At 47.5% G+C, this 142253-nt stretch overlaps 3 protein-coding genes and 1 long non-coding RNA gene across 10 annotated transcripts; 2 read left to right on the forward strand and 2 right to left on the reverse strand.

The window, feature by feature from the left end:
• The first annotated feature begins 5430 nt into the window (after positions 1–5430).
• LOC309347102 lies at positions 5431–7288 on the forward strand. Its single transcript, XR_014158852.1, has 2 exons — positions 5431–5882; positions 5921–7288. It is a non-coding gene; the product is annotated as an uncharacterized lncRNA (long non-coding RNA).
• On the reverse strand, positions 6027–44231 carry USP48 (ubiquitin specific peptidase 48). Of its 5 annotated transcripts, none has more exons than XM_081870845.1 (27): positions 44024–44228; positions 42325–42445; positions 40667–40823; positions 39953–40080; positions 39465–39589; positions 38401–38509; positions 37523–37656; positions 36851–36933; positions 35779–35958; positions 34362–34484; positions 32199–32348; positions 29566–29766; positions 26545–26659; positions 25433–25563; positions 23153–23221; positions 19777–19901; positions 18636–18758; positions 16612–16673; positions 16163–16273; positions 15479–15609; positions 13536–13642; positions 11046–11150; positions 10256–10411; positions 9626–9751; positions 8507–8555; positions 8028–8054; positions 6027–7906 (listed from the first exon to the last, which is right to left on the reverse strand). In XM_081870845.1, exons 1-27 carry the CDS (start codon positions 44155–44157, stop codon positions 7884–7886), a joined length of 3105 nt encoding a protein of 1034 aa, XP_081726971.1. In that variant the 5' UTR covers positions 44158–44228; the 3' UTR covers positions 6027–7883. The 5 variants fall into 5 exon arrangements, 4 of the variants coding, with proteins under 4 accessions (XP_081726971.1, XP_081726970.1, XP_081726972.1 ...); XM_081870844.1 differs by having other exon boundaries at positions 19753–19901; positions 44024–44183; XM_081870846.1 differs by lacking the exons at positions 42325–42445; positions 44024–44228 and having other exon boundaries at positions 19753–19901; positions 39964–40080; positions 40667–40808.
• Positions 44232–59944: 15713 nt separating this feature from the next.
• On the forward strand, positions 59945–103315 carry ATP13A2 (ATPase cation transporting 13A2). Of its 2 annotated transcripts, none has more exons than XM_081870815.1 (29): positions 59945–60087; positions 67119–67192; positions 68621–68788; positions 70931–70989; positions 72687–72789; positions 76400–76476; positions 77221–77298; positions 78890–78959; positions 79753–79887; positions 80405–80471; positions 81703–81834; positions 81932–82099; positions 84111–84221; positions 85655–85701; positions 87293–87481; positions 87573–87779; positions 88370–88483; positions 89057–89213; positions 90459–90579; positions 90677–90801; positions 91283–91440; positions 91906–92019; positions 94280–94359; positions 94743–94895; positions 96435–96531; positions 97198–97421; positions 97635–97786; positions 99872–100044; positions 101856–103315. In XM_081870815.1, the coding sequence occupies exons 1-29, from the start codon at positions 60078–60080 to the stop codon at positions 102033–102035; spliced, it is 3543 nt and encodes a 1180-aa protein (XP_081726941.1). In that variant the 5' UTR covers positions 59945–60077; the 3' UTR covers positions 102036–103315. The 2 variants fall into 2 exon arrangements, with proteins under 2 accessions (XP_081726941.1, XP_081726940.1); XM_081870814.1 differs by having other exon boundaries at positions 59946–60087; positions 76397–76476.
• A 4134-nt stretch (positions 103316–107449) lies between these two features.
• FICD (FIC domain protein adenylyltransferase) lies at positions 107450–114999 on the reverse strand. 2 transcript variants are annotated; one of them, XM_081871137.1, is made up of 3 exons: positions 114898–114999; positions 111206–111562; positions 107450–109694 (listed from the first exon to the last, which is right to left on the reverse strand). In XM_081871137.1, exons 2-3 carry the CDS (start codon positions 111510–111512, stop codon positions 108613–108615), a joined length of 1389 nt encoding a protein of 462 aa, XP_081727263.1. In that variant the 5' UTR covers positions 111513–111562; positions 114898–114999; the 3' UTR covers positions 107450–108612. The 2 variants fall into 2 exon arrangements, with proteins under 2 accessions (XP_081727263.1, XP_081727264.1); XM_081871138.1 differs by lacking the exon at positions 114898–114999 and adding an exon at positions 111762–112339.
• Between the last annotated feature and the right edge of the window lie 27254 nt (positions 115000–142253).

Consider the following 142253-nt stretch of genomic DNA (forward strand, 5'->3'; position numbering starts at 1 on the left):
AGAATGTGTCCTTTTATTTAAAATGCATCTCTGGGTTATTTGTGGGGCCTTCCTGGTGTTTTTACATGAATAGAATGTGTGCTTTTATTTAAAATGCACCTCTAGGTTATTTGTGGGGCATAGGAATTCGTTTATCCCCCCCCCCCCCAAAAAAAAAAAATAGTCCGGCCCACCACATGGTCTGAGGGACAGTGGACAGGCCCATGGCTGAAAAAGGTTGCTGACCCCTGCTCTAGTGGTCATCAGCCCTCGCTGCTGAGAAACGTCCCCATAGCACACATTAATGGGTCTTAAGCTCTGCCTGCACTGCCAGGAGCTGTCCAGCATTTCAGCATCTCTCTCTCCTTCCCAGTTTCCCTTGGAGGTGCTAGGTATTGAACCTGGAACTTTTTGAGGTCCACCACTGAGCTATTTGACCTGTTTCTTTCTTTTTAAAATAAAATAAAATAAAATATTTATACTTTTCAGGTTTATGCATTTTACTGATTTTACAATCATTTTGACATTTCAAAACTTGACTTCCTTCCCCCTCCTTCTGCGGTTCCTTAAACTTATTTTTAATATCTTCTGCATATCCAAACTAACTTAATATGCTCATTTATACATCTTCTTTAAATATATACTCTTATGAAATGGCAGGTTAATACAGTAATCCTGCCAATGTTCTTATCTGTTTACAATTTGTCTGTAAATATTCAAGAAACCATTTCCATTCTTTTATAAAAAGGTTATCTTGATTTCTTATTATTTTCTGGTAATTTTCACCATTTCTGCGTATTCCATAAGTTTTTGTATCCATTCTTCCTTACCTGGGACTTCTGTTTCTTTTCCATTTTGAGGCAAGTAACATTCTTGCCACTGTAGTTGCACACATGAATACGTTTCTGTACAGTTCGGATAGTTCTGTCCCTATGATTCCCAAAAGAAAAGCTTCTGGTTTTTTTTGTTTTTTTTACAAAGGTTATTTTAAACATCCTTTTCATTTCATTGTATATCATTTCCCAGTAAGCTTTAACCTTACTACACAATGGCTGGTAATAATAATAATTTATTTATACCCCGCCCATCTGGCTGGGTTTTCCCAGCCACTCTGGGTGGCTCCCAGCAAAATATTACAAACACGATCAAAAATCAAACATTAAAAACTTCCCTAAACAGAGCTGCCTTCAGATGTCTTCTAAAAGTAAGATACAGTGGTACCTCGGGTTAAGTACTTAATTCGTTCCAGAGGTCTGTTCTTAACCTGAAACTGTTCTTAACCTGAAGCACCACTTTAACTAATAGGGCCTCCCGCTGCCACCGGAGGACAATTTCTGTTCTCATCCTGAAGCAAAGTTCATAACCCGAGGTAATATTTCTGGGTTAGCGGAGTCTGTAACCTGAAGCATATGTAACCTGAAGTGTATGTAACCCGAGGTACCACTGTAGTTGTTTATTTCTTTGACATCTGATGCGAGGGTGTTCCATAGGGTGGGTGCCACTACCAAGAAGGCCCTTTGCCTGGTTCCTTGTAACTTTGCTTCTCACAGGGAGGAAACTGCCAGAAGACCCTTGGAGCTGGACCTCCGTGTCCAGGCTGAAAGGTGGGGTAGAGACGCTCCTTCAGGTATACTGGGCCAAGGCCGTTTAGGGCTTTAAAGGTCAGCACCAACACTTTGAATTGTGCTCGGAAACGTACTGGAAGCCAATGTAGGTCTTTCAGGACCTCAAGTGACAGCCAAGGATCCAGGACCCCCAAGCTGTGTGTTTGCTCCTTGAGAGAAAGTATAACACTATCAAGAGCAGGCAACCTCCCAGCCATTTGGTCTAGCTGGGAAGTTGCTGCTGTTGTGCCCAGGTCGTGCTTGGGGGTTTCCAATTGGGGAATCTGGCTGGCCACTGTGAGAACAGGAGGTTGGGCTAAGTCAGGGGTCAGCAAACCTTTTCAGCGGGGGCTGGTCCACTGTCCCTCAGACCTTGTGGGGGGCCGGACTATATACTAGGGGGAAAATGAATGAATTCCTATGCCCCACAAATAACCCAGAGATGCATTTTAAATAAAAGCACACATTATACTCATGTAAAACACCAGGCAGGCCGCACAAATAACCCAGAGATGCATTTTAAAGAAAAGGACACATTCTACTCATGTAGAAACATACTGATTCCTGGACCGTTTGGGGGCCGGATTGACTAGGCAATTGGGCCGCATCTGGCCCCCGGGTCTTAGGTTGCCTACCCATGGGCTACGTGGTCCCCAATTTGAGGTGACCCAGTTAGTTTGTATATTTTCTTGTTTTACAGAAGTAAGTGTAATGCCTCGTATTTTTTCCATGTAACATCTTTACAAATCTGTTTCATTTGTTGAGACATTAGGGGGAGAAGGGGGGGGAGAGAAAAAAAGGGGGGTGGAGGGAGGGAAGATGGATGCAGCCAGGGCCTCCTGATGCTCTCAGAAGAAGCAGGTGCTCGCTTTGCAATGATCCACAGCAACTGCAGCCTCAGATCAAAGGGCTCCTCTTGAGCAAATGGTCAATTTGTCGTCTCCTCTCTCCACCCTGTTCCAAAGCCTCGCTGGGCCAAATATATCCTCCTGCCTCTCTTAAGCTCGCTGGCAGTCTTCTCAAAGATGCCTGGATGGGCCATCAAAACCACACGGGGAGCACTTGGCAGGCTTAAGAAGAAAGAAAAAAACAGCTTCAAAGCTTTTCAGGATGGGAATGCGAGGCGCTTTTGAAGGGAAGGGAGGCAGTCAGGTGGGAGAGGGGACATGCAAACGAGCGCTGGTTTATTCATGAGATGCAAATCGCAGGCAGATCGCTTTCAACTGTTCCCAAGGCAGCTGTGCGGCGTTCCTGCTTCAACCCAAAGCATCTGATCTCAATATGCTGCATCGAAGGGGTGGCAAGTCCCACTCGAAGCAAGGAAGCTGCGGCACCCACAAGCAGAAAAAGGCTGCCGGGCCAAATCAACAGGATGAAGGACCTGTTCCCATTTTCTCTCCCTCGATGAGTGAACATGTCACCCCTGCGGCACACATCCAGCTGCTCCCCGTCTGAACCATCTGCCGGCCAACTTGGGAATGAATCCAGGAAGCTGCTTATACTAAGGCAAACCTGTGGCCCATCTAGACCAGTGCTGTCTTCGCTGGCTGGCAGCAACTGCACACCAGGGTTTCCTGCAGGGGGCATTCCCAGCTCTACCTGGTTGTGCTCGTGGGGATTTCACCTGGGACCTTCTGCATGCAAATGATTGATTCCACTGCATTTTGATCTTAACATTTCCTCCAAGGTGGTGTACGTGGCTCGCCCCCTCCTCTCTCCCCACAACCACCCTGCAAGGTAGGCGAGGCTGAGAGAAGGCAGCAACTGGTCCAAGGTCACCCAGCGGGCTTCACGGCGTGGGAATTTGAACCCTGCTCTCCCAGGGCCTAGTCTAACATGCTAAGCACTGCACCGTTTCAGCAAAAGCAGAGACTTCTGGCCTATTGAGATCGCCAGGGAGGGCTGGAAATGGCCCTTGCCAGAAACCCAGCGGAGCTGCTGCCAGCCAGTGTAGACAGTACAGTGGGCTTGATTCAGTATACGGGGATTTCCTGTCTTAAAGGGCAAGCTGCAGCTCAGAACACCTGCTCTGCATCTAGAATGTCGCTGGTTTTTTTGTGCAGGTAGGGCTGAGGAAAGATCCCCTTCCGTCTGAAACCCCGGAGAACCACTTGCTGCCAGTCAATAGTACTGTCATTTTTTCTGCTTGGTGCTTGGGACTTTCGTACAGGCAAACACAGACAATGATTCAAATATCCCCCTTTTAATCTCCAAAATAAAAACCAGCCCCTGCAACAACAACAAAAGACATCATGCAGGTCATCTGTGGAAGACCTATCGCAGTGGAATTTTACTGCAGGAAAGGAGAGAGGAAAATGCAGAGAGCAGGCTCTGAGAAGGTACCATCTAGAAAGGGCAAATGTCAAGTGAAAATAATGGCGCCAGAGGCTGGAATCTTTCAGCATCACAGACAGCAAAATGGTGCTGGAGGTTATTCTGTTTATTAAAAAGGGACAGCGTGACCTTTTTTTTGCATTTACTCCTACCAATCTGTGCCAAATCCTGGCCACACAACACCCCACCCCTCGATGGGGCTTTTCTGTTGACTTGTGGCTACCATGGGTAACAGAGAGGGGGGCAAGTGACCTTCATGGTTGGAAAGGCCTTCCTAGTATAAGAGGCAGCTTTTTTGCTTCATCCACACACAACAGTTTGTAAGTCAGGCTGACAAACCATTGAGGCAGGACGACAGGGATGAGAGAAGCTGCTTCCTTCCACCTTTCAGGCGTGATCTTTGCCTTGGGTATGTATATGCATGTTGCTTACAACACCCAAAACGTTTTCCAGGAAAGTGCACGAAACACAAACCAGTTACGGTAACTCCAATCGGCAAGGTACAACAGATCCTGGCAGAAGGCAAACTTGCACTCCCAGAAGCAGTAGCACAAAACAGCCACCAGAATAAGTCGTGTCATTTTGATTTTTGCTCAAGCAGCTCAGCAGCACATGAGCCACTCTTCATGCATGCAATCCGCTACTAGGATGGAGTGATTAAGAGAGTCTAAAAAGACATGTCTGGAGGAAAGTCTCCTTGTCACCTACAACCAACAAGCAGAAACAAAATCAGCCTTTCCCTCAATGCTTGAATACAACTCCCACCAGGCCCAGACATTGTTGGCCTCCATCCGTCTCAAGAGACAATGGAGTGGTCCTTTGAGGGTGAAGTCAAACCATTGGGAGAGTTACTGTGGCTGTAGAAACCAATGCAGGAGAGACCCGTTTTATTGCAGGTGGGGGGAATTTGGCTGCTATAGGTACACCATGCCATTTCTTCTCTCTACGCCCCTCCTAGGAGTCATTCTTCCTCTACTCAGTTGTGGATACACAACCTGACTGCCTGTCTCCAGGCACTGCAGTCGTCTGCAAGGGATTCTCATACAGGAGAGTTAATGTTGCCAAGACTTCATTGTCATGTTTGCAGACATATTTGCAATGCAGTCTTGGTTGCATCATAGATATACAGGGACATATAATAGAGGCAGCTGGATCAGGCAAGTGGCCCATCTAGTCCAGCATCATCTTATCACAGCGGCTGACCAGAAACCCCAATGGAGAGAACCCCGTACGCAGGACCTGAGCACAAGAGCCTGCTCCTCTTCTGTGGTTTCCAGCAAGCGGTATTCTGAAGCATCACTGTCTCCAACCACAGAGAGAGCATAGCCATTAAAGTCATCTAGGTTGGTGGCCATCACTACTTCCTGTGGCAGGGAGTTCCATAGTTTACACTGCATGAACAGTTACTTTCTTTTATCTGTCCTGAATCCTTCAATATTCAGCTCTGTTGGATGTCCATGAATTCTAGTGTTATGAGAGAGGGAGAAAAGCTCTTATCTACTCTCTCTAATTTTATAAACTTCTATCCTGTTGCCTCTTACTCGTCTTTTCTCTAAACTAAAAGGTCCAAAATGTTGCAACCTTTCCGCATAGGGGTGTCGCCCCCTTCCCTTGACCATTTCGGGTGCGCTTTTCTGAACAATATACTATTTCAAAAAACTAGCCTGCAGTTTCTTGGAGAAGGCAGCTCACACTTAACTCACTACTAGGCTTTGCGATTTTTATTCCAATGTTAACAAAACCAAAACTTCAGTGTGCTAAATTCTGTCAGTGAGCAATGCCTGAGGCTACCTCATAAATTTGTGTGTGTGTGAGGGGGAATAAATGCATTTCATGACAACGGGGAGAAAACAAGCAGGGAAGTTGCAGCTTCAATGCCTTAAGCTTCACTAGTGTGTCTTCACGTGAGATACGAGTCAAGCCAGCATAAGGGTTGATGACAATCAACAGTGTCAGTGTGTGTGTGTGTGTGTGTGTGTGTGTGTGTGTGTGTGTGTGTGTAGCTCTTAAACCTCAATTTTAAAAGAAAAACAGAAAGAAGTTGTCATGACTGGTTGATAAGGAATCTATAAAAGTGCAGGCGGAAAAGAAAATACCTGAGCAGGCAAGTGAAAAAAACACACACGTTTTATATGCAATACAGTACAAATAAGGTAAGACTGACCATGTGGACACACTTTTAATAAGGCTCTGAAAACTAGTCCAAAAACATTTTGCAAGTGTGGATGAAGAAGAGGGTCCCAAGCATGAGGCTTGAGGCTTGAGCCCATTTCCCCTGCTGAGCTGCGACAGGCAGAAATGGTGGTTTGGTACAATTTAGGCATCACTCGTGTGTCAGTCTCCATCTCTCTCTCTCTCTCTCAGTATGCACACATATATACAAGCACAGCATGGTCGATCGGTCTTCCTTGTGAATTAAGACACACTCTGCCCCGCCCCCATCAAGGAAATATTACGAAACCCGGAAAGGGGAGGTGGGTAGGTGGTGGGGGAAGTAAATGGAAAATAAAAATATCAGAACTCCCAGGGGCTAGATGTCCATGCATCACTGCTTTCCATCTAGAACAATTAAGACCACTTCTGGGCCTCGCTTCTGAAAGGAAGGAGGAGGAGATGGAGATGGAGAGAAAGGCAGGCTGCTCTATAAAGCACTCACAACGGCAGACTGAATTATTACTGTTAACTCTTTACCTTGGGAAAGAATAAGATTGTTCAGCGCCACGTTTCGCCTCTTTAAAAAGAAAGACCCAGGGCTGTTCACTGGATCCAAAGCCAGCACAAAGGTAGACCCAGAACGAACCTCAACGGCCCCCACTCCCTTAGCCCCAGCTGGAAAACCTTGCCAATTTCGCAGGCTCCCTCTCCTGCCTTCCCCGGAACAGCAAATTGAGATAGTATAGTAGGACCACCAAATTTACAGCTCTCTGTTACAAAAGGGAAAATGAACTTCTCACACCCTTCCAAAATGCTAAAGCTCCCCCCCCCCCTGCCTGACGGTTGTGCAGGACCATTATCATTTTTCAAAGCTCTTTTGGATATGTGTCAGAAGGTCTAAGGAAGCATTTGTGCATTGCTCCCCACTCCAAAGAAAAAGGCAGGCAAGCGGGGGGGGGGGGGGGAGAGACTCTGCCTCCACTTGCACCAAAGTCTCACTTGAGCTCCTGGGCTCCTGGGTCAATCTGGCAGGGCTGAAAACTAGGGCTTCCCTCCACCAGAGAAAGTGGTCCAAAATGAATCAAGTTATTCCCGAGAATAATTCACTATGATTAATTATCAGGGGCCCATCTTAATATGTTGGAAGTGAAGTCTTAAACAAAAGCAAAACAAAACAAAACAAAACAAAACAAAACAAAACAAAACAAAACAAAACAGGAGGGCATTGTTTTTTTGATAACAGGCTGAATAAGTGCCTCTCTCCCCATACCCACCCCAAACCTCAGGCTTTTAGAAAGGGATTTTGCAGGCTGTTCAATCCTGGGGGGCATATCTACGAAGTGCCAGAGGAAGCCAAGGGCTACTGGAAACAGAAAACCCTGCAAGTTCACAAAAGACCTCTGCCAGGGAGCCGAACACCTGCCTCACTAAAAGAGCAGGTCCAGAAATGAAGGTGGCAGGAGGGGAGGTGGGGGGAGATCTGATGCTGCAGCAAGCCGACCCTTCTTCCTCTGCAGGGGGGAAACGGAGAGGTGCAGCCTTGAAACCGCTCAACGCTCCACCTCTGTTGTACTAGGCCAGAAGCTCTCCTCCGAAGAACAGCTCTTTCTCTCTCTCTCTCTCTCTCTCTCCTGCAGCGCAAGTGTGTGAGGGGGCCAAGGCCCTTCAGAATGGAGTCCCACCTCCAGGAAGGGGGCTGGGCAGCTGGCTGGTCTTTTTGAAGTCCACCTTTCTTGGAATGCCCAGCCGGAGCCCAAACTCATCTCCCTACACCCCAGTTACTTCTGCTGCTGGCGCGGTTGTCGAAAAACATTAGTGTCCAAGGAGACCGGTACCTGGAGAGTAAATGGAAGGGGGAGGGGGGAATTTGGAAAGGCGGGGGGAGAAAGCTTAGAAGAGAGCAAAACACGGTGGCAGGTAAAAATAAAGCTGGAGGGAAGAGAAAACAAAGCCTACCTTTAAATCCCTCTTCGGGCATGCAGACTGCAAAGGAAAGCAAACAGGTCAAGGCACATTCTGAGGTGTGGAGGTTAGGGTTAGAGGAAGCTGCCTTGTACAGTTAGACCCCTGGCCCTTCTAGTTCAATATTGCCTACAGTGGCTCTCCAGGTTTTCAGGCAGGGAGACTCTCCCAGTCCCAACTGGAGATGACGACTGAATGCTGGGTACTTCGACATGCCAAGCAGATGCTCTACCGAGCTACAGCTCCCCACAAGCTTCAATAACGTCTTCTTGGCAGCTTTCCCTGACACTTGGCGGGGGGGGGGCGACCAAGGTCTCGTTCCCACCCCTTGACAACCATGTGAGTCAGTCTCAGACTGGACCCTTTGCTCCAGTTACCACCTCCTGCCTCCCCACTCCAATTGGTAAAAATGACTGGGCGGGAAGAAGCAGGGATTATTCCAGAGGAGCGTGTGTGTGCAAACTTCTCCTTACCTTGCATTACATCATCTATTGCTGCATAGTCCACAATTGGTTCATCTGCCTGTCGGAAGAAGGGAGAAAGGGAGACATGAGAAGAAGAGCCCTGTTAAGCCAATTTGGATTATGTGCTTTCAAAAGAGAGACAAGGCCTCCTGCTCCATGTCACCAGACGACATTTCCAGGCCAAACACTCCAGATCCAGAATAAAAGCAAAGAAACAAGGCGGCTCGTCCCCTTTTGGGAACCTGGCTTGAACTGTTCACAGCTGTGGCAACGAGGGCTTTAGGGTGGCTTATCCCTACTGACTTTTTATAAAGGTGTCTGCAATAGCTTCAGACAGGAAAGGGGCTGGTCCACTTAATTATCTCTGTCAACAGGAGTTCCAGCAGTTGACCACTAGCCAGCCACCTTTTCCTCCCAGAAGCCAAAACCAGCACTTACTTCCAGTGGCTCTTCTTCAACCATTGTTTTTTGCCTTGAAGTTAAAGGAGATCAAGGCAGCCCAAAGATTCAAATGAGTTACAGACCGGGGCGGACGGGGGAGATGACAAGTTAAGGTAGTGTGTTCTTGGCTTCCTTTTTGCGGGGGAAGGGGGGATCTGAGCCCAGGCCAAAATAAGGCCTCAGGTGGGCACTATGAACAGTCAGGGATGGATGAATGAATGAATGAATGCAGGAAGGGGTAACTTGTGACCCCCAAAGTGTTGTTGGTCTACAAATCCCATCAGCCCCTGCTCAGCCAACATGAAAGCATACAAACAGCCCTGCTGGATCAAGCCAATAGCCCATTTTGCCCAGTCTCCTGTTCTCACAATGGCTGACCAGATGCACCAATGGGAAACATACAAGCAGAACCCGAGTGCAACAGAAACGCTCTCCTCCTGTGATTCCCAGTAACTAATATTCTGAAGCCCTGTTGCCTCCAGCAGTTGAGACAGAGCATTGCTATTGTGGATAGTAGCCATTGATATGGTCCCTGCCCCTGAACTTCCTAGTGAAAAGTAGGTAGGCTAGAAGTTTTGGGCACAGAAGGAGCCAGATTGCATTGCAGAACAGAACCACTGGCCTTGCTACAAATATCTTGGTGGAAGCAGAGCCACACCTAGAGGCAAGCAACTCTCCCGGGCTTACCTTTAATAAAACAACGGACTCCGGAGTGACTCCGAGGCTGCCAAGCGTGGCCGAGTCGTCGGTGAGTATTGCCCCATCGATCGACAGGTTCTGGTCGAAAGGAGCAACGGAGAAGGCGTGCATGATCTGTGTGCCAAAATGAGGGGCAGGAAGCGCAACAGTTGCAGGAAGCAAAACAAACACAGGTGGCTTTTAAGAAATACGACACCCAAGTGCTTCTCCTCACGGCAAAAAGTTGAGGCATGCTGCTTCCTCCGTTTCTCTCCCTCTCTTGCCCCGATCTGTCACCTCCGCTTTGTCCCTTTCAGCCCCAACCCACAGCCAAAGGGGCACTCCTCTGCTCCCCCCCCCCTCACTTCAGGTGGTTGGGGGGGGGGAAGGATACAATATCTTAAAATAAGATCACAGATCTTAAAAGAGTGATCAGAACCATCAAGGTGAGCATCACCCTTTCTCTTTTCCCACTGGACGGCCATCTGTCAGGGATGCTTTAGCTGAAATCCCTTGGAAGCCACTTCCAACTCTACAATTCTATGATTCTACGGATTCCCAAGTATAGCTTTGGGGGAGGAAGGAGGCCTCAGGACTCAGGCAAGCCACCTCCAGGGCTCAGGGCAAAGTCCGCCTCACCTGAATTTTCAGGTCTTTCAACGTCTGGTTCGCCGACACCAGGAGGGCTTTCTCCCCGCGGACCTTCCTGTGCCGCGTGCTCCGGCGGATCCCCTGCTTTTGGTAAACTATGTAGTTTGGGTGCGACATTTTCTGCCGTTTCGTGTTGCTGTTGGCCTGGAAGCAGGAAGGCAGCTCATTGGACTCGACTGCCAGAGCGGCAGGTTTGTTTCCTGACTTAGCAAACAAAATCCCTATTCCCGCCCCCCCATGTTCTTATCTAAGAGGTTCTAATGAACTGCAGTACCAGACCTGGGGAACCTGTGTGTAGCTCTTGAGATTCTGTCTGACTTCCAAGTCCCATGAACCTTCAGCCAGCTGGAATTGGCCACACATTTTTAAGAACTGAAGAGCCCTGCAGCTGGATCCCGCCAAAGCGGACCCAGCTAGTCCAGCCTCCTGTTCTCAGCGTGGCCAACCAGGTGCCAATTATGGGAAGCCGGGAAGCAGGACCCAAGCACAAGGGCCTTCTCCCCTCCCCAGGTTTCCAGCATCTAGTCTTCAGAAGCATTGCTGCTTCTGACTGCAGAGGCCACCCAAGTTGGTGGTCATCCCTGCCTCCTGTGGGAGAGAGTTCCGCAGTTTAAGCACATGCTTTTAAGTCTGGCCTCGAATCGTGTGCTTCGACCACTTGCTTTCAGCAGTTCCAGGGTGCAGAGATGAGGAGCAAGTTCACAATTCACAGAGGCCCAGGAGGAGGAGGAGAAACAAATGATCTTAAAACAAAAAAAAATGGTGACCAAGGACATACCTGGTTAAAATCTGGATCCTGCTCCCCTTCCAGGCGGGCCTCCTCTCGCTCCTCCTCTGCCTCAGAGCTGCTCATGTTCAGCTCTGGGGCAGCATCCTTCATGACCTGGACATGACATCAGAAGCAAGGGGAAAACAAAAGAAAGGAAAACAGCACACCTGTGAGTCACCATTAGAAAAAAGGAAAAGGCACCCGAAATCAGAGGTTGTCAGGAGTTCACCACAACCACAGAAGGCTCAAAAACATGAGAGTGGCGTCATAAGGCTGCTGGTAAATGCTGGTCTCTACCTCAAGATTGGGCAAGGAGAAATCTGTGTGTGTATCTGTGTATATGTCTGAGTCTCTCTCTCTCTCTCTCTCTCTCTCTCTCTCTCTCTCTGTGTGTGTGTGTGTGTGTGTGTCTGAGTGAAATAGAGAGGATTTGACTAAGGGACGTGGGTCGTGCTGTGGTCTAAACCACAGAGCCTGGGGCTTGCCAATCAGAAGGTCGGCGGTTTGAATCCCCATGACAGGGTGAGCTCCCGTTGCTCGGTCCCAGCTCCTGCCAACCTAGCAGTTTGAAAGCATGTCAAAGTGCAAGTAGATGAATAGGCACTGCTTGAGCGGGAAGGTAAATGGAGTTTCTGTACGATGCTCTGGTTCACAAGAAGTGGCTTAGTCATGCTGGCCACTTGATACGGAAGCTGTACACTGGCTCCCTTGGCCTATAGAGCGAGATGAGCATGCAACCCCAGAGTCATCCGCACCCGGGTCTAATGGTCAAGGGTACCTTTACCTTTTATGTATTTGACTACAAAATGTGAAGCCTAATCAGCTGTGGGGACTTGCTTTGAGATAAGATTTAGCAACAGCAAAGGCCCATAAGCGCACCTGATCTTCTAGCAATGGCCTGTTTACCCAAATTGACTGCTTTGCTATTCCCCTCCATTGCTTCCACTGATGCTGTCTTTCAATTCTCTCCCCGCTCCCTAGTGTTAAAAATACAGGACACAAACGGCACGGAAGCCTAGATCGGATCTTCCCTTGCCAAGAGCGACCCTTGGCAAGAACCAGCCCGATTGCAGCCGTTCTGTTATGCTGGCCAAGGTGATGCTGTTTGCCCTTCAACACGCTCTGTTCCCCGACACAAACAAACCCCTCTGCCCTTTTGCAACAGCAGCAGCTGCAGAGAAGAAGATCCTGCATGCAGCCTCTCCAGAAACCTGCTCAACAGGATCTTGTGACCTTCCCACACTAGGACTTAATATTCTGCTGTGATCAGCTGGTTCCCAGCACCTTGGCGGAAACACCAGGACATATGTCAGAAGAGGGGAGAGTCATCATGTATTCCTGAGGTGGGTGGGCATCTTTCAGCAGTTCCCCCAGGACCATGTAAAGCTGGGGAAGGGCTGAGCCTCAGTGTCCCGGGTTCAAACCCTGACAGCATCTCCCATTGAGGCTGGGAAAGACCCTGGAGAGTCATTGCTGCCAGTCAGTGCAGACAATGCTGACCTAGATGACCCCAACGATCTGGCTCAGCATAAGGTATAAGGAAATTTCCAATTCAAACCAGCCCTTTACTCAGAACCATGAGGACTAGAAATCTGGCTTTGTTTACAAGAGGAGTGCTTTGCATGCAGAAGGCCCCAGAGAAAACTCTCCCCACGTTCTTATAGCTTGAGACTCCATCTCTAACCAAGGAAGCACACAAGCTTGACAAACACCTTTCGTTTGCTTCCCCCTGCTCCCCTGCTCAGCTGTTCAGAGATATACTGACATTGGCCATGGAGGTTCCATTGCAGCTCAACAGTCCCTCCCCAACGTTTCACCTAAGAACTTCCTGAAGTCCATATGCCAGTGGCCCCGACAGGATTGTGCTGTAACAGAGAACTCAATGAAGGCTGGGATATCCCAGTTGGTAGAGCATGAGACTCTTAATCTCAGGTTAACTGGTTCAAGCACCACATTGGGCAAAAGATTCCTGCATTGCAGGGGGTTGGACTAGAGGATTATCATGGTCCCTTCCAACTATGAATCTATGAAGGCCAGAGAAGGAAGGAGGGATTAGGCCAGAACTATGAAGCAGATGGCGCTGTGGGTTAAACCACAGAGCCTAGGACTTGCTGATCAGAAGGTCAGCAGTTTGAATCCCCGCAACGGGGTGAGCTCCCGTTGCTTGGTCCCTGCTCCTGCCAACCTAGCAGTTTGAAAGCACATCAAAGTGCAAGTAGATAAATAGGTACCGTTCCAGCGGGAAGGTAAACGGTGTTTCTGTGCGCTGCTCTGGTTTGCCAGAAGCGGCTTAGTCATGCTGGCCACATGACCCGGAAGCTGTACGCTGGCTCCCTCGGCCAATAAAGCGAGATGAGCGCCGCAACCCCAGAGTCGGCCACGACTGGACCTAATGGTCAGGGGTCCCTTTACCTTTACCCTATGAAGCAGAGAGAGACAGAGAGAGAGAGAGTGCACAAAGGAGAATACGCAGGGGTGGGGTGGACAGAGTCTCTCTACCTTTTTGTTGTCCACCACTTTCCGCACGTAGATGGTGGCCTGGGCATATTCCCTCAGGTCCCTCTGCTGCTGGCACAAGAGCCCTTCTCTGCATTCTGAGCACAGCTCTGGAAGGTTGGGGAGCAAAGAAAGGAAAAAGGCCGATGAACTACCAGCCGGGTCTGTTTCTACAAAGACCAAGCACTTTGGGCAATGTCACTAAACCAAGAACAACCACAAGCCTTTATTTACTTACACACACACAAACACACACACACACAAAAGTACAGATCTTTCAGAGGTAATCTTCATTTCTTCTTCATGTACCTTGGGTTACATATGCTTCAGGTTACAGACGCTTCAGGTTACAGACTCTGCTAACCCAGAAATAGTACCTCGGGTTAAGAACTCTGCTTCAGGATGAGAATAGAAATTGTGCTCTGGCGGCGTGGCGGCAGCAGGAGGCCCCATTAGCTAAAGTGGTGCTTCAGGTTAAGAACAGTTTCAGGTTAAGAACGGACCTCCGGAATGAATTAAGTACTTAACCTGAGGTACCACTGTAATTCTTTTTACAGTGGTACCTCTGGATGCGAACAGGATCCGTTCCGGAGCCCCGTTCGCATCCTGAAGCGAACGTAACATGCGCATGACGTCATTTTGAGCGTCTGCGCATGTGCGAGCACTGAAACCTGGGTTGCCACGGAGCGCAACCCAAAAATGTTTTTTCCTGAAGCGTATTCATCCCGAGGTATGACTGTATTTATTTCTTTTTTCTTTTGTAATAATCATAATAAGTAATAAGTAATAATCATAAATAAATAGGAATAAAAATGTGCACCCCACCCCAATCCATTCCATTGTAACTATCCAACCTCCCAAAATTTCAACACCTCTTGTGATGGTTTGACCCTTTCCCGTTTTAACAGTACCAATTCTACAAACACCTTCCATAATTTCTCCTGCGTACTCCCCATCTTACCTTAGTGGCACATACTAATTTATCATTAATAGCTACATCCCACACCTCTTTATACCATTCTTCCATTTTATATTCTGCTTGCCCCTTCCACTTCCTAGCTATCATAATGCGTGCAGCTGTCAAATTTGTGAGCAAGTCCTTCACAGCCTGTGAACCTTCCACTCCATTGTGAATTGATAATAATGCTACCTCAATATGGCTTACAACACAGACCAATACCAAAATCCTACAGCATACAGTATGTTCTGTATTGTATAAATTCATATTCATGTTATTATTATCCATTACCCATTTGATTCCTGTAATAAAGGAAGTAGAAAAACAACTAATAACGAAATAACTGCATTAACAGGAAACCAGCATATTATAATATACCTGGTTCAAATCTGAAGTGGGTTTGGGGTACATGCAGAAATCCCTTTATGATGTCTTGTCATCCTATATTTCATCGATTCTGAATTTGCTTTTCGTTATACTTTTTTGCATTTTAACGTGTCTTCTGTATTGTCAGTCGCACCAAAAGCTCAAAGAAAAATCACTATAAAAAATAAAATTCTAAAGCCGCTAGAAATTTTACAAAAAACCCCTGCTTGAAATAGGAACCAGCCGCAAAATTATATATACTCTGGCTCTACGAAAAAGTCTTTGTTCCATCTCCAAAGCGCAGGGGTTGGGCAGGAGAAGCTGTCTTCTCTGAAGCACAGCAGCTGCCTGAAATAATTTTTGGCCCAACGCTCACATAATGCAAATTAATGGTCTTGTGCACCACCTCAGCATGGAACACAGCCCAGGCAGTCGGGCATGTCTGCAGGTCATCTAAAAATAAAAGTGGAATACCTGAGCTTGCAGCCACCTGCAGAAAAAGCGAATGCCAGAACCGAGTGGGAAGAGAAGAACATAGTGTGGAGTTTGCACAAGCCAGTGATTTTTTTAATGTTTATTTTTTGAGGTGGGGGAGACAGAGGAAACTTGCTTGCTTACTCACCAGGTTCGGTGATGAAGAGCGGTGCTTCGGGGCTGGCGTCCGCGGGCTGCCTCCTGATGACTCGAATGGCGTAGTCCACCACGAACAGCTTTTGGATCTTCTCCCACTCGCTGGGCCATATCAGAGCTATACTGTGCAAAGAAGCAGAACATGCTGCCTTACTTGGAAAGAGGAGGGCGGCCTCCCTCTTCCCGCAACACTCCAGACCACGTGCATCGAAAGCAGCAGGGAAGGGGATCCCAGTTAAAGAAGTGCTTTCGAAAAGCCTAAACAAACACCACCCTGGTTGGTTGGTTGGTTGGTTGGTTGAATGAATGAATGAATGAATGCAGGCTGCTTGCCCACGTGAGTCTTCATTCCAGAGGTGGCTGCTTGCTATTTAAATTTATTCAGAATCATGAGGACTAGAAACTTGCTTTGTTTTTAAGATCGGCAGCAGAGCACCTGCCTCACAGGTCCCAAGTCCTTGCCTCAGACCCTGGATAACCCTGCCTGCCAGTGCAGACAATACCGAGCTAGACAGGTCAAGGGATCTGACTCGGTAGAGATGGCAGCTCTCTGAGTTCCTATGCTGGGCAGCCGCGCACTGAACCCATGCAAATCCACCTCACTGCCTGCACCCCTTACCCCCCCCCCCAAAAAAAACCCTGAAAAAGATGCAACTACTGAACGGAAGCAACTCACAGTTTAGAATCGTCTTTGGTCATGGAGGCAAACGTGAACATCAGGCCGCCATGTGGACAGAGAAGATCCCGGTTCCCGACCGAGGAGACGGGGCTGCAGCGTGTAGGCCGCCTGGTTGAAGGTCAGAAGAAGAGGCAGAGATGGCAGGCATTGCATAGCAAAAGCCATTCTGACAAGCAAGAAAGTAGGGTTGCTACTTTCAATTTATTTTAACCAGACTAGAAAGAGGGAGAACGTGTCAGCTCTAATAAAAGGGGGAAGGGTCTCTAAGCTCAGTGGCAGAGCCCCTGTTTGCATGCAGAAGGCCCCTGTTTTCAAGGACTAGCAAGAGCGATCTGGGGCTATGAAACAGAAGCTGTTTCACCCAGTAGTCATAATGACACCTGGCTGGGCATGTGGGCCTTTGGTCTGGCCCAGCAGCCAGACTCACTCTCCCTTTGTCTTCTCACCTCACGAATTTCCTCCATTCTTCCACGAAGAACTTTGAGACGACGTACAGCTCGTCCACCTCCTGAAAGACAGTTTGCCAACTTTTGTGAAATTCAGACTTTCAGGGAGTTCCTTGTTCCCCTGCAGAACATTATGTGGAGGGCATGAAAAGAGGAAGACTTCAAGGGCTGCTTCCAATAGCAGCCTTTCCCCTGCCGATTTAAAGTTCTGTCCCCGAAACCATTGGTTAAACATTGCTGCCCAGAGGAAAGTTTTCAGAAAAAGCCAAGCAGCTTTCATCAGGCTTCCTGAGAAGGCTGTAAACAATCACTTGTAACCACGGCCTGTAGTTTGGTTTTGTGGGTTTACTTAGGAGGGGCTGAATGCATGCAGGCAGTGATGCCGCTTCTGGGCATTCAATTAAAGAGTTCTCAACTACAGCTTCCATCAACCCAGCCAGGGCTGATGGGGGTTGCAGACCAAAATATATTAGGGACAAGCTACTTAACCTAGGGCCTTCCTTTGCCCAGAGGACAGCGTATTCAAGGACAGTCACAAACTGTCGATTAATGATCTTCACCACGGGCACTACTGCCCAGACGCAGAAATAGAGAACTGGTTTGGAGGCTGCTGACTGGATCTCAACAATGCGGCTGAGAAGCAGCTCTCAGGAAAAAGCCCTTCGGCGCCAGAGACAGAGGTGGCACCCCTGACTGATATACACGCATCCCCCATGGGGGGTACATTCCTGGACTCTGCACACAGAATTTATTTCATGGTGGTGCACATAAATGCAGTTGCGCACGAGTGGATGCACATAACTGGGGCATGCCTGTATATTATACAGTGGTACCTCGGGTTACATACGCTTCAGGTTACATACGCTTCAGGTTACAGACTCTGCTAACCCAGAAATAGTGCTTCAGGTTAAGAACAGAAATCGTGCTCCAGCGGCATGGCAGCAGCAGGAGGCCCCATTAGCTAAAGTGGTGCTTCAGGTTAAGAATAGTTTCAGGTTAAGAACGGACCTCCAGAAGGAATTAAGTACTTAACCTGAGGTACCACTGTATGTAGTTTTTAAGTCGATTTAGGTGGTTTTTATTTGGTTCCAAACTGCATTGTTTCGCGTCATCTGCAAGCCACCCTAGGAACTTTTGAGTGAACGGCAAATTATAAACCTAAATAATGTCGTATTGTTATGGGTTGTATTCAACTAAGCCCTACTTACAGTAGACCCCCTGAAGTTAATGAACATGAGCCATGTCCATTAAACCAGATATATTTGTAAAAATATTTGCAAACCACTGCGTCTAACTGGGGTGGGGGGGGGTGGGGGTGGTTTACAGCACTAAAAAGCATAAAACCATACAATAAAAAGCCACGTTAAGAAACAGAACTCAGTTAACCATTGTGGATGACTTCTTAATTGCCTGCATTGGCCTGGCAGGATAGAAGTGGTTTCAGCAGGCATTTAAAAGTGGACACAGAAGGCGGAAGGCACCCACTGGATCTCTGGAGGCAGAGAGTTCCACAGGCCTGGGCTGGTCTGAGTACAGCTAGCAACGGAAACAATCCATTATCTACCAGTCGCCATCGTGAAAGCACTTAAGAGGCTTTTGATGATTACCATATTTTTTACTCTGTAAGACTCACTTTTTCCCTCCTAAAAAGTAAGGGGAAATGTGTGTGCGTCTTATGGAGCGAATGCAGGCTGCTCAGCTATCCCAGAAGCCAGAACAGCAAGAGGGATTGCTGCTTTCACTGCGCAGCGATCCCTCTTGCTGTTCTGGCTTCTGAGATTCAGAATATTTTTTTTCTTGTTTTCCTCCTCCAAAAACTAGGTGCGTCTTGTGGTCTGGTGCGTCTTATAGAGCGAAAAATACGGTAAGCAGTCTGTCTACATACAACATATATATGTGTGTACATGCATATATTGACAAGAAGGCGACCATAAGTAACCTCTGCCCCTGCAACTATATGCAGTCATTCTGAGAAACGCACACAAGCACCCCACCCTGGTACCATGAACTCCCGGACCTCCTACCTCTGGCCAGCTGCTGAGGCAAGGCCGGTTTTTGTCCTGGAAGAGGTTTGGGAGAGATGCCTTCTGCTCGCCAGCCATCATTTTGTGCAGGGCCTCATTCTCTTCCCCTTCCCGTTCCAGAATCTGCAGAAAAACACACACGGGAGTCACTCCCCATCCTGAAACTGGGGGTGGGGGAGCTATGTTTTTTGCTTTACAGCATTGATTCCCTAACTTTTATTGGGGGGAGGGGGGGTCCCTGGTTCCATAAACTCATCCCCAGTGCTGCCTACCCTATAAAAAATCATTACTCAGAACAGCGGTTACCACGACCCGCTAAGGAACCATTAATTGCACGTCCATTCAAAATCCAGCTAAAACTATTTCGTTTAAGGAAATCAACAAAACTGATGGACCTGCTCCAGAGATACCAGTCCGATAGTCATATCCATAGCCAACGTATCCCTGCTGCGCCCTTGCCTCTCGCCGACCCCCTAGAAAATCCCAGCACTCCCAAAGAGGTGGTACCACCCACTTTGGGAAGCGCGGCTTGAAGTCAAGGGTTGTGGCAACGGTGCCTGCGATTCTTTGGGTGCAGGGACTGTGCCGTGGGGAGCAGTCTTAGGAAATATTGAGCTAGATTGAATCAACTCCGTAGTTTCTTATGCTCACATCTAAATCAGCTCTTGCTTTATTTCTAAGCGCTATAGTTCAGTGGCAGAGAACCTGCAGAAGGCCTGAGGTTCAGTCCCTGGCATCTCCAGGGACAAAAGCCCTGGATACTGCCAGTCAGTGTTGACAATACTGAGGTAGATGAACCAATGAGTCTGCTTAGGGTTGCTTCCTACATAGCACAAACAAACCCAGAACTGTCCTGCAGGCATTGGGCAAACCAGCCCTGCCCCCTCTACGGCTCATTTGCCTGCAAAATTTCCTAGTGTTTGGGTTTCTGGGGCATTCTCGGACACAGAGCACACTCCGCCTGAGGCAGGGAAAAGGCAACCCAGACACCTTATAGAATCACAGAATTGAAGAGTTGGCAGGGACCCCCCGGGGTCAGCTAGTCCAACCCCCTGCACTGCAGGAATCTCAACTAAAGCATCCATGACAGGTGGCTGTCCAGCCTCTCCTTAAAAACCTCCAATGAAGAGGAGTCCGCCACCTTGCACTGAGAACAGGAGTCTTTGCTGTTTGGGAACTCAGGGGCATTCCGGAAGTAGCGCTGCAGCTTCTCCCAGGCTTCTCCGGAGACCACCCTCCTCTCGTTCTCTGATATGCACAGGTTGCCTGCGGGAGGGGAGAAAAACGCCAGAGAAATGCAGTTGACTCGAGCAAAAAGAGGCACATCTCAATTCGAGCCCCCCCCCCTTTAAAACTCCCCTGGGTTAGCCACCAAACAGGAGTCCGAAGGAGCCAAACGGTCCCCAATGGACGTTGCTTTTTAATATGGAACAATTGTGAGGTTTCCTTTTGAGCAGCTTTCGGGTGCATGCTACCTAGCTCATGGAGCTGGCAGGAATCCCGAGGCAGGTGGGTGAGAACACTTCAGGTCCAAATTGCTCCATTAAAAGACCAAGCACCCCGGAGACCAGTTTTCAAAGCATTAACCCTTCCCCACACATACTTTTTGACAAGCCCCCCAGGAGGAGGAATTAGTTGCTGGAGAGCAGTGGGGCAGGAGAGGAAACCAGAGAAGCTGCTGTCAGTCAGTGTAGACCAGTGTTTCCCAACGCGTGTCTCCAGCTGTTTCCAGACTACAATTCCCATCATCCCTGATAGCTAGGGATGAGGGGAGTTGCAGTCCCAAAACAGCTGGAGACCCAAGTTTGGGGAACACTGGTGTAGACAAAAACAGACAGCTTGTTTTGCTCCTTTAAAAACCAGTCCTTTCTCAGTACCACGAGGGACTGTAATCTTCCTTTGGAAAGCTTTCCTGCCTGAAACCCATGAGAAGCTGCTGCCGGTCTGTGTACACAACACTCGGCTAAGGTGGGCCAACGGTCTGATTCAGTATAATGCTGCTCCTTGTGGTTTTTAAGGGAAAGTAGCGCCAAAGCAGAAAGCCAGGGCCATCTAGCAAAGTTGGTATTTAGGAAATTCAAGACAGATGAAAGGAAGGCCTTCTCACACACCAAGTAAGTTCACTATGGAACTCACTGCTGCAAGATGCCGCAATGGCCACCAACTTGAATGGCTTATAAATCAGAGGATCAGGCAAATTCGTGGAGGATAGGGTTATCAATGGCTGTCAGCCACAATGGCTATGCTCTGCCCTCCACAGCCAGAGGCATCAATGCTTCTGAATGCCAGCTCCTGGAAAACACACAGGAGGGGAGAGTTGCTCTTGTGGCTCAGGGGTCCTGCTTGTGAGCTTCCCAGAATGGGCATTTGGTAGGCCACTGTGTGAGAAGAGGATGATGGACTAGATGGGCCCCCTTTGGCCTGATCCAGCCTATTCCTAGGTATCCCTTCCCACCCTGCTCTTATTCTAACCAGAAAACACATCAGCACCCAAGGCTCACAGAGGAAGGAACCACCACATGAAGCCGCTGGATGCAAGCCAAGACTAGCCTCCCCCTCTTCCTGCCCCCCAGGACTCCTTGCAGAACACACCTATTCCTGCCTCCATTGCAGAGCAGAGAGCCTGCAAAAAAAAAAAGGCCCATTGCACATTAATAATTTGCTATGTGCTTGGTAAGGAGCCACATCATCTCAAGAAGGCCTTCCACTTTCCAGCACAGCTCCTTTCTTTGCAGTCTCTAAGGTTACAGGGCAATTAGGGAGACGTAGCTGGCAATTAAGGCGGCGGAAGAGAATACGCTTTTGTTTTACCTCCTGCTCCAGGGGCGACCCAAGCATCAGGAAATGGGTGTGCGCCAAACGCAGGGGCCAACGCAGTCGCTGAGCCTGCAATTGCTTGAGATCTGGGAGAGGAGCACACTAAGGGCTTCCTTAGGCTTCGCTAATTGCCAGAAGCAATGGCATATGCGGAGGCGGGCACATGCGCTTTGACTTCTTAAGCAAATTACCTTTCTGAAGGGCATCCTCCAAAACAAACACTCGCACTGAGATTATGTCTTGTTCAACGCAACCCAGCTATAAAAGCGGTAAGGGAGTAGGAGGCATTTGTATGTGAGATTCTCTCATTTTACAGCCACAGAAAATGGCCTGGGCCTACACGAACATCCCTGGCTGCTAGCATCCTTGGGGGAGCAGCACCTTCTCTCAAAAGAACATGAGCCTTCTGGATCCGGCCAGTGGCCCATCTAGTCCACCATCCTGTTCCTGCAGTGGCCAACCAGATGCCTGTGGGGAAACTAGCACACAAGACTGGAGCACAATAGCACTCTCCTGGGATACAGGAGCACTGCTGCCACCAACTTGTTACGATATGGATGCAATGCAGCTGCAAAGTGCTAGCTTGAAAATTAAACATGATGGGAATGTTGGGACTGCCCGTGGGAAACAGAGGGACAGTCAATTCACAGGGCGAAGCACCGGAATTAGCTCAGAGTGTAATATGAGCTCTTCCGTTTGTTCCTGCCCAGGAAGTGTTTGTCACTAGACTGCTGGAGCTTGAAGAGAGCAGTCATGTTTTTTGTAATGCTGCAAAGACAGAAATAAAGGCATGTAAATACGTTTCTATCTCTTTCCCCTGCCCGGGGGGGGGGGGAGGAAAGAAGGGGGGGTGTTCTTCTCACGCTGAGAAGGATCGCCTATCAAGACCTCGCCTGGATCTTGCTGGGGAATGCAGCCAGGGAGGTTAACAGGGAATCATGCCGGGTGCCTGGGAGAGTTGCCAGTTTCTTCTGATAAAGGCTTGATTTCCGACACAACTGAGGTAGCAGAGACGAGCCATCGTGGCCTTGAATCTGTCTAATCTGATCTGGGTGTTATCAGTAAAATCCAGGATTCTGCATTCCTGGTGTCAGGGGGATGGGGCAGCCCAGGATGCGAACTGGAAGTCCTCTCACTCCTTTCTGAACACTAAGAATCGGCTCACCCCCCACCCTGCTGAAACACATGGGTATTTTAGGGAGGCCGGTTTTACCCTTATAGGAAAGCCCTGGAGATTTCCTACCCCACTGGAAACTGTTGTATTGGACTAAGTAGGGTGTAGCGGTTCAAGCAGTGGGGCTAGAAATAGGGAAGGGCCTAGGTTCAAATTTGCACTTAGCCGTAGGAAAGCTCATTGTGTTTCCTTGGGACAGTCTCTTTCTTTCAGCCAGACCTGCCTTGCAGGGCAGTGGTGATGAGAACATTGCAAAGAGGTGGGTGGAGAACTACACATGCCACCCAAAGCTTATCTGAGGAAAGGTAGGGAATAAATACAGTACATAGTGGGGCATATATGTTAAGATGAGTTTGCTGAAATTTCAGCAGCTGGCACTTGCTTTGTATTTTTTATTTTAGAAGTGGGGTTTTTTAAATTGCATTTTCATGCTGTCCACTGCTCTGCGCTCCCATCAGAGTAAGGGCAATACAGAAATGGAATCAATCATTCAAACAGACATTTGAAAAGCAGCCCCAGCCCTCACCATGGGGGCAGATGATGTCCTCGTTGAACTTCAGGTCCTCTTCCTCCCGCTTCTCGGCGATGGATTCATCTGGAAAGCAAGGAGAGGATGCCACAGAGTGAGAACAGGGAAAAAACCAGGCCTCTTCTGCAATGACTCCGTTTGTGGAATGCTCTTCCAAGAGAGGTTCGCCTGCCGCCTTCATTACAGATCTTTAGTGTCCAGACGAAAACATCCCTCTTCAAACATGTCTTTGGGCTGTTAAGCAATCTAAGGCCTGGGGGGGGCTTTACTGTTTTTTATTATTCTTATGCATTTTGTGTTTTAATGTTGTAAATCACCCTGTGATTTGGATGAAGGGCAACATCAGGTGAAAGAAATGGATTCAGGTGAACAGGGCTTGCTTCCTGGTGTTTAGAGACCTTTGCCACACAACTCCTGAGACACAGGTGGCCACTCAACTGCTCCTGTCTCTGAACTGTCTCTACTCCAGCTGGTCATTGTAAGAACCGCCATTTTGGTGCCTCCGGTTCATGCATTTCCCCTTTTCCCTCTCTGTCCCTTTCTCCTTTTGTGCTGTGTCTTTTAGAATGTTCTTGTGATGCTGAGGGCCAACTTCTTTGTTAACAGTCTTGTGAAAGAGGTGAAGAGATTTGATATCCACAGTGAGTCACGCATTAGGGGACCGATCATGGAACTGACTTTACAATCCTATTTAGGCCATGCATAAGAACCACAGTTTGTTTTTGTTTCTTTCCATACAATTTTACTGAAACTTTTTCATTGTAAAAAAACCAAACTAATCTGAATAAAAATTAAAAAGAGGAGGGAGGAAAGGAAGGAAGGAAGGAAAAAAGTATATACAAAGTCCTCTCTCAAATTAGATATTTTTTTCTTTTTTTATTAAGGCTTATCTAAATGAAAACAAAAAGAGAAAAATAAAATAAAGCAAAGTCCTCTCTCAAAGGTTGATCTTAACTCTTGTGTCACACAGAAAGGGGGCGAAGTAAAAATAATTGCTGGACAACAGTGCTTAGAGAAGGGGTAGGCAACCTAAGGCCCAGGGGCTGGATGCGGCCCAATCGCCTTCTTAATCCAGCCCATGGACGGTCAGGGAATCAGCATGTTTTTACATGAGTAGAATGTGTCCTTTTCTTTAAAATGCATCTCTGGGTTATTTGTGGGGCCTGCCTGGTGTTTTTACATGAGTAGAATGTGTGCTTTTATTTAAAATGCATCTCTGGGTTGTCTGTGGGGTAGAGAAATTCGTTCTTTTTTTTCCTCTTCAAAATATAGTCCAGCCCAACACATGGTCTGAGGGACGGTGGACCGGCCCACAGCTGAAAAAGGTCGCTGACCCCTGGCTTAGTGTGTTGGGACTATGAGCTGGGAAGAGACCACACTTAAATCCCTAACTTGGCCATGGAACTCATGGGCGGGACCTTGAGCCACTTGCTGCCACTCAGCCTAACTCAGGGCTGCTGGGAGAATGAAATGCGGACAGCGTGGGGAGAACCATGTATGGCACCTTGAAGCTCCTCACAGAGAAGGGTGGGATATAAACGCAATAAAATAAAATACAGTGGGCCTAAATCCAGGGATCTGTGCTCAAAGGCAGAATTAGGCAAAGTCAGAATGACCCCTGGAACCACCCCTGCAGCCTCAGGTCTTGCGAGATTTCTTAACTGTTCTGCAAGATATTGCCGGAACATACGGCAAGGCCTTGTGCGATTGTCCAAGAGCCTTGTAAAGCAAGGCAAAGGGCTTCAAAAGCTGCTTCTGCAAAGGAAAATCCTTTGGGTGGCTCCGCAAGATCTTGCAAGAGGCTCCAGAGCCAAGCAAGCAAGGGTCTCCTCTATCTATCTATTTACCTTATTTTTCACCCCATAGGACGCACTTTTTCCCCTCCAAAAATGAAGGGGAAATCTGGGTGCGTCCTATGGGGTGAATGCAGGCTTTCGCTGAAGCTTGGAGAGTGAGAGGGGTCGGTGCGCGCCGACCCCTCTCGCTCTCCAGGCTTCAGGAAGACATCCGCAGCCTAGGCAGCCCTGCAGGAGGTCCGGCAGGGCTGTCTAGGCTGCGGATAGCAGCCTGCTTCCCGGAGCGTCGGGCGCCCTGAAAGCAGAGCGCCCGGCACTTCGGGAACACATCCGCAGCCTAGGCAGCCCTGTGGGAGTTCTCAGCCATCATCCCATTGGGATGGGAAGGCAGGCAGGACTTTGCCCCAATGCTAGGCATGGAGGCTGCAAAGACATGTGTGTCCGTATAAAGGGGAGTGGGGAGGCAGAGACAGGAGGCTACCTTTGCTTTTGGCATCACCGTTCATCCTGCCGTTGCTCTGATCGGTATCCTCGTCTGGATCATCCAGCTGCTCCAGGGCCAGCTGGCGCCAACTCCGCAGTGACGATTTCCCAACCCAAAACCCGTCATTCCTGAAAGGAGACAAAGAGGCAACACACTGTGCAGAACTTTTTCTTTTATACAAACTTCATTGAAATTTTTAAAAACAATTACCAAGCACAAAGTGTTCAAGCACATATGCAGTCATCTGCTTGACACCGAAACAGACTTGGGAAATCCTTTACAGACTGAGCTCCCATCCACTGGGATAATTTCTCCAGTGGCCATTATGACCGAGACAGAAGGGAGTTTACTGTACTACTACTTAAAAACACGCTATAAATCAAGGCCATACTGAGTCAAACTCATATTTCATTTTTATTCCACTTATCATAACTGGACTTTCTGGTTCTGCGGCTGTGTGTCTGGCATGGCACCAATGGCTGGAATGTCAAACCACCACTGGGAAGGACTGGAGTTCAAATCTTGCACATGAATAAATTATCTATTAGTTGCTTCAGAGGTCTTAAAAGGTAAAGGGACCCCTGACCATCAGGTCCAGTCATGCCCAACTCTGGGGTTGTGGCACTCATCTTGCTTTACTGGCCGAGGGAGCTGGCGTACAGCTTCCAGGTCATGTGGCCAGCATGACTAAGCCGCTTCTGGCGAACCAGAGCAGCGCACAGAAACTCCATTTACCTTCCCGCCGGAGCGGTACCTATTTATCTACTTGCACTTTGACGTGCTTTTGAACTGCTAGGTTGGCAGGAGCAGGGACCGAGCAACGGGAGCTCACCCCGTTGCGGGGATTCAAACCGCCGACCTTCTGATTGACAAGCCCTAGGTTCTGTGGTTTAACCCACAGTGCCACCCGCGTCCCTGCAAAGACATATAATTTCCCCCAGATACGTTTAAATATTAAACAGCCTAGAAATGCTTTTAAATAAAATGAATGCAGCTATTGATTTCAAAGCCACTTGCTCTCTTTACAAAAATGTCTCCAGCAAAGTACGCCCCCTCCCCCCGCCCACTCTCAGCCACACTCTGCACACTTGAAAAGGGGACTTGCTTACCCTTTGACGGTCACCTTCAGCAAGTTGGAGACAGTTTTGTAGTCCTCGTTCAGCTGGTTCTTCAGCCGCAGAACTCGGCACCTCTCCACCACACAGTCCCTGCAGAGTGCTTTGACTGAGGAGGAAGACACGAGCAAAAATACAGTGGTGCCTCACAAGACGAAATTAATTCGTTCCGCAAGTTTTTTCTTCTTGCGAGTTTTTCGTCTTGCGAAGCACGGTTTCCGATAGGAATGCATTGAAAATCAATCAATGCGTTCCTATGGAGACCGTCCGGGGACAGAGGGGAGGCGCCGCGCGCCTTCCCCTCTGTCCCCGGACCTGTTTTAAAGCAAGGGAAGGGGCAGCGGGGAGAATCGCTTCTTTTGAAGCAAGGGGTGGCGGAGAGAAGATCGCTTCTCACCGTTGCCGCCCCTTGGTTCAAAAGGGGTCCGGGGAGATTGCGGGGCTGGCAACGGGGAGAAGCAATCTTCTCCCCGCCGCCCCTTGCTTCAAAAGAGGTCCGGGGACAGCGGGGAAGACGCGCTGCGCTTCCCCGCTATCCCTGGAGCTTGTGGGGCAAGCTCCATTTTGCGAAGCAAGCCCATAGGGAGATGCGTCTTGCGAAGCGGCTAAGAAAACGAAAAACTCCTTCGTCTAGCGAGTTTTTCGTCTTCCGAGGCATTCGTCTTGCGGGGCACCACTGTACCGCCATCATCCTCAGTACAATATCCCTTGCTGTGCATTCTGGACAAGGTGTCCTTCCATAGGGCAGGGCTTAGATCTAAAGCAGCTGAGACAATGATGCAGCTTTCCTCCACCCAAAGACCTGCTTCATCCAGCTTCCTTTCCCCTCTTTAGGCTGCCATCGGGGCATGTTAATCAGACCCTTTAAACTTCCCTGATTGTATCAAGCAGTTAACCTTTCTCCTGCCTGTAGAACAGGAGACATAGGGACATAGGAAGCTGCCCTATACCAAGCCAGACCATTGCTCCATCTAGCTCAGTACTGTCTACACTGACTGGCAGCAGTGGCTCTCTGGGGCTTTTGGCAAAGTGTCTCTCCAAGCCCTACCTAGAGATGGGGATTGAACATGGGCCTTCTTCTTGCCTGGCAGATGCTCCACCACTGAGTTGTGGCCCTTCACAGCTACCAGTGCCCCTTCCACATCCCACAGAGAAGAACTCTGTTTATGACTACCCAAACTAAGGCTTTCAGAGTAGCAGCACCAGCACTTGGGAACATTGTAGGCAAGCACGTCTAGTGTCAATATTTTGACGTTTGCTTCAAAGCTTGTATTGCCAAGTGTGGTTAGAGAGTTAGTCTGATTCTGTGTGGGTCATTTTTTCCTGTTATCTCTGGGGCACCTCCAACTAAGTTTTACTCCAGGCAAACCTACCGAAATGAATGGACCTAACTTAGCTGTAGCCATTAATGTCAGTGGCTCTACGTAAAATAGGACTAACACTGGACTGGACAGAACTCTTTGAGATGCTTTAACACTCTTGCATGCAATTAAAAAAAAACAAGTTGGCAGCTTATAAATGCTATTATAACTAAGTGTCAATTAAAGACACGCACACCAGCCATTTCCTGTCTGGAGGAGAGGGATGGGTAAGCGCTTTATGGAAAGGGGAAACCTCAGTCTCAGAGTGTCAGCTTCACTCTCAGCCTTTGCGAATCAGCTTCTCTTGGGTTTAACAGCTTTCATCTCGAGATTCAGCCCTGAGAACAGCAGCTGGCAGGAACGAACTTGGGAGGGGGAGAAGCATAATTGAGAGGAAGGTGAGTTTACCAGCCAGGGCAGCAAAGAGCTCTCTCAGCTGCAGAAAGGCATGGGACCAGAAGAGAGCGTGGAGTAAGCATTTGGAGGTTAACACATGTGCTGCAAAATAGATTTTGCTGGCACTCTGCCACTTGGAAGGCAGTATCAAGAGGAGGAGGTTTCAAGGGTGTGTGGTTGTTGTTGTTGTTAACCTGTCCATTCACCTCCTCTCTTTCCAAATAGTATGCACTTTTTATCACCTGCAATCACTTGGTTTAATTTGCCCTATTTAAACACTGTTGTTTTGCCCCAGCCACAGGATAGATTCCATAAGGAACAAGTGGCTCCTGTTGCTCACATCTCCTTTCCAGGAAACACTGTGCTCCTTGGCAGATGCCTGCTAAGCTAAGGAAATTGCAACAGCCGGTGGAGTGGTTCGAATGTGGGAATAGCAGGACCTTGGAGGAGAGGGTTCAAATCCCGCCCCTCAGCCATGAAACTTACTGGGTGAGCTCTGGGGCCAGTCACTGCCTCTCAGCCTAACCTACCTCACAGGGTTGTGGTGAGGATTAAATGCCACCTTGAGCTCCCTGGAAAAACTGGTGGGATATAAATTCAATAAACAAACAATCAAAAGTTATGGAACTCTAGTAAGAGCATAAAAGCCCTGCTGGATGAAGCCAATGGCCCGTCCAGTCCAGTCTCTTATTCTCAACCAGGTGCTCGTTATTGGAGACCTGCAAGCAGAACAATTCTCCCCTCCTGCAGCTTCCAGTAACCGGCATTGAGATGGATTTACTGCCTCCAACCATGAAGACAGAGCAGAGCAGAGCCGTCGTGACTGGTCGCTCCTCTAACAAGGCAGGGTGGTCCAACCATCACAAGATGATGCAGGAGGCAAAGGTTGCAAGGAGCTAAGCCATGGGTAGGCAAACTAAGGCCCAAGGCTGGATCCGGCCCAATCACCTTTTAAATCCGGCCCATGGAGGGTCTGGGAATCAGCATGTTTTTACATGAGTAGAATGTGTCCTTTTATTCAAAATGCATCTCTGGGTTTATTTGTGGGGCTTGCCTGGTGTTTTAACATGAGTCGAATGTGTGCTTTTATTTCAAATGCATCTCTAGGTTATTTGTGGGGCGCAGGAATTCGTTCATATTTTTTTTCAAAATATAGTCCAGCCCCCCCCCCCACAAGGTCTGAGGGACTGCTGAAAAAGTTTGCTGACCCCTGAGCGAAGCTCTCTTGGGACACGATCCCTTCTGGGGTTTGACTTACCTGTCAGCCTGGGTCCTCCTCCATATCTCTTGTAGAAGTAGTCGGCGACATATTCAGAGACCCTTTTGACGGTGGGTATTTTGTCCGGGTGCAACTTTCCATGAGAGCACAGGCAGGCCGTGTTATCGATGGGCTTGGGGGGAGTCGACTCATCCAGCCACTGCTGCAGCCATTCAAGAGACACGAAGTCATAGGGGCAGCCTGGAAGGAGGAGGAGGACAGGAGGGCTGGGGTGGGGCATCAGCGCCACAAGCCCTGTTTGCTTGGGCTCACCAAAAGTGTCTGCCTTGACCGGTGAAACTTCATGATCATACATTCCACCCCCTGGCCAGCAAAACTCAAAATCTAAACAATCTAATCTTCAACTTGGCAAGAAACAAACAAACTGGGTTGTATCCAAGTCTGCCCTACTCAGAGTAGACCCACTGAAATAATTTATAGTTGTGATTCCTGGATTGGAGGGGGTTGGACTAGATGACCCTTGGGGTCCCTTTCCGACTGTACAATTCTATGAGTCTATTAATTTATATCCCTCCCTCTCTCCCTAAGTAGTCTAGGGTGGGAAACAGATGTACCACTTGAAACAAAAGCATAGCAAGAACTTTGAAAACAGAATAAAGCAACATTAAAAACTATTACAGATGACATCTAAAATAAGTAACTTTAAAAAAAACCCTTAAAGCAGTTTGAAACAGTTAAGGACATCCTTCCATCCAGTGATCCAAGGGTTGCCTGGAATAGTATTATGCAGCCACGGAACACACCTGGGTAAACAGGAATGTTTTAAAATTCCTCCTGGAAGGGAGTAATGATGGAGGCAGGCACACCTTGCTAGGGAGGGAGCTGCACAACTGGAGAACCACCACTAAAAAGGCCATATTGTGGGTCAGCACCAACCAGGCAGCTCTGGAAATTAGTGGACCCAAGTTAGTCTTGTCAGTTAATTTCTACGGGCCTCCTCTGCTTAACGCTAACACGGACTGTGAAAGTATAACACTTGTAAAATAGGACAACCATCTGAACTTCAGAAAATTAACTATAGCACCCCACCCTCAGAAGGCACTACGGCTATTTGGGGGGTAAAGCAAGAAAGGGGCTTAGGCCACTGAAAATGTAGCCGCATGGTGATGTGTTCTCTCTCTCTCTCTCTCTCTCACACACACACACACACACCCAGAGCAAAACAGAGGCTCCATCAGCCCACCCACATCCCAGCTGCTCATTTTCTCCCCTGCACTGAGCTAAAATGAGGATGAACAACCTCAGCCCATGGATGCATGAAGGAGCAAGCCATGCGTGCGACTGCTCCCTTAATGTAAGGTAACTCCATGCAGGTGGAAAACTAGTGCAATTACAGTGAAGGCTGGGCTAGACACACTCTATCCAATATACTCGGTCCTGGTTTGTGCTTTTTTAAGAGTCATTTGTACAAGGGAAGCGTTAAAGGACACCAACACCACCCCAGCCTTGCCCACAGTGGAACAGTTCGTTCTGCCACATGTCATCATTTATCTCCTTTCATTTATAGCCTATCTTTCTCTCCCAGAAGCTCAAGGTGGCAATAGATAGTTCTCCCCCTTTCCATTTTCTCCCCACAACAACCCCGCAAGGCAGGGCTGGGCTGAGAGGCACCCAATGAGCTTCATGGCTGAAGGGGGCGGGGATTTGAACCCTAGTCTCTCCCAGGCCCTACTCTGACACTCTTAACTACTATACCACACTGGCTCTCAATAAAGTAAAATAAAATTATCTGAAGACGTGTGGCATGTGCATGAAAGCTTATACCCAGAACAAATTTAGTTGGCCTCTAAGGTGCTACTGGATAATTACTTTTTTATTTTATTTATTATGACTGAGTCAGACCAACACCTGAATCTAAAATTATTTAGTTATTTATTTTACATCCTGCCCTTCCTGATAAAGCAGCCCAGAACAGCAAACACCTCAGTTAAACAGAGCAGTGGCCATGTTTCTTAATATTTTAAGTCACTGCAGATCGTAAAACACCCTAGGTTGACAGAAGAACAGGTAGACAAATATCTTGGGGCCCAGCAGCAGTTAGGTTGTACTGTACAGAACATTAGACTATCCGGAAAAACCAAAAAGGAAACTTGGCTGGCACCCAATGTCCACACAACACGTTGTTCCAATATTTCCTCTTGGGACTTAAGACTAAGGCGGCTGGCCAACTGCTTCTAAGTGTTGCCAGCAGTGATTATCTTTACCAAGAGATGCAGAAACGACTTTAATTTTTCAGGCCGGAACTAGACGCCACAGGATTTGATAAAAGTGATAGAAATATTGCTAATTAGGAAGGCTTCATTAGAGATCCAAACAATGGGAGCGGGGGGAATGCAAGGCAAATTTTAAATGCTTTCACGTGTTTAGATGTTTTTAGACATGCCCGAGAGAGAGAGAGAGAGAGCACAGCTGATGTGAATTTGGGAAGATAATTCTTGCAAAGCTTCCACTGATGTCTGCTTGCACTGTGTGGGTGCGGGGCAGGGATGGAAGGCAATTTGATGGAGCCTCGTCACCCCACCCTCCAAACCTCGCCTACAACAGTCTTATCCTTAACATGCAATACTGCAAATATTTATTTTTTTAAAAGACAAATGGAAGATCTTACAGACCAGCTTTGGCAGGCAACTTCTGGTAGAGCTCCTTCACCTCCTCGTGCTTGATCTTGCCCCTGGCCACGCTCTGCTTGCGCATCTCGGCCATCTCTGTGCACCACTCCTCAAACTTGCTGTTGTCCCTCTCTACGAGCTCTTGCAAAAAAGCTGGCCAATTGGGGCGAGGGGGACAAGCAACAGAATTAGGACTGAGAACGGAGGAAGCCCGTTCCTACACCCCTAAAGGCCTTGACTGAGAGTCATTCCCACAGACATCCATTCACCCCAGGGGAAACATCTTGTTTCATCAAATTCATATGTTACTTGATTCCAAAAGAAACCAAAAAAAGCAGTTTAACAAAACAGATTTTAAAAATCAAACTACAGTGGTGCCCCGCAAGACGAACGCCTCGCAAGACGAAAAACCCGCTAGACGAAAGGGTTTTCCGTTTTGGAGGCGCTTCGCAAAACGAATTTCCTATGGGCTTGCTTCGCAAGACGAAAATGTCTTGCGAGTTTTTCTGACTTTTCCCCCCTTTTTCTAAGCCGCTAAGCCACTTATCTGCTTATCCGCTAAGCCGATAAGCTGCTAAAAGTTGCTAAGCCGCTAATAGCGCTAATCCGATTAAGCCGTCAATGGGCTTGCTTCGCAAGACGAAAAAACTGCTAGACGAAGAGAATCGCGGAACGGATTCTTTTCGTCTTGCGAGGTACCACTGTATAAATAAGGATTAACAACAGTAATTGCAGACTTTTGAACAAACGTTCATAGAACTATAGAATAAAAACAGATTAAAACCTGCACCAACTCTCTAAACATCTGGGTAGGCTTTCTCTTAACAGAGATGTTTTTTGCAGGTGCCAAAAATAGTACAGTGAAGGCAGCTCTCCGATATCAATAGGCAGGGAGTTCCAGAGTGCAGGTGCTCCCACAGTGAAATACTGAATTCTTATAAATGCAGAACAGATATTACGTTGCACCTACAGTAGTGCCTGTTCTGCTGACCGAGGGAGTAAAGTGGGTGTATATGGGGTTGGAGACCCCCCTTTGAGAGGAGACCCCCAAAATAAGAATGTCAGAAGAGTCTGGCCGCAGCTGGAGCAAGCCAAAATGGACCCACCTAGTCCACCATCCTGGTGGCACAGTGGCCAACACAAAATTATTATTAATTATTATTACTTATTCATTTTATACACCGCCGTATACCTGGAGGCCTATGCCCTATGCCCTTATGGGACCCATGTGCAACAGTACACTCTCCACTTATGAGCCACAGCAAATGGCATTCAGAGGCAATTTGCCCCCAATAATAACGCCCCCCCTGAGCCAATGTTTTCTTGAGACTAATTTACAGGTTTCCACCAAAGGAGGATTAAGCTCATGTAAGGTTTCTGATGAAACCACCAAGCTGACTTGCCACCTCCTCAACCAATATAAAACATCTCTTGGGGGGGAACAATGTGTAGAGGACATTTGCCATTACTTACGACAACATCCACTATATACAGACCCAAGAAATTGATTCATAACAGTCCTTTTCACACAAAGGAAACAAATCTAACCAGGGTGGTCAGTGTGAAATGGCTGCTGAGTGATACTGATGACTCTGTTACTTATAAGGTGGCTCTCTATGCCCTAACAGCTAGGAAGAAAGAACTGGATGGGCAAGTGATCAACTGAAATGGGGACTCCAATAAATTTATACAGTGAACGCTCGGGTTGCGAACATGATCTGTGCGGGAGGCACATTTGCAACCCGCAGTGTTCGCAACCTGCAGCACTGCGTCTGCGCACACGCGGGTTGCGATTCGGCGCTTCTGCGCATGCACCGAAACCCGGAAGTAACCCGTTCCGGTACTTCTGGATTCGGCGCACTGCGCAACCCAAAAACACGCAACCTGAAACATCTGTAACCCGAGGTATGACTGTATAAAACACACCCGGCATTCCCCCTTTGACTCAGCAAGCTACCTATTTGGGGGAAGAAAGAAAAACATCACCACCTGTGCCCAACATTTGCTGAGTGGACACAAGGTGGCTTGCTTAGCTTAACATGTGCCCCACAACGGGTTTGCCTGCACACACACACACACGCGCCAGGCAATTGCCACACCCTGGGTGCACAGAGGGGGAAAGAATGAACAACACACAAGCACACAAAACTCCAACTCCAGCCTTACCTGGAATTTCAACACTCAGCGATTTCTCCCGGGTCTGCAGCCTGTACACCAGCATGTAGGCGTTCCGAGAGCGGTAAACCCCCTTCCCGCATTTGAGCTTCCGAGTCTGAGATTTAGAAGGCTCTAGTGGGGAGAGAGAAGCCAAGCACAAGAGAAGCCCTGAGACATCTGCTCTCTCTCTCCTGTCACGGAAGCAGAACCTGGAACGCTCTTCCCCCTAGCTCTTCCCTCTCAACTCGCTGATCTGTGATGGGGCCTTTTCAGTGGTGGCTCCTGGGTTGCTGAGCGTTCCATCCTAGCAAGGCATTGCCCTGCATCTCATCCCATCCAGACCCTCCCACCCCATTTGTGCAGCTTTGCCAGAGTGCCAAATTTATTTGGGTTTGTCCCCATGTGCCCCCCATTAACATGTTTATTTCTACATTCTATTTAATGGATGCCCCATTCACATCACCTGCCAAGCACATGAGGAAGGAAGACAGCAAGGAGCCAAGACTGAAGGTGGTTACTTCCAAAGGGCCTCATGAGAGCCAGCAATTTGGAGCTATCAGATACACACCCCTTAGCACACACAAGCCTCACCAAACGTGGGTTGCGTAAACACGTTAATGGAGCCGTTTCTTCTGGGGATAATTATGCCAAGGCACCAGGCATACTTTTGGTCCTTTGGATGTTGCTGAAACTACAACTCCCATCAGCCCGGGTCAGCACAGCTAGGAATGATGGGAGTTGTAGTTCAGCAATATCCGAAGGGCCGAAGGATCCCCACAGTGTGTCATTCCAGGAGTGCTCACAGGACAGAGACAGGCAGTCTTCTCTATCCTGTGGCCCTCTAGATGGTGCTGAGCGATGATTCTCTCAATTCCCTGGCCTTGGGGAGTCATTAAATTCGTCATCTAATACAAAATGCCTCTAGGCACCTTACACACACACCATTAAAAATGACCATCGGGTCTAATTCAATAACATCCAAAGAAGATATAACACAGAAACATAATCACGTTCTCTCAAATACCTCAGAGAGCAGTTATGCTGAAACCACATTAATAATGACAAAAGGCAGGCTTTACTAGGGAGAGCATTCCAAAGACCAAAAAGAGGGGCCCATAACCAAAAAGGCCCTGTCGCTTGCTGACACCCTGCAAACCATTCCCGGGGAAGTGCCTAAGGCAATGAACGCAGGACCCAGGCAAATGCAAGCCAGGACACAAACATCAAGGCCCTGCGCTTTATGGACTGAATCTGGAATTTGGTGAACTGAGCCTGAAAGCATAGAGGCAGTCAGGGCAACTGCACCAGATTTGGACACTTGGAGGGACAGAAGGTGTCTCCCCCAACATGGCTGCTCCAAATGGTTTGACTCCTAACTGCTTATAGGAGCCAGGGCCTCCTCTGCGTGTTTTTGGTGAGGTCTTACCTAGGTCTTCTTCTGCCCCCAGCTGTAGCTTCTTGCCCTCCATCTTCTCTATCTCCTCGTCATTGAACCGGTACCACTCTCCCGTCTGAGGGTCCTTCACGTGGGCAATGTAGTGGCCGGAGTAGGCGCTCACGCCACGGTGGATGAGGACTGCACTCAGCTCATAGACAAAGATGCTGGCTGGAAGGAGGGTCACAGAATCAGAGAACTGTAGCGTTGGAAGGGACCCGAGGGTCATCTAGTCCAATCCCTGCAATGCATAGGGATGGCAGAGAGAATAGCCCCTGCAGCGTTTATGGCGTCACCCGCGTCGTCATTGTAATCTTCAGGGAGGCAGAGATTGGCCAGCCCCTTGGGCCATAGTTGGTGTACATTGGGATTGGCAGGTTAATAATAATAATTTATTATTTATACCCCGCCCATCTGGCTGAGTTTCCCCAGCCACTCTGGGCAGCTCCCAATCAAGTGTTAAAAACAATACAGGGTTAAATATTAAAAACTTCCCTGAACAGGGCTGCCTTCAGATGTCTTTTGAAGATAGACATCTTATTTCCTTCACATCTGAAGGGAGGGTGTTCCACAGGGTGGGCGCCACTACCGAGAAGGCCCTCTTGTCTGTTCCCTGTAACCTCACTTCTTGCAATGAAGGAACCGCCAGAAGGCCCTCGGTGCTGGAGCTCAGTGTCTGGGCTGAACGATGGGGGTGGAGATGCTCCTGGTATACTGGACTGAGGTCATTTAGAGCTTTAAAGGTCAGCACCAACACTTTGAATTGTGCTCGGATAGAAAGCAGGGAGCTCAACAGCAGGGTGGTGCCAGAGTGACCTACTTTTGCCTCTGCCCTCCTCCTTTTTGAGTTCTAGATGGGGAGACACTGAGTTTGAGGATGCTGACAGCAAGTGCCACAAACCTGGACTGGTGGTAAATAAGAAGGCAGGCAAGGCAGGGTCTGGCGAAGGGCAGTGAGACCGCTGGGGCAGTGCCCTGTTTGGCCTAATAGACCAGCACCAACTGCCATCCCTTCATGCCCAAACACAAGCTGCTACTTGGCTACGTAAGATCATAACCTCACCTTTGTCTTCCATGTAGGGCTCCATGTCCAGCAATTCTGAGAACTCAATGTAGGCGTTCAGCTTCTTCTTGTGGCCTGTTTGCCTAAGGAAGTAAAGAAAGAAATAGCAAACGGTAAGGCCGAGTTTGGCAACTCACAACGCACCTGCGGCACCCCACTTGTCACCTTTTTCCAGGATGACGAGGAACCGTTAGTGAGCTTCGGGTTAAGTCAATCAACCAGCTACAAATCCACTGAACAGTTATCTTGTCCCGTTCAGTTTGATCTGCGGCACTGTTACAGGCGCCGCATAATATCCATTCTGCCTTGGTAAGAAATTGATCTTTTCATGTGGCAGCACCTATACTGACAGCAGGCAGGAGCCTTTTCTGTCCTCTTTTTAGCAACTGCTGAAACCATTTTTGTTTAGGCAAGCCTTCCCAGATGTTCACAAAGCTGATGCAAGTTTTAATCCCTTGCTATTTCCCTTGTTATTTTTCTTACTGATATTTTTCTTATTGATAATTTCGTTTGTTTTATCTCCTTTTGTAAACTGCTCTGAAGTGCTTGTTTTATTTTGTGAAATAAAATGGGGGTGTAAGCGTAGGCCTGCCTCCTTCCAGTACGGAGGGATCTGACCACAGCAGCTCTGAAGGCTCCCACCCTGGGGTGCTGGAACAAGGAGATGCTTGCCTGTCAAACACGAAGCGCATGAGCTGCAGGTTGAGGGTGCATGGGAGGCTGAGGAGACGGATCCTGCGGGTGGCATTCTGCTTGCTCTGGCAGGTCTCACAGAAGTAGCGGTTGTCCCCTTCCAACTTTTCTTCCTAGCCAAGCAAGAGACAAATGGAACAAAAGTCACCTGGATGCCCCTGAGGCAGGCTAGAATTTCACCTAGGTGGAAACAGACATCAAATCCACTCTTCAGCTCCTGAATCCATGCATGGAAAGAGCGTCAAGGATGCCTATGGGTCTTCCTTCAGTAGTATTCTGGGAACAGCTTCTATGGCAGGAGACCAGAATTTGGGGGCTGTCACCTGATACGCAGAAGCTGAAACCAAACTGTCTACATCTGGAGACAGTAAACAAAACAGGACCCTTCTTATCTCCTTTTTCAGAAAATATCCTTATCAATTTATTCTCTTTGCATATGACTTTGAGGCTTTTAAAAAATAATCAAGCAGTGCAGAAATTTCATGAAAAAAACTTTTTATATGTTAAAAAACCCTCAAAAGAAAAAATAAACATCCATTTATTAATAATCACATTTGAACCTATTAAAATAGTATTTATAATGTTGCTAATTTGACAGAGACCACACTTAAGATTATCCTTCTGAGGCAGCCTGTTGGAATTAATTTTTATAAAAGCTCCATAGGCACAAAAATCCCCAAAGGACCAACAAACTAAACGGCATATGCAGAAATTAGGGCCAACTAGGATCAATCCCCTCTATTCAGATCCCACCCTTGAGATAAAGCAAAGAGCAGCCGAAAGGAAATTGGCCTCAAACCATAATAGGCTGGAGGATGAAAGTGACAAGGAGAAAACTCCCAAGGAAGAGTTGATACCTTCAGAAACTCTGTGATGCAGTCCGACAGTTGCTTGTGGCCCTGGATGTTCAACTCAAGCTCATAAAATTTTGATATAAGTTTAGACTCTCTGCCACACTGGTTGCAGCTGGGGAAGAGGGAAAAAACACAACTGGAGACTACCTCAAGAAGAATTACTTCTTCAGAAATCACGGATATCATTATTTATTAAATCTATTAGTCACTTTTTTCTCACGGTAGCTCAAAGAAACTTACAGTATTTTAAGCAAACACCAAACATTCATTCATTCATTCATTCATATATATAGAGAGAGAGAGTATCGTTTTACAAAAACTACTATAAAAACATCCTATCCACGCAAAAAGGCCATATATATCGTTAAAACCCAAAGGCCTGATGAAAAAGGAATGTTTTTGCATGGAGCCTAAAACGGTGGTGCCAGGCAAGCTTCCCTGGGGAAAGCATTCCACAAATGGGGAGCCACCATGGAAAAGCGCCTGATTTTATGTTGCCACCCTCTGGACCTCCCATGGAGGGGGCACATGGAGAAGGGCCTAGGAAGATGATAGTAGGGTCTTGGTTGGTTGGGGAGATGGTCCTTGAGGTACTGGGGTCCTAAGAATAATAAATAATAATAATAATAATAATAATAATAGTTTATACCCCGCCCATCTGGCTGGGTTTCCCCAGCCACTATGGGCGGCTTCCAACAAAACACTAAAATACAATCACCTATTAAACATTAAAAGCTTCCCTAAACAGGGCTGCCTTCAGATGTCTTCTAAAAGTTTGGTAGTTATTTTTCTCTTTGACATCTGGTGGGAGGGCGTTCCACAGGGCGGGTGCCACTACCGAGAAGGCCCTCTGCCTGGTTCCCTGTAACTTGGCTTCTCGCAGTGAGGGAACCGCCAGAAGGCCCACGGCGCTGGACCTCAGTGTCCAGGCAGAACGATGGAGGTGGAGACGCTCTTCCACGTATACTGGACCGAGGCCGTTTAGGATTTATAGATCAAAATCAGCACTTTGAATTGGGAATACACAAAGCTAAAGCACCAAAAGACTAAGAAGAGGAGAAACTTACACTGTGACGTAGGCATACTCTCCGCAAAACTGCTTCTGGACAATGTCTCGCACATCTGGGTTTTTCTGTGAGGTTAGGGTATCCTCCAACAGGGACATGAACAGCTTGGAAAACTCCTGAGCATCCTAGGAGAACAGTACAGTTGCAAAGGCAACATTGATAACACAGGTAAATCAACAAACTAACAAAATAAACAAAGAGGGTGCTTAGCTCTTTTGTTATATGTTATAGCTCTTTTAAATAGGAGGCGAAGCAACCACCACCACGCCTCATTGCATCGATTCGGGGATGGCACTGCACCTCAGCAATGTACAAGGAAATTAAGAATGGAATAGGGCCATCCTCTTCGGTGGCAAAACATCCCTGGTTCACCTCAGCTCAGGGAACTGCGGCTTAGCATTACAGAGGGCAAGTGGATTGATGTGCAGCTGCTTCCGCAGAAAGAGCAAGGCAAAACACGCGCTCACACGCACGCACCCGAACGTTACCTGTTGCTGACCTGTGTCCAAACCCAGCGCTTTAACAAACCCTGATGGATCGATATAGCGCCTCTTGCTGTTCTGCAGCAAAGCAAACAAGTACTGGAGGTGCTCACAAATCGTCTGAGGCTCATAATCTATCAAAAGGCAAGAGGATTCCTTCAGAGATATGACGCATATACTCATATTGGCAATGGTCACCCCCCTCTGCACACACTCTGTTATAAAAGACCTCCCCCTTCCCCTGCCCCACTTTGTTACACATTGGGACAGATATACACAGCATCTGCTGGCAACTGAAAAACTAACAAGATGTGCCATTCTGAATAACAATTTAAAAAACCAAACCCTTTCAGAAAGGGAAGGTTTCCTCTTCATTTAGATTTCCTTTCTGTCAAGGTTTGTTTGCGACTCTGCTGCTGCTTAGATACTCTGCTGCCCATGAGAATCCACTGTGGTCTCTAGAGACTGATTCACTGCCTCAGGATATACAGCATGAGCTTCAGCAAAACTCTCCTCTCTCAAACTCTATCCCTTATCTGTAAAATGGAAACAAGTGCCCAAGCAGCGCTGCTAGATTGAGAGGACCACAAAAGCCAATAGTAAGTAGATAAAACATCAGGACACAGTAGCAACCTCCAAGCAGACGGAGCCTTGTCAGAGCAAATCAAAAGCCACCTGCCCATGTGCTAGTGAGCGGTGGGAAAAGTCTGACCAACTTACCCTTGTTTGATGCGGTGCCCTCTGCTGTCACGTACTCAGGGCGGGCAATTGGGCACAAGTAGAGTGCCTGGCGGAGCTCCAAATTCAAGAACCACATCTGCAGGAAAGTGTTGACGTAGCAGGTGGCACCCAGGTTTGTGAGGCCCACAAAGGCATTCTGTGAGGGGAAGGGGAAACACACAACAGAGGTACAGTGGTACCTCAGGTTACATACGCTTCAGGTTACATACGTTTCAGGTTACATACGCTTCAGGTTACATATGCTTCAGGTTAGACTCCGCTAACCCAGTAATAGTGTTTCAGGTTAGGAACTTTGCTTCAGGATGAGAACAGATATCGTGCTCCAGCGGCGCGGCAGCAGCACGAGGCCCCATTAGCTAAAGTGGTGCTTCAGGTTAAGAACAGTTTCAGGTTAAGTACGGACCTCCGGAAGGAATTAAGTACTTAACCTGAGGTACCACTGTATCACCAAGCAGGTCACAAGGGCAGCCCTTTGCCAACCTGGTGCTCTCCAGATGTTTTGGACGCCAACTCCCATCAGTCCCAGCATCACACAGCCAACACTGGCTGGAGTCAATGGGAGTTGTGGTCCAAAACATCTGGGCGGCGCCCAGCAGGCAAACCACCAAGAGGTTACCTCCACAACGTTAACCAAGAGCCTCCAGAAGATGATAGCAGGAAGGTCCTTTCAAGACAATATATCCTGCCTTTAGTGCACTTGACCTGTGTAATAGTTTTTTGTTTTGGGGGTTGAATTTGTAGGACTTCACAGCAGGGATGGGGAACATCTGTGGTCCCCCAACAGCCGCAGTAAGCATAGCCAGTCATCAGAGATGACTGGAGTTGGGAGTCCAACTACAGTATGGGTAGGCAAACTAAGGCCCGGGGGCCAGATGTGGCCCAATTGCCTTCTAAATCCAGCCCGTGGAGGGTCCGGGAATCAGTGTGTTTTTACCAGAGTAGAATGTGTCCTTTTATTTAAAATGCATCTCTGGGTTATTTGTGGGGCATAGGAATTCATTCATTTTATTTATTTTTCCAAAATATAGTCCGGCCCTCCACAAGGTTTGAGGGACCGTGGAGCAGCCCCCTGCTGAAAAAGTTTGCTGACCCCTGAATTACAGGCTCCCCAACCTTGGTTTACAGGGAGGTTCATTGTTCCTCTTTATTTAACAATTACATTTTTAACATGTTTCTCCCCTGACTTTCCATAAAATGACCGCTATGTCTAACATTTAAACAAACATAGCAGAATAAAAGAAAAGTCAATAAAATCCAAACAATGTAGCTATTAAAAAATACTGAGGAAGAAATACCAAAATATATTTTTACAAGCTTCCCGGTACATGGGAGGGCTCATCCAAGGGTATTTTTCTCTGCAAGAGATGAAACAGTCAGACAAAGCTCTGCTTACAGTACTCAGTCCCTCTTATTGACAGCTACTTCACGGAACTGGCAAAGGAACTTTACAGCTACCACTAAGAAACCTCTATCAGTTCTGACACAACAGCCAGGACCACAAAGAAAATTTCAAGCCTTCCAATTCTATAAACCAGAATCAAGTTGAGGATGCATCTTGGGGGAAATAATCATCCTTCACACAGGCTTCAGGGCCAGCACATGAACCCTGGGGTGCCAGAAGACCATAGTAGCGTTACCTTTTTTCTCCTCTCGAAATTTGGATCGTCAATATTGTGAAAGGTGTTTTCATCTATCTCCCCCAGCCAGATATGCTCACCAATTCCTACCAGGCAGTTTGGGTTTCCTCGGCAGTTTCGCCTGCAAAAGCAAAAAGCAGCAGGATCTGAACCCAATATTCTGACCTCATCACATTGCTATCAACCAAGACCACTTATGTCCTGATGACACCTGTGTGACTTCCAGCACACCTCTCCAGCAATTAGTCGCAAGCGCAGCTTACAAGCCCCACCAACCACAGAGGAGTCCTGAGGTAACTGCAGATAGAGTGCCAGTGTTGATGATGCTCCCTGACATGTTTCCTCCTTCCCCCTACAAATTTCAACAAAAAGAACAACTTCTGCACATTCCCCGCATTGTCTAGCTGTCAGTTTCTGTGCTGCTTTTGCTGAAAAGTGCACAGAATCGTAAATCAGAATTGCACAGAATTGTAAATCAGAAGTGCACAGAATTGTAAATCAGAATTGCTAAAAGGGGTTATTATTTCTAGCATTTCTATCATGTCTTTTCTCCAGAGAACTCAAAGTGGTGTAAATGGTTCTCTCTATCCTCTTTGGTCCCCACAACAACCCTGTGAGGTAAGTTAAGCTGAAAGGAACAGACTGGCACCCAAGGCCACCTGGTGAGCTTCATGAATGAGTGGGGATTTGAACCCTGGTCCCTCAGGTCTTCGTTTGACATAGTACTATACCACACAGGTTTAAATGACACGGAGGTTGCAAGCATATCAGTTTCAGATGAAACCACTCCTGTATCAGGCAAAAGAGAGGTTTACGGGCACAACAAGCCCCTTCCATAACAACCTTCCATAAACATCTGACCTGTGCTTTTTATTTAAATTAGCATGGAAGTTAAAGACAAACCATGTGTAACTGTACCTCCTTCCATTCCCATCTAGTCACCCTGATGCTTAATAGATCATCTGCTTTTAATTATATGGTGCACATGAACTTACACAAAAGACATAAGCCCCACCCTTGAGTTCACAATTGAAAACAGGGGAAAGGAGGGATTAGAGGAGAGAAAAGAGTTCAGAATAGGTACAGTGTTGGGGTTCCTCACACACCAACAATCTCAGTGAAGGTCCCTGACAATGAAGAAGCAGAAAATGAGAACTATACAGCTCAGTATTGCCTACTCTGACTGGCTGCAACGGCTCCCCAGGGTTTCAGTCTTTTCCCATGTTCTACTGGGGTGGCAACTGAACCCAGAACTTTCTACGTGCAAAGCAGGTGTTTCACCACTGAGCTGCACGGCCCTTCCTAAGAACTTCTAGAATACCCATAGAGTCGCTTTGAGTAGCCATGGCAAAAAAAGCAACTAATATATTTAATAAAAACAAATAAAACGGTGGGTGGGGTAGAACAGGTGGGGCTTGTGTGCCATAGGGAGCTGCCTTCTCTCGAGTCGCCACGTTGGTCCACCTACCTCAATACTGCCTACACTGACTGGCAGCAGTGGCTCTCCAGGGTTTCCGTTAGGGAGCCTCTTTTTAGCCCTATTTAGCGGGTATTGAACCTGGGGGCTCCTGCATGCTGTGCAGCTGCCCTGCCATTGACTTGCAGTACAAAAGGCTGATTTCCAGGGCGACGCCGACGCCGCCCTGTGGTTCCCCCGGGGCCCCAGCCCAAGCCCCGCCTGCCGGCCCCTGAGGCTTACCTGCAGGCTCCGCGCTGACAGGGCTCCAGGCCGACGCGGTAGGCCGCCTCGATGTGCTCCTGGGTCACGGCCTCGGGGGGCACCGTCTCCGTCCAGCGCCAGGCCGCCTTCTCCAGTTGCAGCCGAGGAGCCATCCCAGGCGCGGCTCCACGACCCCTGAGAGGGGGGCGGAAAAAGGAGAGGCAAGAGGGAGGGAGGGAGGGAAAGAGGGAGGGCGACCAGGAAGCGGAAGCGGACTGGACGCCCTAGGAAGTGGAACCGGCCTCTCCCTGAGCGACGCGAAAGGCCCAAAGCAGGGCGGGGTGCCGGGGAAGCTGTTAGCCGCGCCTCGGCGCTTGGCTGTGACGTCAGACGCAGACGCGACGGCATCGCCGCGCCGCAACAAAGGGGTGGAGTGGGGGGGGAGGAAAGCGGCGCAGCTTCGCGGGGATTGGCTACTTCCAATCCGGTCGGGGGCGGGGTTACTTTCTTTGATTGATCTCCCTCTTGCTCCTCCCCGTCGCTTCCTTTTCTTGGCTCCGCCCACTTTTCGAGGCGGGGTTTCTCTCCCCCAACCCACCTCGTAGTAACAAGCAGTGACGTAGGCACGAGGAGCAGGGGAGCGGCTTTTTAAAAAACAACAACGAAGGAAAATAAACACACACACACACGATCGAAGGCCGTTGATTTTTTCCGCGCGTGCGCAGTCGCGTCCCTCTCACCGGGACGCCCTATTAACAATACCCACAATGCATTGCGGTTTCCTCAGAAAGCCCTGGCTCCCTTTGAAGGGATTAAAAGGAAGAAAGCAAAATAACAATAAAAACCACACTCTTGTACAAGGGAAAATAAGAAGAAAAAAAGAGAATACTGGAAATTCCTGAAGGAAACAGTGAACTATTCCCCAAAACAAACCACCACCATGATTCATGGCAGCCATTTTGGTCCTGTTCTCCTTTCCAGGACCTATTGGCCATTTAGCGTCACTCCATTCCTTCCTGCATCCCACACAGCTGATGACAGTTATACGCAAATTTGGGGTTGGGCTTTTGCATCCCAAACACCCACCAAGGGATTTGGTGTCCCTGTTGGAGAAATTTGCCTTAGGGATCTTCCCCAGAGGTAGCCAATTCCTCTGTGAGAAGAAGGGAATCTTGACACCAAGATCAGGCAAAACCACAAGTTGTTTATTCTCAAGACAGCGCTGCACGGGCAACTCCCCAGCTCATGCTGCAAAGAGGGAGGGCACCGTCCTGTTTACATCAAAAGTTTACAAAAGAAATACCCTAAAGCCCATCCAAATTCCCTTCCTACAATCTCCTATTGGTTAGGAAATTGCAGTTTACAGGTCCTCCTATTACATATGTACCCCCACTGTACATCCCAGGTTCATGCTGATTAGCTTTAGCTCCACCCGGGGCAGTTTGACTAATATTCATAGCCCTTTTAAGCATGTGCAATAGCTTTCTAACTGTTCTCCATTTTCCCTCATGATTCTGAGTCACCTCCACACTAATCCCTTATAGGGCATTACCTTTTGGCTACTCAGTAATTTCTATACTTAACATATTACGTATTACCACAAGTTTCCTTTTTCTTTGCAATGCAAGCAGTTACAACAGCAAGGCGAGGCATGGTCGTTTCTGCTAAGCTTTTTCTTATCCATTTATCCCACATCTCCTAAGTCTGTTATTGTTCAGAGAAGAATTAATGGAGGCAGGAACCAGTAGAAGAACATGGGACCCCAAGAGTGTCTCTCATTGTGCCTCTCAGCAAGCTTGGGTGCAAAGCAGCAGTCAGTCACAGCTCCAGGTCTCTCAGTGCAGCCTCCTGCCGCCATCACCGCATGGAGTTTGGCCTACTTCCTCGTATCCAGAACACCTTTTGATTTCAAAAAGGACACATTTTCCTGTCCACTCTTTGGAGCAGAGCAGAAGGATAGCTTTCTGCATTGTCAAATGACGTTCATAGCCCCCGTTGCAGACCCTCCAAGTGCCCCTAATTTCCCGCTGTTACCAGAGAATTGGCCATTATGTTGTTACAGTGGTACCTTGGTTCTCAAACTTAATCCATTCCAGAAGTCCATTCCAAAACCAAAGCCTTCCCAAAACAAGGTGCATTTTCCCATAGAAAGTACAGTCATATCTCGGGTTGAATGTGCTTCGGGATGAGCGCGTTCGAGTTGCGCTCCGCAGCAACCCGGAAGTAACGTAGCATGTTACTTCCGGGTTTCGCTGCTCGCGCATGTGCAGATGCTCAAAATGATGTCACGCGCATGTGCAGAAGCGGCAAAAAGTGACGCGTGCGTGCGGAGACGCGCCGTCGCTGGTTACGTTTGCTTCTAGATGCGAACGGGGCTCCGGAATGGATCCGTTCACATCTAGAGGTACCACTGTAATGCAAAATGGATGAATCCATTCCAGACTTTTAAAAGCCCCTAAAACAGCAATTTAACATGAATCTTACTATCTAACTACAGTGGTGCCTCGCAAGACGAAATTAATCCGTTCCGCGAGTCTCTTCGTCTTGCGGTTTTTTGTCTTGCGAAGCACGGCTATTAGCGGCTTAGCGGCTATTAACGGCTTAGCGGCTTTAAGAAAAAGGAAACAAACTTGCAAGAACTCGCAAGACGTTTCGTCTTGCGAAGCAAGCCCATAGGGAAATTCGTCTTTCGAAGCACCTCGAAAAACGGAAAACTCTTTCGTCTAGCAAGTTTTTCGTCTTGCGAGGCATTTGTCTTGCGGGGCACCACTGTAGACCATTGATGCATAAAATGAAAGCAATAAACAATGTACTGTGGTCACACAACCAATCAGTAGCTGAACTGGGTTCCACACAGTCACAAAAACAAAACAGGGAAAAAAACGCAAAAACAAAAACGCAAAATAAATAGCAATAACAGACAGAAATCAGCGTAACACTCAAAACAGAAGAGTGGCACTCAAATCGGTAGTGTGGCACTCAAAATGGAAGTGTGGCACTCAAAGTGGAAGTGTGTCACTCAAAACGGAGCAAGTTTGACTTCCAAAAAAGTTCCCAAACCAGAACACTTCTGGGTTTGCAGTGTTTGGGTTCCAAGTAGGTTTGCAAACTTTACCTTGGTCTAAGAATGGAATCCAAATGGTGGAAGGGCACCGACGGTGGCAGGCCTCATTAGGGAAAGCTCACCTCAGTTTAAGAACGGTTTTGGTTTAAGAACAGACTTCTGGAACGGTTAAGTTTGTAAACCAAGGTACCACTGTACTTGCCAGACTGTATTTGCAGGGAGGTGAAAGCCCCTACAATCCAAAGACAATTGGAAAACTTTCCCCATTTCCTTCCTCCTTGCCGAGTGAAATAAATGGAAAAAGAGGGTCCCGGTAAATGGGTTCAGCTTCTTAAGGAAGACTGGACCTTCGGAGAGAGCGCATTTGAAGGCTCTAGCCCAGGGGTCAGCAAGGTTTACCTCGCCTGGGCTGGTTCACTCCCATGGAGATCACTCCGTGGGCTGGATCACATCTGTGCAGACATGATTTCCGGCACCACAGAAACAAGTCCCCGCTCCACTGGTTTAGTGCAGCGTGCGGGAACTTCCTGAGGAGGCGGCTCGGTTCGGGGGCAGCTTGTGGGACATTTAAACGACCCCCGTGGGCAGCATGTGGCCCATGGGCCGCAGGTTGCCGACCTCTGCTCAAGCTGGTAGGGATTGAGAGACAGAGACCAGACCAGGATTTATGAAAAGCAAAGCGGCTATAAGCCTGATCTTTATTACAAAATAAAGACTGTTGGCAACAGGGTTCCCACTCACGTAACAGGCGACGGAGGAGAACCCAGAACAAAAGAAGATTCTTACATTTATAACTTTTAATTTCCATACAGAACAATGAAAAACAAGAGATGTCAGACGAGGCGCAGCATGAGGGATTAAACAGGGGTTTGTTTCCTGCTTGGCAGGGGGTTGGACTCGATGGCCCTTGTGGTCTCTTCCAACTCTATGATTCTATGATTCTAGGTAACTGGTATGTTGGAAGGGGCTAATCTCTGTTAATCGTTGTGTTTGCCGACACTTATTTTGTGTCATTGTTTGGCAGGCAGTGTACACAAAGGTTTTGGGCTGGTTCCTGCTTTTCCAGCAATCTTGTTAATGGCCATGTATTTCCTTTATTTACAGGAATACTTCGGCACTACCTGGAGCAGATCAATAAAGGGAATTTAAGACAGGATTTGGAAAAGACAGGATTTGGGTATTTTCCTGCCTTTCACATAGGTGTGACAGAATAGTCTTGTATGTGCTTTTATTTGAATAAAAGCATTTGCTTAAACTGTATATTTGTGTGTCTTCATTGTAGACTCAGTAGGTGGCGCTGGGTGACTTTCTGACAGGTTTTGCATTCTTATAAAGTCCTAAAATATGACTTTTTCACAGTATAAAACATAACTAAAACATAACATAACAATACTTGGCAACCAATAAAAATACAGTCATGCTTTGTGTTGCGTTAGGTTCATGTTGCATCTTTTTGGCTTGCAAAAGCAGCAAAACCGGAACTGTAAACTTCCAGGTTTTGCCATACGTGTGCATGCAGAAGCGTTCTGCGCGCTTCGCACATGCGCAGAAGCGCTTTAGCACGCCACGTGTGTTCGCAGAAGCGGTGCTCTAGTTACGGACTTTGTGGGGTGTGAATGGCACCCCGGAACGGATTGAGTCTGTAACTGGAGGTACCACTGTACACATAAGAAATACATTGGCATACGAGAAAGGTGAAGATCGATACTGAATATGGCAGCAGCCCATACAAAGACACAAAGGAAGCATCAGATACAAAGAAACAACGAGAGGAAATAAAAATACCTAGTTGCTATAAAAGTATAAATCAGTGTATCGTGCAAGGTCACAATGTTTACAACGTAGGATAAAGACAGGTACAGTGGTGCCCCGCAAGACGGAAAACTCGCTAGACGAAAGAGTTTTCCGTTTTGGAGGTGCTTCGCAAAACGAATTTCCTATGGGCTTGCTTCCTGCGGGTTTTATTTTCCTCCCCCCCCCTTTTCTAAGCCGCTAAGCCGCTATAAGCCACTAAACCGCTAATAGCGCTAAGCCGCTAAGCCGTCAATGGGCTTGCTTCGCAAGACGAAAAAACCGCTAGACGAAGAGACTCGCGGAACGGATTCTTTTCGTCTTGCGAGGCACCACTGTACAGTTGTACCTCTAGTTATGAACTTAATTCGTTCTGGAGGTCCGTTCTTAACCTGACACTGTTCTTAACTAGAGGTGTGCTTTCGCTAATGGGGCCTCTTGCTGCCACTGCACTGCCGGCACACGATTTCTGTTCTCATCCTGGGGCAAAGTTCTCAACTCGAGGTAACTCTTCCAGGTTAGCGGAGTTTGTAACCTGAGGCGTTTGTAACCTGAGGCGTTTGTAACTTGAGGTACCATTGTAGTAGGAACTGGGAGCTTTATTTGCAGTTTTATTATGCCAGTAACAATCATCCCCTCATTGGTGGTTTATTTTTCTTATAACAAGAGAAGTATTTGAGGTCAATTTGGGAGAGTCAAAATGGCTTCAGGATTGCTCTCCTGTACTATTTCAGACACGTGGTTTATATACTTGTGTATGTGTTTGACTTCTACATTTATGAACATTGATTCTACATTTGAGACCTTAGAAGTCTTATAATAATGTGTACCACCCCCTCTGGTTCTAAGGCGTCACATCAATAAAGTAAATGTTCATAAATGAACTGGGTGCACACACGCATAGGTACATAAACCATATTCAAAATGGTATAGATGAGCCTTGCTCTCACTGGATCCTACCTATTCTCTGAAGCCATTTTGAGTCTCTTAAATGACCTAAAATTATTTCACTGAAGTAGAAGGAAGGAGAGGGGGAAAATACGTTTCCAGAATTATATTTTCACTTGTAAAGTAGTAGATTTTTGAAACTGAAACTGCTTGAAATTTAGGGGTTTACCCCTCCCTGTGAAACCAAACTGGCAGGTACCTGTTAAACTGAGCAGACTGTCATTAGAGCATCTTCTTCTGTGTAACAATAGGTGTGAGTTTGTAAAAGGGGACCAAGGCAATCTGCAAACATTTCCATATATCTTGGCCAATGGGATAAAAGCCACATCCTCTTATTTCTGTTGGAGACCTCCTTTTTCCGTGACATATGTATGATGCCTTTCGGTGGTCCTCAGCTAAGGGGCTGGGCAAACTCTTCAAGAGTCTTTAAAAATCCTTGCAAATATTTGTTCTGAGTCTCTCTCACCTCGTTGCAAGGAGGGGGAAGGCACCTCTTGCAACAGAAAAATAAAGATCTGCCTTGCTCTCACTGGATCCTACCTATTCTCTGACCAAACACAAACTTGGGGGACCCTGGGGGCCACCAGGTGGCACGTTGGAAGATGGCCGACAATAACATCTCTCTGACCCATATGAGGTAATTAAGGGGCTACTATGGGAAGTATGCAGTCTTCCTACCCCCCAGGAGATGGGGGGCGCTGCCTTGCCAGCGGTGTTCACAATGCACCCCCTGATCCGAGAGATGGGGGTGCCGAACACTTGGCACGAGCCCTCGGTGAAGTCAGATCTTCCTGACGCCGATTCCAATTAGCGCATGCTGGTTAGCTTCAGCTCGGAATTATAATTGGAAACATATGATTGGAATGAAGCTGAAGCACATACGTCAAGTAATGTTCGAGAGATACGACTGCTGATTAATGGATCTCTGTGACCAGGAGTGACGGATGGATAAGTAAATCTTCTGATGAATCGCCACTAGGAGACTGTATGTTTGGAATGAAGGGGGGGTGGAGGAACAAACTTTTTTTTTCTTCGCACGATGTGATATTAATAACCCTTCACCCCAGATAGAAATAAGATCATTGCGTTTTTATTAATCACAAGCAGGAATTCAAGAACTGTGTGGGATGGATTATAACAGGAGAGAGGATTGGTGAACGGTGAGAAAGAGGAAAAATTTTATGACGCAGTTAAAAAATGGCGTCTCGCCAAGACAGGCTTGCCGGAGAAAGAAGGACAGGGGGAGGAGAATCAGGATCGTTCGAAAGAGAAGGAATGTTGGAATGCAAGCTTGACCTGACAGAGCCTCCTGATTCATTTGATTTATTTGGCATGCCTGAGAAAAGTAAAGGACAGACCGAACGATTTTTTTTTTTTTTAATGGAAGCGTTGAACAGAGGCTGTCCCTGAGCGATATGATCTTTGAAGAGTACAAAACCCACAGAGAGGATGCCTGTTTTCAATCTGCTTGTGAAAATGATCAGAGATCGCAAAGAAAGGAATATACGATAACAACAAGAAGAGAAATAGTCACTCTCTCAGACAAAATAGCCATGATCAAAATGATCACACTCCCAAAACTAACTTACCTATTCCAAACCCTCCCAATCTGGATCCCCTCAACACAACTTCGCAGTTGGCAGAGAAAACTACACTCCTTCATCTTCTCACATAAAAAACCAAGAATAAGCCCCAAATACCTGCACCTCCCCACCTCAGAAGGAGGATGGGGAATCCCCAACATAGAAGCATATTACAATGCCAACCAAATACGCCATATAATCCCATATATACTAGAAGATGAGACAAAACAATGGGTACACCTAGAGAGAGACACAATTGAAAACACCTGCACCACAACATACCCACTCCTCCCAAACAAACTAAAGAAAATTCCCACAACACTTAACAGGTACACACAGACCATGCTCAAAGCATGGAAAACACAAATAGGCAAACTCTCCCCAACCCCATCCCCACTAATCCCCCTGGCGTACCACCCATTATTCCACCATGCAGCACAAAACCTCCAGATAAAAACCTGGCGAACCAAAGGCTTATATCGCCTAATAGACCTTTATAAAAATAACAAACCCTTGTCAACACAAGAAATACAAGACAAACTAGAAGACACCCAAATGACCTGGTTAACACAACACCAACTACATGCCTTCTTAAACAACCCAACAGTAAAATCAGCAGCAACTAGGCCCCTGACAGCCTTCGAAAACCTCCTCCTAACAACAAAGGGAAACGGTAAAGGGACGGTATCCGCAATATACAAAATACTACTCCAAAATCCCGCAAATCCCCTAGACACAATCAAAAAACAATGGGAGAATGACATAGGCTATGAGATTAACCCCACTCAATGGACCAGAATGTGGTCTAAACCCCCCTTTAAATCCATATCAACAAAAAGAAAAGAACTCACACTGAAACTCACCTACAGGTGGTACCTAACACCAAGGAAACTAGCGCTAATACACCCAGGAACCTCACCAAAATGCTGGAGAGGGTGCACCTCCTCAGGCACATACCTCCACATGTGGTGGGAGTGTCCCAAAATTCAACTATTCTGGACAACAGCCATACGAGAAATATGTAAAATAACTAAGCAAGTAATAGACATCACCCCAGAATTGGCCCTACTAAACATCTTCCAAGACAACAATGCCCATTTACACCACAAAGAACTCATAACCCACCTGCTCTCAGCAGCCAGAAGCATCATAACCAGACACTGGAGAGACCTGTCAGGAGTAAGCATGGACCAATGGTACCAAATAGTATGGGAAACAGCCCTACTAGAAAAATTAACTAATAACCTGAAACTGACACGGGGACAAACAGAAGAAGACGCCTTCACCCCGGTATGGCTCCCCTTTATCACATACACAGCCCAACAGGACAATGACAATAATCCACCAACAGCATACAAATCAATATGGCTAACCTGATCCAAAACACCCACCCACCTCACTCACACACGAAAACAAAGATCACCACAGCCAATCACAAGCAAACAATCACACCCTAAGCCAACCCCAACCTCTCTCACCACCAAAGGAACACAAGTGAACAACACAAGCAACGCTGACACCAAACTCTACATACATTAAACATAATAGAAACACCGCCACCCGACCCCACCCCCATCCATCCCCCCCTCTCCCCACCCCCCCTTTCTTTTTTATTTCTGTTTTCTTCTCCCCCTAATGCCTCAACAAATGAAACGGATTTGTAAAAACGTTACATGGAAGAAGAAGAAGAAAAAAAAATACGAGGCACTACCCTTCTGTAAAACAAGAAAATCCTTAATTAAAAAAAAAAAAAAAACAAGAAGAGAAAGAAAGCAATAAAGGACTATCTGGATTGAACTGGATAGAACTGTCTAATTAAAGCAGTAATATAAGTGATGTTTGGACTCGTTCGGAGTTTTGGACTCGTGCGGAGCTTGATGTATGGGTACCCCCAACAAAATTTAAAATTTGGCTGTATGATTTGGATAATGTGATGTGATTGGCCTGTTAATAAAAATTATTATAAAAAAAACCTATAAAAAACTTGGGGGACCCAGAATCCCTTAAAATAGGAGTTAGGCCATTAAAGACACACATCCCCTAAATTCTGTAACATGGGGACAGTCTTAGATTTACAGAAGATGCCCAGGTTTCTGATTTGATCCTGGAATGTCCTGCTTTTCTTTAGGATATGGGTAGGCAAACTAAGGCCCGGGGGCCAGATCCGGCCCAATCACCTTCTAAATCTGGCCCGCAGATGGTCTATTTTCATCAGAGACATGTTGGAGGGCATCTGTATATGGAAGCTTTTAAAATATTTGATGTTTTATTATGTTTTTATATACGTTGGAAGCCACCAAGAGTGGCTGGGGCAACCTAGTCAATTGGGTGGGGTATGTTGGGGGGCATGCTATTGTTTCTCAATGGGGCAGCACCTAGCTAACCTGGCCAGACTGAGCTAAACCAGGAATTTCTTGTCTGACAATTCTGAAGCTCGTATTTTCCCTTCAGATCCCAAATATCATCTAAAGCCTACTGTTATTCATGTCTACCATTCACTAACAGACTCAGATACCCGAGATCTATGACATTATGTTGAAACTATGTGGACAGAAAGCTTTTCCAGAAAGGGAAATTCTTAGGTGGAAGTAAAAAAGAAAAGGGGAAAAGTGTGTTTTCCTTCATTAAAATATTTATCTCCCACCTTCCAGCCCCATGAGCTGAAGCAAAATTCACTGAAGGAAAGAGGAATGCTGACAAAAATGCATTGTGACAGTTGTAAGGAGAAAATGCCTGAGGAGAATAAGGGAGAAAGGGAGAAGTTTTTCTGAAGTAAAAATGAGAGAAATCAAAAGCTTGAGGGAAGGAGAGGAAGCCATAGGTTGTATCTGACTGAAGGGAAAATCTAAAGAAAGAAAAGGTTGAGGATATGGAACTGAGGGGAAGAATTGGAAAAGGTAATTTTTGTGTGTGTGGACAGTGCCAGATTTACGTATAAGCTAAACAAACTATATCTTAGGCCTCCCAAAATTTCACTATTAATATACTTCTTTTTAATTGTTTTTCAGCTCAACAATTACTTTTGTTATAAGAAGAAAGCCAGCTCCTTTTCCCTTATGGGTTATCCATGAGCCCATATAGAGTCCTTAAGCGGGTTCCCTATTGGTAGAAGAAAATAGCACAGGCCAACCAGAGAATATTGAGAAGCTAACTCTTTGCAACAGGGTCTTCATTCTGATACAGAAGGGGGGGCATGTCTTCTTCACCTTCTTCTTCACTACAATATGTCCATTTATTTCCAATTGTCAATGTCAAAAGGGACTAAAATCTATAAAATTCATAGAAAATCAACGTGCCCATTTGCTCAATTTCTCTAGGACTCCATGACACCTCCCCTGTCCTCCATAATCCCTCAAGCAAGGTGTCAAGACCCTAATCCTGTCAAATCACTCTGCCAAGCCTTTCCTCCGGGCAATGCCAGTACATGGACCATTGTCTTCTCATCACCGGTACTCAGGATGTGCTTATCTGCGCATATCTCCAGCTCTGCATATTCCCCCTCTCTCCTCCATATGTTAATCCTGTGTAACCCAACCTCTTCTAAATGTATTCATGATGTAACTGGGATATATTTTGCACTGTATTCTGGGACATGGAGGGAGTTTCAAAAGTTCATGTCACCCCTTTCTCCCTGTTCAATCTCGCCTTGAACCTGTTGCGCAATAAACTTGGATCTTCTGCAGCTTGCTCCTGTCTCCAGCTGAGCTCATTTTCCTCCGCAGGGACCCGCGGACACTTAGTCCGACGAGCTGGGTGGCAGAGCAGCCTCGCACCCAGATTTTACCGTAACAATTCACCACTTGCAGGAGGGAGGAGGAACCCAGAACAATGGTGTGCAAGCCCTTATATAGACGCTTGAAAATTGCCTCCCCTGTAGCTCAAGGCCGCCCCCCCAAAAACATCATACATACATCACAGAAGGAGGCGGGCAACAGCAGAAATCCTGTTGGCCAGGATATCTGTTAATGGTCACTGATTGCTTTAACTGGACAGCCTGGCCATTCTTTTGTGATATGTTATACTTTAATTGCTCCCCTGTACTTATGTATGTGTTTGGCTTGAACGTTTATTTTATATTTGGCACCTTAGAATTCTTATAACACCTAGATCTCTATTTTTGGAGAGAGGGTGTTATGGGGTTGGGGGCAGATGAGATGGAGCAGCTTGGCAGTGGGCGTGTCGTATGCAGAAAGCCTCCCCTTAAATACCCATGACCCACCTTCTTCAGTTACTAGTTACTTGGGTTTGGGGCTAAGTCCATTATGAGTCAGAGGAAAATGTGTGTAGGCAGGAACCAGTCAAAGCAAGGCAGATCTTAATTTTCCTGTTGCGATGGAGTTTCTCTCTTTTTTTAAAAAAAATAATATTTATTCAGATTTTTTAAAGATTACAAAAAAGACATAAGAAAAACAAAAAAAAAATACACAGTACAACACAAAAACAGAAAAATACAAAGGAAAAAAATGCAATCATTAAAAAAGAAAAAAGCAAAAAGCAATTTAAATCCATTCACATAACCACTTCCCTTTTACTTATTTTCTTGACCTCCCCACACCTCCCATTTCTGTATTCAAATTCAGATTTTTATTTCAGCAAGTCCTTTCAACCTTATTTTTTAACTTAATAGTTTCTTTTAATATGTTATTGTTTTACTTTCTCTCTTTCATCCATTTCCTCAATTCATTTTTGCTTAATCTTCTATATCTAATCTTTTTCCCTATATGTCCTTCCAACTTTGTTTTCATTTCATTTATTTTAAAAACCACTTTTACTTTATCCAATCTTAACTCTCATCCAAACTTATACTTCAATACTTATTCTTAAACCATTTCTCTAAGGTCGACCAAAATTCCCTTCCACGAATTTTCATACAGATAACAGGACAAAAAGAAAAACAAATTATAATTATATACCCTTTGAGTTCCCAATTTCTATTCCACCCATGCCCCCTTCCCGGTTTCTCACCTTACATGTTACATGGAGGTGAGGAGCCAAGACAAGTGTGTGTAACAACTTTTAAAGACTTGAGAAATTGCTAATAATAATAATAATAAATATATTTTTACACCCCACCCATCTGGCTGGGTTTCCCTTAGCCCAGAGGTTTTTGACTTTTTTGAGTCCACTGCTCCCTTGACCAACTATATTCTTTCTGTGGCAGCCCTGTGAGGCTCAGGAGCCCAGCTATGCCACCCCTTGCCAGCAGACCTGGCAGCCTCTCGTCCTTTTTCTGACTCCTTCCCTTGTGGGGTGTCCCCTCTTCTCCTCTCCCCTCTCCTTCGGAGTCCTCTGTACAGCGGCAGCTGCCGCCCCTTCCCTAAAGAGAGGTGCCTCCTCATGCCACCCCACAGGGGCCTGGGAAGTACCCCCTGGCCAGCTCCAGAGCCACCGTTTGCCTGGGGAGCTTGTAGCCAGGGGTGCTGCAACAAACAGCTGTGCAAGCCTTTGGGAGGCAGAGATGCAAGAAGGCATGGGGGGGGGGAGAAAGAAGGACAGAGGCCAGTGTTGCTCCCAGCACCCTTGACCATCATTCAAGGCACCAAAGGGTGCCACAGCACCCTGGCTGAAAACCACTGCCCACCCAACAAGCATCAGACATGCATCACAAGAGGCAGTCTTCTCTCCTGGCTTGTGTCTTGTCATGATACCTGACAATGTTTGCTGGTTGCCCTTTCCTGGCCAGTCTGAGTCTTTCCCTTGAAATGGTAAAGATTCAACAGTTCTTGAATCTATTGTCACAGATCTACCCTATTTATGTGAGATGTTTATAGCTTTTGAAGGATTTGTAAGTGAAAAGAACTACAGTATTGGGAAAGGTTTTTCCTTCAACTGCAGAGTAAATATCTGGGGTCATTATGAGTGTTATGTAGTGAAGTTTCACCCTGGGCCAGCAGGGGGATACTGTATATAGTTTTCACTCAGGTCTGTAGATAGTTTTCACTCAGGTCCACATCAGTTATTTTAGGCGGGAAACTCTGGGTTGTTGTTGCTATAATGTTGACAGCCGGCTGCCTATAAAAGCAGGCCGGCTGAGCTGTTTGCTGTTCAGTTCTGTCCAGCTTGCAAGTAAAGATCTGCTCTGGAGAAATTGCTGTGTCGTCTGCTATGTTCGCCCACAACTTAACAATGAGGGTCAAGATGGCTTCAGGATTGCTCTCAAAGAACTCAAAGGAAGTGTCTTTTTTTTTCAGGGAATGTTTTATAATTTTTGAATGGTGAAGGATTGTTTTTTCTCTAGAAATTAGTTTTTATTCAAGATTTTTTTGTGCTACGAAAAATAAAATAAAATAAATGAGCAAGGAAAGGTACATGGAGTATCCACTTTCAATTCATAGTCTTTTTCACAGTCCGTTTTTCACAGACGCTATTGTCCTAGACATTGAAGGAGGGGGGGGGGAGAGAGGTTGTTTAGGGAGGATTATTGATCCTTTCATTCTGTTGCATAGTGTCTTTGCATCAGCGTCCTCTGGGTCAGTCCTTTATTTATAATTTGTTTGTATTGGCTCCGTGAGAGATGGGAAGGTTCGTTGTGTTCAGTTGACGGCACGCGAATCAAGATGGGTTACCCTTACCCAACAACCTGCCCCTCTACAAACAAGCCGCACTGCCCTTTTTATTTATAGCACTTTTTTACTCTGTTCCTTGCAGAGAAAACATTTGCTCAGTTTAGGAATCAAAATGGTTCCAGGTTGGCCTTCCTGTGTTGATCTATGTATGTGTGGTTATGAACATTACCATATATCTAAGACCATAAAATTCCTATCAGTGAAATATACTCAGAGTTGCAAAGTGATTTCATGCTCTTTATTCAGCTCATAGTGGTGAGGAGGAGTGAATGAATGTCCCCTCAAAGTATCTGCTTTATATACATTATTTACACAATGGGCTGCACATGATTGGCTAATTCCGGAATTCTACTGTAAGCCAATCAGGTTGTGGATTCACTTCAATCTGGAGCATGATTGGGTGGTTCCTGCCAACCAATCATACTGCTGCATTGTTCTAGGACCAATCAGACTGCTGCATTCTGAATCCTATTGTTCTACGACCAATCAGACTGCTTCCTTTTGGATCCTATTGTTCTAGGACCAATCAGACTGCTGCAGTTTGGATCCTATTGTTCTAGGACCAATCAGACTGCTGCAGTTTGGATCCTATTCGACTCAGTACATAACACTATCACAGTTCCTTGGGTTGGCGCCTTTGGAACTGGAAAAAACTGCAGCTTAAATTACCCTCTCTTTTATTTATTTATTTATTTTTAATATAAATATTTATTAGAGTTTTTGAATACAAATGCACCAATAATAAACAATCTTACTTCTATCACAACGTAGTTTCATCACTTCTTTGGACTCCCTCACGTCTCCCGCTCCCATTTACATCGTTAAAAGGTTTTTCCAAGCAAATTATCAACTTGTTTACGATCTTATATCCACTCGTTTAAGTATAATCTAGCAATTCTCCATAAAATTTATGTTTTCTTTAATCTCACTTATCATCAAATTCAAAATCTAATTTAGTGGTGGCCAATTTTTTATAATCTAGCATCCTTCTTAACATTCAACCAAATTACAATGTTTTTGTAGATACATCTTAAATTTCTTCCAGTCTTCCTCAATCCTCTCCTCTCCCAGGTCTCGGATTCTGCCAGTCATCTCGGCCAGTTGCATATAGTCCATCAGCTGCATCTGCCACTCTTCCAGTGTGGGTAGATCTTGAGTTTTCCAGTTTTTTGCGATGAGTATCCTTGCTGCCGTTGTTGCATACATAAAGAATGTTCGGTCCTTCTTTAACACCTTCTGGCCGACAATACCCAGAAGGAAGGCCTCTGGTTTCTTAGGGAAGGTATACTTAAATACCTTTTTCAGCTCATTATATATCATTTCCCAGAAGACCTTCACCTTAGGGCATGTCCACCAGAGGTGAAAGAATGTTCCTTCATTTTCTTTACATTTCCAACATTTATTATCAGACGAATGGTATATTTTGGCAAGTTTAACTGGGGTCATGTACCATCTAGATATCATTTTCATTACATTTTCCTTCAGAGCATTACATGCGGTGAAGTTCAGCCCAGTGGTCCACAACCTTTCCCAGTCCTCAAACATAATGTTATGCCCAATGTCCTGCGCCCACTTTATCATAGCCGATTTAACCATTTCGTCTTGTGTGTTCCATTTTAACAGCAAGTTATACATTCTAGATCAGTGTTTCCCAACCTTGGGTCTCCAGCTGCTGTTGGACTACAACTCCCATCATCCCTGACCATTGGTCTTGCTAGCAAGGCATGATGGGAGTTGTAGTCCAAAAACAGCTGGAGACCCAAGGTTGGGAAACACTGTTCTAGATAGCACCTTAGTCTTTGATAAATTACCCTCTCTTTTAATAAATATGTATGTGTTGGGGGTGGGGTGGAATTTATTTAAAAACGATGCAAGGAATGTGGAATAGGCGACTGGTGTCCTTGGGCCCTCCTGGTCCCCATACTAGGGGGAAACCTGGGGAAGAACCGCCACTTGAGCCCCTGAGGGGAGGAACTACGACTCCCGGCAGCCTTTGCGCTAGGCCCCGCCCCTCCAGCTGGCCGGCCCCGGACCGTCAGCTGCAGCTGCTTCGCGCTGGCGGGCAGCGCGCGGGAAGGAGGCGGCTGCTGCTGCTTCTGCGGCGCTGCTCCACTTCCACTTCCTCCTCGTGGAGGGGGGCCATGAGCTCAGGTGAGCCTCCCGGCGAGGCAGGGAAGAGGGGGGGGGAGGAAGAGAGGGGTCTCGCCCTTTCCCTGGGATTGAGGGGGGCTCGGGGGGGGGGGCGACGCGGAAGGGAGCAGGTGCGGGGCGCTCCTTGCAAGGTCGGCCCAGGAAGGGACAGCTGCTGCTGCTGCTGCTGCTGCTGTTGACGGGGTTGGGGGGCTCAGCGGAGAGGGCCTCCCGAGCCGAGATGGGGGGCACATGACGTGCCCCCCACCCCTGGACCAGCCTGGGCTGCCCCACGTCCTCCCACGTTCCCCGAAACTGCTGACTTTCCTCTTTCTTTCATTTTCTTTCGCCTCAGTGAGCGATTTTATTTTCTTGAGGGGGGAGGGGGAGAAAGGGAAAGTTTCTGAAGTGACGCAAAGTGGGGCTTCCAGGGAGCCAAGGACTGAACCGCAGGGGGGTGGGGGCTGAGTTTATAAAGGATGAAGGTTTTAAAAAAATAATCTATAGTTTTTTCTATTGGGAGGAGGAGGTTTACAGTTGGGGGCACAGAGAGCTGCTGGATCAGGCCCAAGGGCCCCCCTCTAGTCTGGTGGTGGTTATATGCGTTTTGTGTTTTATGCCCCAGGTTGAGTAAAAGATTCCTGCATTGCTGGGGGTTGGACTAGATGACGCCTGTGATCTTTGGACCAAAGGTGGTATATAAATTTAATAAAGAATAATTCAGTAATTGTGTTCCCGCTGTGGCCATTCAGATGCCCCAGTGGCGAGTGGCAGGGCCTGAGCATCATCTCCCCACCACCACACACACAGGCTCCCAAATCAGTCTTCTTTAATGGGGAGGCCCCAGTTGCCATTCTGAAGGTGGAAGTGGACACCACAGAGAGTCTTGCTGAGGCAATGGCAAGTTGGCCTTTGGGGCTTTGGCCCCTCCAATTCCCACCCAGAAGGGCTTCTGGGACAGTCCCTGCAGGATAGACATGAGAGAGACTGATTTGTGGAAGGTTCTGGGCCATCTTATGCCTTGAGCGGGGTGGAAAGTGGGTCTTGTGACTGGGATTGTATAAGGCTGCATAGCAGAGAATGTCACGGACCATCTTGGCTTGAGGGAGAAAGAGGGAAAGAAAGTTGTTTGTGTTGGGCCCAGCCGTGTGTTACAAACTCTGTCCTGGAAAAGAAAATGTGTTGAGCAAATGCCGTTGCCAAAACTGGATGTCTAGTTGCCATTTTTGACCAAGACGGCTCTAAAGTCTTGTTTTTCAAATGATGGGCTGACTGCGAATGATTCTCAGTTAAATGTCTGGCTAGTTCAGATGAGATCCTTAAGCTAGGTTAAGAGCTTTGAAGTTTGAAAGAAGAAAAGTCACTTGATCCAGGGACAGCCCACATATCTATTGGCCTGTTCTGACCTCTTTTTCTTAATGGTGACTGCTCCTGCTCAGGCGGCACAGAAAAAGCATTTTGGTTGCAGAAATTCATTCCAATTGTGCAAATAAAATATAGAAATCTACAGGATGGGGTATTAGTGTGTGAAAACAGTCCAGGTCCAATGATCCTCAGATAGTGGAGATATCTGGTGCCATCCTGGCTCCCTGGCATTTTCACTTGGCCGCAAGTGGTCAAGAGCCAGGTGCAAAATGCGCCTGGCTAATTTCAGACACTGCTGCTCACTAAGAACTTTCTGTCGCCTCTAAAACTGCTGGAGACCCCATAAAGGCCCTTTGCACCAACTCCTGCGATTCCAGCAATGATTGATGCTGCCCTTTCAAGCAAATCCTGAGGGCTAGGAACATGCTCTTTCAAAAGGGGCAGCTGCTTTTTGCAGGAAGCCATATTCAGTGGGCTGTCAGTGCTTCCCTGCCCTCCTCCTCCCTAACAGGCATGGTGACAGTAATGAAAGAAGGAGCTAACTTCATTCAGCCCACCGTCCAGGGTCTCAGGAATCTGCCACCAGCAATGCAGAAGCAAAATCTCTGCCTCAGTGAGCAAACCGGTTTCTCCTTCAGCTGTGGTTTTCCCCATCAATAATATTCATAGCTATTAAATCAGCACATGGTCCTCACTGAACAACATGCAGAACACCCAGATTTCCAATGGGAAATTCAAATTTTGATGTGGCACTTCAAAACTAAGAACCTCACATTCTCAGTGTTTTAGACTCTGTGCCTCTGAAACAGTTTGACTGGCATCAAAAGTGGGAACTCAGTTTTGAATGAATGCCTAAATATCCAAGCCAGAGATACCTTCAGGTATCCAAAGTACTGTAGTTTGAGATAGGTCTGAATAAAGGCAGTCTACTAGCAAAAGGGTACAGCTTCCTGGCCCAGTGTGTTGGTGGAATCCTGCAGACCCAAGTGTGTTGATGGAATCCAGACCCCTTTTTTGCACCCTGTCACAGCTTTTGTAGGAGGGGGGAGAGGGGCTGGGGACCTAGCAGGCAGACAACACCATGGTGGCTCTCCAGCTCACCTCCCTTTTGAAGCTGAGCCATGCATTTCCTGGTCTGATTCAACTCTGTTGTCTTGAACTCTTGCTGCCTTGAAGTGCAGCAATTTCATGCAGCGATTGTGGATGCAAGGACCAGGTTGCCTCTGATAAGTTTAGGAAGCCAGATCTGCATGATGGAGGCTGCAGAACCGTGGCAAGGTTTTGTCAGGTAGTTTTAGAACATCATTTGGGATGGGGGTAGGGAGGTTTTTATATATATATATATATATATGTGTATATATATATATATATATATATATATAGGCCTCTATGTTCTAGGGATGCAGGTGACGCTGTGGGTTAAACCACAGAGCCTAGGACTTGCTGATCAGAAGGTCGGCGGTTTGAATCCCCACGATGGGGTGAGCTCCCGTTGCTTGGTCCCTGCTCCTGCCAACCTAGCAGTTCGAAAGCACATCAAAGTGCAAGTAGATAAACAGGTACCACTGTGGCGGGGAAGGTAAACGGCGTTTCCGTGCGCTGCTCTGGTTCGCCAGAAGCGGCTTAGTCATGCTGGCCACATGACCCGGAAGCTGTACGCCGGCTCCCTCGGCCAATAAAGCGAGATGAACGCCGCAACCCCAGAGTCGGTCACGACTGGACCTAATGGTCAGGGGTCCCTTTTCCTTTACCTATGTTCTAGAAAGCTGACGGAGAATTTTTTTTCCACTGAACTGTAGTGCCAGATGAGGAGGAGCCTGGTGGTTGTTTTCCTTTTTCAGGTCTGATCTAGCAGTCAAACTGAGTCCATTTCTGTGCTGTGTCCTGTTAGGCATCTCAGAGCTTGCCTGAAGCTGGGGATGAGCCACATAGGGGAAAAAAAGGGATTTAGAAGAAGAGGTGGTGGCAGTTGTTTATCCTGGGGCTGCAAGCAGGCAAGGGGCATTTTGAGAATGGGACAGACCTTTGGGTGGTTGGTGTGCGGGACCACAGCACACACAGTCACAGAAAATCTGCTGGTTTTTTAATGGTTTATGAGCCTCTTGTGAAACGGATACCTGTCTCCCCATCTGTTGGAATACTTACTTACCTTGTGAAGAGTAGTTGGGAGAAGGGAAGACTTATAAGCCTTTTTATCTGCTTATGCTGATTCCTACCTATGACCAATTTGCCAGCAAAAAAAACTTGGACATGTTCATGGTTCTTTGGCAAGAAATCATGGGGAAACTGAAAAACCGGGTAATCTATTTATTGCTCAGCAGACTTTCCTCCAGCTTCATCATCATCTTTTTTTGGGGGGGGGGGATGCTATGCTCAAGGTGGATTACAACATAAAAAGATTTACATAATCACAAACATAAAATAAGTAGTCATAAACAACAAATAAAACAGACCAAAATGTACAAAACCAAATTGAACAGTTTCTACATTAAATCATAAGAACTAAAAATTAATATCAACAACAGCAACAAAACCCCCCTGAATAATAGTTTAAAGCATTCAGGAGAGGGGAGGAATTGGAGGGAGAGATGTCCTCTGACCATATTTCAGGGGAGAATGTTGCTTTTAAAAAATTCACCCAAATCTATATTGTGGACATCCTTGTGCATGTGAATCTGCAGCGAGACTTTGCTTCCACCTGAAAGATAACAAATGTTAATAAAGTATAAAGACTGGAGCCAAGCTTCCGGATAATAATAATAATAAAATTTTATTTATACCCCACCCTCCCCAGCCAAGACCGGGCTCAGGGCGGCTAACAACCAGTAATGAAAACAAGTTGATTAAATTACAATTTAAAAGATAATGATTAATAAAAATTTATTAATAAATTAATGATTTATTAATTTAGGAATCTCCTAAAACAGCAACCCAAAGTAATTTAAAACCCAGTACAAAAGACAACCAAATGTAGGTTTTAAAACAATAGCAAAAAAAATAAGAGCACCTACACCAGAGACCTTTTTACTTAGCTGGAAAAGCTTGTTGAACCAACAATGTCTTCAATTGTTTCCTGAAAGTACAAATAATGGACGCCTGTTGCAGCTCAGCAGGGATTCATAATGTTTTAATAAGATTAATTGGCTGGTAAATAGGCACGTGTGTGCGGAGAATCTTCCTGGCTCCGCTTGCCTTTGCAGTTCTGCCCCCTGCCCTTACGGCTGGTTGCCTCCTTTTGCCCCAGAGCAGTGTTTCCCAAACTTTGGGTCACCAGCTGTTTTGGGGCTACAGTTCCCATAATCCCAGACTGCTGGTCCTGTTAGCTAGGGGGTGATGGGAGTTGTAGTCCCAAAACAGCTGGAGACCCACATCTGGAGAAACACAGCTCTGGAGGGATTTTAGTGCTAAGGAAGAAAAAGACTGTGACAAGCATGGGGCCACTTCAGTCCCCTGTTGTGTTCCCACACACCACCAAATTCTGGAGGTGCCCCTGCCCCTGCCAAAGACTGTCCTCCAAACCCCTCCTACCTGCTCTTTCCTCTCTCTCCCCCCGGGTACACATCACTGCTTTGCACATAACACCGGCTGCCCATTTTGCTCATTTGGAAAATTCCACCTGATGAAACCGGTTTGGTCACTGGTAGCATTTATGGGGCTGGCTGGAGGCATCGTGCCCGGTCAACCGTGTGGCTTTTGACATGAGCTTCCTGCTCTGTGGGTGCGTCATGTCTGCAAGCTCCCTTAGCAAGGCAAGCCAGCCGGCCGGCTGTCAACAGCAAATGGCACAGATAATCTGCGGAGCAACTTGGAGCTCCCCTGGCCTGGTGCCAGCCTGCTGCTTCCTGCAACCGTGTATGGGAAAGGGGTGGGGCTGGTGGCGGATAGGTAGCACAGCCTCAGGTGCAGTTCGGCCACGTCTTCCCTTGGAATAACAGGACAGAACCTCAGGAGAAACAAGTAAGCAGGGATTTGGGGTGGGAGCAGGTCAGCCCCCAAGGAAGGTAAGAGCATCCCTGTATCCCAACAGCCTTTTTGTGAGAGGATGAGAGCTGGTGAAAGGCGGAGGTCTGCTGGGTCAAGACTGGCTGGAAGGTCAGGCAGCTTCACTCAAGCTCTTCCGCCTTTGTCCCAAGACCCCACCTTCTGAAATAAGGAGTAATAGTCAATGAAGGAATTGGAGAAAATGTGGACTATGGCAGATGAAGATGATGGACTTTTTGGAGCTAGCCGACCTGACCGGAAGAGTCCGTGACCAGAAGGGGGAGGAGTACCAGGAGGAATGGATGAAATTTAAAGAATATTTAGTTAAATATGTTAAGATTTGGAAATAGAAATACTTGCAAATACCAGATTGGCTTAGGATTTAAATATGTGATGTTATAGAATAATATGTTTAAAGATAATATGAAAAGTAAGAAAGATGTTAATTGATTAAGTAAATTTTATGAGAAATTAGTTTTGGAAAACTGTTACAATGATATACTGTATTTTTCGCTCTATAAGATGCACCAGACCATAAGACGCACCTAGTTTTTGGAGGAGGAAAACAAGAAAAAAAAAGATTCTGAATCTCAGAAGCCAGAACAACAAGAGGGATCGCTGCACAGCGATCCCTCTTGCTGTTCTGGCTTCTGGGATAGCTGTGCAGCCTGCATTCACTCCATAAGACGCACACACATTTCCCCTTACTTTTTAGGAGGGGAAAAATGAGTCTTACAGAGTAAAAAATTCGGTACATTGAAATTCAGCCAGGGGGATTCGAGGAAGTCACTTAGCAATGTTAATAATAGTGGAATAATTATAGTTAGGATTTATGTTTGTTTGTTTGTTTATAAATTTGGAAAATCAATACAAAATTTGAAAAAAAAGAAAATGTGGACTAGCATTGGCTTTGCTGCAAGTTCTCTGAGTAACAGAGTGTCTTTGCAAGAGCAGAGTATATGTGATTGGCTGCAAGGGCTTTGCAAGACCTCAGCTGCTCTCCAAGCTAATTGAAACGGGGCCTTCAAGATCTTTGCTCTTCTCCCTGTTCAATCAGACCCACTCATTCTCCTTCATAGCTCAATTATTTTACAGCTCTCCCGAGACCTTGGTTCCTTTACCAGGGAGAGGGAGCAGGGACAGCTTTCAATAAACAAGCAAGCAAGCAGGCAGGCAAAAATTACATACCACTTACCAGAATGAGAGGGACGCGGGTGGCGCTGTGGGTTAAACCACAGAGCCTAGGACTTGCCAATCAGAAGGTCGGCGGTTCGAATCCCCGTGACAGGGTGAGCTCCTGTTGCTCAGTCCCTGCTCCTGCCAACCTAGCAGTTCGAAAGCACCTCAAAGTGCAAGTAGATAAATAGGTACCACTCTGGCGGGAAGGTAAATGGTGTTTCCATGTGCTGCTCTGGTTCGCCAGAAGCGGCTTAGTCATGCTGGCCACATGACCCGGAAGCTGTACGCCGGCTCTCTCTGCCAGTAAAGCGAGATGAGCGCTGCAACCTCAGAGTCGGTCACGACTGGACCTAGTGATCAGGGGTCCCTTTACCCTTTACCTTTACCTTTACCAGAATGAAAGACCCCAGAGCAGTCCTGGCTGGGATTTCAACCTACTCTTTGGTCCATAGCCACAGCAGGATGAAGCACCTTTATGCCTCTGTCCCGCGTTTATTAACATGATCTCATTCTCTTTCTGATTGCAGACACCAAGAGGCTGCTGGGAGGCCGGCGACTCGGCTACTGTACCCTCAACCAGAGCCCCCCTAATGCCTGCATGGTAGGTACAGGGTGTGTATGGGGGGGGGTGAGGCAGAGCTCATTTGACTCTGCTGCGTCATTCTTAAAGGTCCTTAAACCCTGTCTGGAGGCGGTTGGAGGATGGATGGCGGCAAACAGATTGAAGTTGAATTCTGACAAGACAGAAGTACTGTTTTGGGGGGACAGGAGGCGGGCGGGTGTGGAGGACTCCCTGGTCCTGAATGGGGTAACTGTGCCCCTGAAGGACCAGGTGCGCAGCCTGGGAGTCATTCTGGACTCACAGCTGTCCATGGAGGCGCAGGTCAATTCTGTGTCCAGGGCAGCTGTCTACCAGCTCCATCTGGTACGCAGGCTAAGACCCTACCTGCCCACTGACTGTCTCGCCAGAGTGGTGCATGCTCTAGTTATATCTCACTTGGACTACTGCAATGCGCTCTATGTGGGGCTACCTTTGAAGGTGACCCGGAAACTACAACTAATCCAGAATGCGGCAGCTAGATTGGTGACTGGGAGCGACCTCTGAGACCATATAACACTGGTCTTGAAAGACCTACACTGGCTCCCAGTACGTTTCTGAGCACAATTCAAAGTGTTGGTGCTGACCTTTAAAGCCCTAAATGGCCTCTGTTCAGTATACCTGAAGGAGCGTCTCCACCTCCATCGTTCTGTCCAGACACTGAGGTCAGGGGCCGAGGGCCTTCTGGCGGTTCGCTCGCTGCAAGAAGCCAAGTTACAGGGAACCAGGCAGAGAGCCTTCTCGGTAGTGGCACCTGCCCTGTGGAACGCCCTCCCACCAGATGTCAAAGAGCAAAATAACTACCAAACTTTTAGAAGACACCTGTTTAGGGAAGCTTTTGATGTTTAATAGGTTATTGTATTTTAGTGTTTTGTTGGAAGCCGCCCAGAGTGGCTGGGGAAACCCAGCCAGATGGGCGGGGTATAAATAATAAATTATTATTATCATCATCATCATCATCATCATCATCATCAACATCAACAACAACAACAACAACAAAGTTTCCTGGAAAGCCACGTGGATAAGTGAGGGAAGGAGATGGGGCGGGGGCAAGTGCAGTATACCCGGTCCTTCCCCAAAGGAGGTTTTGTTGCCATGGGAACCGCTTTGCTCTTTTGCCATCAGGCTAGCAACCTAGACAGTCAATTCACATCCCTTCAGGTGGCCAGATTTGGCCTGAGGGCCTCCAGTTGCCAACCCTTGTGCTAGGTTGCAGTAGAATTCTTTGTGAGCTGCTATCATCACTGCAATTTAACCAAGATACCATTTAATTGGGCGCGAGAAGTCATTCCCCATCTCAGGAGGAGGATGCTGGGGTCTCTCTCAAATGCACCTTTCTAAATTGCAAGGGTCCCCCCCCCCCTTGTGTGTGTGTTTGTGGAGGTCATAATTGGCATGGGCCTAAAACACCTGTTTTTGTTCCACCCCCAGGAAGTCACAGGCTACCAAAGCAAAACATGGAAGATCATCCTCTGCCACTTTTTCTCTCTGCTGATGGTGGGAATCCCACTGATAGTTTTCCACTGGAAGCCACACTTCAAAGTCCGGGCCAAATGCAGCCGCTGCCCTCTCCACCAAGCTGACTGGGTGGTCATCCGTGTGAGTGGAATTGGCGGGCGGCGAGGGGAGAAGGCTGGGGAAAGAAGGGGCGGTGCGATGGAGCAGGTGTGCAGGCACACTTTTGCCATTTGTACCCCTAATGTCACATTTTCAGAAATGACCAAGGGTCCTGGTTATAGGGGAATTAAATATATGAATCGCTGTGGACTCAAGTGTGGGGGTAAATAACAAAATAATTGGCTGGGTGCCTAGATTCAAAACATGGGGCTAGCACACAGAAAGCCCCAGCAGAGTTTAAAATCAAGTCACAACTTGTGCAGCAGTACCATGTCAGGAATATAGGTTGTTGGACCCTTTTATCCCATTCATGATGCTCCCCTCTTTCTACCCCCCTTTCAAGGAACAGACCACACACTAAGTAAGTTTAAAATGTCTTACTTACAGATTCAAAGGTCTGATACATGTGTTGTTCCATGCAGCTTCAAGGAGAACACTAGCAAAATACTCTTGAGTAGAAAATACAGAATATGGCTCCAAACATGTGCTCTAAGCTTGGGAGCATACTTACACATGTTCTCCTTCATTGGTTACATGGTGCAGAAAGAGAGAGAAAGGAAGTAGACAGCTTCATTTCTGAGGGCGTGTGACCTAGTTGAGTCGAGGAACACAGCTCTATTGTCTTAACCCCTTCATGTACTAACTAGCCCTATACTTGCTAGTTGTGCTTGACTGCAATTTCCCACACTGGTGCCATGCTGCAGATTGAACCTTTGGTTCCATGGCGAGACGGTAACCTCCTTTTTGAGGGCCACATTTGAAAACAAACCCTGAAGTCTCAAGGCAGTTCAATCAGGCTTCTCCAAGTCTTGACCCCTCTCCATGTGGAATGTGGCTCAACAATTCTGAGCTTCCTTTGTTTGAGGGAGGTGTACCCTGCCTTTCAATAAAAAAACCCAAATTTAAAAAGCACAACAAAGGAGATTTAATCCATGCAATTCAAAAATATTCAAAAAAGGTACTAAAACCTGTAAAAAAACCCTCACATTACAAGCAATTACCGTATTTTTCGCCCTAGAGGACGCACTTTTTCCCATCCAAAAATGAAGGGGAAATGTGTGTGCGTCCTATGGGGTGAATACTGGCTTCTGCTGAAGCCTGTGAGCGATAGGTGAGTGAAGCCGCGCCGGGCACCCAAAGGTTGCGCAGAGCTGCCTGCACTCCCGGGATTGGCGCAGCTCCGCGCAACCCCCCGGAGCCCAGCGCAAAGCCGCGCCGGGCTCCTGAAGGTTGCGCAGAGCTGCCTGCGCTCCCAGGATCGGCGCAGCTCCGCGCAACCCCCCGCAGCCCAGCACGGCTTCGCCTATGGGGCGAATACAGGCTTTTGCTGAAGCCTGGTGAGTGATAGGTGAGCAAAACCGCGCCGGGCTCCCAAAGGTTTCACAGAGCTGCCTGTGCTCCCGGGCTCCGTGCAGCTCCGCACAGCTCCGCGCAGCCCTTCGGAGCCCTCCAGAGCCCGGTGCGAAGCCGCGCCAGGCTCCCGAGGGTTGCGCAAGCTCCCAGAGCCGATGCTGAAGCTGCATGCAGCTTCAGCATCACTCTGAGACCCGTTCTGGGGGCTGGGGTCGGGGAAAGCCCCGCCCCCAGCTGCGCAAGCTCCCAAAGCGATGCCGAAGCTGCGCTCAGCTTCGGCATCGCTCTGGCTCCTGTTCTGGGGGCTGGGGTCGGGGGAAGCTCGGGCTTCCCCAGTCCAACGTCTGGATGGGTGGGGGAATAATTTCCCCCCCTTTTATTACCCCCCCCCAATCTAGGTGTTTCCTATAGGGCGAAAAATACGGTATTTGCTGCCTGTCTGGAAATTGAAGAATTTTTTTGTGGGGAGGGGGTATCAACACTCTGTACATGTCCTGTGAGCTGTGTTTGGTTTGGTGAGTTGCAGATTGATGCCCTCCAACATGGGGTTGGACTAAATGACCTTTGAGGTCCCTTCCAACTCTTCCATTCTATGATTTCAGGTGTCTGGGAGGTTTAAAGCGGCAGGTGTCAAGCCCCCCAGGAAAGAACTGGCTAGCTGTTTGATCAGGATTAGGGCCAGCACTTCAATCCTGTTCTCCTTTCTTTGATTCTATGAGCCAAACTCTTTCCCCACAGCTGAGCCAAGTGCCCTCTGTGCTTCTCTTCCAGGACCAGTTTGGCCAGTATTTCACAGCCTGTGTCCGAACAGAGCAGATGGTAGAAGGCAGGTGAGTGGAGGCGTTGGGGGCCACTCTCTCTTGGTCTTGAATTTGCAGAAGATATGAATGAATCAGAAAGGGGTTGGGGGACATGCAAATTGTGGGTCAGAGGTGTGCCCCACAATAAGTGTCCAAACTCTGGGCCTTTGGCCTTGCAAATGAGGACCTGAAACGTATAAATGGCATTGCAGCAGTTCCAACTTTCAGTGGGTTCACCCCACCCTGTAAAAGACCCTCTCCATAGTGTTAGAAACTCACATATATAGTCTAATCGCCAAATGGCACCTTTAACCTAGGTTATGGTTGCCACAATGGAATGTCTAGTTCAGGCGTCAGCAAACTTTTTCAGCAGGGGGCCGGTCCACTGTCCCTCAGACCTTGTGGGGGGCTCGACTATATGGGGGGGGGGGAAATGAATGAATTCCTATGCCCCATAAATAACCCATAGATGCATTTTTTTAAAAAAGGACACATTCTACTCATGTAAAAACACGCTGATTCCTGGACCATCCGCGGGCTGGATTTAGAAGGCAATTGGGCCTTAGTTTGCCTAGTTCTCCCCCCCACCCCCCTGGGATATCACCATCATCATCATTTCTATACCACTTTCTATTTTAAAGAACTAATCTCAAGGTGGTTTAAAACAAGCAAGGATAAAACAAATTCACGTGTCAAGGAAAATATTTCAGATCCTTGATTAAGTGATGTTTTGCTTTCCCCAGTTGGCAACCTGACATCTGTAGGATGTGAAACACAAGAGCAGTCAAGTACAACATTCCTAGAGTGAACACGTTTACACATGGGGAGGGATGTTTGTCCAGCCCGCAGGTAAACTTCCTGTTTCCTTCTGGGCTGGGACAGACTTCCTCTGCATGTGACTAGAGGTGGGTGTGGCCTCACCTGTGCAGGTAATGACAAAAGCACAGGGCAGGGCAGGGCAGCCATCTCTCACTCTTTCACCACATGCATCGAAGAAACAACATCTACTGGGCCAAAGATGCCCTCTTGGCTTCCAGCCAAGAGAGGACAAAGGGGCTGTCTTCTTAAGAGATAGATTCCAAGTGTATGCTACTTCATTAAGCTAAGTCTGCCTTCTGGGATCTGATTGTGAACAGAATGTCAGAAAACTCTTTTATACTTTTGTAGAAGACTGTCGTCTCTTTTATTTTATGAGGGAATAAGGGGAAAATACCAGAACAGTTATTATAGAGGCTTTACCGAGCCTGAGCAAAACACATCTGTTGCAAACTTAAAATTAAGGGGAATGTTACTCTGCTGAAATTGTGGAACTTGTTAACACAAGTTGGATAAGGATATAATCAGACAATATATCCTCTCCTGCATCCCTGAAAATTCCCACAGCATCCAGAGATCTCCACGTGGTTGCAGTTGGACCCGTGCCAGTTGCAAAACGTGCCAGGAGCCTGGCTAATTTCTAACACTGCCTCTCCGTTGAAACCCACCCCCAATGCCTTGTTTACATTGATAACGCAGAGTCCAGATCAAGGTTGAAGTCATTCAGCCCATACTGAGAGAGGCACACTCTCTTTTGTTACGACTTTGCATGCTTCAGCATGACTGGGACTTACTCAGGAGAAAATGCATTTGGAGGCTAAACCCTCCTCTTCCAAGAGGATGAGATTCAAACTGAGGTCTAAGCTCTGTGCTGTCTTCCTTTGCCTCTTTCCCTCCCTCTTCCTGCAAAGCCTCGAGTACGGAAGAGACGGTGGAGGAGACAGCATCGCTGTGGGTGTGTTTGAGGATGAAGATGAAAGTCGAGACACGATTGGGCTCCATCGGAAGGAGGAGGTCAGTTCAGCCCCTTGCACCCCACGAACCCAGAACCACTCGGTTTGCCTGACCCAGCTGAATTGGTCCCTGAAAAACCTCCAAGTATCCTCCCACGTTTTCCTGGAACCCCAACCTGCGCCGCCTCACAGGCATGCTGTGAGCCAAAAAACTTAGATGGGCTTCCAAGTGCCTCTAGGTTTTATATTTAAATATGCCCTTATCTCAGCTTGAACCCTGCAAGGTAGTCTGAGAGCAGCAGTGGGGAACAAGAGAGACTTGCCCAAGGCTGCCCACTGAGATGCCAAAGCTCTTTCAAGACAACCCCAGTGTTAGAAACTGGGATAGAAAAGCTAGGAGCCAAATGGCTCCTGGGACCTGGGTTGCGGGTGACAAATCAGAACGTCTAGTCGCCTTCTAAATATATATATACCGTATTTTTCGCTCTATAGGACACACCAGACGATAAAACGCACCTAGTTTGATTTGGGGGGAGGAAACAAGAAAAAAAAAATTCTGAATCCCAGAAGCCAGAACAGCAAGAGGGATCTGGCTTCTGGGATAGCCTCTTGCTGTTCTGGCTTCTGGGATAGCCGCTGAAGCCTTTCCCGGGCAGCGGGGTGAAGACTCCCCCTGCCCGGAAGAGGCTGCGCGCGGCTAAGCTGCGCCCTGTCCCTTCCCCCACCTCCCGCAAAAACCGCGTGCTCTTTAAAGGGAGCGTGGTTCTTGGGGGCTTTTCTGCAGCTAGACTGGTGACTGGGGGTGGCCGCCGAGACCACATAACACCGGTCTGGAAAGACCTACATTGGCTCCCAGTACATTTCCGAGCACAATTCAAAGTGTTGGTGTTGACCTTTAAAGCCCTAAACGGCATTGGCCCAGTATACCTGAAGGAGCGTCTCCACCCCCATCATTCTGCCCGGACGCTGAGGTCAAGCGCCGAGGGTCTTCTGGCGGTTCCCTCATTACGAGAAGCAAAGCTACAGGGAACCAGGCAGAGGGCCTTCTCGGTGGTGGCGCCCGCCCTGTGGAATGCCCTCCCATCGGATGTCAAGGCGATGGACAACTACCTGACATTCAGAAGACATCTTAAGGCAGCCCTGTTCAGGGAAGTTTTTAATCTGTGATATTTTAGTGTATTTTTGGTTTCTATGGAAGCCACCCAGAGTGGCTGGGGAAACCCAGCCAGATGGGCGGGGTACAAATAATAAATTATTATTATTATTATTATTATTATTATTATTATTATTATTATTATTATTCTGGGAGGTGGGGGAAGGGACAGAGTCGCACACTCTGTCCCTTCCCCCCACTTCCCGCAAAAGCCGTGGAAAGCCTCCACAGGACAGCTGGGAGCCTTTGTCCCGCTGCCCTACGGGGGCTTCGTGGGGGCTATCCAAAAGCCAGAACAGCGAGACGGAGCGCTGCGCAGTGCTCCCTCTAGCTGGTCTAGCTTTGCGCGAAGCCTCCACAGGGCACGGGGATGAAGGCTCCCCCTGCCCTGCGGAGGCTTTGTGGGCTGTCCCAGAAGCCAGAACAGCGAGATGGAGCGCTGCGCAGCGCTCCAGCTCACTGTTCTAGCTTTGGGCTCAGCTGCGCAAAGCCTGCACAGGGCAGTGGGGTGCCTTCATCCTGCTGCTCTGCAGCGGCTTTGCGCAGCTAAGCCAGAAGCTAGAACAGCGAGACGGAGCGCTGCGCAGCCCTCCCTCTCCCTCTCTCTCTCTCTGTTCTGGCTTTTGGCTTAGCCCCGCAGCCTGCATTTGCTCCATAAGATGCACACACATTTTCCCTTACTTTTTAGGAGGGAAAAAGTGCGTCTTATAGAGCGAAAAATACGGTATTTTATTTTATTTTATTTTGCTGCCGGGTGAATCAGGGAGTCTCAACAGCTGATTCATACGTCAGCATGGCAGCAAAAAAGACGTGTCAGATCAGCTGACTGCAGCCAGGCCGGTGGATATGCTTCACGCCAAGGTTCGTGCCTGGACATCTTCATCCAGTCGCAAAAGGCTGGTTGCCAGTTGCAAAATGCAACAGGTGCCCGGCTAATTTCAAATGCTGCTCAGAGCTCCCGGCAGCTGGCAGCCCCTGACTCTTGACCTCCTTTCTCCTCTGTGCCAGTGTATGTGCCCCCTTTGCCCCATGCACCCCCTTTGCATCCATCTCTTTTCTGGGTTCCATTCAGAAAAAGGGGAACAATGACATCCCACTCGTACATTGCTAAGGAGACCAGAAGAGCATAAAATGAAGTTTTATCTCCACTTTTATCTCCCCACCCCTATCTTATGTTGTTATTTCTATATATATTATGCTATGGCCATATGGCTAATGCAATAAAATCGAATTGAATTGACATCCCACTCGTACATTGCTAAGGAGACCAGAAGAGCATAAAATGAAGTTTTTATTTTATTTTTATTTTATTTTATTCACATAATATACATTCTTTATAACAAACAACTCCAAAATAAGCAGATACTTCCAAAATAAAATCATGAAGGGGACAGGTTGCCCCACCTAGGTCTCTGTAGTCACCCCGCCCCCCACCAGGCCTCAAGACTTTTCAAATTACATTCTCATTTAGCTTTTCTCACAGATGCTGCTGCATAAGCAAAGCGTTCTTTTTATCAGTGCAAGAAAGCTTCAAGAGCTAATGAATGGCTCTGTCAATGCCAAGCAGAAGCAGGCCTGAGAACTGAGTCTTATCTTATCCAGTTGCAACAAATTTTGGACACGCTGACACACAGGCTTCTCAACCCCCTTTTTCCTGGGAAGGGCGCCAGGAGTCCCAAGACAGGAGTTTCTGTTCATGCTCAGGAAAACTCATGAGGCCGGGCTCCTGAGGAGGGGGAGAAAGGGGCGGGGGGCTGGAGGGAATATATGCTGTGTGCAATGGCTGTAAAAGTTGTGCTTGCTTGTGAATTATCACGCTAGCTCCTTCTGCTACCCGGAAGGCAGAATAAATAGGTCTTTCTCTGGATTAACCCTTCGGTGTCTGTTTGACTCCTCCTCCTCTCCCCGGGCGCAATGCTCTTTCCTTCCGTGAGAAAGGCCTAAAAAGGCTACAACCATATGTAACGAAACCATAAGTCTCATGTTTTCATTTACACGGATCTCCTCTCCGATACCTTTACTTGATATTTCTTGAAGTTTTGTTTTTTAAAAAAATAATATTTATTGAGGTTTTAAAGGTTACACATGAAACAGGAAAACACCAAATTAAACAAAAAGAAAACAATGTATCACAATAAAAAAGAATACAATAGAAATAAATAATAATAAAAATAAGAAAAAAGAAAAAACAAAAGCAAAAAACACGTCAAACCTTCACATAATTTATCTTTCATTTGCTTGTTTCCTTGACCTCCTCCCACCTCCCTTTTTTGTATTCTAATTCAGTTAGATATTTCAGCAAATCCTTTCCCTCTTTATTTTGTCCTTATAATCTAATGTACTGTAATTTTACATTCTCTTCTTTCACCAATTAACAATCCGTTTTTACTTTTTTTAATCTTTATTTCTCATTAAAACTAATATATCTGTTTGAACTTAATCTCTTAGAACATTTCCACTAGGGTCATAAAAATTTCTTGAAGTAGTAGTAAAACATTTTAAAAAATCTTTTCAGAAGAACGTCCTTCGCTACTACCAGTTTGAAGGTTTGCGTTATATCTGGATTGAGAAGTGGGGTGCCTTCTGCAAAGCCAGGTAAGCCTCTCCCTTCGGGGTGCACTAGGCTGGGACTTTGCTCCCCTTTCGGCTGCCAGCAGCCGAAATTGTATAGTTTGCATGGGTCTGTGCAAATTTTCCTCGCCCCAAATTTGATTCCTGCAATTTGTATGTAGTAGTTTGTTCTAGCTTTTCATTTTGCTTCTAGCATGTTCTGTCCCATGACTGGTTGTTTGCCGTTGGTTGCCAGAATGCTCTGGAATGTATCCAGCTAAGCAGTACAGTGTTACGGGTTACAGACGCTTCAGGTTACAGACTCCGCTAACCCAGAAATAGTGCCTCTGGTTAAGAACTTTGCTTCAGAATGAGAACAGAAATCGTGCTCCGGCGCCACCACGGCTCCGTGTGCTGCTCTGGCTCGCCAGAAGCGGCTTAGTCATGCTGGCCACATGACCCAGAAGCTGTATGCCGGCTCCCTCGGCCAATAAGGCGAGATGAGTGCCACAACTCCAGAGTCGGTCACGCCTGGACTTAATGGTCAGGGGTCCCTTTACCTTTACCACTGTACTTTGATTAGACCCATTGGAATTATAGAACCTAAATTAGTTGTGTCTTCAGCGAGTCTGATCTGAGAGAGCCAAGCATTGAATGCAACCCTCTGTGACATCACAGCAACTTAGCCAATGGAAGCTCAGGGCTCCGAAATAAGGAAATGCCTGTTTTTAACCTGTTGCTGGCAGATACAGGCTGTCTCTTTGTCTCTCTCTTCTGTGTATTTTGCAGTGTGTTGGATGAAAGCTGGACTTTCTCTGATATCCACCTCTCCCTCTGTGGACTAAGCGCTGAAGAACAAGCTGTCAGGTGAGCATGAACAGCACTGATGCCTATCAAAAGGTCATAAAGCTGCCCCTAGGCTGCCACCTGTCTTTCGTTTGCCAAGCTTCTCTGATTTTTGCACCACAGAAATCTAGATTTTACTCTTAATTTTGCACAACTGAGGATCCTGTGAAAACAGCAGATTCTGCCAAAAGGTTCAGAGGCTGTTGGTTCAAATGCCCGCATTCTCTTTTTGCTCCCCCACCAGCAATGAAATGAAAGGGATGGTTAGAGGGATCAATTAATAAAGCTGATTTATCTTGGCTTGAGTAACACTAATTATTTCTTTGAAATCCCTCCTTAAATCTATGAAATAAGCAATTCACACTTAATGCTCTACAGTGGTACCTCAGGTTATATACGCTTCAGGTTACAGACTCCGCTAACCCAGAAATAGTACCTCGGGTTAAGAACTTTGCTTCAGGATAAGAACAGAAATCATGTCTTTTGGCGTGGCGGCAGCAGGAGGCCCCATTAGCTAAAGTGGTGCTTCAGGTTAAGAACAGTTTCAGGTTAAGAACGGGCCTCCGGAACGAATTAAGTACAGTGGTGCCTCGCAAGACGAAATTAATCCGTTCCGCGAGTCTCTTCGTCTAGCGGTTTTTTCGTCTTGCGAAGCAAGCCCATTGACAGCAGATTAGCGCTATTAGCACTATTAGCGGCTTTTAGTGGCTTTTAGCAGCTTAGCGGATAAGCCGATAAGCGGCTTAGCGGCTTAGAAAAAGGGGGGGGGAGGAAAAAAACCCCGCAGGAACTTGCAAGACATTTTCGTCTTGCGAAGCAAGCCCATAGGAAATTCGTTTTGCGAAGCACCTCCAAAACGGATAACCCTTTCATCTAGCGGGTTTTCTGTCTTGCGAGGCATTCGTCTTGCGGGGCACCACTGTAGTTAATCCGAGGTACCACAGTAATTTAAACACAGGGGCTTTATTTTGCTTTATAGATGTATATTCCACCATGGGATGGGCGGGGGGGTGTTGTTGACTCTTATAAAAATGGCTTACAAAATGTCTAAAACTGACACAAGCTGTAGTCACAATAAAACAACAACTAACTGAACATTTGTCGGCACATGCAGTAAAATTCAGCAGAAAAAAGGCTTTCTAATTTCAGGTGTTTTCAGAATGTTCAGAATGGGTGCTGTGGTGGATTTCTGCATTTGAGGGGCTGTTGCCCAAAGCTGTTGGAGTAAATCTCGCTTTGGGTTTTCCAGCCTTCATAAGATGCGATGCAATGTGTGTGTGTTCTCCGTGAGTGCCAACCCAAGCCGCTACCTCCATCAGAAGGGCTGCAAAATCTATTTGATCTGGTTCTCTGTGGCAAGGCCTGAGCTAGGAAGGGGTGTAGATTAGTTTTTTTGGTTTGCTCTTCCATGTTTTTTTAAAAGCAGTGCTTTATATCTCTTTGATGTTGATGTTTTCTTGGGGCATCTCAGCTCCCCCAGCCAGGTTGGGTTGGCTAGAAATGCAAACGGATGCAACCCTCAGCCCAGTCACAGAACATCTGGTGATATTTTGGATCCTGTGCCAAAACTGACCTGTGCATTCTCTTCTCTCCTCACTCTCTGCTTGGACAGGAGAAAGATTTACGGGCGGAACCTGATTGATGTACCTGTAAATTCTTACTTCAGGCTGCTGAGAGATGAGGTTTGCCTTTATGGAAATAATAATAATAATAATAATAATAATAATAATAATAATAATAATAATAATAATTTATTATTTATACCCCGCCCATCTGGCTGGGTTTCCCCAGCCACTCTGGGCGGCTTTCAACAAAACACTAAAATACAAAACCTATTAAACATTCAAAGCTTCCCTAAACAGGGCTGCCTTCAGATGTCTTCTAAAAGTTTGGTAGTTGTTCTTCTCTTTGACATCTGGTGGGAGGATGTTCCACGGGGCGGGCACCACTACCGAGAAGTCCCTCTGCCTGGTTCCCTGTAACTTGGCTTCTTGCAGCGAGGGAACTGCCAGGAGGCCCTTGGCGCTGGACCTCAGTGTCCGGGCAGAACGATGGAGGTGGAGATGCTCCTTCAGGTATACTGGACCGAGGCCGTTTCACCCTGGTTTGCTGGGCATGGGGGGGGGGAGACCTTTTCCTTCCCTGGGAAAATGGGTCCCTAGACAAGACAAGCTGGCAGTGCCCATTGGATATACTTTTCTGGTCTGTGGGGGTCATTTGATAGAGAACGGCCTCCCCTGCCCTCACAGAACACACTTCAGTGGGGCAGAAGCTTAGGTTTTGAGGAAGCTGAGCTCCAGTGTGGTCCACAAAATGCTTTTAGCTGGGGACCATCTGGGGAGGGTTTCCCCCCTGTGCTGACAGCCACCAGCTCACAGACCGCCCCCCTCCCCAGCTTCCTGCAAGTGGCCTTTCATCTTCTGATAAACGTTTTATTAACTCTTCCCTCGCCTTCTGCTGTCCTCCCCACTCCAGGTCTTGAACCCGTTTTACATCTTCCAGATTTTCAGCATCGTCTTGTGGAGCTTCGACGAGTACTATTATTATGCTACCTGCATCTTCCTCATTTCTGCGGTCTCCATCGGGATCTCTCTCTACGAGACGAGGAAGGTGGGCTCAGCCTTGGTTGCACAAAGGCAGCGGGGCTGGTGGCCTTGAGTAGGGTTGCCATATTTCAAATCCGGACACAAAGCATTGTTGAGCTTCTTTTTGGACAAAGTTGTTGGCAAAATTGATGTTTTTTGAGCGGTTTTTAAGGAAAACCGTTCCCGTACGTCAAGATTTTCCCAGACGTCTTGCGGTTTTCCGCCCAGACACTGTCTGGGAAGTTCTGGTTGTATGATAACCCTACAGGCAGCCTCAACCCTCAAGCACGGCTCCCTGCAGTGTGGGGGCTGCCAGGCACCTTTGAATGCAGCCTCACCCACCAGTGCCTCTCAGGTGTGGTGTTCCAGTGCTGTAGCTTCCTTGGCTACAAATTCCCTTGGCATTAAAATAGGCTGGGCACTTCTTGGGCACGTGGGCAGAGCAGGGGAGGGGACTCCCCTTGAGCTCCAGAGTGAGGTCTGGCGGCTGGTACTAGTTCTGCCCCTCCTGACACTTTTACTGTCACGCTTGGTCCTTGCAGCAAAGCATCACCTTGCAGAAGATGGTGAAGATGGCAGTCAACCTGCAAATCCGCAGAGCCTCTGGAGGTAAGTGAGCAGCCGCTGACAGCTTCCCCCCGTCCTTGAGGCTGTTCCCTCTTGGGAAGGGAATTCTCCCATGTTTCGCTCTCTCTCCTTAGCCTTGACCACCCACTTCCTTTGCTCATCTCGCCCCGTAACGAGTTTTGCCGTTCGTTCTGCATTCCTTGGGTTGCCTCTGTCGTATATTTGGTTGAGTTCCTCTCTGTCTCATCGCAGAATCGTTTCATTCCTCAGCAACCTTTTAATCTGATGTTGCTCTTGGGTTTTTCCATCTCTTGGGATGACTTCTGGTGGTTCCCTCCCTGTGAGAAGTGAGATTACAGGGAACCAGGCAGAGGGCCTTCTCGGTGGTGGCGCCCACCCTGTGGAACGCCCTCCCAGCAGATGTCAAGGAAATAAACAACTACCTGACTTTTAGAAGACATCTGATCTCAGCCCTGTTTAAGGAAGTTTTTGATGTTTGATGCTTTATCACTTTATTATTATTATTATTATTATTATTATTATTATTATTTATTATTTCTGTTGGGAGCCGCCCAGAGTGGCAGAGGAAACCCAGCCAGATGGGTGGGGTATCAATAATAATAATAATAATAATGCCAATGGCGAAAAAGCAGGAGTGCACCTGACCTTTCTAGAAATTACCGTATTTTTCGCTCTATAGGATGCACCTGACCATAAGACGCACCCAGTTTTAGAGGAGGAGAACAAGAAAAAAAATTCTCTCCCTCTCTGCACAGCGCCCTTCAGCGAAGCAGCAGGACAAACGGAGCCCCTTCCATTTCTCCTCCCGCTTCGCAGAAGGGGCGCTGCGCAGAGAGGGAAAGCTGTGCAGCGCTTCTCCAGCGAAGCAAAGCCTGGAGAGCAAGAGGGATCAGTGTGCACCAGCCCCTCTCGCTCTCCAGGCTTCACTGAAGGCAACGTGAAGCCTCCAGGGGCTTCGGGCGGCTATCCCTGAAGCCAGGAGCTCCTACTGCGCTCCGGAGGCTTTGCGTTGCTTTTGCTGAAGCCATGGAGCCTGTATTCACCCCATAAGACGCTCACACATTTCCCCTTAATTTTTGGAGGGGAAAAAGTGCGTCTTAAAGAGCGAAAAATACGGTATCCCTTTAGCTCTAGTTGCAGCCTCCCCGCCTGCTTTTTTCCCCCTTTTTAAAACTTCTGAGAACACTTGCCTTATTCCTTCCCGGAGAGGTGTGACCTGTTTTCTCTTTTGGTGGCTGGTGGTGTTGAACAGAGATAGTGACAGTGAGCTCCATGGACCTGGTGCCAGGCGACTGCATTGTCGTGCCCATGGATGGACTTCAGGTCCCGTGCGATGCCGCCTTGCTGACAGGCGAGTGCCTGGTGAACGAGAGCATGTTGACCGGTGAGGACAGAGCAGGGTGCTGGCTGGGGGGTGAGCTGCTTTAGGGCTTATCATTGGGTGTTGGCCATTCATCCTCAGTGGTCCTCTTTCCCTCCAGGCGAGAGCATCCCAGTGATGAAGACCTCTTTGCCCGAAGGCCCCCAAGCTACCAGCACCGTCTATTCCCCTGAGGAACACAAGCGCCACACGCTGTTCTGCGGAACGCAGGTCATCCAGGCAAGACCCTACGTGGGCCCTGAGGTTCTGGCAGTGGTCACTCGCACAGGTCAGCTTAATGAAGCACAGAGTGCATTTGATTTAAATCAAACTGAATTAAATCAAATTGATTTAAAACAAAAAAAAAAAAATATCCTTCCAGTAGCACCTTAAAGACCAACTAAGTTAGTTCTTGGTATGAGCTTTCGTGTGCATGCACACTTCTTCAGATACACTGAAACAGAAGTCACCAGACCCTTCTACATAGTGAGAAGGTGGGGAAGGGTATTACTCAGAAGGGTGGTGGGAATGGGTGATTGGCAGATAGCTGTGATGAGCCTGTTGACGACTCTTAACGACTGCAATAGGTCTTACAGGAAAAAGCAAGGGGTGAAAAGGTGAAAAATGGCTTTGTCATGTATAATGAGATAAGAATCCAATGTCTTTGTTCAGACCAGGTCTCTCCATGGTTTTAAGTTTGGTAATAAGTTGCAATTCAGCAGCTTCTCTTTCCAGTCTATTTCTGAAATTCCTTTGTAATAGAACAGCTACTTTGAGATCTTGTATAGAATGTCCTGGGAGATTGAAATGTTCTCCTACTGGTTTCTCTGTCTTGTGATTCCTGATGTCCGATTTATGTCCGTTTATTCTTTGGCGTAAGGTTTGGCCTGTTTGTCCAATATAGAGAGCTGAAGGACACTGTTGGCATTTGATGGCATACACAGTGTTAGACGATGAGCAATTAAATAGTCCCGAGATGGTATGTGTGATGTCGTTGGGGCCAGTAATGGTGTTGTCCGGGTGTATGTGGCAGCAAAGTTGGCATCTGGGTTTATTGCAGGCTCTGGTGCCAGTGTCCGTGTTAAGTCTGGTTGTAGTATTATTGTGGGTTAGGAGTTGTTTAAGATTGGGTGGCTGTCTGTAGGCAATGAAAGGTCTTCCTCCCAGAGCTTGAGAAAGAGAACTGTCATTGTCCAGGAGAGGTTGTAGAGGTTGTAGATGCCACATACACCTGGACAACACCATTAGTTTTTACAGTCCTATCAAAAATTTCTGATTTGGGTATACTGTTAGAAGTACATGGACAGAAAATAATGAAATTATTGTGAGGTTTAATAAGTTAACATTTGGACAACTTTTCTGCTGTATTTTATTGGAAGGAGAAAAGCAATCATTTCCTTAATAATAATTTAAACAATTTATTTAACTAAAACAGTAACATTATAGCATATGTATCCATGTTTGTTAACTGATGTGGTTAAACCATTTTTTTTAAAAACCACAGCCTTAGACTTAAACTTAAAACTTAAAACAAAGGCTTATTTCCTGATAAATAGCCTTTGGACTGTACTGTAACTTAAATAGAAAACTATATTTAGAAAGATTTTTCCTCCAAAAGCATTTTATTTTCATTTTTATTTATTTTAAGATATAATCTTTATTGATTTAAAATATCTTCTCACAAATACATTACAAATGGTTATAGCAAAGAATGAGGAAAATAAAAAGAACAAAAAAAGAGTTGATAATAAGAAAAGAATATCAGTTATAGCATCATAATAAAAATAAAGCAATTTATTTTAAAAATCCGATCTAAATAAAAAAAATCTGATTTAAATAAAAATAATCGATTTTTAAAAAATAAAATAAAAACCTGTTGTTTTTTAAAAAAACCCATTGATTTTTATCCACCCTCATGAAGCGAGATGTGCGTCCCGTCCCACCCCCAGTTTTAGCCCCTTGGCTGAAGGTGCTGAGTGTCTTCTGGAGAGCATTCTGCTCAGTGTTCCTGGAGTGCCCTTACTCTCCTGTGGTTGAGATGGCATTTTCTGAAACTGCAGCCTCATGGTCTCTGCCCCCTGCACACTCACAAGGTGCCCCCCAGGGCAAAGTGATTCTGAGCCTGCAGTGAGGGCCTCCTGCCCCTGGGTTGGCTCTGCTGCCTGCCAGAGACCTGGGAGACTGTGGCTGCTGCATTGATCCCTCGAGGTTTGCTGCTGCTGCTGTGGCACTTTGAACTTTTCCCTTGGCGCGTTTTTGGGTTCTGCCCGCCTCACCCCCTTCGCCTCCTCTCTCGCCAGGCTTCTACACGGCCAAAGGAGACCTCATCAGTTCCATCCTCCACCCCAAGCCACTCAGCTTTCGGTTTTATAAAGACGCATGGAAGTTTGTTGGTTTTCTCACAGTCCTGGGTAAGTTTGCGAAGATGTCAGCCCGCGGTTCGGCAGCCATGGAAAGGGCAAACTTCATGCGTCCAGGGATCATGAGGCGGGAAACAACTGAAAACAAAACTGCTAGTGTCATAATGCCACAAATCTATGGTGTGGTCGCCTTACGAGTCCTGTGTGCAGTTATGGTCACCGCACCTCACAAAGGAAATAATAATAATAATCATAATAATCATAATAATCATAATCATTTATTTATATCCTGGCCAGAGATGGGCTCAGGGTGGCTAACACCAGTAAAATTACAATAAAAACATAAAGGGGGGGGAACCAATTTAAAATACAGGTTAAAAATACAATTTTAAATTCAGCCTCATTTTAATAGTAGCCCATAGAGCAAAACCATAAGGGGAGGGAAACATAAGGGTCAGACTGAGTCCAAACAAAGGCCAGGCGGAACAGCTCTGTCTTGCAGGCCCTGCGGAAAGATGTCAAGTCCCACAGGGCCCTAGTCGCTTGTGACAGAGCATTCCACCTACTGAAAAGGTCCTGGCCCTAGTTGATACTGTACTGTTGGGAAAGGTTCCGCAAAAGGGCAACTAAAGCAATCAAAGGGGTGTTGTGGCTCCCCTATGGGGAAAGGTTGCGATGTTTGGGGACTTCTTAGTTTAGGGGAAAGGTGAGTAAGAGGTGTTGTGATAGAAATTTATAAAACTATGCACAGCATAGTATTGGGAAATGATACATAATGAATTCAAAAGAATGTTCAAAAGTACTTTCTCAAAAAACAAAAACAAAAAAGCACAACCCAGAGTCCTTTCTGTTGGGGATAATCCAGACTGAAATTCCCAGGTGTCAGAAAAGGTTATTTATGTATGCCACTACTGCGGCCTGTGTTTTGTTAGCCCCAAAATGGAAAACGAGCGAGGTCCATACCTAAGAAGAATGGCAACTGGAGTTGACGGAATATGTGCAGCTTGCAGACTTAACATATAGAGAGTAAGAGAACAAGAAGAACATACGTTTAGAGAAGACTGGAAAACGTTTATTGAATATATGGGAAATAGCTGAAAACGCTGACAGCATTAAGATAAATTCAACAGTGCAAATAAGTTTTGATGGATGCAGTCATGGAATACTGAATGGTATGGTTTTTGTAAAATATGCAGGGATTTATGATATGCAAAATGAACCATGGAAAGAGAAGAAGGGAGGTCATTGATATCTTAATGAAATAAAAATGAGTACTTTAAATTGTATAACAGAAAATCTAATAAGAATTATATAAACAAACAAACACATAAATAAATGATAAAATTATGCACAGCATGCAGAAATGTGAATAGGAAAAAGTTTCCCTCCCTCCCATAATGCTAGAATTCAGGGTTACTGTGAGATTATTCCGCATTGTAGGATTGTGACAGTCAAATCTCCTTTCTCTCTCCTTTGTCCTCCAGCGGCTATTGGTACTGGCTACAGCATCTACATCTTGTATCGAAACAAGGTCAGTGAAGTTCCACGGGGGGCGGTGAGGGTTCTTCTGAGCCCCCCGTCCTGCACCCCCATCTCCCAAATTGAGAGGTGCTTCTCACAACTTAAGAGAGGTGCGCCTGACGGTTGCACCAGAGCAAGCCACCGCCCATGGAGGCCTACTGGACCCCACACCCCCTTGCACTTTGTACCCGGCTTTTCCGGCTGGCCTGCCAGGAAAGGCACCCTTTGGGTGTTTTGCTTTGCTTGTTTTAGCTGCACTTTTGCTGTCGACCTTAGCCCAGTGAGGGGTTTAAGGCAGCTCCCAGGAACTCAGGAAAACCTCCCCAAACATGGGGAGGAGGAGCCACGGAGAATACCAGCTGAGCACAAACAAGCAAGTCGTTGACTCATTTTGACTCAATATAATAAATAGTAGTAGTAGTAGTAGTAGTAGTAGTAGTAGTAGTAGTAATAATAATAATAATAATAATAATAATAATAATAATAATAATATATTTATACCCCGCCCATCTGGCTGGGCCTCCCCAGCCACTCTGGGCGGCTTCCAATAAAATATTAAAATACCATAATACATCAGACATTAAAAGCTTCCCTAAACAGGGCTGCCTTCAGATGTCTTTTAAAAGTCTGGTAGTTGTTGTTCTATTTGACATTGGTGGGAAGGTATTCCACAGGGCGGGTGCCACTACTGAGAAGGCCCTCTGCCTGGTTCTCTGGCAGAAACGTCGCTTCTTGCAGTGAGGGAACTGCCAGAAGGCCCTCGGCACTGGACCTCAGTGTCCGGGTAGAATGATGGGGGTGGGGACGCTCCTTCAGGTATACTGGACTGAGGCCAGCAGCAAAGCAGTGGAATTTAAAAATTCCTGGGCAAGTAGCCTGGCGTAATGAAACTTTGCAAACCTGGGAAGAGAACCAGGAAGGTAATGAAGAAGCGGCACACCAGGGAGAGCTCTCCTAGCAAGAGGAAGTGACCTCACGGGGGGGGCGGTGTCACAAAGGCTCTCCAATGACAAGGGGAGACCCTGGGAGGGCTCAAATGGGAAGAATCCCATTCCTAGAGTGTTAATAGGGCTGCCAGTATCGCGCCCAACGCTCTGAATTGTTGGTGGTTGAGAATGAGACTCCCCATGGGAAGAATGCTTGGGCATGGGATGGTTCCCTCCAAGGTCTTCCCAGGAGTCCTTCCATCTTGTCTGGCCAAACACACACACACACACACACACACACACACACACACACAAACAGACTTCAGGAAGAGGAGAATAGTCTCCTTGGATGTCTCAGAACCAGGCAGACCCTTTTGTGGAGCGGGGTCATGCCATGTCCATGGAGCTGACGTAGCATTTCGGATATTGCAGGGAACCCTTGAGGTGTGGAGAACTTGGCTGCTGGTGAACCATGGGGGCTTCTTGAGGATAGGCTGCGGCTGCAGAAGGCGTTGCCCGCAGAAGGCGGCCGGTTCAATTCCCAGCAGCATCTCCAAGTAGGGCTTCCTCTGCCTGGAGGGCCGTTGCTGCCAGCCAGTGTAGGAAGTACTGAGCTAGGTGGCCAAGGGGCTGACCCAGCTCCCCCGTGACTCCCTGCATCCTTCGCCCCAACAGGAAACACTCCGGCAGATCATTCTGCGTGCCCTGGATGTCGTGACGGTGATTGTGCCCCCGGCCTTGCCGGCTGCGATGACGGTGGGCACCATTTATGCCCAGAACAGGCTGAAGCAGCAAGGAATCTTCTGCATCAGCCCCCCACGGATCAACCTCTGTGGGAAGGTGCGCCTGGTCTGCTTTGATAAGGTGAGGGTCCTAGGGCAGGGTGTGAGGGGGCTGCTAAGCTCACCTGCCTGTTGCCTTGCCCATGCTCTGACTAAGCCTGTGTCTCCCCTAGACAGGGACCCTCACGGAGGACGGCCTGGACATTTGGGGCGTGGTTCCCCTGGAGAACGGTTCTTTCTTGCCCCTCGTCCATGAGCTGCGCTGCTTGGACAGCGGTCCGCTGCTCTGCTGCTTGGCCACTTGCCACACCCTCTCTTGGCTTGGGGAGCAGCTCATTGGAGACCCTGTGGACCTCAAGCTGCTGGAATCCACTGGATGGGTGAGAGAGAGGCAGAGGCGGGGAGGGGAACCGATCCGAGCTCTGCTCTGCTGAGGAAGCGGCACTGAGTTTCTGGCTACACCAAGCCATGTTTGCAAGAGCCAAAGGAGGGGCTGGATCTTGTCACCCCGGCTGAGGAAAAGAGGGAGGCCGCAGCTCAGCTGGAGGAGACAGAAGGGAGGCCAGCCCCAACGCTGGGATACGCAGCCATTGTGGCGAATGACGATGATTCTAGGCCCGTTTCCAGCCTGCCGTCTTTCATGGTTGCTGTTTTAAAGGAAACTTGGATTGTAGAGGTGGAGGAAGACCTCTCTGTCCATTCAGACCTTGGGGAACCAGAGCTGATGTCAGGAGTTGGGACCTTCTTTGACTCCTCCTGCCTCCTGTTAGGCTGCTTTCCTTTGTGGTTGCCTCCCTTCATTGAAATTTAGAGGGTCATCTCCCTGGGGGGCAGCGGCCCTGTTATAATGGCGGTGGTGATAACAAGGGTCTAGATGGGCCCAGTGGTCTGACAATGCAAGGTGGGCACCCCAGGCTGGGGGCAACGGAGGGGGAGCCTCTGCTTCCTCTAATGCCTTCCTTCCTTCCAGAGCCAGGAGGAAACTGAAGGGGATGCAGCGGAGGCACAAGCGACCCAGCTTTTTGGGACCAGAGCCCTGGCGGTGATGAGGCCTCCACCAGTGGGAGAGCAGCTTCATGGCAAGGTGAGGCTGTGGAGCATTTGCCTGCAAGTAGTTGTAGGTTAAACCACAGAGCCTAGGACTTGCCGATCAGAAGGTCGGCGGTTCGAATCCCTGTGATGGGGTGAGCTGCCGTTTCTCAGTCCCTGCTCCTGCCAACCTAGCAGTTCGAAAGCACGTCAAAGTGCAAGTAGATAAATAGGTACCGCTCTGGCGGGAAGGTAAACGGCGTTTCTGTGCACTGCTCTGGTTCGCCAGAAGTGGCTTAGTCATGCTGGCCACATGACCTAGAAGCTGTACACCGGCTCCTTCGGCCAGTAAAGCGAGATGAGCGCCGCAACCCCAGAGTCAGCCACGACTGGACCTAATGGTCAGGGGTCCCTTTACCTTTTAGTTGTAGAGTGTTGTGGAACAGTGCTTGAGCGTGTTTGGTCCCATGGGAGAACAGGACCTGGGCCCCTTTCCCTCATCAGCCCTCCCTTCCCAATGCATGCTGGGATGGCAACACTAAAAAGTGAGCTTGCAGGGTGGAAGACTCTGGCTTCTCTACCCTCCCTCTTGCCAAGAGGCCATTCTGCCATTCTGTGTCCGACTCAGGAGCACCCGGCGCCTGTGGCTATTCTCCGCCGCTTCCCGTTTTCCTCAGCCCTACAGCGAATGAGTGTTCTGGTGAAGCCCACCGGCGGGGGGCCTTCACAGGCGTACATGAAGGGGTCTCCAGAGATGGTGGCAAGCCTCTGCGATAAGGAATCAGGTCAGTCTACACATCCTTTCTGGTACTGGCTAACATGGCTCTTCCTTCCCACCAGGTGTAACTACCTACCTGCTCTCTACTAACCCGCATACAGTACTTGGTTTCTCTTCTTCCTGGGTGTCGTGCCACTTCTATTTTTGCTGGAGCCATTGGGGGTCCAGGGAGGGGTGTGTTGGGCCCAGGAAAACCCAGGAACATCTCCTGAGTAGCTGAGCAGTGATGGGGTTCTTGGCATCACTTTGATGATGGAGGAAGGTGTAGGAATAACGGAGGATGACAGGAGGTTGAAAAAATGAGGAAACACATTGTATAGTTTGCAGTAAGCTGGGCAAAGATATGGCAGCAAATAATGAATCTAATGTCCCTGGTTGTTCAGACTCGAGAGGGCTGATGTTGTTTGGCGGCAACAAGGGCTTTGGTGTCACCCCAAGTGACTAGACGTGGTTCTTTCCTGGTCTGCACTTGGCGGCACTATGTCTCCCTCGGGTGGTGCTTTACTGGCATCTCCTGCAGGGTTAGTTGGAAGTTTGGAGTTGGATTGGTCAGGTCCTGGTGCCAGGCCATGCTGGACAGCGGATTGGACTGCTGACCACACACACGGAACTGGAACTCACAACGGACCTGTAGGGGTAAAAAATAATAGCCTAGCCCTGCCCCCAGGCGATCAGGGCCACGCCACTCCAGATCCGGTAGCTGTTGACAAAATAGGTTGTTAAGGTCAAATTCCTTGGATTGGCAGATGTGCCTGTCTGCTGCTGCAAGTTGATCTGAATTAGAAGCAAGATGGTTAATTGAAAACAACAAAGTGTTTAATTTACACTGAAATTGCCTAGGGTCCTGCAGAAGGAGAAGGGGATCCTCCAAGGGGTGGGTAAAGGAACCCTCAGCAGCCATCTTTGGCATGTGGGGCTGTTGGGAGAGGTCTTCCTTTTGCAGCAATGTATTTCCTCTGTATTCTTTCACGAGAGCCAGGGTGGTGTAGTGGTTAAGAGCGGTGGACTCATAATCTGGTGAACCGGGTTCGCGTCTCCGCTCCTCCCCATGCAGCTGCTGGGTGACCTTGGGCCAGTCACACTTCTCTGAAGTCTCTCAGCCCCACTCACCTCACAGAGTGTTTGCTGTGGGGGAGGAAGGGAAAGGAGAATGTTAGCCGCTTTGAGACTCCTTCGGGTAGTGATAAAGCGGGATATCAAATCCCAACTCTTCTCTTCCTAAACCAACCAACTCCCTCTCTTGGCATTGCAGTCCCTGCGGATTTCACCCAGACTTTGCGCCATTTCACCAGCGACGGGTTCCGGGTCCTTGGGCTGGCTTTCAAGCCCCTCGCTGCCATTGGGACATTCGAAGAGGCCCAGGACATGACAAGGTGCCTGGGAACCTGGCAGCGGCTCCCTATCCGGCCTGGGCTCCCCTGCTCTGCCCAGAGGCCCACTGATAACGGGGGTTTCTCCTTGGGCCAGCAGGGACGATGTGGAGAGCGGGATGGTCTTCCTGGGGTTCCTGGTGATGAAGAACGTTCTTAAGCCTGAGACTGCTCCAGTGATCCACTTATTGCACAATGCAGACATCCGAACTGTGATGGTCACAGGTATCAGATGGGGAGGAGGGCGGGGGATGCCCGTTTCTTTCTGTGTTTCACATTTGTTGCCATCTAGGTGTGGTGACGTGGGTGGCACTGTGGGTTAAACCACAGAGACTAGGACTTGCCGATCAGCAGGTTGGCGGTTCGAATCCCCACGATGGGGTGAGCTCCCGTTGCTCGGTCCCTGCTCCTGCCAACCTAGCAGTTCGAAAGCACATCAAGTGCAAGTAGATAAATAGGTACCACTCTGGCAGGAAGGTAAACGGCGTTTCCGTGCGCTGCTCTGGTTCGCCAGAAGCGGCTTAGTCCTGCTGGCCACATGACCTGGAAGCTGTATGCCGGCTCCCTTGGCCAATAAAGCAAGATGAGCGCCACAACCCCAGAGTCAGACACGACTGGACCTAATGGTCAGGGGTCCCTTTACCTTTACCTTAGGTGTGGTGAAGTCCAGCACCTCTGTTCCTCTCCCTCTTCTTCTCCCCACCAGGAGACAACATGCTGACTGCTGTGAATGTGGCCAGGAGCTGCCGGATGGTGAATGCCAAGGAGCGGGTTCTCTTCGTCCATGCCGCCCCTCCTCGTGGCCGGGATGAGCCGGCTGCCCTCAGATTTGTCCCTTCCGAGCATCACCTGGAGCAGCCCGATGCAAGTCCTTCCCTACCCAAACTTCCTCTGTGGGCAGCCTGGCATAGCAAGTGCCCTTGTGGCTTCCAGGGAGGTGGCACGCCCAGGCTGCTTCTAGGATTTGGGAGGGGGAGAGGCGGGGAATGCCACCTTAAAGGCTCCTGGGGCATCTTGCCCAATGTGGTCACCCTGGACCAGCTCTGCCCCTGTCCATGAAAAGAGCTGAGCTTGACCACTAATGGGGGACCTGATGCCAGTTTTCCTTAGAGAGACCTCGCTCCACTTTGCTCCCTTCCTGGTTGCTGGCCTGCTGTGCATCTTGCAGTCAGTGGGGTTGCAGTGCCCACCTCCTCCCTCTCTGTGCCAGCTGCAACCTTTCCGTCACATTCCTGCCTGGCCTTGAGACCAGCCCAGGCACTGGGGCAAGGCTTGGGAAGGTAGGGGCACTGGGAAGAGGCCTGAATATCAACTGCTGGGCTTTTGCAGGGTTCGTACCAACGGGAGAGCTACTTCCTGGAGCAGCAGCAGCCGTACCACTTGGCCGTCAACGGGCAATCGTTCGCGGTGCTTTGTGATCACTTTCCGGACCTCCTGCCAAAGGTAATGCTGGATGCAGGAGCTCAGCAGGATGAGAGGCAGAGATGCCTGCTGCTGCTGCCCAGCTGTCCATCCCCCCAGACCTCACCCCATCCTCACCCCAGACCTCACCCCATCCTCTGGCAAAGGGCTTTCTCTGCTCACAGACCCCAGATGTGCTGAACAGATGCAAGTCTGTAGGGGAAAGACTGCATCGCTCAGTGGTTAGAGCACCTGTTCAGGTCTCAGATTCAATCTCCAACTAGCATGTAGGGCTGGGAGCAGTGGGGTGCAGTGAAATTTTTGTAGGGGAACAGCTTGCGAGGGCAACTGGGGTGTGTGTGTGTGTGTGTGTGTGTGTGTGTGATATCCTGCATGCTAGTATCAGGCCTCCCTCACTAAGCCAGGCAGAAGCCTCCCAGGGTTTTGGAAGGAGTTGCCAGGCCTCTGACAGGATGCTGGAGCTCTGCTGCCTCCTTCCCAAAGTTGGGCAGGCATTGGGGAGATGGAAGGAGGGCTTTTGGACCCTGTCAAAGCCTTGCTGCTCCCTCCCTAAGCCGGGCTGAAGCTTCCCAGGCTTCAGGAAGGAGGCACCAGGCTTTAATACTTTAATACTCTCATTTATTGGGAACATTAAGGGGGCTAGCTTAGTCCCCCTAGTCCAATGCCCACACACCACTGGCTGGGAGGGACCCCTGCCTAAAACCCTGGAGGGAGCCACTACCAGTCAGTGTAGGCACTATTGAGCCAGATGCACCCAGTGGTCTGATGTGGTATAAGGCAGCTTTCTTTGTTCCTGTGTAAGTCCTCAAAGATCTGACTGATGGCATCAGAATGGAAGCTGCTGGCTTGCTTTTTTCTAGAGCCCAATGCTGTCTTTTGAGGGAGGGAGGAGGGGGTTGCCCTGCAGAAGCCCCAAGGGACAATCGCCAGTGGAAAAGGGTCTGGTAGCAGGAGGAGGCGAAGACCCCTCCTCTGCCCCAATGCACCCACCCAGAGCCACGACCGCGGGAGCCGGTTCAAAAGTCCTGTCCCTGCTCTGCACCTCATGGGGGCGTCTCTTCAAAGCTGGCACGATTGCTTGCTATTATTGATGATCATTCGTCAGTAAGGTGATTGATTGGATTCTTGTGCACCTCTTAGAGCTGATGAATGTTTGCAGGGATGTTAAATGGTGCTACATTCACCAGACTCTTATGTGGCATCACGTGCAATGCTGCTGCAAGGAGTAACATTGCTCCCCAAAGTCAGATGCCCCAGAACTTTCCCCTGGCTGGGGAGGAGGAGAGGGGTGTTGAACAAAATTGGCCAGAAATCCACTTGTGTCAATTAAAGATGGTCAGTGCTTTGCGCCACAAGCGCCCCCTAGCCCAGGAAACAAGGAAGGTGCCTTATTCCAAGTCTATCTAGCCTCTGGGTCCCATCAGCCTCTGCCAGCCCATCCAGTGGCCAAGGATGATGGAAACTGTAGTCAGCATCTTGTGGAGGGTTTCAAGTTCCCCAACCCTGGTTCAGCATCTCCCCAGTAGGGAGGGGAATTTCCCGGCCTCACCTGCAGGTGTTGCTAAGGAACTTTTGCACACAAAGCCCAAGAGCCGCAGGCCTCGGCTGTGGCTGCCGTTCCTCGGAGGAGGCCCTGCCATCCCCCTTCCTTCTGTGAGCTGCCTTGGACGTATTGTGATTCTCGAGGCAGTGGCAGCTCTGAAACGGATTCGAGAGAGCCAGTGTGGTGTAGTGGTTAAGAGTGATGGACTCATAATCTGGTGAACTGGGTTCGCGTCTCTGCTCCTCCACCTGCAGCTGCTGGGTGACCTTGGGCTAGTCACACTTCTCTGAAGTCTCTCAGCCCCACTCACCTCACAGAGTGTTTGTTGTGGGGGAGGAAAGGGAAAGGAAAATGTTAGCCGCTTTGAGACTCCTTCGGGTAGTGATAAAGCGGGATGTTGTTTAGTCGTTTAGTCGTGTCCAACTCTTCGTGACCCCATGGACCAGAGCACGCCAGGCACCCCTGTCTTCCACTGCCTCCCGCAGTTTAGTCAGACTCATGTTTATAGCTTTGAGAACACTGTCCAACCATCTCGCCCTCTGTCGTCCCCTTCTCCTTGTGCCCTCCATCTTTCCCAACATGAGGGTCTTTTCCAGGGAGTCTTCTCTTCTCATGAGGTGGCCAAAGTCTTGGAGCCTCAGCTTCAGGATCTGTTCTTCCAGTGGGCACTCAGGGCTGATTTCCTTAAAGCGGGATACCAAATCCAAACTCCTCTTCTTCTCTCTCTGCCTTCTGCAGATATTGGTCCGGGCCACCATTTTTGCCCGGATGTCGCCCGACCAGAAAACTCTCCTGGTCCAGAACTTGCGAGACCTGAAGTAAGTCTGTGGCGTTTTTAGGGGGGACGCTCCACCGCTCACCCCTACCCCACTGCCAGGATATTGTGGGGGGAGTTGCAAAGGCGTGTGATGGGCGAGGGATTTGTTCCGGAACCACAGGAAGAGATGGCTTTCTCACTTCTGTGGGCGAGAGCAATGAAAATCCTTACGGACAGGGGAAAGAACCTTGAACTGTGGCTGTGGGACTGCCATTGCTCCAGACACTTTGGCTTTCCTCTTTGATAAAGTTGGAGAGAAGGTGGGTTTGGTGGGGAGTAGGGGGTGTCGGGCAGAATTGACACCAGGGCCTTCCAGTGTGTTGGCCCCTGGTGGAAGCGGGGAAATGAGGCTCCAACTCACCTCTCCCATGTGTTGGTTCACAGCTACTGCGTGGGGATGTGTGGGGATGGTGCCAACGACTGTGGAGCTCTGAAGGCTGCCGATGTGGGCATCTCGCTCTCCGAAGCAGAAGCCTCCGTGGCGTCACCATTCACTTCCAAGATAGCCAACATCGAGTGTGTCCCCATCGCCATCCGGTAGGTCTGGGGAGGATCGACCTTTCTGGAAGGCTGAGCTTGCAGTAAATGATCCTCTTTCCCACCATCATCTCAAAAAATGTACCTCCTCCTCTTTAATTGGAACTAGAAATCTTTTTTGGGGGGGGCTCCTCTAAAAGAGCAGGGAATGTGGGTGGCGCTGTGGTTTAAACCACTGAGCCCTAGGGCTTGCCGATCAGAAGGTTGGTGGTTCGAATCCCTGTGACAGGGTGAGCTCCTGTTGCTCAGTCCCTGCTCCTGCCCACCTAGCAGTTCGAAAGCACGTCAAAGTGCAAGTAGATAAATAGGTACCACTCTGACGGGAAGGTAAATGGCGTTTCTGTGCACTGCTCTGGTTTCGCCAGAAGCGGCTTAGTCATGCTGGCCACATGACCTGGAAGCTGTACGCTGGCTCCCTCGGCCAATAAAGCGAGATGAGCACCGCAACCCCAGAGTCGTCCATGGCTGGACTTAACTGTCAGGGTTCCTTTACCTTTACCTTTTACCTAAAAGAGCAAGAGAGGTGCTTTTGGAAAATCAGTTACTTTCCTTAAAAATTTTGATGAAAATACTGCGGGAAGGTAAACGGCGTTTCCGTGCGCTGCTCTGGTTCGCCAGAAGCTGCTTAGTCATGCTGGCCACATGACCTGGAAGATGTACGCCGGCTCCCTTGGCCAGTAAAGTGAGATGAGCACTGCAACCCCAGAGTCGTCTGCAACTGGACCTAATGGTCAGGGGTCCCTTTACCTTTACCTTGGAAGAACAGCAGTTGGCAGAAAGGGAAAAGTTTGTCCCTTACAGAAGCAAACCCTTCCGAGTCTTCCTGCCCACGTGCATCACTACCTCCTTAAAACACAAAAGAAACCTCAGGGTGGGTGTCCCAAGTTTTGGGGCCCTGGTTTGTGTGGGATCTCATTAGAATTGATGTGCATGCAGTATTGGGGGGGCACCCTTTATATCTAAGTAAGGTGGCGCTGTGGTTTAAACCACAGAACCTAGGACTTGCCAATCAGAAGGTCGGCGGTTCGAATCCCCGCGACGGGGTGAGCTCCCGTTGCTCGGTCCCTGCTCCTGCCAACCTAGCAGTTCGAAAGCACATCAAAGTGCAAGTAGATAAATAGGTACCACTCCAGTGGGAAGGTAAACGGCGTTTCCATGCGCTGCTCTGGTTCGCCAGAAGCGGCTTAGTCATGCTGGCCACATGACCCGGAAGCTGTACACTGGCTCCCTCTGCCAATAAAGCGAGATGAGCGCCGCAACCCCAGAGTTGTCCACGACTGGACCTAATGGTCAGGGGTCCCTCTACCTTTAAGGAAATGCAGGCAGGGGAAGAAGCTGAAGCCACAAAAGGGCATGTTAAAATGCTCTTTTCTTTTAGGAAAAAAAACCACCAAACTGTTTCCGATGCCTAGTTGTGCTTACTTTGGAATGATCCCAGTGTAGATTGTGGATGAGCAACGTTTCTTAAGTTTCACTGGGTCTTCCCCACCCTGACACATTCCCTGATGTTACTTTTTCCTGGGAATCTTGGCCCTTTAGGGAAGGGAGATGTTCTCTGGTCACCTCCTTTGCGGTCTTCAAATATATGGCACTCTACAGCCTGGTGCAGTTTGTCTCTGTGCTCCTGCTCTACACGGTAAGGATTGCGTGAAAAAGAAAAGCTTTTGCCTTGAGTTTCCTTCCTGCTCTCGTGTTTCCATGCTCATTGCTGCTGTCAGCACCTTGAGGGTCAAGACATGGATGCTGGTGGTTCTATTGAAGTTCCACTATTGTGCATTTGCAAGTTTGATGGGGCTCCTGAGCACTTTCTGGTTGTATTTTGCAGCCACCAGTGAGAGATGTTTGCACAGTTATAGGCCCATATACCTAAGACAGCACGGTGGACTTCAAGATGGATGGGATTCTGTATTTGATAGATCCCTCTGGATTCGGAATACTAAATACTCGCTCATATGATCACAGTTGATTATTTCTTCAAGCTCTTCTCCCTTTTGTGGTGGGGAGGCCCGTCCTCCTCTCCAACTGCTTCTAATCTTTAGCATAAACCTGTGCATGCCATTGGGCCACTGCAGCATCCCGTGGCAATGAATCCCACAGGTTAGGATGTGCATAGCAATTGCAACGCAAAAGCTCCGACCCATCCAGCCCATTTTCCTGTCCCAGGAGAGGCTCATACTGTGCCGCTGTAATCTCAAATGGGAGGGGGGTGTAGGTGGCAGAATTAAAGGTAGACTGCTCCTGAACCGTGGAGGCTCTGTTTCTTGAAAGTGGGCACATGGATCGTCTTTCCACCCCAACCCAGATCAACACCAATCTGAGCGATCTGCAGTTTTTGTTCTTTGACCTGATCATCACCACCACGGTGGCTGCTCTGATGGGCAGGACGGCGCCGGCGAAGGATCTGGGCCCCAAGCGCCCGCAAGGAGCCCTCATCAACATCATTGTCTTGAGCAGCCTCGCCCTCCAGACCAGCCTCTTCATCGCCATCCAGGTCACCAGCTACTACATCACTGTCTCTCAGCTGTGGTAAGCAATGGGCGCAGGGGGTGAAACCAGCATGATGGGAAGTTGAGGAGGAGGAGGTGTCGACCGTGGCAAGCTCTCAGGCTGGCATTTTCCAATTTGATTTGGCTGCCCTGCCAGGTCCAACCTGCTGGTCAAAGAGGACCCCTTTTCTCCGGCCATCAAGGCCCAGGGATGGGTGGTTGAGTCTTGTTGTGTCTCCTACCTCTGCCCCAGGTACGTCCCCTTGAACAGTACGGTGGCAGCCCCTCAGAACCTCCCGAATTACGAAAACACCGTCATCTTCTGTATTTCCGGGTTCCAGTACCTCATCCTGGCAGTAGCCATGTCTAAAGGGCAGCCCTTCCGCAAGCCCCTCTACACGAACGGTAAGTCTGGCCCCTCCCCAAGAGCTTCCTTGACACCGTCCTCCATCTTCACTGCCAAACCTTAGGGAGAAGTGAATCTCAGTCCGTCCCCCACTCTCTTTCTCTTCCTGTTTGGGCTTCTCCCTCTTCCCCAAGCAGCCATTGACTCTTGTGAGCTTCCCACTGATCTTCGCTTCCATTTGCAGAAGCTGCCCAGCTCGTGCCCATTCTGATGCCGGTACTTTTATTTATTTTTATTATTTGTGAGTCGAGGACCCGCCACCCGCATAGGAGTATAATAAGACACAAAGACACATTATTTTAGGTTAATGGGCAAAATTCGGCCACAGCTTTTATTGGTTACAGCATGTGAGTAGTATTGGCTTAGGCATTGGATGAAACAGCAATACCAGACTCCACCCCGCAACAGCCAGGAGTAATATTAGGGTTAACAACGAATGGGAGGAGCTTGTTGATGCAAATACAACTGGAAGCTCCCCATGACGTCACCGGGGGTCGTGCCATGGCCCTAGCCACCAGCAGGGCATCGGACAGGATCCACGACTGCCGGATTCCTTTAATGGAATACCCGAAAGAGGAGGGGTAGATGATGGCACATACCCAATCCTCCAACACAGCACACATTTTCCAATGCCTCAATGCCAATATCAGAAAGTTGTGACGAATTGCTACGAGGTAGGCGAAAAAACCAAGAGGCTGGTGCCAATTTGCCAAATGGATAAAAAAGTCCTACCAGGCCCCTTGGGCAACTAAGGCAACCAACCAAAGTCCATAGCAAGGTCAAGGAGGGAGGGAGGGCAGGAGATCCAAAGAAAACAGGAACAGACTGGGAGCAGAGCGCTGCCGCGGCCGTTTAAATGCAGCTAGCCCCGCCCACCAGCTGGCCCTATTGGTCGGCTGGGAGGCTTGGCCATGGCGGCAGAAGCAATCGGGAGCAGGGAGCCGAAAACGCCTCCCTGCCCCAGCGGGAGGCTGCTCCCGCTCACAACCCCTCCCCTCTGGGAGGAGGAGAGGCCTTCCTTCACAAAATCTGTTACCTAGCCTTCACTCTAAGGTCGCTAAGGTTAGAACACTCTAAGGTTAGAACAAGGTAATATGCACAGTGATCAGAAGGTCGGCGGTTTGAATCCCCGCAACGGGGTGAGCTCCTGTTGCTCAGTCTCAGCTCCTGCCAACCTAGCAGTTTGACAGCACGTCAAAGTGCAAGTAGATAAATAGGTATCGCTCCAGCGGGAAGGTAAACGGTGTTTCCGTGCGCTGCTCTGGTCTGCCAGAAGTGGCTTAGTCATGCTGGCCACATGACCCGGAAGCTGTACGCCGGCTCCCTTGGCCAGTAAAGCAAGATGAGCACCACAACCCCAGAGTCGGCCACGACTGGACCTAATGGTCAGGGGTCCCTTTACCCTTTATAAAACCAGAGTAAGCAGTTTTTAAAAAACCACACACAGGTAAAAACCATTCCAAGCAGAAGAGAGCACCAAACACGAGCCCCTTCCCTGCCAGAGGCCGTGGGTGAAGCGGGGCATCTTCTTGGTCCTGATAGTCTGAGCTGGAGGGGTTGGAATACACCTATGGGGCTGTCTGTGGCTTGTGGAAGGGCGAGACCCACAAGGGCCCATGCTCTTGAAAGTGTCCCTTTTTACGTCGTAAGCCTTAGAACAAAGCTTTCCAAACTGTGCGTTGTGACACATTAGTGTGTAGGTGTGTCACACAAATGCTCCCCAGGGTTGGGAAGGCGGTAGCTTAACCTCCAGTTGGCTAGCAAAAGGGAATTACTGTCTTGCAAAATGTCTGAAAAGCAGGTCTGTTTGGAAAGCTCTGCCTTAAGAATCATAGAATTGTAGAGTCGGGAGGGACCACGAGAGACATCTAGTCCAACCCTCTGCAATGCAGGAATCTTTTGCCCAACATGGGACTTGAACCCTGAGCCTGAGACGTAAGAGTCTCGCGCTCTTGCCAACTGAGCCATCCAGTTAGACTTGCGGCGTATGTGTCGGTCTGCCTGCCTGCCTCCCAGCATGTTGTAAGTGCTCATCCTTTTCCTTGCTTCTCAATACTTTCTCCTTGTTCCCCTCCGCCCCGCAGTGGTGTTCTTGATAGCCTTAATCATCCTTTTCGGCCTCATGATCTGGTTAACCCTTTACCCGCTGGGCTTCATGAGATACCTCTTGAAACTGAAGGCCATCGACGACCTGAACTTCAAGCTCGCCCTGCTGGGGATGGCTGCTCTCCACTTCTTCACAGCCTTCATGCTGGAGGTATTGGGTGGGCAGGGGGAGAGAGAGTTACAAGTCATGGCCAAAAGGAAGGCCGGGGACATGGTGTCTGAGAAAAGGATGGGAGGGGGAAGGGACAGGGAGAAGGGAGCTTGCTCCTCTTCCTTTTCCTCCTCCTGCTCCCCTTCCCTAAACACTTGAGTAACAACAACAACTACAAATTATTATTTATACCCCGCCCATCTGGCTGGGTTTCCCCAGCCACTCTGAGTGGCTTCAAACAAACATTAAAAATACATTAGAACATTAAAAGCTTCCCTAAACAGGGCTGCCTTCAGATGTCTTCTAAACGTCAGATAGTTGTTTATTTCCTTGACATCTGATGGGAGGGCGTTCCACAGGGCGGGTGCCACTACCGAGAAGGCCCTCTGCCTGGTTCCCTGTAACTTTATCAGGGTTAACATTTAAAAAACACATTACTATCACATTACAGTGATAGAAACGTTAAAAAAAACCATAATGACAAACAGCCTAATAGTACAATAATCACCATAATAACTGTCTTCTCCCGCACACTTTCACAGGCCATAGATTATTTAATAGCCATAGGCCTGGGTGAAGAGGAATGTTTTTGCCTGGCACCTGAAGACGTGTAGTGATGGCGCCAGGCGGGGAGAGCATTCCACAGTCAGGGAGCCACCACAGAAAAGGCCCGTTCTCTTGTTGCCACCCTCTGAACCTCTCTGGGATGGAAGAGAAGCACCTCAGATGATGATGATGATGATGATGATAATTATTATTATTATTATTATTATTATTATTATTATTATTATTATTTATACCCTGCCCATCTGGCTGGGTTTCCCCAGACACTCTGCGCGGCTTCCAACAAAACACTAAAATACAGTAACCTATTAAACATTAAAAGCTTCCCTAAACAGGGCTGCCTTCAGATGTCTTCTAAAAGTTTGGTAGTTATTTTTCTCTTTGACATCTGGTGGGAGGGTGTTCCACAGGGCGGGTGCCACTACCGAGAAGGCCCTCTGCCTGGTTCCCTGTAACTTGGCTTCTCGCAGCGAGGGAACCGCCAGAAGGCCCTCAGTGCTGGATCTCCGTGTCCGGGCAGAATTATGGAGGTGGAGACGCTCCTTCAGGTATACTGGACCGAGGCCGTTTAGGGCTTTAAAGGTCAACACCAACACTTTGAATTGTGCTTGGAAACGTACTGGGTGCCAGTGTAGGTCTTTTAAGACCGGTGTTATATGATCTCGGCAGCCGCTCCCAGTCACCAGTCTAGCTGCCGCATTCTGGATTAATTGCAGTTTCTGGGTCCCCTTCAAAGGTAGCCCCACATAGAGCACATTGCAGTAGTCCAAGTGAGAGATAACCGAGCATGCACCACTCTGGCGAGACAGTCTGCGGGCAGGGAGAGTCTCAGCCTGCGTACCAGATGGAGCTGATAAACAGCTGCCCTGGACACAGAATTGACCTGCGCCTCCATGGACAGCTGTGAGTCCAGAATGACTCCCAGGCTGCGCACCTGGTCCTTCAGATGACAAGCGACGGCTCCTGATGAAAATTGGCATTCTAAAAAGGGTTAGGCAAATCTGAGGTTGTGGGTGTGTGAGAGGAAGGGCCCACCTCCAGCTAATAACCATGACCCTTGAGTGGAACCTGCATGTTAAGGGGCAGTCTACCCCTGTGTGCCAGGTTGGGAGCAGACCACAGAGAGGGAGCTGCTGCCTTCCAGCCTCGCCAGAGAAGCCTCTGTCGTGGGAGCTGCTGTTGGGTGCAGTGGGCATGGCAGAGCGGCCAGCCTCTCAGGTTCTCTCTCTCTCTTCCGCCCTCTCCAGACTTGCTTGGACTACGGGCTTCTCAACGGCCTCCGGAACCTGTGTGGGAAAAAGTCGTCGAAGAAGCTCTTCAAAAGGCTGGAGAAGGAGCTGAGCCAGCAGCAGCCCTTGTGGCCTCCGCTCCACGAACCCATCTTTGCCACCGCTGCTGCCACCCAAATCACCCCTGTCATGAGGTGACGCTGGGCGCAGACACACATGATGCCTGTGTGGACATGAAAGACGGAGGTGCCTCTTCTGCGCCTTCCCTTGGTACGGGACCATTTTATTTATTTCCACTGGTCGCTACACTGTCCTTCATTCCGCTGCTGCCCGCTTGGCAAAAGACCCTGGAAACGACACTCCTCCTCCTCCATTTAAAGCCCTTGTGTTACCTGCTGCCCCACTTGCCAAGGTGGAGGCAGGAGGCGATCAGGTGCCCCTCCATAGCAAGAGAAGCCCCCTGCCAGCCATCAGCTCTAAAATCTGAGACCTGTCTGGGAGTGGGAAGAGTTGTACCTCACCCGAGTTGAAAGCTTGCAGACGGGCTAGATTTGGCTTGGTCCGCCTCCTGGCGCGAGATGGGGGCAGGCTATGCCACATTGCCATGAAGGGACCGACGTGTTTCCTGCCAGCCATTCCGGGCTTTGTTTTTGAGCCTGGTTGGCAACTGGATTCTGGCTGAGGTTCCTTGCAGCTCTGGAAGAATTCCAAAGAGGAGGAGGCCTTGACTGGTACAATTTTTGTGGGGGTACGAACCAGGCAACCCCACGCAGGTGATGCCAGCCCAGCCCTCCTGCGTCAGCCAGGTGGGCAGACAGCTCAGCGTGGCTCTGCTTTGCCCCAGTAGAAGTGGGGTCAGTCCAGCGGCGTGGGCGGTGAGGGCTGGGTTGCCCCTTCGCCCGGCACGCATGTGCCCCCTTGCCCATCCGGTGCACAAACACAGACCGTCCCGGGTGCCAGAAACCCAACGCTACACCACTGGTCCCTCTTGAAGCACTGAGACCCCTACTAGTGCCCTGGAGTGTCTTCCTGTGGAGGGGGTGGGTGGGGTGTTAGGAATCAGGCAGCTCTTTCCCTCTTTGATTGGCCCAGATGTGCTGGTCCCATTTCCTCTGTTGAAAAGAGAGCAATGTACTTGCCCAAGTGACCGTATTTCCTGTGGACAGAGTTGCAAAGAGAATGGAGCCCCTTGTGATTTGGACGCTGTCGTGTGTCCCTCCTCCATGCCAGAATTACTGGAAATTGTAGCAATTTGCACCAGCCTCAATATGAGAAAGCTCATCAGGGTTGTGTGTGTGTATGTGTATGTGTGTGGTTTGCAATAGGGCTATCTCCCCCATCCTTACCCCAAGATCACCCACTCCGCAAGAAAAATGTAAAAGGTTACGTGAAAGGATGGATGTGCTGAGCGTGAGAGAACCCAGTTCTGTATGGTTATGAACGAGTCTCACAATAAACAGATGATATTTTCTGGGCAATTCTGTTCTTCCTTTTAACAGATACATATCCTGCTTTGTGATTAGTTCAGTCTTTAAGAGGGAAGCTAATAACTTAAAGCCACCCTTGGGAAAAGCACAATGTGCAGCTTGCACCCACAATGCTTGAAAGCAGCGGAACAGTGGGGAAGAAAGCTAAAATTGGCTATAAAATTGCGAAAAGAAAACCCAGCTCCAGAGTCAAAGAATTGAGGAAGGAAAGAGTTGCTCTGTTGGGCTCAGCCGGGTCTCTGCTTTCCTGGGAATCACGTGGGGTTGGTACAAAGCAAGGTGAAACAGTTTGCTTCAGCGAAGCACCTGAGAGGGGCGGCAGCTGGAGGCTGATTAGAAGCTGTGCCATCACACCCACCTGCCCTTGGGCTCTCATCCTGGCTCTCTTGTGCCTTCCTGGAGGGTCTCCCATTTTGAAAATCAGTGTTTTATGATTTCTGCTCCCTCCGAGGAACAAGAGGATAGGAGGAGGGGGTGGTGTCAGGGCAGGGTGAAGTTGTAACAGCACAGTATTCAAAACGGAGCCCTGGAAAGAAGGGTGCATGGCAGAATTGCTTGCTTTGTGGAAGTGGCCGAGGGACAGAGGCACTGGAGGGGTTGGGGGGTTGGCTCAGGTTCTGGGGTGGCGTCTCAGGCAGCTGCAAATCAAGGACAGGCATGTACCAGAAAGGGAATAATAATAATAATAATAATAATAATAATAATAATAATAATAATAATAATAATAATAATAATATAATTATACCCCGCCCATCTGGCTGGGTTTCCCCAGCCACTCTGGGCAGCTTCCAACAGAACACTAAAATACAATAACCTATTAAATATTAAAAGCTTCCCTAAACAGGGCTGCCTTCAGATGTCTTCTAAAAGTTTGGTAATTATTTTTCTCTTTGGCATCTGGTGGGAGGGCGTTCCACAGGGCGGGTGCCACTACCGACAAGGCCCTCTGCCTGGTTCTCTGTAACTTGGCTTCTCGTAGCAAGGGAACCACCAGAAGGCCCTTGGAGCTGGACCTCAGTGTCTGGGCAGAACGGTGAGCAGCGGTGGGCTGAGGCAAGGATAGCCCCCCACCCCACCCTGTGCCCCCACAACCAAGAGCGGCCCAAGACATTTTGCCACTAGAGGCAAAGGACAAGATGTTGCGGGGGTGGCCAACTCCCAAGAGACTGCAATCTAATTTCAGAATTAAAATCTGGCAGTGATCTACCCCATTTTTTAAGGGGTTCAGCAGCTCAAATTTGTTTAACTTTTTTTTGGGGGGGGGAAATCCTGTTTTGGGGGGAGTTAAGGGGCAGGCTTTTTGGGGAGGGGACTTCTGTTTTTGAGGGGGAAGGAAGGCAAGGGAAATTGGGGTTAAGTCATTCACAAAAACATTGCTATGGATGAAAACAGCCACACAGAGGGAGGTCCGTCTTCCTTTCCCGAGTTCAAACAATGGAGGGCACGACGAGGGGGCGGGACAGGAGTCCGATTTTCCAACGCAGAAGAAAGGGAGTCAGAGATCGACCACTGTCTACCAAAATTGCGGGGATCTACCAGTAGATCGCGATTGACCTGTTGGACACCCCTGGATGTTGCATTCCCCCTTCTGCACAAAATCGTGACTAAGCAGGGTCCTACATCACACCCTGAGGGCAGCAAGGGAGCTTAGGGGCTGCAGGGCAGGGAAGGTGACACACATTTTGAGTCACTTTCCGCCTCTCAGAATTTGCTGCCTCGTGGAAGGGCTGGTCGTGCCCAAAACAAGGATGGGGTAAAAAAAGAAAAATGTGTGTGAATGCAACAGGGGCCAGCCTCCTCCATATTTCCCTGGCTTGCCTCATTCAAGTACCACCCACCCGCTCCTGTCCACTTAAAAAGAATGGGAAGCACCCTAAATGCAACAGACAGAACTGTAAAAGAAAACAGAGTCCCAGAAAAAAACACCTTAAAAACACCCAGAAGTGATTTCACACTTTTTTTTTCATAATTTCACGTTCTCCTAAACCTGTGGGTCACAATCTCACATGTTCGAGGTGTTTTCCAGAATGTTGCTTTCTCCTGACTTGCGGGTCACGATTTCCACGTTATGAATGTCAGCGGCTAATTACCCCTAAATGGAATCTCTTATGGAGGTACAGGAAGGCAACGATTCTTAAGGCCGGGATCTTCAGCTCTTGAGCATAAAATCCCTTAAAAGCGGTGGAATTGACTCTGAAAGATATATGAAAGCAGGCTGCAAGTCTCTCAAGGCCACGTTCTGTTCTGACGACCACAACCTATTAGTACAAAAGAAAAGACAACTTCTGCACCTCAGCCTGGTTTAATCACTGTCAAGAATTATTGAAGTGTATCTCCTTATCGCTCATCTTTTTCTTAACAGATAGCCAAAGTGTAGAACTTTCATCCATTCAACTGTGTGTGTGTGTGTGTGTGTGTGTGTGTGTGTATGCTAGATATTCCAAATTCGCCTCCTCTTGTTCTCTGGTAGTACGCATGCCCCCACCATCAGCAGAATACACTCCTCAGGTTTGGTTATAAAAGGCAGGCCCCCTTATAAATGGAACTGCAATTCTTTAACTGCCTTGTTTTTTTGGAGACTCTACACAACTGAAGATTCCTCCCTAATTCAGATCTTTGCATGCTTACTGTTGCATAAGCCCACTGAAGTCAATGAGACAAACTCTATAAATGTGATTAGGATCGTACTCTCAGCTACAATCACACAGTGCTTTATGTAAAACCAGATACCATAGTGCAGGCATGGGCAGACTTAAGATTTGATTTTTTTAAAATCTAGGGCTCCAAGATCTAACCAGAACCAGGTGCAAAAGTCATACAGTTAGAACAATGCAACTGAGCACATTTTGAAATAAAGAATTGGTTTTTAGTACTAGAACTGAACTGAACAGTTCACTATTAGCTTTCTTAATTTCAGAAGCCTTATTTTAGAGCAAAAATCATTGCCCCTATTATTGGAAGACGGAGACCTTGCCCATCTGCAAAACAGCCAGAGCTCTACCAGCAGATCTCAATCTTCCTTCTGCCCGTCTTTGCCATAGTGCATAGCACTCCAGTATTATTCAAAAAGAGTTGTGCAACAGAGAATGCTTAATTCACAATGCCATATAGCAGCCCTTGCCAATGTAGGGCCCTCCAGATGTTCTGTACTACAACTTCCATCAGCCCCAGCCAACCAGAAGTTGCGTCTCCTGAAAACCTTATTTCAGCAAGCCTATCCAGGCATAGTATAGTTCATATTTGTTATTAAAAGTTTTATCAACCTTATTGCATTTAAGAGTTCTGGAATTAAAGTTGCAGCCTAAAACATCTGGCAGACCTCAGGCTGGTAAGGTAAAGGTAAAGGGGCCCCTGACCATTAGGTCCAGTCGTGACCGACTCTGGGGTTGCGGCACTCATTTCGCTTTATTGGCCAAGGGAGCCGGCGTACAGCTTCCGGGTCATGTGGCCAGCATGACTAAGCCGCTTCTGGCGAACCAGAGCATCGCACAGAAACGCCGTTTACCTTCCCGCCAGAGCAGTACCTATTTATCTACTTGCACTTTGACATGCTTTCAAACTGCTAGGTTGGCAGGAGCAGGGACCGAACAACGGGAGCTCACCCCGTCACGGGGATTTGAACCGCCGACCTTCTATCGGCAAGTCCTAGGCTCTGTGGTTTAACCCACCACACCACCTGCGTCCCCAGTATAGTTCATATTTGTTATTAAAAGTTTTATCAACCTTATTGCATTTAAGAGTTCTGGAATTAAAGTTGCAACCTAAAACATCTGGCAGACCTCAGGCTGGTAAAGGCAGAGCTTCTCCTACAACATACTATTTGATCAGCATATTCTAATCTAGACAGTGCTTTAAAGACACAGATGACTCCTGTAGGTTACTCTCCCTCTGGCACCTCAGTGTCCTTGATTTCTTAAATTTGATCCATTCAATTCTAATACATTTATTTCATAGTGCTTTGTATGATTGCGTTTTTCAGTGGGAAGACTAGGGCAGTAGAGAGAGGAGCAGAGAATGAGGTGTGAGATGGAGAAAAGGGCAAACGCTTTTAGACTCCACTCTTCCGCCGCTAATACTGCATGTATGTCTAAGTGCTGGATATTAGCAATATCACTCATGTACAAATTTGTCTTTCGCAAATCAGGTGCAATGCTTAGCACCATTTCTTTATTGGCAAGTCAAGTGAATTTCTAAAGTGCTATCAAAAAGGGGTGATAACAGATCTGTTATCTGTTCAAATTTTCTTTAGATACTTTAAAAAATAGTGGATATATGCCAGGCCATGAAATCAACTCTGGACAAGTGAACAGTACCAAACCAGGGCTCTTACATACATGTACATGTATGTACACAGGGGGTCCAACTTTTGAAAAGCAAACCTTCCTTATCCCCCACATGTCCCAAGTTTTCCTGCTGCATCATCAAGTTGTGTTTTCCAAACAGGCTCCAGCACCGGCAGAATTACTTGTGGTATCTTTTCAGTGCCCCAATCAAAATGTCTCACAGGAGTGTTGTATTCCCACCCGCCCCCTATTTTTGAAGGCGGGGGAAGGGTAAATAGGCAAGCCTGTGTTGTGAAGAAGGAACAGCTTAAGTCCCACAGTTACGGGGTAAAAGGGAAATACGTTGGGTTTCAGGTTTGGAATACAAACTGACACAAAAATGGGGTAAAGCAATATGCAGTCAAAAGCAGAGGTCGCTAACCCTTGGCTCTGCAGCCTTGGGTCAACTACAGCTCCCATCATTCCTGGCCATGGGATGTCCTGGCTGGAGCTGATGGGAGTTGGAGTCTAACAACACCTAGAGACCACTGGTTAGCCACTCCCTGATCTGAAATGCAGCCTGGGGTGGATTCAGTCAAATACAGCCCCCACTCCGCCACTGAATTTGGGCATCACCATGCCTTCAAGCCAAACTGAACTGCTTTGTTGGAAGGGACCCCTCAGCCAGAATGTCCTAGGCAAACAAACAACAGGTTTTTCTTGTCCAATGAGCGCTGGCTGAGAAGTCCCTTGAAGAACAGTTTCCCCTAAACACAGTGATGTCAATTTGCAAAGATGTCCTTGGCTGAATCCACCTCAGAGCGCTGCCCTGCTCCCCTCTCCATAATAAAGCCAGGGAAACTGAAAAATACATATATCTCGGGAATAATAAATATTGAAATATTCTTGCTCCCCCCCCCCCCGATTTAACTTAAAACTTATTTAAATAAATGAAATGCTTAAAAGAAAGTGCCAGTAGTCATGTGTTTGATAATGCCAAGCAGGTCCCGACCCCTACACTGGCATTCATGTTCGGGTTTTGACGGGGATGGTCTGCTTGCAAACCGTGGTGCTGCCATGTGCTTCGGGCAACCCAACGGAATACTCAGTTGTGGCTATGAGCAGCATGTCTAAAGTGGTCTCGGTGCATTTGGCAATGAAACGGATGAAGGGCCTGACGTCGCCTTCATTGGCCACTTCCAAGACGTGGTAGTACTCTGCCCGCTGCTCCTTGCGAATGGTGATGGGCGGGTAGCCCGCCTGCATGAGGATGAGGTTCATCAAGAGGCGGGAAGTCCTGCCGTTGCCGTCCACGAAGGGGTGGATGTAGACCAGTTTGTAATGGGCCAAGGCGGCAAATTCAACCGGGTGCAGGCTCATGGCGTCTTCGGAGTTGATCCACTGTACAAACTCAAGCACTTGCTTTTCGACGTCGCAAGGGTGCGGGGGGATGTGGTGCCCTACAAAGACCTGGGTAGTCCGAAACCTCCCAGCCTCCACTGGGTCCACGTAGCCAAGCACTCTCCTGTGAATCTCCAAGATGTCCGTGAGGGTCACAGACCCAATTCTGGACACCAGTGTGGTGTTGACGTACTTCATGGCGGCATGCATGCCGATGACCTCGTTCTGCTCCACCAGACTCTTGCCGGGAACGGCGTACCGCGTCTCGATTATGTGCCGTATTTCAGAAAGCGTCAAGGTGTTCCCTTCGATGGCCACCGTGTGGTAGATATGGTGGTAGTAAGACTCTTCCATCACCCTGCGGAGAGCCGAGCTGCCTTTCGGGATGGACATGACCTTTTGGACTTTGCTGTCAATGATGCTGAAGTACCTCTGGTCAATCTCTTCAACAAGGGGCAATGTCCGGTCGCGATTGATCAGAGCCTTCTCGTTACGGGGGGAGATGGTCAGGGCTTTGGAATACAAGTAGTCAGCCTGAATTATGTCCTTCTCTTCTTCAGAGAAGAGGCCAAACTCGGTCAAGGCATCAACGTAATCGGGGTCCATCTTGAGGGCGTGCAAGAAAAGCTTGTGGGCTTTTTCCCGTTTACCTTGCCTCTTCATCTCCAGCGCCTGGTTCAGGGCTGCTCTAGCTTCTAACCTGACCTCTGAAACAAAGCAACCAGGGTTAGCATTGCAGAAAGGTGTGCTATGGAGCAGAGGTAGGGAACCCATGGCTCTTGCAGCTCCTATTTGCCTCCAGCTCCTATCAGTGCCAGCCAGAATGGCCAACAGTTAAGGAAGATGAGAGCTGTGATAAAGGAATTCCAGCCTGCTACATTACCCTCCTGTCTACCTGGTTATTCAAAGACTCAGCTCTTTTTGTATGGATGCTGGAACTGCTGTTCTTTATGTGATGTCTGATTCTTGGATTAATGCAAGAGCCTTCTTGTCTTAGCATCTGATGTACTCTCTTTCAACTCACTCCAACTTCCTTAACCTCTGTGGGGCGAAGTTGTATTTTGAAGTTGCACTATACTATTAACGCATGAGCTATTGCTTTTCAAATATCAAATGCAGGGATAGAAATATACCCCAGAATATTACAATTAAAACACCTTGCTTGTGGGATTTGCACTGGCTGTCAATTTGCTTCCAGGCCAAGTTCAAGGTGCTGTTTTAAGTCCCTATATAGCTCGGGACCAGGTTACTTATCCCTTACACACCCAGTAGATCACTGTGAGAGTGTTTCTTTTGCAAGTTCCTAAGAACTCAGAAGCCCACTTCACAGGACCTTGAGTGCAGTGGCCCCTGATCTGTAGAACAGCATTCCTGTTGAGATATGACAGGCACCTGCTTCAGAAAGACTTGAAAGGCATTTTTGTTCCCGCTGGATAAAGGAGTCTTTACTATGAATGTCCATTTGTTACCTTGAGTCTTATTTTAAATGCATTGTTTTTAAACTGTTCTTAATTATTTTATATATAAATCACCTTGAGATACAGTGGAACCTCAGTTTTCGAACGTAATCCGTTCCAGAAGACCGACTTCCGAAACGTTCAAAAACCGAAAACTCAATACGGAAGCCTCAATACAATAGGGCAACTCAAAATGGAAGCCACGCAGCACATTCAGCTTCTGAAAATCGTCCGAAAACCAGAGCAGTTTCTTCCGGGTTTTCGGCGTTTGAAAGCCGATATGCTTGACTATGGAGGCATTCGACAACCGAGGTTCCACTGTAGCAGTTTAGGAGGTGATTAATAAAATAATTGTCATAATAATAATAAGAAGTAGTAGTAAGGTTAAAAAAAAAAAGGTAAAGGACCCCTGGATGGTTAGGTCCAGTCAAAGGTGCCTGTGGGGTTGTGGCGCTCATTTTGCTTTCAGGCCAAGGGAGTCGGCGTTTGTCCACAGACAGCTTCCTGGGTCACGTGGCCAGCAGGACTAAACTGCTTCTGGAGCAACGGGACAGCATGACGGAAACCAGAGCGCATGGAAAAACCGTTGACCTTCCTGCCGCAGCGGTACCTATTTATCTACTTGCGCTGGTATGCTTTCGAACTGCTAGGTTGGCAGGAGCCGGGATAGAGCAACAGGAGCTCACCCTGTTGTGTGGACTTGAACTGCTATCAACATAGAGATTTATTGGAGCCATAAACTCCCCTTCCCCCTCCCATACCTTGGGAGGCTTTGGGTTTCAACACCAGCAGCTGCAATCCACCGGAGGTCACGCTGAGGTCCGTCGTCTGCCCTGTGAATGTGGTGATCCCTGTGTAGCCCAGTCCCAACTTGCTCTTCAGCAACGACAAGCTCTTGTAAAAGGCATGGTACTGGTCTTCCACGGACGTCAATGGGAGCAGCAACATGAGGAGTGCAGCCAGCAGGACCACCAGCACCGCCGCCCAGCGGACACGGAGCCACAGGGACACCCATTTCAGCTCCGGCTCTGCCACTGCCACCACAGCTGCCATCGATACAAGGTTCATCTGGCCTCAGGGAAGGGCAAGAGGCACATTCCTTCTCTTGCGGGCCTCACCTAGGAATGGAAATGGGTAAGTTGCCAAAGAAGCATCATGCGGGTGGCCCTCTTGCTACCCTCTTTCTCTCTGAAACCAAATACCATCCTTCAGCATGACTCTCTTCATACCCCAAGATCATCCCCCAGAGTTTTCCCTCAGAAAGAGGCTCAGAGGAAATAATAAAGGAAGAGGACCTTTTTGGTTGTGGGTCCTCACGTGTGCAACTCTCTCCAAAGTGAAGCCTGCCTGACACGAACACGGACCAGGTTAAACATTTCTCCTCTCCCTGATATTTGACTGAATATGATCCTATTGTGTCATAGCTTCATTAGTGTTATTTTGAGTGATTGCTTGTTTTTCTCTCTGTTTTCTGTGGAGTCTGTGGTTGTTGCCATTTGTTTTGGTTTTAAAAAAACTTTTTTTGTATGTTTTTAAACCTGATTGTAAGTCACTTTGACACCAGCTAGGTTGAGTCCTTCCAACTTTACAATTCTATGATTCTACAACCTGCTAGGCAAATTACAAATTAAAAGCAATCGCCACCTGTCTTGTCCAGCCATTCGAATACCCCTTTTCTCATTTTCCTAGGCTGTAGTGTCCGATGTTCATGGCACTTTTAGAGTACGCCTACCCATGTACAATAATGAGGTGGTAGAATGGATTGTAGCACACCTGGGTTACTGTGTCCAGTTCTGGGCTCCACAATATAAGAAGTATACTGACAAGCTGGAAAATCTGCAGAGAAGGGTGACCAAGATGGTCAAGGGTCTGGAAACCAAGCCTTATGAGGAACACTTAATAATAATAATAATAATAATTTTTATTTATACCCTGCCCTCCCCGGCCAGAGCCGGGCTCAGGGCAGCTAACACCAGTAAAATTACAGTAAAAACATAATGGGGGGGGCAAATTTAAAATACAGGTTAAAATGCAATTTAAAATGCAGCCTCATTTTAAAATAGCCCATAAGTCAAAACCATATGGGGAGGGAAACATAAGCGTCAGACTGAGTCCAAACCAAAGGCCAGGCGGAACAGCGCTGTCTTGCAGGCCCGGTGGAAAGATGTCAAGTCCCGCAGGGCCCTAGTCTCTTGTGACAGAGCGTTCCACCAAGTTGGAGCCAGTACTGAAAAGGCCCTGGCCCTAGTTGAGACCAATCTAACCACGTTGCGACTTGGGACCTCCAAAATGTTGTCATTTGCGGGCCTTAAGCTCCTCCACGGGGCATACCAAGAGAGGCGGTCCCGTAGGTACACGGGTCCTAGGCCGCATAGGGCTTAAAAGGTCAAAACCAGCACCTTAAACCTGACCCTGCACTCCACCGGGAGCCAGTGCAGTTGGTAAAGCACTGGATGAATGTGATCCCGCGGCCTTGGGTATGTTTAGCCTGGAGAAGATGAGACTGAGAGGATATAGGATAGCCATCTTCAGGTATCTAAAGGTCTGTCACATGGAAGACGGGGCAATATTCTTTTCTCCTGCTCCGGAGGGTAAAACCCAAAACAATGGATTCAAGTTGGACCAGATGACCCCTGGGACCCCTTCCAACTCTACAATTCTCAGTTACAAACATCTAAGAATATACAGAACTTTATGATGATAAGAACTGTTCGACAGGGAAATAGACTCCCATAAGTCATGGTGGACTCTCCTTATGTGGACCCCTTCCAACTCTACAATTCTCAGTTACAAACATCTAAGAATATACAGAACTTTATGATGATAAGAACTGTTCGACAGGGAAATAGACTCCCATAAGTCATGGTGGACTCTCCTTATGTGGAAATTTTTAAGCAGAGTGTGGATGCCATCTGTCGTGGATGCTTTAGATGAGATTCCTGCATTGCAGGGGTTTGGACTAGTTGACTATGATTATCTGGCACAGAGCTATTTAATAATAGTAATAATAATAATAATAATTTTTATTTATACCCCGCCCTCCCCAGCCGAGGCCGGGCTCAGGGCGGCTAACAAGCAATAATAAAAACAAATTGAATGAATACAACTTAAAAACAAGATTAAAATACAACATTAAAATATTGAAACATTAAAATATTTAAATGGAGCCTCATCACAGGAGGAGAAAGGAAAAAGAGGGGGAGGGAATCTAGACAGGGGAGCATTTTAAAATGAACCAACCGAAGTGGTACAGTCCAGTCTACCACTTCAGGACTTTCATACCTAAACACGCAAAGCAGGTCTCAGCCTCTAGAGGCCGTCCAATGCCAGCTGTCCCTGCTTGTGACAGGTCAGCCTTAACTCAGCTCGGCGAGCAAACCCACAGAAGTTGTACAGTTTACTTGCCCACCTGAACAGCATCTGAGGCTGCTCACCTGGAAGCCATTCTGCTTCTCTGCAGGCAGGAAGTCTGAAGGCAAACCAGCCCAGCGGCAAATTTATAAAGTGTTCAGTTCAAAATACAACAACACCAAACACATTTATCCATCCAACCAACTGTGAACATCAAGCTAAGGCAGAGTCACCAAGAACAACCCTCGATCTCCCTACTGCCACTACCGAATCATAGGACTTTTTCTTTTTCCTTTCTCCTCCTGTGATGAGGCTGAATTGTAATATTTGAACGTTTCAATATTTTAATGTTGTATTTTAATCTAGTTTTTAAGTTGTATTCAGCTTGTTTTTATGATTGCTTGTTAGCCGCCTTGAGCCTGGCTTTGGCTGGGGAGGGCAGGGTATAAATAAAAATTATTATTATCAGAGTTGCAAGGGATCCCGAGGGTCATCGAGCCCAACCCTCTTCAATGCAGGAACCGCAGCCGAAGCATCCATGAGAGATGGCCTGATCTCTCTCTTCTCTTCACCTCCAACCTTCCCCTTCTCCACCAACTTCACCCACCTACTTACCCACCACTAGAGACACCCCCCCCCCAAAAAATATACAGTCCTCTTCCCTCTTTTGACCTTCTCAACCAAGACCCAGCCTGGTGTCCCCCCCCAAAAAAAATACTTCTCCCAGTTCTGCCCCCTTCCTAGCTTTCCCTCCAACACGCCCCACTTTACCTTCCCCCAAACGAATGGGGGACCCCCCCCACCAGCGAGGCCCGAGGCCCCCTCCCTCCCTCCCTCTTCCCCTCAAACGAGACGATTCGCCCCACACAACACTCTCTTCCCTTTCCTGACCCCCAACCCTGCCCCACTTTCTCCCCCCCCCACGACACACAAATAGGGGCAGCCCCACTGTTCACCCCCATTTTTTAAATATTTTAACCCCCTTCCCCAAATCCCCCTCCCACATTTCGACCCCTTCCCCCCCCAAACCCCAAATATTCTCCCCCAACAAAGCCCCCCTCTTCCCCCAAGCCCCCCCCCCCGCACCCATCCCGCCTCCTACCTCCCTCCTGTCGCCCCTGGCGCATCGCTTCCTCTCCCTCCAATCCAACCTCCAGTTCCTCTACTTCGTCTCCGCCCATTGGAAGGCCAGGCCGTCCCTTACCCTCCTCCCTCCTCTCTTATTGGTTCCTGCTCACGCCCCTCTCCCTCTGTCCCGCCTCCGCGGACAAGGCCTTCAGTTCATCTGCTCTTCTTCCATTGGCTATCCCGCCCCGCCAATCTGTTTGTAAGTCCCCGCCAACCTTCCCTCCGCTAGAGAGGGCGGGCAAGGAGGGATGAGAAGCTCCGTGTTCGTGGACGGATGCGATTGGTCCAAGTCTCCGTCCGTCCAGAAAGCCGGGATTGGCCAATGGAGAGGTTTCGAGGGCGGGGACAAGAAGCGCCCGGGGAAGATGGCGGCCTGGTTGCCTGGGCGACGGGCGACATCAGGCCCAGGCCGGTTAATGGCTCTCGCATTTGCAAAAGCAGACGGCAGCAAAAGCCTTTAATTTTTGTCCGATCGATTTTAGTGGTGTCCTTTTCAAATACGAAAGCATTTTATATATATATAAAATATGCTGTAGTACTTAAGGAGTTGAAATTACGTGTTCTGAAGCTACACACACCCTTTCAATGTTTTTTATTGTTAACAAAAAGTGCAAACATTGCAAAAAGAAAGGAAACCTAGGGGTGGGTGGGAAATAACTATAAAACGTTACAGCCTGGAAAGACACGTGCGAAATTACAGCACAGTTCCAAAAGAATAATAATATATTAACTCATACAAAATCTAATTTACAATTTTATTTTTTAAAAACACAATATTTTTCACTTGCGAATTTCGTCCTTATGAAGAATAAATAAAGTCTTAAATGAGCTAGGTACTTAAAGCGCTGAATGACCACGTGCCTCAATATTTGTTTGAGAAATAATACCATATAGAATCATAATTGTACAGTCGGAAGGGACACCGAGGGTTATCTAGTCCAACCCCCTGCCATGCAGGGATCTCAGCTAAAGCAGCCATGACAGATTATTATTTTTTAATGGAATGCTTTTTATTGTTAGCAGGCACTAGACTAGGAAATGCTATGCGTAATAAAATCCTTGTTTTAATTTTAAACCCTTTAAAATAAACACAAGGCTCCAAGCATATTAAAAATAAAAATTCTAAAGGGGTAGTCGGGGCAGATGGGGCTTGCTCACCTGAGAAGGTAGCCCGTTTAGGAGAAGGTAAACTCCTAAAGCACTGCTGTCTTGCAGGATATATTTAGGAGAAGAAAAAGCTAAGGCGTAAACTACAGAGCCTAGAACTTGCTGATCAGAAGGTTGGCGGTTCGAATCCCTGCGACGGGGTGAGCTCCCGTTGCTCGGTCCCTGCTCCTGCCAACCTAGCAGTTCAAAAGCACGTCAAAGTGCAAGTAGATAAATAGGTACCGCTCCGGAGGGAAGGTAAATGGCGTTTCTGTGCGCTGCTCTTGTTCGCCAGAACAAGAGCTTAGTCATGCTGGCCACATGACCCGGAAAAACTGTCTGTGGACAGTAAAGCGAGATGAGCGCCGTAACCCCAGAGTTGGCCACGACTGGACCTAATGGTCACGGGTCCCTTTACCTTTACCTTTGAACCCTACACAAATCCAGAGTGGAGTCCCTAAGGCGGTTGGATGGTGCCTTGTACAGTGGTACCTCTTGTTACGTACAGTGGTGCCCCGCAAGACGAATGCTTCGCAAGACGGAAAACCCGCTAGACGAAAGGGTTTTCTGTTTTGGAGGTGCTTCGCAAAACGAATTTCCCTATGGGCTTGCTTAGCAAGACGAAAATGTCTTGCGAGTTCCTGCGGGTTTTTTCCCCTCCCCCCCTTTTTCTAAGCCGCTAAGCCACTTATCCACTAAGCCGCTAAAAGCCGCTAAGCCGCTAATAGCGCTAATCCGCTAAGCTGTCAATGGGCTTGCTTCGCAAGACGAACAAACCGCTAGATGAAGAGACTCGCGGAACGGATTCTTTTCGTCTTGCGAGGCACCACTGTACTTCATTCGTTCTGGAGGTCTGCTCTTAACCTGAAACTGTTCTTAACCTGAAGCACCACTTTAGCTAATGGGGCCTTTTGCTGCCGCCGTGCGATTTCTGTTCTCATCCTGAAGCAAAGTTCTTAACCTGAAGTACTATTTCTGGGTTAGTGGAGTCTGTAACCTGAAGTGTCTGTAACCTGAAGCGTATGTAACCCGAGGTACCACTATATGCCTCCTTCCAGCAACGCCTGCAGCCAAGCTGGTGCCAAATGTATTGCTCTGCTTTCCTTTAGACCCCTATCAGCAAGGCCACAAGCAGGGTGTTGTCGCCTGGGCAGCCCGGGACCCCCATACACACTGCTCAGGCTTGTCCCCCGGGGGAGGTCACTTCAGTTTGACTTCATCCCTGGATGTGCATTGTCTCTCGAGACAAACAGATGGCAACAACAGTTTGAGACAGGACATTGGCAGAACATCTGCCTTGATTGCAGAAGGTCCCACGTTCAGGCCCCCGTAGCATCTCTAGTGTAATAAACGAAAAATCTGCCCTTATTCCCTTATGGGAGTCACAAGAGCCCTTATAGAGCTCTATATGTAGGTTCTCCATCAGTCGGAGAAAAGAACAGAGGCCAACCTGGGAATATTGAGAAGCAAAGCAGCTAGTAAGCCTGATCGTTATTGAACTGTTGCAACAGGGTGCTCCCCTCACATGCAGGAAAGGAGGCGGACCCCAAACAAAGGTGTGCCCGCCCTTATATAGACATTTTAAATTGCCCGCCCTGGAGTCCATCCCCAGACACATCATACCCACATCACAGAAATGACGGTCTAGTAATCTGAGTGCTTTGTTTCCTGTTGTTGTTTATCTCCTGTCTGGCAGGTTACCTGTTAATGCTTACTTGATTGGATACCCTGGGGAGCCTGGCCAGTCTTTTGTAATGATAAATACCGGTACTTGGTTCCTGAGCCAAGTCATAGGCTCACCCTATTCATACAGATACATACCCTTAAGACAGAATTTGTGAAGGAAAAGACAATGGTGAGGCTTTTCCATTTTCCTTTGACTCTGCAAAGAAAATATTTTGTCAAATTGGGAGTCAAAATGGCTTCATGGCTGTTTCCCTGTGCTGCTTCAAACATATAAGACCTTAATTTTTTTATTTCACTAGGTAGGACTGGGAAAGACCTTCTTTCTGAAACCACGGAGAGCTGCTGCCAGTCAGTGTAGAGTAGACATTACTGAGCTAGATGGTAAATGGTCTGACATGGTAAAAAGGCAGCTTCCTTTGCTCTCATTGTGCTAGTCAAGTTGCAGCACAAGCAACAGTATTGTGGGACCTTAGAGTCAAAGGGTATTGGTACTGGTGCCCCTGAGCAGGTACATTTTTAAAAGTGCCCATTCATGTCATTGGCATCAAAATAACAACCCATCTCCTACCCCACCTCTGTGCTTTAATTCATATTTTCTGGGGAAAATCTGATTTGTTTGTTTTTTAAACTTACCAATGACCCATTTGTGATATTTCCACGACTGGTTTTTAGTATTTAGTTCCTGCCTGGAAGCAGCCTAGCAAATGTATGATGGTCTTAATTTTCCAGACTGCAGTACACCATTTTTAATGCGTAGAATGTTAATCTGTGGGGGTTGGGGAGTTGTCAACAGCGAGGTCCGAGGAATTGAAATGCCAGAAATTACAGGTGGCCATCATTAGGTTATGAACACTGGCCATTTACAAAAATAAAAACAAAAATTTATTGATAATGTAGACTTCTAGTATGCCAATTAGCACATGTAGTGTGATTTAAAAGCCCATTGTCCTGCTTCAATCCACACATGATAGCATTGAACTATTGGAGGAACTGTAATACATTGGTCTCATAGTCAGACCTCACCTGGAGTACTGTGTCCAGTTCTGGGCACCACAGTTCAAGAAGGACACTGACAAACTGGAACGTATCCAGAGGAGGGCAACCAAAATGGTCAAAGGCCTGGAAACGATGCCTTATGAGGAATGGCTAAGGGAGCTGGGCATGTTTAGCCTGGAGAAGAGGAGGTTAAGGGGTGATATGATAGCCATGTTCAAATATATAAAAGGATGTCACATAGAGGAGGGAGAAAGGTTGTTTTCTGCTGCTCCAGAGAAGCGGATGGTTCCAAACTACAAGAAAGAAGATTCCACCTAAACATTAGGAAGAACTTCCTGACAGTAAGAGCTGTTTGACAGTGGAATTTGCTGCCAAGGAGTGTGGTGGAGTCTCCTTCTTTGGAGGTCTTTAAGCAGAGGCTTGACAACCATATGTCAGGAGCGCTCTGATGGTGTTTCCTGCTTGGCAGGGGGTTGGACTCGATGGCCCTTGTGGTCTCTTCCAACTCTATGATTCTATGATTCTATGATTCAATCTCTGTTGCAGGGTGGTCAGATCTAAGGAGAGTTACAGTGTAGTCTGGGAAATTATAAGTGTTGTCCTGTTCCACCATTTTTGGGGTACTGCCATTTCTAATGTGATGTTAGACTTGTATCCATTTAATTTTTTTGCACAACAGGTATCATGTTTGATCTGCGTAGAATGCAGAAGGGCATTTCTGGCAGATGTTGGCACCTTATAAAATTGGAGGGTGAGTAGGTGAATACAGCGTCCTGATATTGTAAATGACCGTGTTAGGTCCTTTATTGATGTTGCCGTAACAAACACAGAGGCAGAGTTGGCACCTGGGTGTGCTGCAGAGACGGGTCCCTGGCTACCTATCTCTGTTATGTGACCTATTCAATTAACCACAGTAATTCAGTAAGCTGGTGCCATGAGTTAAGGTGAGACGGAGGTCTGACGTTGCAATCCTGTACATGTCTACTCCAAAGTAAGAACGTCAGGAGAGTCTTGCTGGATCAGACCCAAAGAGTAATCCCAAAGAGTAAGCATGGAGATATGCTTAAAAGAGCAAAGAAAATTAAAAAGAAAATTAAAAACTCAACTCACGATGCGGAATTTTTTCTCTTTCTCCTGCCAATAGAGGGCAGCAAGTGATTTTGTTTCATGTTGAATTAGTTCATAAAAATCTATTCTTGACTTTGTCAGTTATGCATTCTGACATTGTAGTAATAATGAAAAATGAACTCTGAGAGAGAGGTCCCTTCTGTACATGATCAGAGCTGGAAGGGACCCCCAAGTCAGCTGCTCTGGGTAATCTCAGGGACAATTAAATCTAATTTGAATTTATTGTCAGATGTATTTATTGCGACAAATCTCTCCTTCTGAATTAGTCATGATAGCAAAATGGAGCCAGAAGGTGCAGGTGCAGTCTATCTCTGAGTATCAGATGCTGGGGGGGGGGCTCAGTTACCATTCTTCTTCTTCTTCTTCTTATTATTATTATTAGCCTGTTTTATGTATTTCCTCCATCTTTAGCACATGAGTGCTCTCAGGGCAGCTCAGTTTAAAAACAAAAATAAAATACAGGCAAACATAAAGCCACATAAAACCAAGAAAACAGTAGCAGCAAGTAAACAGTACATGTGAAAAGCATCTTGGGGCCTTAGTGGACCACAAGCTTAATATGAGTCAACCGTGTGATACAGCAGCTGCATCAATAGAAGTCTAGTGTCCAGATCAAGGAAGGTGATAGTGACACTCTATTCTGTCTTGGTCAGAGCACACCTGGAATACTGTGTCCAGTTTTGGGCATCACAGTTTAAGAAGGCTAATGACAAGCTGGAACGTGTGCAGAGGAGGGTGACCAAGATGATCAATGGGTTTGGAATCCAAGCCTTAGGAGGAACGGATGAGAGAGTTGTGTATGTTTAGCATGGAAAAGAGGAGACTGAGAGGTGAGATGAGAACCAACTTCAGATATCTTAAGGGCTGTCTCATGGAAGATGGAGCAAGCTTGTTTTCTCGTGGTCTAGAGGTTTGGACTTGAACCAATGGCTTCAAGTTACGACAAAGGAGATTCCAACTAAACATCAGGAGGAACTTTCTGACGGTAAGAGCTGTTTGGCCATGGAACAGACTCCCATGGGAGGTTGTGGACTCTCCTTCCTTGGAAGTTGTTCAGGAAAGGTTGGATGGCCGCCTGTCGTGTATGATCTAGTTGAGATTTGTGCATTGCAGGGGGTTGGACTACATGACCCTTGGGGTCCTTTGCAACTCTACAATTCTAGGATTCTAAGTTATGTTGGGTTTTTTAATGCCGTTTAAGAACACAGCGCGGGTGGTGCTGTGGGTTAAACCACAGAGCCTAGGACTTGCCGATCAGAAGGTTGGCGGTTCAAATCCCCGCAACGGGGTGAGCTCCCGTTGCTTGGTCCCTGCTCCTGCCAACCTAGCAGTTCGAAAGCACTCCGGCGGGAAGGTAAACACCGTTTCCATGCGCTGCTCTGGTTCGCCAGAAGCGGCTTAGTCATGCTGGCCACATGACCCAGAAGCTGTATGCCAGCTCCCTCAGCCAATAAAGTGAGATGAGCGCCGCAACCCCAGAGTTGTCCACGACTGGACCTAATGGTCAGGGATCCCTTTACATTTACCTTTACTTAAGAACAAATGTGTTGAGGTATGTGTGTGTGTGCACGCACACACATACATGCATGTGTATGTAAACACGCATGTATGTAAACATGGGTGTGTGTATGCCAAACTGAGTTGTTGACCCAGGTGGAAGAAAGCCTAGTTTCACCCCTGCCTCCAGAATTCATGGTCTTAAAGCTTGCATACCCTGAAGGTCCATTGCCCTCTACAGGTAACATCCCTGGACTTGGTTGGAGCAAGTTGCTAAGAGCTTTCCATGGATGCTTACTGCTTGCTACCAAGGTCAGAGCAGGGCCACGTTTGTCAGCAGTCAGTGTAAAGCTGCCTTCCATCACCTGATGCCCAGTGGTCAAGGATGATGGGATAGGGAGTCAACCAGCTTGGGGGAAGTTTGGTGTAAACAATGCAGGGCTGGATGCACTGATGGGCTGACTGGATCTAAGACAGATTCCTACATTCTTAGATGGAGCATGGTTTTGTAAGAGGTAATTGAGAGTTAGTTTGGCTACACGGTGGATGTGCAATTTCTGAAAGTGTCTGGTTTGAATGTTTAATTGTGTGTGAAAATACAGAAGTGAGCCTCTCTGCCTTGGCACACAACTCCTCCCTGAATATTACTCCCCAAGGGAAAGGCAGCCAGGTCCCTTGACCGCCAAGCTGCCCGATATCAGAGCCATCCCAGATAACAGCTTGGGAGGTCGGCTCCTGCCAGCCTCTGATTTAATGTTTGTCAGGTGCTGGAAATTTTCTGAGCCAATTGATCATTGCACTCTTCATTGACCCATCCATCCATCAGGGCGAGCGGCTCATTTCCTGAGCACTAGTCCCTTGTCACTCAAGAATTATAGATCCGCTTGGCCGAGGCGTGTAGAAAATAATTGTTTTGGGTGCTTCAGAGGCCTGAGAAATTCAAAAACTGAAATGGGATTCTCTGACCTGCCTCTCACTTGCTTGATTTGCATCACAGTGCTGACTTGTCAGATGAAAAGACAACAACTGTTTTTGAATCTCAGTGTGGCCAAATGTATATCTTTGGAGCCCTCTTCTCCCCTTAGATATCCCTGGAGAACTAATCGATTCAAGATCAGACCCCCGGTGTAATGGGATCAGTTCAAGCAGAATGTGAGAAGAGCAAGTGACTTTGAAGGCACGGGAGGCACCCAACTTGCTAAAGGCGGTGGGGTCTTGTTACTGTCTGGAAGGAGTTCTGCCTGGCTGATGCCCCCTGGGGTTTCATAATGGAAGAAAATAAAGCAATGAATACATTTTCCTCTTTTGTATGGATTGTGTTAGATGCTCAGATCTGGAGAAGCGCAAAAGCAGCTTGGGGCATGTTCCACCCTGAAAAGTGAGATCATTGTTCTTATTCATTTCAATGATTTTCCATCCTTTTCAATGTTTGACTTAGACCCAGGGTGGCTAACCTTTTGCAAGAGCCAGTGTGCTATAGTGGCTAAGAGCAGTGGACTTGTAATCTGGTGAACCGGGTTCGATTCCCCACTCCTCCACATGCAGCTGCTGGGTGACCTTGGGCCAGTCACACTTCTCTGAAGTCTCTCAGCCTCACTCACCTCACAGAGTGTTTGTTGTGGGGGAGGAAGGGAAAGGAGATTGTTAACCGCTTAGAGACTCCTTAGGGTAGTGATAAAGCGGGGTATCAAATCCAAACTCTTCAAGAAATCTCTTCTCCCAGTCCAGAGCTTTGATGGGGAGATTGGGGCTTGGGGACCCACTTCAAATGGCTCTGCAAGAATGATCTGGGTCACGGCTTGAGGGTTTGCCACCCATGGCTTGACTGTTCGTGGCATTTCAGATCTTCATTGCTGTTTCCTGAGCTGCCTGCTGAACTTCTGTTATTCTTTCCCAGCTTCTAAAACAGTTTTTGGAAGATGCCCCCAGTTTCCACCAGAGCTGTCCATTTTTATATCTATGTTTTGGTCTCGGTCTTTGTCTAAGATTATCTTACTTTGTAAAGCATTAACAGCACTTCAGACATCCTGGAAGGATTCAGTTAAACACTAAACCATACCTTCATGGCAGTGACTAATAAAACAGAGATATTGAAGTCTTAAAGCAAACCATTTCTTCTTGTGCTTTCTTCAGCTTCTCTTAATGTTTGCATGCTTGGCTTAAAAATAGACATAAAATCTAGCATCCAATTAATTAGGGGCTTCTTTTTAGCCAACTAAGGCATTGTTAAATTGCTTAACCAGTTAAGCAGCCCTCCTGTTGGGAGTTATCCACAAGCTATATAAGAAAAGCTATGCTGAATCTTCTCAGGCCTGAGAACTGGTACAAAGAGTTTCAGCACCTTGGATAGTGACCATGGCCAATGGAAGATGGAAGCCTTGTAGGAGGAACCAAAGCCACTCAAATTCCTTTGCCATGGTGAGGATTGCATGTTTAAGTAACCTTTCTTCTAAAACCTCCCACGCTACCACTTCTTTTTTAAAAAATAATATTTATTAAAGTTTCAAAAAAGTTACAAGAATAAAAAAAGAAACGAAAAAGAAATGAAAAATACAAAATACAAAAAAGTAAAAACAATTAAAAACAAGTCAACCTTTCCATATCTTAACTTTCATTTACTTGTTTCCCTGACCTCCTCACACCTCCCTTTTTTGTATTCTAGTTCATTTAGTTATTTCAGCAAATCCTTTCCATTTTTGCTTTTATCTTAATAATTTATCTTAATATATTATAACTTTACATTCTCACCTGTTAATAATCCATCTTTAAATACTCCTTTATAACATTACTGCTAAAACCACATAACTTCATTCCAACATCCTTCTAACATTCCTTAATTTTACAATATTTCTGTAGATAGTCTTTAAATTTCTTCCAATCTTCTTCTACCGACTCTTCTCCCTGGTCTCGGATTCTGCCAGTCATTTCTGCCAGCTCCATGTACTCCATCACCTTCATCTGCCATTCTTCCTGGGTGGGTAGATCTTGTGTCTTCCAATACTTTGCGATGAGTATTCTTGCTGCTGTTGTGGCATACATAAAAAAAGTTCTATCCTTCTTTAACACCAATTGGCCGACCATGCCCAGGAGATAGGCCTCTGGTTTTTTCAGGAAGGTATATTTAAATACCTTTTTCATTTCATTATAGATCATCTCCCAGAAAGCCTTAATCCTTGGGCACATCCACCAAAGGTGAAAGAATGTACCTTCAGTCTCTTTACATTTCCAACATTTATTATCGGGCAAATGATATATTTTTGCGAGCTTGACTGGTGTCATGTACCACCTGTATATCATTTTCATAATATTCTCTCTTAAGGCATTACATGCCGTAAACTTCATACCTGTGGCTATGCTACCACTTCTGGGATCCTGTTACAATGGAAGCCTTAAAACTGCACAATTTATGGAAGGAGCAGGCAATTCCTTGCCGGAGTTGTGTAGGACTTTATGCCTGGTAAAATTTGATGGGTTGTGATAAATTACTTTTTGGCTGCAGGTGCTGTTAGATATAAAGCAAAGGTAATTGTTCTGCTGGCCCCTCCCAACCCAGCTGGTGGCTTTGCTCCAAGATGCCTGTTTGAGATAGTAAATGTGGCTTCTGGAAAGCAAAGGTCCTTGGCTTTTTCCCATTCTGCCTGTAAAACACACAGACACATTCCCCTACTCACATGGTGGCGGCCATATAAGAATTAGAGAAATGGAACAGCCTCTCAGCTACACCCCTGCCTTCCCCTTAGTCTATAACTTTAAAAGTCTTCACTTCAAAAGGTACCAGTTTTTAAAGTGAAAAACCAAGAATGCTTCATTTTAATCTTCTTGTGCTTTTAGGAAAACTGGAATCTGCCGTACTGTGGTCCATCTAACTCAGCAAAAAAACAGGGGGGCATGATTTACCTACCAACACACAGAGCCTTCCTGTCACTAGCAACCTCAGGAAGGAGGGTGTCTAAGTAAATTAAAGACCCTCCTGGTAACTAGCACAGAACAAACGGAACTTATACCCCAGCCAACAGTCTGGGCACTGCACTTAGAAATTGGACTTCCCTACCAAGAACTCAAGGGTGGCGCTGTGGGTTAAACCACTGTGCTGCTTGGGCTTGCCGATCGGAAGGTTGGCGATTTGAATCCCCACGACGGGGTGAGCTCCCGTTGCTTGGTTCCAGCTCCTGCCAACCTAGCAGTTCGAAAGCACGTCAAAGTGCAAGTAGATAAATACGTACCGCTCTGGCAGGAAGGTAAACGACGTTTCCGTGCGCTGCTCTGGTTTGCCAGAAGCGGCTTAGTCATGCTGGCCACATGACCTGGAAGCTGTACGCCGGCTCCCTCGGCCAATAAAGTGAGATGAGTGCCGCAACCCCAGAGTCGGCCATGACTGGACCTAATGGTCAGGGGTCCCTTTACCTGTACCAAGAACTCAACACTGCTTTAAAAGAACAAAACTTTTATTTGGAAAATAAACACACAACAAGGGTGCATTTTTATGTCATGAACTGCCCTGAGATCTGCAGGTGAGGGTGGTATGCAAATTTAATAAATAAATAATTGGTTGGCATCCGTCTGTCTCAGGGGACAGTGGAGGAGTGGAATTTCTTCTCTTCCCAGCCATCATTTCTCCTGGTCACTGCTGTGGATACACAACTTGACTGCCTGTCTCCAGGCACTGAGACTGCAGCCAAAATGAGTGCACTGGTGGGGTTTTTTTGGGTGGTGTTGGTGCGGAACCCAAAGTTTGTAGAAGTACAAAAATAGAATAAAAGGAAACATCCCGACAGTAAACTCCCCGAAACATCTGTCAGAAGACTGAGCATGCACAGTTAATGGAATGTTGTCTATCAACTGGGAAAGTAGGGGGACTAGAGTAACCTAATGGATGCCTGGAGCCCTAAACAGAAGCACTCTTATGGGGGGAGGCAGATGGCATGCTGCAACATTTTGTTGCAGTCCCGATGGTCCCTTAAACCTCACTGTCCATCCCTGATTTATTGCCATGCGGGAAACGGTGTGGCTGTTGATTTGGAGAGCTAGGAGCTGATTGCCTTTTGGTATTTATGACTTCCAAGCGCTGGACATTTAATCAGCAAACATTTGTTGTTCCTCCACCTCCTTCTCCTCTCAGGCACTGAAAGGAGAGCAGTAAAGAATTTTGAAAGCCTTGACTTTAAAAAAAATCACCCCCCCCGAAAAAACCCCCACTTTTAAAATGTGCCCATACTATAATATGGGTGGTGAGCCAGGTGTCAAAAAAGACCATCCAATATACGCATAGTATAGTCTCCATGTCACATTTATATACATTTTTGTAACCCAGTTGGTCTGCCAATTGGCCTGGTGCTAGAAGTCGGCTCCCCATAGACCATGGGTAGGCACACTAAGGCCTGGGGGCCGGATCCAGCCCAATCGCCTTCTAAATCTGGCCCGTGGATGGTCCGGGAATCAGCATGTTTTTACATGAGTAGAATGTGTCCTTTTATTTAAAATGCATCTCTGGGCTATTTGTAGGCCATAGGAATTCGTTCATCCCCCCCCCCCCCGAACCAGCCGCCTGCTGAAAAAGTTTGCTGACCCCTGCCATAGAGCATGTCTTTGAGGATCCTGCCATTTTCCATTCTGAGGATGTGACCAAGTCAGTGTAAATGTCTCTGAGACAGAGTGCAAACATGCTGGGAATGTGGACTTGGGAGAGAACATCTTTCTTTGAAATTCTGTTCTGCTGTGTGATGCCCCAAATCCTTCTGATGAAGCTTAGGTGTTGAGGGGCTGCCCGTGGCAGGTATAAGTCACCCACGACTCGATTCCATAAAGCAGCATGCTCAACGTGCAGTTGATGAGTCTCTGTAGAGCTTCCTTGGAAGTGGGCCGACAAGGCTGCGTCATCTGCAAACAGCATCTCTCGGATAAGGGTCCTCTGTACTATTGTCTTGGCATGGGGACGTGCCAGGTTGAACAGACCTCCATCGCTCCTTGAATGGATGCATACACACCACCTTCAGATATCTGAAGATAGCTATCACAACACCTCTCAGTCTTCTCTTTCTCCAGACTAAACATCCCCAACTCATTTAACCGTCAGAGCAAAGAAACTGGGTCATGCAAAAGGAATGTGTGCATAGGGCATGGTTGAATTGGTAGGCACTAGAGGTGGGGAGCATGGGACGCCGGTGGCGCTGTGGGTTAAACCACTGAGCCTAGGGCTTGCCGATCAGAAGGTCGGCGGTTTGAATCCCCGTGATGGGGTGAGCTCCCGTTCCTCGGTCCCTGCTCCTGCCAACCTAGCAGTTCAAAAGCAAGTCAAAGTGCAAGTAGATAAATACGTACCGCTCCGGCGGGAAGGTAAATGGAGTTTCTGTGCGCTGCTCTGGTTCGCCAGAAGCGGCTTAGTCATGCTGGCCACATGACCTGGAAGCTGTACGCCGGCTCCCTCGGCCAATAAAGTGAGATGAGCGCCGCAACCCCAGAGTCGTCCGCGACTGGACCTAACAGTCAGGGGTCCCTTTACCTTTAGAGGTGGGGAGCAGAAAGACCACCAAGGCACCTAGAACCATCGAATCAGAAGGGAGACCAGGCAAGCAAAGTTCTTAACCCGAGGTACTATTTCTGGGTTAGCAGAGTCTGTAACCTGAAGCGTCTGTAACCCGAGGTACCACTGTACTGAGAAATCTTCCTGGTGGATGCTATTTTCCCTCTCCCTCCTTCGCACACCTTGTATTTGGAAAGCTGAAATGAAATGAAGCAACAGGCTTCTGCCAAGACATTATCCAATCACTCCTTCCTGAGCAGCCTCAAGGCGTGGAATTGATTTGGCTCTTGCAGTTCTGATCAAATAAAGCAGGAGATCAAATTAGCCTGCAGATGAATTATGAAGCAGCAGGCTGAGAAGCCCCCAGATCTCAAGGAAAACAAGATACCCTCAGCAGAGAAGGTGAATATCAGAAGTGACAGTTCTCTTCGGATGGTAGATTTTCTGCCCTGCCTATGGATGCTGTTCCACACTTACCGCAGAAACCTTTGTAGAGATGGCTGTTGTTCATGGAGGTCTGTAGCCATGGGCGATGCCCGCAGTCTTTTGAAGATCTACAGGAGGTCACTGCCATAGATATATGAGGATCTCAGGCAGGTGTATTGATATAGATTTCTAGAGGGTACTGAGTGCAAGTTCACAGCGTCCCAGTTATTGGAACCAGGTCAAGATGTTTGTAGCTTGCATCTATGACTGTCTCAAATGTGACAACTGTTGTGTGGAGACTCTTTTAGCTGCACCCAGAGGATGCCTGAACCCAGGCCTCAAATTTCTGCAAGCAGTTTTTAAAGTTGCTGACCAACCCTGGAGGCTTTGAAATTCTTTTGTTACGTTGATACTCCTGCCTTTCCTTCAAGGAGCTCAAGTGCCTTCCATTTTCAGAGAGCTGTGGAGTTGGAAGGGATGCTAAGGATCATCTCATCCAACCCCCTGCAATTAAGGAATCTCAACTGAAGCATCCATCTAACCTCTGCTTAAAAATCTCCAAGGAAGGAAAGTCCACAACCTCCCAAGGGAAACCATTCTACTGTCGAACAGCTCTTACTGTCAGAAAGTCCTTGCTGAAATCTCCTTTCTTGGAATTTGAACCCATGGGTTATAGGTTCTGGCCTTTGGAGCAGCAGAAAAGAAGCTCTCTCCATCTTCCATGGGACAGCACTTTTGATATTTGAAGATGTCTCTCCTATGACCTCTCAGTGGTATTTTCTCCTCACAACAACCCTGAGACGTGGGCTAGTGTCAGCTAGTGCAAGAGTCCTCTCCCCTTCTGTGGTTTCCAGCAACTGGCATTCAGAAGTATTGGTTCCTCCAAGCATGGAGACACAGCATAGCCGCTAGTAGTCTTGTCCTCCATGAATCCTCTTTTAACCATCAAAGTTGGTGACCATCACTGCCTCCTGTGGCAGAGAGTTCCATAGATTAACTAGGCACTGCATAAAGAAGCACTTCCTTTTATCTGTCCCAAATCTTCCAGCATTCAGCCTCATTTGATGCCCACAAATCGTTGTTGCTGCACTGTGCTCTTTCACAGAAGAGCTCTCTCTCTCTGGGGTATTGATCAAAACCACCCACCAAGACCCTGCCTAGTTGCTCCTCTCTTGAGGATGTCCTTCCAGTGGGATTAAAAGCAACTTCACAGCTACAAAATTTATTGAGGTGGGGAATGGCCTGTTGCTTCCCCATTTGGGAGCCATCTGTTGTTCTTTGGCTTGTGGCTCTGTCCCCATCTCCACTATCATTTTGGCACAACGGAATTGACTGGTGCATCCACAGCAAGCATCAGGGACATCTCCCGGTCCTGTATCAACTGCTTCTCCTCCCCTGCACCAGCGATAGGGGAAATCTGGAGCAGAATCCTCTGGGGTTCTGCTCCCCTCCTTGCCACATTTTCTTCCTGCAGAGTATTAAGTCAGTGCCAGATGAGAATATGAGTTTTCAGAGTGGTAGCTGCTAAAATGTGTTATCTGGGGGCCAAGGGAATCTCATTAGTGCCAGCGCTGTATCAGGCGATGGAGAATACAGAATGCAATTTAGCCTTGCAGGCAGGCCTCGGAGAGGCAGGGAGGGCCACGATCCCCCCAGATTCTGCTCCACAGACTGAATGGTGAAGCCCAGCGGAGAAAGGAGTTGTGTCACTGGCCTGATCCAGTAGGTTCTTCTTATGTTCTTGTAAGTTGAACTGGGATGGGGGTAGGAGGACAGACAGGGAGAGAGAGAGGTTGCCCTCAGGGTGTCCCAGGCAGAGGCCATTTTGGAACCCCGAGTACCTTGAAGTTCTTACTAGGGCTGCAACCTGGTAAAAAAAAAATTCATCACTTCGGTGCCATGAGTTTTAGTAGATTATTATGTGGGGCTTTTCTTGCACTTGATCCAGAAGCTGCCGTAGGTACAGAATGCTGCAGCCTGATTGCTGCGGCACTTCTGCATATAACACCTGTGTTCAAAGATTTGCACCGATTACCGATTTGCTGCTGGGACAAGTCCAAGGTGTTACGTTTTGTATATAATAAGGCTGCCATACATCCGGACATAGCCGACCATCCGAAATTGTGTCCAGGCAGAAGTCGCAGAAATGTCCTGGAAAATCTGGACGTACAGCAACCCATGTCAGTAATGTTGATTTTGGCAAATTTCCTTAAAAGTAGCTGATAAACAGATCAGCTTTTGGGAAAAGTAAAAAAAACAAAAAAAACACAACATCTTTTGTGTCCGGATTGTCACCTTTTGAAATATGGCAACACTAGTATATAAGGCCCTTAACAACTTGGGACCAGTTTAGCTGTGACTTCACCCCATAAATGCCCACTCCAGTCTGTGGAACTGGCACTCTTACAGCTGCCACATAATATCACCTTTGTAAGAAATCTGACAGCACCCACACTTTGGAACTTCCTGCCTGTTGCCATCGCTGTACTCTTTTTGGCCCCTGCTAAAAACATTCTTTTTTAGACAAGCCTGTCCAGATATGTGGAATGTTGATATGTGTTTTAATCTGTTTGGGGCTTCTTGTTGATCCTAATTATTTTCTGGGTTTCAAATAGTTTTCCAAAACTGCTTTTATTTTATGTAATTGTTTTATTCTTTTTGTAGACTGCTTTGAGGGTGTGTGTTTTTTCAAGTGGTATGTAATTAAGGTTAGGCATGGCAATTTAGTCTTGCCGTGCATTTGTGTTTTCAATTATCTTACGTGTAAACAGCCTTGAGATGGTAATAACAAAATAAAAGTAATAATAAGAGCTGTGTTGGGTTGGACAGAGGCTCCATCTCAGTCAGCATCCACATGGGCCAATCAGAAGCCCACAAGCAGGGCCGTCTCCTGCTGTTGCCCCTAGCAACTGGTACCCAGAGGGTTATTGTCATTGTCTCCAATAGCTGGCATCTTTCATCCATCCTTTATAAGAGCCACCTGAGCCAGTGACCGTCGTGTGGCAATGAGGAAACCTCTTCTTGTGGAAAATTGGGAAACTGAGTGGGAGGGGGCTCAGCACTGAATTTTGCATGTTTTCAAGAAAGGAGAGTCTGACTAAACATTAGGAAGAGGTTTCTGACTGTAAGAGGTGCTGTTCAACAGTGGAATGGACTCCCTCAGAAGGTGTTGGACTCTCCTTCACTGAAGGGTTTGAAACAGTGATTGGATGGCTGTCTGCCAGAGATATTTTTTTAAAAGCTATGATTGCAGGGGGTTAGACTAGATAACCCTTGTAGGTCTCTTCCAACTCTACAGTCCTTATGATTCTATGAAATCTTCCTTTTTCCTCTAGACTGACACCGCAAAAAAAAAAAAAGTTCACCCGTGTGAGAAGGAATGAATAAATTGAGCAAATCCCACACATTTTTAAAATAAAAAAGGTCCTTGTTTCCATGGCAACTGAAGTGACGCTCTGTCACTTAAGGAGGCATCTGCGGGGGAGAGGAAAAGTATCTTCATGAGAGCGGTGATCTCGCATTGGGTACCACTTCCAAATTTTGCTTCTGAGCACAAACCTCAAAGGTTGGGGGCAGGTTTGGTTTTGTGAATTCCCTCCACCTACCTCCTGGATGCTAGTTAATTAGTTACTCTCTCTGTGCAAGGAATTTCTTTATTTTTCATATTCCCTTGGAAATGGTGGTTCTTATGCAAATTCACAGAGGTGGGATTTGCAAGGCAGGGCAGTATTGCTTGCCCCTCATTTGAATATAGTATTGCTTAATATAGAATTGATTTTAGAATACTGGTTTTAGAATGCTGTGTTACTTTTATCGCTGTTAGCTGCTCTGAGCCCGTCTTCGGCTGGGGAGGGCGGGATATAAATAAAATTTTATTATTATTATTATGAATGCTTCCAGAATGCAGGATGTGGCCCCAGGCACCCTGATAATCTTAGATGCTCCTTTTTTAGGTGACACACACAGAGTAAATCAAGTTTCTAGTACTCTTGCCGATTGCAAGCCATGAGATATATGTGTCTCAGACTGGAGCCTCCATCAGTCAGTCTCCTACTCCCTCCACAAACCAGACAGATTAATAATAGAACCACAGAATTGCAGAGGTTGAAGGGACCCCAAGGGCCATCTAGTCCAACCCCCTGCAATGCAGGAATCACAACTAAACATAGTCTGTTACACTGGGATGTGCTTGATCCATAGATTAGGCTGTATGGATTAAGGACAGACACAAACATCCAGGCTGCAATTCCAGCCTGAATACAGAACATGGTCGGCTTACTCCACAGGCCAATGGTGAGACATTGGACATTACAAAAACCCGCACAACTAAGTCAGCTACTGAGTCTGAGCAACCTTTTCACTAAAGCTAAATTCACAGCATACGTTCGAAGTACAGTGGTACCTCGGGTTAAGAACTTAATTCGTTCTGGAGGACTGTTCTTAACCTGAAACTGTTCTTAACCTGAAGCACCACTTTAGCTAATGGGGCCTCCTGCTGCTCCTACGCCGCCGGAGCACGATTTCTGTTCTCATCCTGAAACCAAGTTCTTAACCTGAGGTACTATTTCTGGGTTAGCGGAGTCTGTAACCTGAAGCGTCTGTAACCTGAAGCGTCTGTAACCCGAGGTACCACTGTACTATGATACCATTTTAAGCAGCCATGCATTTTCCAAAATTATTATGGGAACTAGTTTGTTAAGGGTGCTGAGAGTTGTTAGGAAACCCCATCTTCTGATCTCAGAACTATAATTCCTGGCGTGTTTTAACAGCCAATCTCTTTCCCAAGGGAACTCTGGGGATCATAGCTTGTGAGGGTGGGGGAGGCCTCTGAACAACTCGCAGCACCGTTAACAAACTACGTCTCCCAGAATTCAAGGTCACTCAGTGAGCTGCATAGTTGTGTGGGGATTTGAACCCTGGTCTCCCCTAGTCCAAAATTGTAACCGTTATAGAAGACTACCACTTAAAAATGTGCACCAAACTCAATCTTTGAGCAATCTTTTGTGTAAACTGGCTGAGTCTGTGGCATCTGAATATAGACTGTATTTTTAATCAAGGCTTATATTGGCTTATATTTTGATCGATTCCTAAATTCACCAATGTTTCATGCCAGGCAGAGAAAAGGCCTTGACAATTCCTCCTTGGCAATTCCTCCTAGACAAGGGGCCCCTTTGATTTATAGCAGAAGACAATTCTTAAAGTCGTAAACAGGGAATTACAGGTCAAGAGTAAGGTTACATAGACCCAACATAATTAAGAGTCGGTAAATAGTAAAATAAAACCGTTAAATTTGAGCCACAGGACAGAAGGTCAAGAGCAAAGGAAGAGAAAACAACTGGCTGGAGAAGGAGGGGAGTGTAAACAGGGGAAGAGACTTTTTCCTTCACTTTTTATTTTGAGGCTGTAAACTGTTCCTTCCTTTTACTTTGAGGAGATTTATCCTTCTAAAAAGCTATATATGTTATGTATGAAATATGCTGGCTTAAATGTAATTATGCAAAGGATCTAGAAAGAAAGAAATGCTAAATTCTTATTTCATAGAGTCATATTGCTGTGAGACCAGAGGGGCAAAACGAGCCCAGCTCCCCTGCAAGACAGAAAGACGCCAGCAAGCACTCATGACAAATGGCTGTCAGGCATTTTGTTTAGAAATTCTCAAATGAAGGAGATCTTTCAATGTTGATGTGAACTCAATATCCTTGACATATGTTTAAGATAAAAATTTAAGATTAAACATTTGTTTTAGAAGGCAATAGGGCAATAGGGCAAGAGGTGAGCTGGTAATTAAGATTCCATGTAAGATATATTATTACTTATATGTCATATAGGATAGCTCTTTGTCTCCCTTATAAGGGCAAGGAACTGGGTGTACCTTTTGGGGGTGTATCTATTGTGATTGGTTATAACAAACAGCCAATAGGAATTTCAACCAGGCTGATTGGACAGAGGCAGCCACAGGAGGAGCAAAGGGGGCTGGATTAAGGGAATATAAGTGCTGGCCAGGATGGCAAGAGGCCAGGCCAGAGCTTGGTAACCATGTACCACTGTGCCTCTTTATTTGTCTGACAAATAAATTACTATTTTAATTTCTCTATTGCTGCGTTGAATATTTCATTCCAGCTAAGCGTTAACCACAAGCAGGGTGCTACAAGTCAATGCAGAGCCTTTCTGTGTTCAAATTCCCAGCAGCTTTTGTGGACTCCTTTCATGTCTTCCTAAGACCCTTGTGCAAGAATCTGGTTTCAGACTCAAAGCAAAAAATTGCGGAAAAATGGGATGGTTATAGAAGATATTTTCAAAAATACAATAATAGTTTTGACTCTGTGCTAGCATTCGAGTGATAAAGGAACTAAAAGGAGGTGGACAACAATTAAGGATTTATTATGTTTTCAGAATGTATTAGAAAAATTATATAGAAAGGTTTATTGTTTTGTGTACATTCAAATGTAAGATAAAATATATGCAAAGGGACTTGACAGGAAGTCAAAGTTGAAGAAAATATTTTGGAAGATGAAAGGGGGGGTAATATTTACTTTCATTATTATCATTTTGTGTGTGGGTGTGGGTGTGTGGGTGTCTGCACATATGTGTGTTGTATGCAATGTTTGGGAGGAAATAAGACGGTAAATAACAAATAAACTAAATATTGATGTATGTAATTTTTATTTATTAATTATATTTAGTGGTAGTATGGCTGTATTGCTTTTTGTAACATAAAATCATTCAATAAAAATTATTTTTTTAAAAAGAAAAAGAATCTGGTTTCAGAAACCTTTGGAACGCCAGCCCAGCCGCATCCATCCATCCCAGCTCCTGCCAGCCTCATCTGTCACAATAATCAGACCCTCAAATTCATGCCCTGACTCCTGACGGCCACTGATGAGGAACTGCCAGGCAGAAACTCATTTTTATCCATTGATGAACAAGCCAGGGGAGCGTTCAGGGAAGCTGCGTTGCACTCGGCAAAGATGACAGACGGGCTGGATAGAAAGAAGCAGCAACAGCTGATGCTATTTATTTTGCTAAATGAGAAGGAAATAACACCTGCATTTTAAGGGGATTTTATTCCCCCTCCCCACCCATTCCCAACACGCATTAATTGCTTTGCTTTTTATGTAGGAGAGCACTAGGTACCTTATTGTTGTGTGTATCCCGATCTCCAAGTGACAAGGGTGCCTGGGCTTTCGTAGGGCTGAGTTTCCTTGGGATGAAGGTCCGTGGAGAGACCTTGGTGTCTTGCGGATAAATGGTTTTATTTATGCAAATATACAAGCTGAGCAGAGGATGAAGAGGCTAACGGCATTAATACCCTGGTTCCCCAGCAGATCTTGCCTCATTGGGGTTCCAGAGAAGCCCCAGGCCCACAGCCCACAGCAATACAGTGGTACATCAGGTTAAGAACTTAATTCGTCCTGGAGGTCTGTTCTTAACCTGAAACTGTTCTTAACCTGAAGCACCACTTTAGCTAATGGGGCCTCCTGCTGCCGCTGCGCCGCTGCTGCACGATTTCTGTTCTCATCCTGAAGCAAAGTTCTTAACCTGAAGCACTATTTCTGGATTAGTGAAGTCTGTAACCTGAAGCGTATGTAACCTGAAGCGTATGTAACCCGAGGTACCACTGTACATGCCTCTGTCTCTACAGCATCCAGAACAGGGGTCAGCAAACTTTTTCAGCAGGGGGCCGCCGGTCCACTGTCCCACAGACCTTGTGGGGGGCCGGACTATTTTTTTTGGGGGGGGGGGAATGAACGAATTCCTATGCCCCACAAATAACCCAGAGATGCATTTTAAATAAAAAACACACCTTCTACTCATGTAAAAACACACTGATTCCCGGACCGTCCGTGGGCTGGATTTAGAAGGCGTTGGGCCGGATCGGGGCCCCGGGCCTTAGTTTGCCTACCCATGATCCAGAATCAGCCAAAACTCACTCTCTTACACAGTCCCCTTTTCTCGGTTCTCTCTCCTTGGGTGATGTGGCATCGAGCCAGGTGAGGTGGGAAAAGGCCCACCCATTTGTTTCTATAGCAACAAAGCAACCTCTTTGGATATAGTAAACGGCAGTACTTAACTGGCCAGCGAGAGCCATTACTTTAACAAAGGAGCTGGCTTGACTGGTTCAGCAGCCTCTTCAAGATCCTAAGGATCCAGGGTATCATTCAGACTGACACCCCCCTCCCCCAAAATCATAACACTACGTTGAGTTTTCCCTCATTCTGAATCACTATGAAGCATCCTTGCGCAACGGAAGTTTACCTTGGCAGGGCAGGAAATAGATTGCGGCTATTTCCTTCCTGCTCTAACCAGGATCTCATTTAACAGTCAATCTCTTTTCACACGCAACCCTGGGAACCGTAGCGCTGTCAGGGGAACAGGGACCGGCTAACAACCTTCAGCGCCCTTCACAAATCGCAGCTCCTAGGATTCTCTGGGGGGAGCCATGTCTATTTTTATTTTTATTATAATTATAATTATAATTATAATTATACTACCCTATACCTGAGGGTCTCAGGGCGGTTCACATAATAAAATCAAGATATAAAACCATATAATAAAAATAAAAACAACAACCGAATAGCTCCCCCCCCAAAAAAAACCAATTTGAAGGGACATAGGGTGTAAATCAGATCAACCAAAGGCCTGGTTAAAAAGGAACGTTTTTGCCTGGCGCCTAAAGGTGTCTAATGAAGGCGCCAGGCAAACTTCCCTGGGGAGAGCATTCCACAGACAGGGAGCCACTGCAGAGAAGGCCCCGTTCTCGTGTTGCCACCCTCCGAACCTCTCGAGGAGGCGACACACAAAGGAGGGCGTCAGAAGATGATCTCAGGGTCTGAGTAGGTTCATATGGAAAAAGGCGGTCCTTGAGGTGTATGGAAGTGAGAGCTGGACCATAAAGAAGGCTGATCACTGAAGAATTGATGCTTTTGAATTATGGTGCTGGAGGAGACTCTTGAGAGTCCCATGGACTGCAAGAAGATCAAACCTCTCCATTCTTCAGGAAATCAGCCCTGAGTGCTCACTGGAAGGACAGGTCCTGAAGCTGAGGCTCCAATACTTTGGCCACCTCATGAGAAGAGAAGACTCCCTGGAAAAGACCCTGATGTTGGGAAAGATGGAGGGCGCAAGGAGAAGGGGACGACAGAGGACGAGATGGTGGGACAGTGTTCTCGAAGCTACCAGCATGAGTTTGACCAAACTGTGGGAGGCCGTGGAAGACAGGAGTGCCTGGCGTGCTCTGGTCCAGGGGGTCACGAAGAGTCGGACACAACTAAACGACTAAACAACAACAACAAATCACTTGTATGGTGTGAATGTGGGACTCCCTTGGTGTCCCACCAAGCTTTGCTACCCACCACCAGCAGTACAAGGTCCCCAACCTCTTTCTCCCAAGGGAATGTGGCCCTCGAAATCGAAAGGTTGTGCACCCCTGGTCTATATGGACTCAGAGCTTTCTGGCTGGCTGGCACCTGGCTGATCCAGAAACGGCTTTTATCCAGGCTGCCGGATGGCATCCAACATTGCCAGGATAAATTTCTGGAGTTGAGCAGAGAGGTCAGTCTGTGCTGTGGTGGTACTTGACCTCATACAATCCGCTAACTGGGCTTCTTCCTCCCCTTGGCCCCTGCAGCTCAGCTAGAACTAATTCATTCACTAGCAAAAATTGATTTTGCTTCACAGCCCTGGTCAGCAACTGCCGAGGTTCGCTCAAGGAGCCAGCCAAGCGTTTTGCTCGCTTACATCCTGTAGCCATTAAATCGAGAGACAAACATTTGCAGCTGGGGTGGGGGTGGTGAGGAAACCCTGTGAGTTTTTAAGGTTACAATAAAGAGAGCATCAACAAAAGTTCTCTGCATTTCTGATCTCGGCTTAAGCAGGAACTTAGGTGTTTTGCTTAAGGCACAAAATAAAATAAAAGGAAGTACTTCTTCATGCGGGACGCGGGTGGCGCTGTGGGTTAAACCACAGAGCCTAGGACTTGCCGATCAGAAGGTCGGCGGTTCGAATCCCCACGACGTGGTGAGCTCCCGTTGCTCGGTCCCGGCTCCTGCCAACCTAGCAGTTCGAAAGCATGTCAAAGTGCAAGTAGATAAATAGGTACCGCTCTGGCGGGAAAGTAAACAGCATTTCCGTGCGCTGCTCTGGTTCGCCAGAAGCGGCTTAGTCATGCTAGCCACATGACCCGGAAGCTGTACGCCGGCTCCCTTGGCCAATAAAGCAAGATGAGCGCCGCAACCCCAGAGCCGGCCACGAATGGACCTAATGGTCAGGGGTCCCTTTACCTTTACCTTACTTCTTCATGCAAGTTAAACTATGGAGCTCATTGGCCACAGGTGGTAGGAATGGCCACCCCAACTTGAGTGGCTTCAGAAGAGGATTGGACAAGTTCTCAGAGGTGAGATGGCTACTAGGCATGATGGCCAAACTGTCTCTACAGTTGGAGGCAGCAAAGCTTCTGAATACCAGTTGCTGGAAGGGGACCAGTGGTTCTGTCTATCTGTCTATCTTATCTATCTGTTAAATAGTGGAAAAGATGGACGAAGGACACAGCTCTGTTGGATTCACAGCTCTTTATTAAAGCAGTTAGAACTGCTCCTGGAATCACCCTGACTACAGCCTAGCTGGCTGCTTTATATAATACTAAGTAACCTGAAACAGTAACAACTCACAACTAGCTAACCAATCAGGAGCGACAGTTTTCAATCCTTCATTTACATACTGGTGGCCCTGAGTGAGCTGCAACTAACTCTATCTATCTATCTATCTATCTATCTATCTATCTATCTATCTATCATCTATCTATCTATCTATCATCTATCTATCTATCTATCTATCTATCTATCTATCTATCTATCTATTTCTCTCTCTCTCTATCTATCTAATCTATCTAAATCAAATAATTGTGGGTTTTTAAAAATTATTTTATTTTGTTACATAACAATACAACACAAATGTTTGAGAGATACAGAAACGAACCATGGTTTTCCTGTTTGACACCATCGGGTCCATAACTTAAGAAAAAAAAGGATGCAGAGTGGAGTAATGATTAATCCAGAGAGATTAAAAACAATGCTATGAATAATAAGATCATGATTCCACGGAAGCACAATGGAGTGGTCAATAAGAAGTCCTGGAATACAATCAAATCCATGCTTTGCAGACATCTGCCAGCCATACATTTGTCGTTTCACATGTGAATGACCACCATGCTGCAGAGTCCATAGGCTTTGCCCCATAGGTCAACCCTGGAAACTCTGAGAGAATGAGTGGGTTTTTCAGATATTGCAGTACCTAAACCTGGGGGGAAGGAGGGCTGAAGCCACTCCCTAGCAACAGCCCTTCACTTTGGGTGACTTTATAGCTCATATTCATCAACTGCTGAAGAATTAAGTTCAAAGCAATCTCCCAATAAGCAGGCCTATGTGAGTTGGTAGATAAAGCACACCACAGGGCTTTTGTGTCTTGACTGCTGTGCCGTAAACCCACAATCACCCTGACCTGCTTCTAGACAAAATGTAATGGATCCTTCAAGAGGCTAATCCTCACCTGGAACTGTTATAAGAAAAACCTGCTCCTTTTCCTTTATGGGGTATCCAAGAGCCCGTATGGAGTCCTTAAGTGGGTTCCCTATCAGTAGGAGAAAATAACAGAGAATATTGAGAAGCAAAGCAGCTAGTAAGCCTGATCTTTATTCAACTGTTGCAACAGGGTCCTCACTCACCACATGCAGGAGGGAGGAGGAACCCAGAACAATGGTGTGCAAGCCCTTATATAGACTTTTGAAATTGCCCACCCTGTAGCTCAAGACCACTCCCAAAAAACATCATACATACATCACAGAAGGAGGTGGGCAACAGCAGAAATACATCACAAGAGGCGGTCTCCAGCAGAAATCCTGTTGGCCAGGATATCTGTTAATGGTCACTGACTGCTTTACCTGGGCAGCCTGGCCATTCTTTTGTGATGGTAAATACTTTACTTCCTGAATCCAGGTCACAGGCTCGCTCTATTCATACACAAATACGCCTTTAAGACAGGTAAGCAAAAGACAATGGAGAGGCTTTCCCATTTCCTTCCTCCTTTCAGAGAAATATTTGAGGTCAATTTGGTTTGGGAGAGTCAAAATGGCTTTAGGATTGCTCTCCTGTACTATTTCAGACATGTGGTTTATGCACTTATTTATGTGTTTGTCTTGTACATTTCTGAACGTTTCTTTTATATTTGGGACCTTAAAATTCTTATAACAGAACCTTCTGAACTCTGGATTAGTAACATCTTAGCAATCTTCCAGTATGGCTGATTCTATTGCTGGGAAGGACTCAGTGACCTTTGGTGGGGGTTTAAGGGTGTCTCTCCTCTGGCCTCCTGGGTCTCATTCTATAATTTGAGAGTTGATTGAGAAAGCACAGACCTCTAAGTAGGAGATTAGTGTGGCTCACTGTAATTGAAACCAGGCAAACAGCTGTTGGCTGATAAGTCCATCTCTATCTGGCTTTACAATGTCTTTGCTCAGCATCCTTCCTGGGTAAGGGCACTGAGCAGAGAAAATGACACTTTTAATCCAGGTGACGCTGTGGGGATGCCAGAAGCAAAAAGGGCACAGGGTCGGCTTTAATTATTTCGCTCTTATCCCAGCTCCAGCGGGGAACAAGTCCCACAGGTTCCAGAGGGACCTTTGGTCTCCTGCAGCATAAAGGGTTAAAGAAAACCATGGCACACAAATCTATCAGCAGCTATTAGAGAGCCATCAGTCTGGATGTTGTCCGGAGTCCCTTCCAGATCTTGGGGTCCTGTGTCCAAGGAAGCTTGGAATCTAAGGGAGGAGGTTGCTAGGTTTCTTTGTGAGACAATGGAACCTAGCAACCTAGCTGGCCACTTATGTGTCCTCATCAGCACCCCCCAAGAATGAGCCAGGTTGCAAGAGCTTAAACTAAGTGATGGTGTGACGTTAACATATGAGAGTGCTGGTGGTGAAATAGTTAAACAGGTTACCCAATCAGAACCCAGGGGGTGGAGTCAGAGGGACTATAAAATCAGCTCTGGGAGGGGCGAAGGGAGAAGTTCGTTGGGAGGTTGGTTGGAATGGGAGTGAATTGGGGCAGAGTCTGTGGGTAGGTTGAGTTAGTGTAGCGAAATAAGCTGAGTCAGGAATAGTTAGGGGCTAGGAAGACAAGTGAATATCTGAATTTAGTGAGTGAGAGCAGGTAGTGGAAGTTAAAGGTCTGGATAGGCTCCCCATGATTGTAATTGACCGATACCGTTTATGAAACCACATGCTTGTTAAACTTCAATAAATAAACAGAAGTTTATGTTCCAATTTAACCCTGACTGGACTCAGTATTGTACCAGGTGGGGCCTGGGTGGTGGCAGCGAGAAATAAAGTGGTGGCACAGGGATCAATAGACGGTGAAACGTCCGGGACCCTGTGTGATCGCCACAGATGGGACCCTGCAGGCTAAGGAGTGGGCCTTTCCTCTACCCCCTCGCCTAGTAGGAGAACAAGAGCCAGTGGGGTATGTGTGAACTGAGCTGGGAGCAGGCTGGAAGCTGGAGACACAGAGTCTCCACTGCACTGTGCTGGATCCAAAGTTGTGGCTAATGGAGAACCAAGATCTGTTGGGGTGTTGCGGCTGAGAGCCCCTCCTGAAGGCACTCTGCCAACTTTCACTCCAAGGAAACTGAACCTAAGTAAACAGCTGGAACCTCTGGAGGCTCTCACTGTCTCTACTGTCATCCAAATCTCCAAGGGCAAGAGACTCTGGAGAGTCCTGTGTTTTCCCAGGGTTCAGTTTCCTTGGAATGAAAGTCAGTGGAGACTGTGGTTGTGTTTTGTTTTAAATTGCCTTGTTTTAACATGTTGACGTATGCCACCCTGGACTCCTTTGAGAGGAAGGGTAGGATATCAATTGTTGTTGTTGTTGTTGAATGATGAT

Source organism: Podarcis erhardii (assembly GCF_964252035.2).
Source record: "Podarcis erhardii genome assembly, chromosome: 7".
NCBI lineage: Eukaryota > Metazoa > Chordata > Lepidosauria > Squamata > Lacertidae > Podarcis > Podarcis erhardii.

Bases quoted from the DNA above. Each gene is read 5' to 3' on its own strand.
- FICD (XM_081871137.1), bottom strand. From the start codon at position 111,512: ATGAACCTTGTATCGATGGCAGCTGTGGTGGCAGTGGCAGAGCCGGAG. The intron at 109,695-111,205 runs GTATGGGAGGGG...GCTTTGTTTCAG, and splicing joins GAAACCCAAAGCCTCCCAAG to AGGTCAGGTTAGAAGCTAGA.
- ATP13A2 (XM_081870814.1), top strand. The intron at 87,780-88,369 runs GTGAGAGAGAGG...CCTTCCTTCCAG, and splicing joins TGCTGGAATCCACTGGATGG to AGCCAGGAGGAAACTGAAGG. The intron at 97,422-97,634 runs GTAAGCAATGGG...CCTCTGCCCCAG, and splicing joins ATCACTGTCTCTCAGCTGTG to GTACGTCCCCTTGAACAGTA.
- USP48 (XM_081870844.1), bottom strand. From the start codon at position 44,157: ATGGCTCCTCGGCTGCAACTGGAGAAGGCGGCCTGGCGCTGGACGGAG. The intron at 40,081-40,666 runs GTAAGTTGGTCA...GCCTTTTGATAG, and splicing joins GGGCACCGCATCAAACAAGG to ATTATGAGCCTCAGACGATT. The intron at 9,752-10,255 runs GTGAGGCGGACT...TTTGGCACACAG, and splicing joins TGAAAGACCTGAAAATTCAG to ATCATGCACGCCTTCTCCGT.